General features: G+C 43.9%; 4 protein-coding genes across 22 annotated transcripts in view; all 4 read right to left on the bottom strand.

Moving 5' to 3' along the window:
* Positions 1-10,949, bottom strand: part of LOC118943584 (E3 SUMO-protein ligase RanBP2) — a 16,066-nt gene extending 5,117 nt beyond the window's left edge. Inside the window, exons 1-8 of one of the 7 annotated variants that reach the window (XM_090215904.1) lie at positions 10,246-10,949; positions 9,818-9,913; positions 9,407-9,640; positions 9,132-9,288; positions 3,946-8,760; positions 435-617; positions 301-381; positions 1-177 (exon numbers count right to left, since the gene is read on the bottom strand). The exon at positions 1-177 is cut by the window's left edge and continues 26 nt beyond it. In XM_090215904.1, the coding sequence (XP_090072030.1) occupies positions 1-177; positions 301-381; positions 435-617; positions 3,946-8,760; positions 9,132-9,288; positions 9,407-9,640; positions 9,818-9,913; positions 10,246-10,821 (6,319 nt within the window). In that variant the 5' untranslated portion in view covers positions 10,822-10,949. Of the gene's footprint in view, positions 181-294; positions 618-3,945; positions 8,761-9,131; positions 9,289-9,406; positions 9,641-9,817; positions 9,914-10,245 lie in introns of all 7 variants that reach the window. The other 6 variants (XR_016490606.1, XR_016490607.1, XM_036959065.2 and 3 more) reach the window with 6 other exon arrangements.
* Positions 10,950-25,692: 14,743 nt separating this feature from the next.
* Positions 25,693-59,686, bottom strand: LOC110501703 (E3 SUMO-protein ligase RanBP2). 5 transcript variants are annotated; one of them, XM_090215895.1, is made up of 30 exons: positions 59,439-59,686; positions 58,765-58,832; positions 58,535-58,646; positions 57,347-57,499; positions 56,803-57,033; positions 56,576-56,718; positions 56,224-56,419; positions 55,831-56,131; positions 55,569-55,750; positions 54,391-54,569; positions 47,908-48,031; positions 47,420-47,578; positions 44,404-44,541; positions 44,087-44,218; positions 43,150-43,365; positions 42,900-42,983; positions 42,625-42,766; positions 42,392-42,492; positions 34,628-39,401; positions 34,064-34,141; positions 31,188-31,343; positions 30,999-31,085; positions 30,678-30,883; positions 29,565-30,555; positions 29,302-29,412; positions 29,007-29,152; positions 27,664-27,937; positions 27,380-27,555; positions 27,091-27,264; positions 25,693-26,871 (listed from the first exon to the last, which is right to left on the bottom strand). In XM_090215895.1, exons 1-30 carry the CDS (start codon positions 59,508-59,510, stop codon positions 26,566-26,568), a joined length of 10,212 nt encoding a protein of 3,403 aa, XP_090072021.1. In that variant the 5' UTR covers positions 59,511-59,686; the 3' UTR covers positions 25,693-26,565. The 5 variants fall into 5 exon arrangements, with proteins under 5 accessions (XP_090072021.1, XP_090072022.1, XP_090072023.1 ...); XM_090215896.1 differs by having other exon boundaries at positions 30,678-30,880; XM_090215897.1 differs by lacking the exon at positions 34,064-34,141.
* A 7,163-nt stretch (positions 59,687-66,849) lies between these two features.
* Positions 66,850-136,552, bottom strand: LOC110501702 (LIM and senescent cell antigen-like-containing domain protein 1). 8 transcript variants are annotated; one of them, XM_036959055.2, is made up of 11 exons: positions 135,731-136,543; positions 90,785-90,944; positions 83,607-83,673; positions 83,249-83,369; positions 82,709-82,858; positions 75,180-75,330; positions 74,043-74,135; positions 73,679-73,727; positions 73,440-73,515; positions 72,922-73,095; positions 66,850-71,135 (listed from the first exon to the last, which is right to left on the bottom strand). In XM_036959055.2, the coding sequence occupies exons 1-10, from the start codon at positions 135,766-135,768 to the stop codon at positions 72,966-72,968; spliced, it is 1,035 nt and encodes a 344-aa protein (XP_036814950.1). In that variant the 5' UTR covers positions 135,769-136,543; the 3' UTR covers positions 66,850-71,135; positions 72,922-72,965. The 8 variants fall into 8 exon arrangements, with proteins under 8 accessions (XP_036814950.1, XP_036814952.1, XP_036814949.1 ...); XM_036959057.2 differs by lacking the exon at positions 135,731-136,543 and adding an exon at positions 116,066-116,183; XM_036959054.2 differs by lacking the exon at positions 135,731-136,543 and adding an exon at positions 104,063-104,619.
* Positions 136,553-144,011: 7,459 nt separating this feature from the next.
* LOC110501701 (GRIP and coiled-coil domain-containing protein 2) overlaps positions 144,012-144,179 on the bottom strand; it is a 30,947-nt gene continuing 30,779 nt past the window's right edge. For both annotated transcript variants that reach the window (XM_036959049.2, XM_036959050.2), the window contains exon 23: positions 144,012-144,179. This exon is cut by the window's right edge and continues 1,222 nt beyond it. The gene's annotated coding sequence lies outside the window, so the exon portion shown is untranslated.

Raw genomic sequence — 144,179 nt, 5'->3', positions numbered from 1 at the left:
CTGTCTCAAAGTCCTCTGGCTTGTCCTTCTCTGCCTCGCTGTCGCTGCCTACACCACAGAAGAAGGTTGAAGGCAGCTGCAGGTTCCTGGCTTTCTGTTCCTCCTCTGGAGTTGGCCTCTTCTCCCATAAAACCTCAACCTCCGGGTCCAGACCTTCAACACCTGCCTCGGCCTGGCCTGCTGAGAGGAGACGAGTGGGGCAGGTTATTCGTGAAGTAACTTTTGAGGAGAAATTTCACTCCAACCTGTCCTATTCATACCCATCTCTATAGCTGCTTTGGCCATGAAACTTACCAGAACCTGCACTTGCAGCCTCTCTCTCAGGAGGATCCCGGTACAGTTTTCCATTCAGGGCTTTAACTGCTGTCTCAAAGTCCTCATCTGCAATATTCACAGCACAAACTAACGTTAGCAACACTGTCAACTACAATTACCAAACGGTTGCTCATGCAGGTAAAAAAAATCAGTCTGGTCGTCGCTGGTATATCCTGGTTCGTTCTGGTAGCAGAAGAAGGTGAGAGGCAGCAGGAGTTCCCTAGCCAGAAAAGCCTGCTCAACTGTTGGCTGCCTCACATACACCACTTCCACCTCACTGTCGGCCTCCGCATGGGAGGGTGCTATAACACAACACAAATGGTGAGACAACTCAGTCAGGAGGCCCCCTTCCTACAGAAACTGTAATTTGATTCTAAAAGGCAGGCTAACATTTTATTAACTAGAAAGTCACAAAACCATTTCACTAAGCAGATAGGTGCATGTCTAGGGTTAGTTCCTCATCAAAACACATGCATCTAAAAGAATTGACACCGTGCATTTCACCACACCGAGCGAGAAGTCTCCTATATCTCTGACAATGCTATTACTACTGAGTAAGTCAATCTCAAAAGCATCATAAACATTAGAACCATGGATCTATAGTGTACATGAGGCCAACCATAGAGGATAGCAGTTATACCATTTCTTCCTGCTGCTCTAAAACCAATTCAAAGATTACTGTCTAGTGGTAGAACAAGTTTTGCTTGTGACATACAGAACATGCTACCGGAGTTTCAACTCTGGCTCTTTCACTGGGACATATTGTAAATCTCTGGAACAAACCGAACCAGAGTGGGATTTGATTTTACACTGTTGCTACACATCCTGGACTACAAATGTGTGTGTGACAGCACATTTCTGTCAGCAAGCATGGCTGGAATCTCCCCGTGTAAAAAATAAAAAAATAAAAAAAATTCCTCCCCAATTTTGATATCCAATTGATGTTTACAGTCTTGTCCCATCGCTGCAACTCCAGTACAGACTTGGGAGAGGAGAAGGTTGCATCCTCCAAAACACAACCCTGCCAAGCCGCAGCAGTCACTAGAGCGCGATGGGACAGGGACATCCCGGCTGGCCAAACACTCCCCTAACCCGGTTGACGCTGGGCCAATTGTGCATCACCTCATCCGGCTGCGACTCAGCCCGGGATCGAATCCAAATCTGTAGTGACACATAAAGCACTGTGATGCAGTGCCTTAGACCGCTGAGCCACTCAGGAGGACAATAATGTTTTGCATATTTAATTGATTAGACGTGATTTGGAATGGCACACACCTGTCTATGTAAGGTTCAACACTTGACAGTGCATATCAGAGCAAAAACCAAGCTATGAGTTCGAAGGAATTGTCCTTAGAACTCTGAAACAGGATTGTGTCGAGGCACAGATCTGAGGAAGGGTACCAAAACATTTCTGCAGCATTGAAGGTCCTCTAGAACACAGTGGCCTCCATCAATCTTAAATGAAATAGTTTAGAACCACCAATACTCTTCCTAGAGCTGGCCCCCAGGCCAAACTGAGCAATTGGCGGAGAAGGGCCTTGGTCAGGGTGTGACCAAGATGGTGATGACCAAGAGCTCTGATGACAGAGCTCCAGAAATGGGAGAACCTGGAGATGGGAGAACCTTCCAGAAAGACAACCATATCTGCAGCACTCCACCAATCAGGCTTTTATTGTAGAGTGGCCAGACGGAAGCCACTCCTCAGTAAAATGCACATGACAGCCAGCTTGGAGTTTGCCAAAAGGGGTCTGAAGGACTCTCACACCATGAGAAACAAGATTCTCTGGTGAAACCAATATTGAACTCTTTGACCTGAATGCTAAGGGTCACATCTGGAGGAAATCTGGCACCATCCCTACGATGAAGCATGGTGGTGGCAGCCTCATACTGTGGGGATGTTTTTCAGCAGCAGGGACTGGGAGACTAGTCAGGATCAAAGGAAAGATGAACAGAGCAAAGTACAAAAAGATCCTTGATGAAACCTGCTCCCGAGCACTCAGGACTGGGGCGAAGGTTCACCTTCCAACAGGACAAACGCTAAGCACACAGTCAAGACAACATAGGAGTGGCTTCAGGACAAGTCTCTGAATGTCCTTGCGTGGCCCAGCCAGAGACCGGACTTGAACCCAATCTAATATCTCTGGAGAGACCTGAAAATAGCTGTACAGCGACGCTCCCAATCCAACCTGGCAGAGCTTGAGAGGATCTGCAAAGAAGAATGGGAGAAACTCCCCAAATACAGGTGTGCCAAGCTTGTATCATCATACCCAAGAGGACTCTAGGCTGTAATCACTGCCAAAGGTGCTTCAACAAAGTACTGAGTAAAGGGTCTGAATACTTTTATAAAATGTAATATTTCCGTTTATTTTTTATAAATTTGCAAAAATGTCTAAAAACCTTGCTTTGTCATTGTAGGGTATTGTGTGTAGATTGATGAGGACCGTTATTTTTTTTTTTAAATCATTTTTAGAATAAGACCAATGTAACAAAATGTGGGAAAAAATCTACTGTCTCTGAAAACTTTCCGAATGCACTGCATGTTCCACTCGTTGCGTGCTGGTTAAGACCGGCTACCAGGCAAGGCCAGACAGGTGCCAGCTGTGTAGGTGATGTGTCACAGAACACACATAGTGTAGTGACAGAGTACCTGGGGGCTCAAATTGGGTGGATGAGGTGCTGGTCCAAAAAGTCTTTGGGTTATCTTTGAAAAGCCTAAAGTCCAATCCTACAAAATAATGGTTGGCATGTGAGACAAACTAGAATTGGGGGTGGTTGGATTAAGAAATGAAAATGTATGAATGCATCTTTGGTTAGCTTCAAGTTGCTGAACGTCATTGCATTAAATAAACGTAATGGATTAGGCCTATATCAATCTTTCTATATTTCGGTCCTGTCCCATAGAGAATGCTAGAGATATCTTTATATGTTCCATTATGGTGTCTGTAAGCTCACGGGCAGCGCCATTGAGGCAATCTCCATTATTATTACCTCCTCCTTCTCCTCCTAGTTGGCAAACAAACTGAAAGGGTGCACACTGCCACCTAGTGTTTGCTCAGAAGTAAAATTTACTGGCAGATGACTCGGATGAAATCATGTGATCCTTCCCACCCAGTTGACTACTCTAAGAATGGTGGGGACAGGGCATAGTTAGAGGACAAAAGTGTGACACCAATCTGGCCCCCGAGGACTGGAATTGCCAAGGCCTAATCTAGAGTCCTCTAACTATGTCCTGTCCCCATTTCTGCCTTCATGAAGACAAAGCCTGCAATAAAACTTGTGACTGCATTATTCTGTATAATATACTAAATGTAATGGATTATAATCCATTACATCAGCTATCATATCAAACAACCTATATCAAAATAGCAAATGTGAGGAAGAGTGGAGTTAGGCTAATGGGAGTGACGGTTATGTTCTGTCCTACGAACACAAGGCTGCTGGGAGGAGCAATGCGGAGGAGCAATGCGGAGGAGCAATGCGATAAACCAATGGGACATGAATGGAATCACAACACAATGTGGTCAAATTATGTGAAAACTCCATAATGGGCGTCACCATTCAAAAACAAGCGGTTTACTCTGAACCACAATATCAACAAAAACGATCAAGAAATGAAAACAAAAGGCTTACCCTTTTCTGAGATTTTGAATGCAGTTAAAGGCTGGGAGGTCCGACTGCTGTCTTTAACCTTGGAGCTCTCTGGAGAACTATCCTCCTTGGATGACGGTGGGCTGCTGCCGTAAAACTTTTGGAGAGAGTCTGTTCCAAAGAGGAACTTGGGTGGGGACATCACCATCCTGGAGAGGTTGAGAGGGCTATGTGGAGTACCGGTGGAGGACTTACAGTCAGGGGTGTGTAAAGTCTCATGATACAGCTCCGTCCGTTCTGTGGTGGTCTCCTCCAGGATGGCCACAGCAGCTCGTCCACACACGGTTGTCCCCGTCGCTATTGCTTCCTCCTGAGTAAAGGTCTCACTGGAGGCGATTGGAGTGACCAGAATCTCATTCTCTTGGGCAGTTTTAGCCTGGTCAAATATATCTCTGAAGGAGTTAGCCACATCCTTCAGTTTGAATCTCACAGCTAACTGCTCAACATTTCCCTTAGTTACCTCGGCAAAGTCAATAGCGCTCCAGACCCATGCCTTCTCAGCACCCTTCATGGGCTCCAACTTCATAGAAGATGTGACCCAATGGTTGGCGCAGATTTTCAGGACTTGGTCTCTCCTCATGATGAGTCTGACTCGTTTGGTATCGCAGTTCTGCAGTATCTTGAGGTCTCCGATGCCTCTCTCCTTCCACTGGTTCAGGTCTTTGTCATAGCGATACAGCTTTGCCCTGTGGCTGAAACACACGTTTTCATTCTCCTCTCCAGTGGAGATCTCCACCAGATCTGGCAGGGGAACCACAGGCTCAAAGTACAGGCCGTCCCGCTCCTCCTCCTGGCTAATGTCCTGCTCCTCGTCCGCAGACACCCCGCTCTGGTTCATCTTGGCCAGCGACTTGGCGGGACTGACGACAGGCTGGAAGCTGAAGTTGAAGCCCTCTGTGGATTCTCCAAAGCAGAAGAGGTTCTTCCTGATTGGGCTGCTTTCCAGGGGTAAGGCGTAGACAGAGGTGTCAGCACTGTCGTCCAGAGCCTCCTCTCTCAGGTCATAGTTGTCCCATTCTAAGGTAGGGCCAGTGTTCTCTGCGTGGGGCTTGATATTCAGACCAGAGGTGTTACTGGCTGTCGTGATGTTAGCATGGCTGTCGTCATCCTTGATCTTGGTTTTGTCATCGGTCAGGAAAGATTTAAGATCTTTCAGGCCGGACTTCATCTCCTCTGCCTTCTGGATGAGATGTGCAGTTCTGCCTGTGTCAACAAGCTTGTGAGGAGTCTGCAGTGGGATGTCTAACAGGAGCCTCTGACACTCCTCAAACTTCAGCTTGAACTCTTCAGCCAGCTCAGGGGTTTTAAACTTGGCAGCGAGTTGCTCCAGTCTGGCATCTCCATCAGAGAAGTCATTAGCCAGCCACATCCAGGCCTTGTCGGAGCCAGCCAAGGGCTTCAGGTTCATGGTGGTGGTGATCCAGTGGTTGGCACACACCTTCAGGACCTGCTCTCTCCTCATCAGCACCCTGAGCCTGCCATTGGTGGCGTTCTTCAGGAACTTGAGGACCCCAACGCCCCTCTTCTTCCACTGGCTGATGTCTCCATCAAACCTGAAGAGCTTCACTCTCTGAGAGTAGAGAGCCTGTTCGTCCTCTTCTCCTGTGACCAGGTCCACTTTCTCTGGCATCTGGACCACAGGCTCAAACTGGATATCGTCAATATCCTCTGTCTTGTATATGCCCTCTTCATCCTGGTCAGCTGAGGTGTCTGCCCTCTGGTTTGACTGAAGGGATGTGAACAGCTGCTCACCAGCGCGGGTGAAGCCTTTGAAATTGGAGTCAGTCTGACCAAACTGGAAGTCTCCTTGTGAGTTTTTAGCCAAGTCTGCAAAACTGAAGTCGTTGGGTTTGCCAATGAAGAGGGGATTTTCATCCTGACCCGTCTTGTCCACTGACAGCACTGATGCATATACACTGACACCAAATTCCTTCTCTCTGTGCTGCTCTGCGATATTCTTCAGGAACATTGACGCAGACCCTGAAGCAGGGGTCTGAGTTTCAGCTGGTAGGGTTTCCTTTGCAGTTTCCTGAGTGCCAAACTTAAAGCCACCTGCTGGGATGGGCATGGTGAAAGAGAAGCCTGCAGCACTGGGGGTACTGCTTTCAGCCTGAGGAGGGGTCTCAAACTTGAAGGATGCAGGGGAACTTTTATCAACTTTGCCTGTGCCAAACTGCAAAGAGCTGTCACCCTTGAAGTTCGCTTTAAACCCAGTGCCTGTGGGTTGAGTAGAGGCAGTCCGACTCCCGAAGTTAAAGCTGAAGGATGAGCTGGAAGTGGCGGCTGTGGCTATGCTCTTAAAATTGGGATTGGGCATCTGACAGGAGACACATTGACTAGCAGAGTCGTTGTTTCTGACTAGACATGTGTCACAGTCCCACTGTCTCTCCTGCCTGGCAAACATGGCCCTAAGAGAGGAGCTGCTAGCATTGGGGTTGGGTGTCTGGCAGGAAACACACTTAGAGGCAGATGCATCATTCCTCACTAGACAGGTGTCACAGTCCCATTGTCCATCCTTCCTTGAAAAAGCAGCACCAAAGTCTGACACTGTTGGCTCTGTTGTTGGTGCTACCTCTACTGTTGATTTTGCTGAAGGGTTAGGAGTTTGACAAGAAACACAACTGCTTGAAGAAGCCTCATTTCTTACAACGCATGTATCACAGTCCCATTGCCCTAGCTTTTTGCTGAATTGGGCACCAAATTCAGACCCAGTTGAGAGGGTTGCCAAAGCCGGGGCACCAAATGGCATGGTTGAGGGCTTTGATTCTGCTGCTTCATCTACATCTGTTTTGGCTACAGAGTTTGGAGTTTGACAAGAAACACAACTGCTAGCAGACTCCTCATTTCTAACAAGACACGTGTCACACTCCCACTGCCCTGGTTTTTTGCCAAACTGTGCACCAAATCCAGACCCAATTGAGAGGGTTGCCAAAGCTGGGGCACCAGCAGCAGGTTTTCCTGAAGGGTTAGGAGTTTGACAAGAGAGACATCTGTTTGCAAATGCCTCATTTCTTAAAGTGCATGTATCGCAGTCCCACTGCCCTGGATTTATGCCGAACTGCACACCAAATCCAGAGCCAAATGGCATGGTTGAGGGCTTTGATTCTGCTGATACTTTTGTGGTTTCTTGCCTCTTTCCAAACTGGGCACCAAAACCAGCAGCAGGTATATAAGTGGTGCCACTGGTTCCAAACGTAAAGGAGGAGGGTATATGAGCTCCAAAAGACCCAAATCCTTTTCCAATAGATCCTGCGCTGCTGGTGTCTTTTGACGAGTCAGCTCCAAATCCAAAAGTAAATCCTCCCACTGAAGCTGCCCCACTAGTAAAGCCTTTGATGTCAGTAGCCGGTGCGCTGTCCAGCTTTGATGGGGCATTAGGGTTGGCAGTCTGGCAGACAACACACTGCATAACTTTAGCTGCATTTCTTACACAGCACACATTGCAGTCCCACTCCCCGTACTTCTTTGCAAACTGGGCACCAAAGTTTGTCGCCTCTGGGGCAGAGTGTTTAGGATATTTTTTTTCCCTACATGACTGATCTTGCTGCTTTTCTGGAGATTTGGGAACGATCTTCTGAGCCTCTTCAAACTTTGTCTTGAAGAGCAATGCCTCGTCTTCCGTTTTGAACCGGATGGCCAGTTGCTCAGGCCTTGGTTCCTCATCCGCATAATTAACGGCATTCCAGACCCAGGACTTGTCAGATCCAGCATTTGGTTTCAGGAGCATATCTGGCGTGATGTAGTGGTTAGCACAGACCTTTAGAACCTTCTCCCTCCTCATCAGTAGACGCACTTTCCCTGATGTATTGTGCTTTAGGATTTTGACTAAGCCGATACCTCTCTCTTTCCACTCTTTTGTCTCCGCATCGAATCTGAACAGCTTGGCCCTGTTACAGAACATCTCCTTCTCTTCCTCCTCTCCAGTCTTCACGTCTACTTTGTCAGGGAGGGGCACAATAGGCTCAAAGTGAGGCCCATTCTTGTCCTCCTCCACATGAGTGCTGTCGTTATTGCTCTCGGCTCCCTTCTCCTCCACTGCTGTGTTTGCCAGCCCAAATACCGGCGTGGTTACATCAGTGAAACTAAATGGCTGGTCAAATTTTCCAAACAGGTTTGGTTTGTCCTGGATCTGGATTGAGTCATTAAAGGAGAACCCAAGAGCGCTTTTAGTGCCAAAGGTAAGTATCCCTCCCAGGCTAGGAGGATATTGGGGCTTCCCCTCTGAGGGGTCCTCTGATTTGGTGGGAATGTCTGACGTCAGAAGACCTAACAGGCTCTCATTGTTTTTGGACTTGAAGGTGAAGTCCCCGTCATTGGATTTAAAGTTGGAGTTGAATTTAAAGGCAGCGGATGATGGAGTGGACTGGGCGACTATTCCAGCACCAAAGCTAAGCACTTTAGGAGGCTCAGCAGGGATTGGCTGGCCAAAAGACATCTTCCCAAAGTCCACAGGCTTTCGCCCAATGCTCTTAGCTGGTTGGACAGGTACGATGAAGGGCTTGATGAAGTAGCCAGACTCAGGGATGGGAGGGTTGGTGGTGGGCTGAGAGTCGGCCCCAAATCTAAAAGTAAATCCTCCCACTGAAGCTGACCCACCAGTAAAGACTTTGGTTTTAGTAGCCTGTTTGTCTTGAGTCACGTCCTGGTCCTCGTCCACAGACACCCTGATCCGGTTCAGCTTGGCCGGGGACTTGGAGGGACTGATAACTGGTTGGAAGCTGAAGCCAGGGGTGCATTCTCCAAAGCAGAAGAGGATTTTCCTCATTGGGCTACTGGCTAAATGAAAGGCATATCCAACTTCAAAAGGAAAAAAGTTAGATAAATACATTTTTAAAAGGCACAATTGTTATTATTTTTTCCCTAGCCAAACAGCAGCCAGCCACATGGTTTGTTTTAAAGCAGTGGGGTGGGGCTGGAGAAATGTAACCTCTTTCAAATAAGTAACTGAAATGATGCAAGGACAAGATCAAAGGATAGATTTAAACATCATTTTTAACTATAAACACTTGTTTGTGTATCTTGTGGGTTATGCTGAGGTAATACATGTGTATATATATCAATAAATATTGCAGATTGGACTTTTAATTGAACAGAGCGTATAACAGAGCATATATATATCACTAAAATATAGTCTTCATTGTTCTGTATGCATGAGATATAAGCTTTACCTTTTCTAGATATCTTTACCATTTCCTCATTGAATACATTCTCCATTCGGTCTTGTAGTTCAGAGAGGGACTTCTTGACATCCTCAATGGAGACATGAGGGTTAAAAGTGCTGGGTAAGCCCTCAATTCCCGGCGGGACAGAGAAAGACTGGAAACTCTATGAGAGATCAGAAAACAAGGTAAAGTCATGTAACCATAGAAAGGAGATTTTTTTGGGGCATACCACAGAAGTCTAGAGAGGCTGTTTCCTCTGTTAACAGAATGAGTGATGTCACCTTGAGGAAATGGATGTGATCCTCTGTGTGTGAGAGCTGCTCCAGCTCAGCGTCTTTCCTCCTTAGCTCAACCACCTCCTCCTCCAGTTGCTTCAGGTGTCCTTCAGTTCGACTCACTTCAGCCATCTCCTTGGCTTTGATCAGCTGCTTCACCTTAGAGCTCCTTCTCTCAATGGAGCGGATAAGCTCAGGAAAGATCCTCTCACTGTCCTCCACTGCTGCCTGTGCAGAGCTCTGTTAGGACACACAGAGAGGACAGGGCCCACTTCAACCATTCCGCTCACTCAGCTCTCATCAGGACCCTAGTCAGCTCGTTCCCCACAGTGGTGCTCAGTAGGATTACAGTTTCTTAGACAAAAAAAAGTCATTTTTTGAGAAGGCCATCAGCCAAAGGACCTCTTCAAGAATTACCTTGACAAACTGTATAGACTGTCTCGCCTCCAACACCCCCATCTCCGTCTTCTGGATTCTCTGCTTTAATATCTGCTGTTTCTCATCCAACTGTTTCTGAACAAAAATAAATAAATAAATACATCACAAAAACACCAAATCAAAGAAAGTATTGTGCTATGTACAATATCAAATGTTGATAGATTTTAATATTTTAAAAACCCAACGTAAATCAAAACCGTGAGGTAATAAAAATAAGAAAAGTATAATTCAAATGTAGAATAGATTTAGAATGTAGAGTAGACTTCATAAGACAATAAGACTTAATAAGAGGCACAGGATATTTTATGGTGCATCAGGCTTTTTCCTGTTTGTGCCCTTAGAACACTTCCTTAGTAATCAACTGTGGTAATAGACATGAGAGTGAAATACAAAGCTCATGTCCTTACCTGTTTTTCATTTCTTTCTGCTGCAGCTGACACTGTATCATGGCCTTTATGTTCATCCACTGTACAAAGATAACAGATACACTGCTGATCTGTACGGCAGTAAACCTCCAGCAGTTTGTCATGATGAGAGCAGATCATCTCATGGAGTTGTGTGGATGCTTTGACCAGCTTGTGCTTCTTTAATGGAGCTACTTCATAATGAGGCTGTAGATGAGTCTCGCAGTAAGAGGCCAGACACACCAGACAGAATTTCACAGATTTGAGTTTTCTCCCAATGCAGAAATCACACTCCACATCTCCAGGTTCAGCATAACAGTGAGCAGCTAAAGCAGCATGTAGTCCTGTATTCTTCAGTTTCTCCACCAATTCAACCAGTAGAGTATTTTTGTTCAGAACAGGCCTCGGGGTAAAGGTCTTTCTGCAGTTTGGGCAGCTGTAGACACCGTTAAGATCACCCTGATTCCAGCAGTCCTCAATACAGCCCATACAGTAGTTGTGTCCACAGGGAATAGCCACCGGATCTTTCAGTAGATCCAGGCAAATTGAACAATTCATCAAGTCCATTGCATCTGCCATTATAGTAAACACATCAACAGGCTGAGCAGCAAAGTATCACAGATCAGTTTCGTTTCTCTGGAAATGCTTGTTGTGTGGGAGATTGGGAACGTTTCCTGATTCGGTGGGTGTTGTTTGTGCTGTACTCTGTCTGTAGGGGGTGTGGTGTTGGACAGAGGCCAGGCTAGGATTGTTAAAACAGGACTCTCTTAGGAAACGTAAGTGATGGAAAGTTAAAACTGATCAAATGTATCCACACTTTAACTAACAGATTAAATAAACAAAACTTGTATTTTTCATATCTGTATTTGCAGGTAGAAAAAAGTGTTGATAGTGTTAGGTTCTAATTATCAGAGTAAAAACTTGACAGACAAGTTTATTTTTAAACCAAGTTTATTCTTCCCAAAGGATCGAACAGCTGAATCGACAAAGGCATGGTTACAATAGTGGTGGTATATGTACCCCACTTTAGGTGGAATCTCCTCCTTCTCGCTAAACATTGCTATACATCTTTATTGCTAGGCAGGAAACGAAGTGATATGGGCAATAAACGGTTCCTTTTCCCTTAACGTGACCTGACCTCGACCCCCTTATCCACGGCTCTCTCCCCTTATCAGTACTGCCACGTGACTGCTTTCCCTGCATTCAGCCCCTCCCACCCACCATAACACTCCCTCCTACAGACATCTCCTGGTGTAAACTCTGGGCTATTGCACCCCTCATGTCTCTATTAGAACTAATGATTAATAATAGTTAAAGCTCAGAAATCCAAACCCATCAGTAGTATAGATTCTGGAATGTTCATTCATGTTACCGCTTCTACCTCAAACACGACAGCAAATTAGTGATGGGTCCTTTGCTATTGAACAGATCTTTTTCGTGAACGTCAGGAACCAAATCGTGAAAGAGACGTTGTCAGGTGCGTGAATGAGGACAGTACCCCCCCACTCACCGAGCGCCTCCTGGCGCACTCGAGGAGGAAACCTGGCGGCAACGGAGGAAATCATCGATCAGCGAACGGTCCAGCACGTCCCGAGAGGGAACCCAACTCCTCTCCTCAGGACCGTACCCCTCCCAATCCACTAGGTACTGGTGACCACGGCCCCGAGGACGCATGTCCAAAATCTTACGGACCCTGTAGATAGGTGCGCCCTCGACAAGGATGGGGGGGGGGGGGGGAAGACGAGCGGGGGCGCGAAGAACGGGCTTAACACAGGAGACATGGAAGACCGGGTGGACGCGACGAAGATATCGCGGAAGAAGAAGTCGCACTGCGACAGGATTAATGATCTGAGAAATACGGAACGGACCAATGAACCGCGGGGTCAACTTGCGAGAAGCTGTCTTAAGGGGAAGGTTCTGAGTGGAGAGCCAAACTCTCTGACCGCGACAATATCTAGGACTCTTAGTTCTACGTTTATTAGCAGCTCTCACCCGCGCCCTATAACGGCAAAGTGCAGACCTGACCCTCTTCCAGGTGCGCTCGCAACGTTGGACAAAAGCCTGAGCGGAGGGGACGCTGGACTCGGCGAACTGAGATGAGAACAGCGGAGGCTGGTACCCGAGGCTACTCTGAAAAGGAGATCGCCCGGTCGCAGACGAAGGAAGCGAGTTGTGGGCGTATTCTGCCCAGGGGAGCTGTTCTGACCAAGACGCAGGGTTGCGAAAAGAAAGACTGCGTAAGATGCGACCAATAGTCTGATTGGCCCGTTCTGCTTGACCGTTAGACTGGGGGTGAAAGCCGGAAGAGAGACTGACGGAAGCCCCAATCAAACGGCAAAACTCCCTCCAAAATTGAGACGTGAATTGCGGACCTCTGTCCGAAACGACGTCTGACGGAAGGCCATGAATTCTGAAAACATTCTCGATGATGATTTGTGCCGTCTCTTTAGCAGAAGGAAGCTTAGCAAGGGGAATAAAATGAGCCGCCTTAGAGAACCTATCGACAACCGTAAGAATAACAGTCTTCCCCGCTGACGAAGGCAGTCCGGTGACAAAATCTAAGGCGATGTGAGACCACGGTCGAGAGGGAATGGGAAGCGGCCTGAGACGGCCGGCAGGAGGGGAGTTACCGGACTTAGTCTGCGCGCAGACCGAACAAGCAGCCACGAAACGACGCGTGTCATGCTCCCGGGTGGGCCACCAAAAACGCTGGCGAATGGAAGCAAGCGTACCCCGAACGCCAGGGTGGCCGGCTAACTTGGCAGAGTGAGCCCACTGAAGAACGGCCAGACGAGTAGGAACGGGAACGAAAAGAAGGTTCCTAGGACAAGCGCGAGGCGACGGAGTGTGAGTGAGTGCTTGCTTTACCTGCCTCTCAATTCCCCAGACAGTCAACCCGACAACACGCCCCTCAGGGAGAATCCCCTCGGGGTCAGTGGAGGCTACTGAAGAACTGAAGAGACGAGATAAAGCATCAGGCTTGGTGTTCTTAGAGCCCGGACGATAAGAAATCACGAACTCGAAACGAGCGAAAAACAGCGCCCAGCGCGCCTGACGCGCATTAAGTCGTTTGGCAGAACGGATGTACTCAAGGTTCCTATGGTCAGTCCAAACGACAAAAGGAACGGTCGCCCCCTCCAACCACTGTCGCCATTCGCCTAGGGCTAAGCGGATGGCGAGCAGTTCGCGGTTTCCCACATCATAGTTACGTTCCGACGGCGACAGGCGATGAGAAAAATACGCGCAAGGATGGACCTTGTCGTCAGAGAGGGAGCGCTGAGAAAGAATGGCTCCCACGCCCACCTCTGACGCGTCAACCTCGACAACGAACTGTCTAGAGACGTCAGGTGTAACAAGGATAGGTGCGGATGTAAAACGATTCTTGAGGAGATCAAAAGCTCCCTGGGCGGAAACGGACCACTTAAAGCACGTCTTGACAGAAGTAAGGGCTGTGAGAGGAGCTGCCACCTGACCGAAATTACGGATGAAACGACGATAGAAGTTCGCGAAGCCGAGAAAGCGCTGCAGCTCGACGCGTGACTTAGGGACGGGCCAATCAATGACAGCTTGGACCTTAGCGGGATCCATCTTAATGCCTTCAGCGGAAATAACAGAACCGAGAAATGTGACGGAGGAGGCATGAAAAGTGCACTTCTCAGCCTTCACAAAAAGACAATTCTCTAAAAGGCGCTGGAGGACACGTCGAACGTGCTGAACATGAATCTGGAGTGACGGTGAAAAAAATCAGGATATCGTCAAGGTAAAGATGTTCAGCATGTCTCTCAGGACATCATTGACTAATGCCTGAAAGACAGCTGGAGCGTTAGCGAGGCCGAAAGGAAGAACCCGGTATTCAAAGTGCCCTAACGGAGTGTTAAACGCCGTCTTCCACTCGTCCCCCTCCCTGATGCGCACGAGATGGTAAGCGTTACGAAGGTCCAACTTAGTGAAAAACCTGGCTCCCTGCAGGATCTCGAAGGCTGAAGACATAAGAGGAAGCGGATAACGATTCTTCACTGTTATGTCATTCAGCCCTCGATAATCTATGCAGGGGCGCAGGGACCCGTCCTTCTTCTTAACAAAAAAAAACCCCGCTCCGGCGGGAGAGGAGGAGGGGACTATGGTACCGGCGGCAAGAGCTACAGACAAATAATCTTCGAGAGCCTTACGTTCGGGAGCCGACAGAGAGTATAGTCTACCCCGGGGGGGAGTGGTTCCCGGAAGGAGATCAATACTACAATCATACGACCGGTGTGGAGGAAGAGAGGTGGCCCTGGACCGACTGAACACCGTGCGCAGATCGTGATATTCCTCCGGCACCCCTGTCAAATCACCAGGCTCCTCCTGTGAAGAAGAGACAGAGGAAACAGGAGGGACAGCAGACATTAAACATTTCACATGACAAGAGACGTTCCAGGAGAGGATAGAATTACTAGACCAATTAATAGAAGGATTATGACAAACTAGCCAGGGATGGCCCAAAACAACAGGTGTAAAAGGTGAACGAAAAATTAAAAAAGAAATGGTTTCGCTATGATTACCAGAGACAGTGAGGGTTAAAGGTAGCGTCTCACGCTGAATCCTGGGAAGAGGACTACCATCCAAGGCGAACAAGGCCGTGGGCTCCCTTAACTGTCTGAGAGGAATGTCATGTTCCCGAGCCCAGGTCTCGTCCATAAAACAGCCCTCCGCCCCAGAGTCTATCAAGGCACTGCAGGAAGCTGACGAACCGGTCCAGCGTAGATGGACCGACAAGGTAGTGCAGGATCTTGAAGGAGAGACAGGAGTAGTAGCGCTCACCAGTAGCCCTCCGCTTACTGATGAGCTCTGGCTTTTACTGGACATGAAGTGACAAAATGACCAGCGGAACCGCAATAGAGACAGAGGCAGTTGGTGATTCTCCGTTCCCTCTCTTTAGTCGAGATGCGGATACCTCCCAGCTGCATAGGCTCAGCACCCGAGCCGGCAGAGGAAGATGGTAGTGATGCGGAGAGGGGGGCAACGGAGAACGCGAGCTCCTTTCCACGAGCTCGGTGACGAAGATCAACCCGTCGCTCAATGCGAATAGCGAGTTCAATCAAGGAATCCACGCTGGAAGGAACCTCCCGGGAGAGAATCTCATCCTTTACCTCTGCGCGGAGACCCTCCAGAAAACGAGCGAGCAAAGCCGGCTCGTTCCAGCCACTGGAGGCAGCAAGAGTGCGAAACTCAATAGAGTAGTCTGTTATGGATCGATTACCTTGACATAGGGAAGACAGGACCCTGGAAGCCTCCTCCCCAAAAACAGATCGATCAAAAACCCGTATCATCTCCTCCTTAAAGTCCTGATACTGGTTAGTACACTCAGCCCTTGCCTCCCAGATTGCCGTGCCCCACTCACGAGCCCGTCCAGTAAGGAGAGATATGACGTAGGCGATACGAGCAGTGCTCCTGGAGTAAGTGTTGGGCTGGAGAGAAAACACAATATCACACTGGGTGAGGAACGAGCGGCATTCAGTGGGCTCCCCAGAGTAACACGGCGGGTTATTGATTCTGGGCTCCGGAGATTCGAAAGCCCTGGAAGTGGCCGGTGGATCGAGGCGGAGATGGTGAACCTGTTCTGTGAGGTTGGAGACTTGGGTGGCCAGGGTCTCAACGGCATGTCGAGCAGCAGACAATTCCTGCTCGTGTCTGCCTATCATCGCTCCCTGGATCTCGACGGCTGAGTGGAGAGGATCCGAAGTCGCTGGGTCCATTCTTGGTCGGATTCTTCTGTCAGGTGCGTGAATGAGGACCCAAAAGCGAATTAACAAAACAGAGTTTCTTTAATGACGAAACACACGTAGGCTCAGATGGACAGGCAGATTCCGACAGGACAGGACAAGGTTAGATGAACAGTCAGATTCCGACAGGACAGGACAAGGTTGCAGCAAACACGACGATAGTCTGGTTCAGGCATGAGTAACACAAACGAGAATCCGACAAAGACAGGAGCAGGAACAGAGAGAGATATAGAGACCTAATCAGAGGGAAAAAGGGAACAGGTGGGAAAAGGGGTGAACTAGGTAGTTAGAGAAGACAAGGAACAGCTGGGGGAAAGAGGGGAAGAAAAGGTAACCTAATACGACCAGCAGAGGGAGACAGGGTGAAGAGAAAGAACAGGAACAGGACACAACATGACAATACATGACAGACGTTCATTTTGGCTCCCTGATTTGAACCTACTACTACTGCTTTTTGAGCTCAAAGTAAAGTTTTTCTGCAGATAAGTTACAAAATAATTATCTAAAGAAACTGGCCATCTTTTATTTCACCTTTATTTAACCAGGTAAGCCAGTTCAGAACAAGTTCTCATTTACAACTGCGACCTGGCCAAGATAAAGTAAAGCAGTGCGACAAAAACAACACAGAGTTACACACAAACAAACGTACAGTCAATAACACAAAATAAAAGAAAAATCTATGTACAGTGTGTGAAAATGTAGAAGATTAGGGAGGTAGGCAATAAATAGGCCCTAGAGGTGAAAATAATTACAATTTAGCATTAATATTGAAGTGATAGATGTGCAAATGATGATGTGCAATTAGAGATACTGGGGTGCAAAAGAGCCAGAGGGTAAGTAATAATATGGGGATGAGGTAGTCAGGTGGGCTATTTACATATTGGCTGTGTACAGGTACAGCTGCTCAGACAGCTGATGCTTAAAGTTAGAGAGGGAGATATAAGTCTCCAGCTTCAGAGATTTTGCAATTCGTTCCAGTCATTGGCAGCAGAGAACTGGAAGGAAAGGCAGCCAAAGGAAGTGTTGGCTTTGGGGGTGACCAGTGCAATATACCTGCTGGAGCGCATGCTACTGGTGGGTGTTGCTAATAATTTGGAGAGGTAAAAATGACCTACCTTTTGCACAATATATTTGAGATTTGCTAATTTTTTCATGGTACTAGGTATATTTTTAAAATCATTTTAAACAAAGTTTCAAAAGGCCATCACCGAAAAGACTTGGAATGCCCATAGCCACTTTTCCATCCATAGTTTTTATGAAAGTCATACTGTGTTAATGAAAACCACGACAGTTTTGGTAGAAAGAGGAAGGTTCGGTACAATTTCATTAATACCTACAGTGGGGCAAAAATGTATTTAGTCAGCCACCAATTGTACAAGTTCTCCCACTTAAAAAGACGAGAGAGGCCTGTAATTTTCATCATAGGTACACTTCAACTATGACAGACAAAATCAGAAAAAAAATCCAGAAAATCACATTGTAGGATTTTTAATGAATTTATTTGCAAATTATGGTGGAAAATAAGTATTTGGTCAACTACAAACAAGCAAGATTTCTGGCTCTCACAGACCTGTAACTTCTTCAAGAGGCTCCTCTGTCCTCCACTCGTTACCTGTATTAATGGCACCTGTTTGAACTTGTTATCAGTATAAAAGACACCTGTCCACAACCTCAAACAGTCACACTCCAAACTCCACTATGACCAAGACCAAAGAGCTGTCAAAGGACACCAGAAACAAAATTGTAGACCTGCACCAGGCCGGGAAGACTGAATCTGCAATAGGTAAGCAGCTTGGTTTGAAGAAATCAACTGTGGGAGCAATTATTAGGAAATTGGAGACATACAAGACCACTGATAATCTCCCTCGATCTGGGGCTCCACGCAAGATCTCACCCCGTGGGGTCAAAATGATCACAAGAACGGTGAGCAAAAATCCCAGAACCACACGGGGGGACCTAGTGAATGACCTGCAGAGAGCTGGGACCAAAGTAACAAAGCCTACCATCAGTAACACACTACGCCGCCAGGGACTCAAATCCTACAGTGCCAGACGTGTCCCCCTGCTTAAGCCAGTACATGTCCAGGCTCGTCTGAAGTTTGCTAGAGACCATTTGGATGATCCAGAAGAAGATTGGGAGAATGTCATATGGTCAGATGAAACCAAAATATAACTTTTTGGTAAAAACTCAACTCGTCGTGTTTGGAGAACAAAGAATGCTGAGTTGCCAATTGGTGGCTGACTAAATACTTTTTTGCCCCACTGTACATATAATTTGTTCGTTCTACATGGTGGGATCTTTTATGTCGGCAAAATTAATTATGCAAGTGTAGCGGATGTGAAATGGCTAGCTAGTTAGCGGTGGTGCTTGCTCTGAGACCTTGAAGTAGTGGTTCCCCTTGCTCTGCAAGGTCCGCGGCTTTTGTGGAGCGATGGGTAACGATGATTCGAGGGTGACTGTCGATATGTGTAGAGCGTCCCTGGTTCGCGCCCAGGTTGGGGCGAGGGACGGACGTAAAGTCTATACTGTTACATAAGAAATGGTGGTGGAAAGGTTAGTCCCCTCCTGTACGACTGCGTGGCCAAGCATGACATCAACACCATCATTAAGCTCGCTGTCGACACAACAGTGGTAGGCCTGATCATAAACAACGATGAGACAGCCTATAGGGAGGAGGTCAGAGACCTGGCAGTGTGGTGATCGTGGACTACAGTAAAAGGAGGGCTGAACAAGCCCCCATTCACATCAACGGGGCTGTAGTGGAGCAGGTCGTGAGCTTCAAGTTCCTTGGTGTCCACATCACCAACAAACTATCATGGTCCAAACACATGACAATGCCTATTCCCCCTCAGGAGACTAAAGATTTGGCATGGGTCCTCAGATCCTCAAAAAGTTCTACAGCTGCACCATTAAAAGCATCCTGACCGGTTGCATCACTGCCTTGTATGGCAACTGCTCGGTATTCGACCGTAAGGCGCTACAGAGGGTACTGTTCATCACTGGGACCAAGCTTCCTGCCATTCAGAACCACTGTACAAGACGTTGTCAGGGGAAGGCCTAAAAAATTGTCAAAGACTCCAGCCACCCAAGTCATAACCTGTTCTCTCTGCTACCGCACAGCAAGAGGTACCGGAGCACCAAATATAGATCCAAAAGGCTCCTTAACAGCTGCTACACCCAAGATCTGAGACTGCTGAACAATTAGTCAAATGGCTACCTGGACCTTGTCCTGTTTTTACACTGCTGCTACTCACTGTTTATTATCTATTTATAGTCACTTTACCCCTACCTACATGTACACATTACCTCAATTACCTCAACTAACCTGTACCCCCATACATTGACTCTGTACCGGTACCCCCTGTATGTAGCCTTGTTATTATTTTATTGTGTTATTACTTTTTACTTTAGTTAATTTAGTACATATTTTCTTAACTTTTAACTTGAAACTGCATTGTTGGTTAAGGGCTTGTAAGTAAGCGCGGTAAGGTTTACACTTGTTGTATTCGGCGCATTTGACAAATAACATTTCTTTAGATTTAAATTATCCCTCCTCTCTAGCAACTTGCGCCGCCCATTGGAATGATGTTTTTTATTTATTTATTTATTTTACCTTTATTTAACCAGGTAGGCAAGTTGAGAACAAGTTCTCATTTACAATTGCGACCTGGCCAAGATAAAGCAAAGCAGTTCGACAGATACAACAACACAGAGTTACACATGGAGTAAAACAAACATACAGTCAATAATAAAGTATAAACAAGTCTATATACAATGTGAGCAAATGAGGTGAGAAGGGAGGTAAAGGCAAAAAAGGCCTTGGTGGCAAGGTAAATACAATATAGCAAGTAAAACACTGGAATGGTAGTTTTGCAATGGAAGAATGTGCAAAGTAGAAATAAAAATAATGGGGTGCAAAGGAGCAAAATAAATAAATTAATTAAATACAGTTGGGAAAGAGGTAGTTGATAGGGCTAAATTATAGGTGGGCTATGTACAGGTGCAGTAATCTGTGAGCTGCTCTGACAGTTGGTGCTTAAAGCTAGTGAGGGAGATAAGTGTTTCCAGTTTCAGAGATTTTTGTAGTTCGTTCCAGTCATTGGCAGCAGAGAACTGGAAAGAGAGGCGGCCAAAGAAAGAATTGGTTTTGGGGGTGACTAGAGAGATATACCTGCTGGAGCGTGTGCTACAGGTGGGAGATGCTATGGTGACCAGCGAGCTGAGATAAGGGGGGACTTTACCTAGCAGGGTCTTGTAGATGACATGGAGCCAGTGGGTTTGGCGACGAGTATGAAGCGAGGGCCAGCCAACGAGAGCGTACAGGTCGCAATGGTGGGTAGTATATGGGGCTTTGGTGACAAAACGGATTGCACTGTGATGGACTGCATCCAATTTGTTGAGTAGGGTATTGGAGGCTATTTTGTAAATTACATCGCCAAAGTCGAGGATTGGTAGGATGGTCAGTTTTACAAGGGTATGTTTGGCAGCATGAGTGAAGGATGCTTTGTTGCGAAATAGGAAGCCAATTCTAGATTTAACTTTGGATTGGAGATGTTTGATATGGGTCTGGAAGGAGAGTTTACAGTCTAACCAGACACCTAAGTATTTGTAGTTGTCGACGTATTCTAAGTCAGAGCCGTCCAGAGTAGTGATGTTGGACAGGCGGGTAGGTGCAGGTAGCGATCGGTTGAAGAGCATGCATTTAGTTTTACTTGTATTTAAGAGCAATTGGAGGCCACGGAAGGAGAGTTATATGGCATTGAAGCATGCCTGGAGGGTTGTTAACACAGTGTCCAAAGAAGGGCCGGAAGTATACAGAATGGTGTCGTCTGCGTAGAGGTTGATCAGAGACTCACCAGCAGCAAGAGCGACCTCATTGATGTATACAGAGAAGAGAGTCGGTCCAAGAATTGAACCCTGTGGCACCCCCATAGAGACTGCCAGAGGTCCGGACAACAGACCCTCCGATTTGACACACTGAACTCTATCAGAGAAGTAGTTGGTGAACCAGGCGAGGCAATCATTTGAGAAACCAAGGCTGTTGAGTCTGCCGATGAGGATGTGGTGATTGACAGAGTCGAAAGCCTTGGCCAGATCAATGAATACGGCTGCACAGTAATGTTTCTTATCGATGGCGGTTAAGATATCGTTTAGGACCTTGAGCGTGGCTGAGGTGCACCCATGACCAGCTCTGAAACCAGATTGCATAGCAGAGAAGGTATGGTGAGATTCAAAATGGTCGGTAATCTGTTTGTTGACTTGGCTTTCGAAGACCTTAGAAAGGCATGGTAGAATAGATATAGGTCTGTAGCAGTTTGGGTCAAGAGTGTCCCCCCCTTTGAAGAGGGGGATGACCGCAGCTGCTTTCCAATCTTTGGGAATCTCAGACGACACGAAAGAGAGGTTGAACAGGCTAGTAATAGGGGTGGCAACAATTTCGGCAGATAATTTTAGAAAGAAAGGGTCCAGATTGTCTAGCCCGGCTGATTTGTAGGGGTCCAGATTTTGCAGCTCTTTCAGAACATCAGCTGAATGGATTTGGGAGAAGGAGAAATGGGGAAGGCTTGGGCGAGTTGCTGTTGGGGGTGCAGTGCTGTTGACAGGGGTAAGAGTAGCCAGGTGGAAAGCATGGCCAGCAGTAGAAAAATGCTTATTGAAATTTTCAATTATGGTGGATTTATCAGTGGTGACAGTGTTTCCTATCTTCAGTGCAGTGGGCAGCTGGGAGGAGGTGTTCTTATTCTCCATGGACTTTACAGTGTCCCAGAACTTTTTGGAGTTAAGTGTTGCAGGATCAATTTTCTGCTTGAAAAAGCTAGCCATGGCTTTTCTAACTGCCTGTGTATAATGGTTTCTAGCTTCCCTGAACAGCTGCATATCACGGGGGCTGTTCGATGCTAATGCAGAACGCCATAGGATGTTTTTGTGTTGGTTAAGGGCAGTCAGGTCTGGGGAGAACCAAGGGCTTATATCTGTTCCTGGTTCTAAATTTCTTGAATGGGGCATGTTTATTTAAGATGGTTAGGAAGGAATTTAAAAAAAATATCCAGGCATCCTCTACTGACGGGATGAGATCAATATCCTTCCAGGATACCCCGGCCAGGTCGATTAGAAAGGCCTGCTCGCTGAAGTGTTTCAGGGAGCGTTTTACAGTGATGAGTGGAGGTCGTTTGACCGTTGACCCATTACGGATGCATGCAATGAGGCAGTGATCGCTGAGATCTTGGTTGAAAACAGCAGAGGTGTATTTAGAGGGCAAGTTGGTTAGGATGATATCTATGAGGGTGCCCGTGTTTAAGGCTTTGGGGAGGTACCTGGTAGGTTCATTGATAATTTGTGTGAGGTTGAGGGCATCAAGTTTAGATTGTTGGATGGCTGGGGTGTTAAGCATGTTCCAGTTTAGGTCGCCTAGCAGCACAAGCTCTGAAGAAAGATGGGGGGCAATCAGTTCACAAATGGTGTCCAGAGCACAGCTGGGGGCAGAGGGTGGTCTATAGCAGGCGGCAACGGTGAGAGACTTGTTTTTAGAGAGGTGGATTTTTAAAAGTAGAAGTTCAAATTGTTTGGGTACAGACCTGGATAGTAGGACAGAACTCTGCAGGCTATCTTTGCAGTAGATTGCAACACCGCCCCCTTTGGCAGTTCTATCTTGTCTGAAAATGTTGTAGTTTGGAATTAAAATGTCTGAATTTTTGGTGGTCTTCCTAAGCCAGGATTCAGACACAGCTAGAACATCCGGGTTGGCAGAGTGTGCTAAAGCAGTGAATAGAACAAACTTAGGGAGGAGGCTTCTAATGTTAACATGCATGAAACCAAGGCTATTACGGTTACAGAAGTCGTCAAAAGAGAGCGCCTGGGGAATAGGAGTGGAGCTAGGCACTGCAGGGCCTGGATTCACCTCTACATCGCCAGAGGAACATAGGAGTTGTAGAATAAGGGTGCGACTAAAAGCAATAAGAATTGGTCGTCTAGAACAGAGAGTCAAAGGAGGTTTCTGGGGGCGATAAAATAGCATCAAGGTATAATGTACAGACAAAGGTAAGGTAGGATGTGAATACAGTGGAGGTAAACCTAGGTATTGAGTGATGAAGAGAGAGATATTGTCTCTAGAAACATCATTGAAACCAGGAGATGTCATTGCATGTGTGGGTGGTGGAACTAATAGGTTGGATAAGGTATAGTGAGCAGGACTAGAGGCTCTACAGTGAAATAAGCCAATAAACACTAACCAGAACAGCAATGGACAAGACATATTGACATTAAGGAGAGGCATGCTTAGTCGAGTGATCAAAAGGGTCCAGTGAGTGGAGAGGTTGGTTGAGGGTCACGGCGATTTAGACAGCTAGCCAAGCCAACCGGTAGCAAGCTAGCATAGGATGGAGTCTGTTGTTAGCCACCTCTTGCGTTCGGTCAGTAGATTAGTGGGGTTCCGTGAGGTAGAGGGGATTAATCCAAATCACACAACAACAACAAAAATAAGAACAATAGATATAGTTATAGAGGCCCGAGAAGAAAACATAATAATAATAAAAATAAATAAATTGTCCGATTGTCTATTCAGATAGCAGCCGGTAAGACAGCTAACGGTTAGCGGGCCGCAGATGGGCGTTCAGGTAACGTCGCGACAGAGGAGCCAGCCGGATCTCCTTCAGGTAGATAACGTCGGCAGTCCAGTTGTGAAGGCACGGTGGGGCTCCGCGTAGGCAGTGAAACGGGTCCGGATAGGTGACTGCAGCCCAGGAGTGAATGATGGAACTCAGGAGTGATTGACGGAGCTGGCTAGCACCGGAACAATCGATGTTTGCTCCGGAATCGACGAAAGCCGACTGTCACACGGATAGCAGCTAGCTAGCTGTGAGATCCGGGTATGAATGTCCAGAGAGCAGTTGAAATCCAGGGACATGGAGAGAAAAATTGGTCCGGTATGTTCCTTTCCGAGCCGCGCTGCGCCGTACAAAACTGGCGATAGATTTTCGAGCTAAAGGATAGCTGATGACCACAAACCGTGGTTAGCTGAATACTAACGATTTGCCAGTAAAGAAGCTAACTAGCTTCTGATTAGCTTCTGGATTAGCTTCTGGGCTAGCTCCTGGCTAGTTTCTGGCTAGCTTCTTGGAGTTTCTGGCTAGCTTCTTGGAGGATTACAGATCTGAGGTAAATAATATTTTTTTTATAAATATAAATTGGTGAGGCTGGTTGCAGGAGAGTGTTTAGAAGATGAGTTGATGGAAAATAAAAATAAAATGTATGTGAAAAAAGTTGTAAATATATATATATATACAGGACACGACAAAAGACGTCTGAACTGCTATGCGATCTTGGAGAAGGAGATACCATACCATCTATACCATAACAGATGAGAGGAAGGGATGTTTTAGGATGTGGGTAGCGCAACTCCAGGTGAGCTGATTAGGTTAGCCTCAAACAATCCCCACTGAATACAGGCTCTACTCCAGATAAATTGTATTACCTTAAATAATCATCACATGCATTCACGATCAGGATGATATGAAACTAGATTTGTACCACAAAGCAGGATAAATGATTTGCCTAAATATTCTGAAATCATTTTAAACTGTTTTAATTGGGCATGGGCTCGTTGACTCAACAACCAAACACATACGTGTTGCTTTCTTAGTGAACCAGAAAAGCAATAGTTATGGTTGTTTATCAAAGGTAGCCTGATTTCTAGTACGCCCCACAGTCATCTTTTTAGGTGCATTCTGTCGATAACGAAAAGCCTGAAACCAATACGTCTGTAGTTTTTGTACACTTAGCTAAAACACATACAATATACAGTAGCAGTCAAAAGTTTGGACAAACCTACTCATTCCAGGGTTTTTCTTTATTTTTACTATTTTCTACATAGTAGAATAATGGTGAAGGCATCAAAACTACAAAATAACACATATGGAAACATGCAGTAAACAAAAAAGTGTTAAGCAAATCTAAATATATTCGATATGAGATTCTTCAAAGTACCCACCATTTGCCTTCATGACAGCTTTGCACACTTGGAATTCTCTCAACCAGCTACATGAGGTAGTCACCTGGAATGCATTTAAATTAAGAGGTGTGCCTTCTTAAAAGTTAATTTGTGGAATTTCTTTCCTTCTTAATGAGCCGAGCAGTGGAAAAAAATAGTGGTCTGGGTCTGTTGTTCATGGTTTGGGCTAGGCCCCTTAGTTCCAGTGACCGGAAATCTTAATGCTACAGCATACAATGACATTCTAGACAATTCTGTGCTTCCAACTTTGCACCAACAGTTTGGGGAAGGCCTTTTACGGTTTCAGCATGACAATGACCCTGTGCACAAAGCGAGGTTCATACAGAGGGAGTTTGTCTCAATCGGTATGGAAGAACTTAACTGGCCTGCACATAGCCCTGACCTCAACCAAATCAAACACCTTTCGAATGAATTGGAACGTTGACTGCGAGCCAGGGCTAACCGCCCAAGATCAGTGCCAGACCTCACTAATGTTCTTGTGGCTGAATAGAAGCAAGTCCCTGCAGCAATGTTCCAACATCTAGTGGAAAGCCTTCCCAGAAGAGTGGAGGCTGTTAAAGCAGCAAGGGGGACCAACTCCATATTAATGACTATGATTTTGGAATGAGATGTTCAACAAGCAGGTGTCCACATACTTTTAGTCATGTAGTGTGTTTGAAATCGTAAAGGGCATCCTCATAATTATCAGTATAAAGCAACTTTATTTCTAAAGACATTCTCCAGCATCATTTATATATTGACAATAAGAATGGTTTCAATTCCAAGTGATATTTGTCAACAGAATACCATAGAAGGTTCTTACACAACCAAAAGTTATGTCATACCTCTCCCAAAGTGTCACACAGCAGGTTATAGTTCATCATATTCCTACTTTCCGAGTTTAAGATGAACAAGGTTCGTCTCAATGATTTGTACATTATGAAATAAATGTATACACAAAAACACACCACCACACCTAAAAGTATTCACAGGGAGCAGGAGAGAGGAAAATCGTTCAAATGAACAGAGGTTGGTTCTTAAACAAGGTTTCTTGTTAATCTCAATGAAGGCTTAATTATGCAAAACAATCCAGTTAGGGAGCTTATGAAGGAACCAGTGTTTTCAACTTTTAATAGAACACATGAAAAGAACCCCCCCACCCAAAAAAGAATTGAATGTATACACAAAAATAAAGTCTGGAGATTCACACAGTCACATGCTGCCCTCAGGGTGGGGCAACACTTATGAAAAGGAGACCATCTCTGTCTCAAATGACACCCTATTTCCCCTGTAGTACACTACCAGAACCCTTAGTGCACTCCACATGGGCTCTGCAAAAAAACTAAACATGTTTCACATTACATGAGGTATAGGGTCTCATTTGAGATTTTCCTACTATAGTTGTCCACTCCACAGTTTGAAAGCCTATCACTGTCCAGTCCATGGCCAGAGCGAAGGCCGATAGACGTCCAGTCAGTGACCAGATCTCAGCCCTACAGTTGAGATGTCAACAGTCAGTGACCAGATCTCAGCTCTACAGTTGAGATGTCAACAGTCAGTGAACAGAACGAAGCTCTACAGTTGTCCACATTCGGTGATGACAATCTTCTTGCTGGGTTGGCCAGTCTTGGTGCCCAGCTTTCCCATGCTGCGAACCACATCCATGCCGTCTCTGACGAAGCCAAAGGCCACATGTTTGAAGTCCAAGTGCTCAGCCTTCTTCAAAGTGATGAAGAACTGGGAGTTGTTGGTGTCTCGGCCGTGGTTGGCCATGGACAGCAGCCCCGGGCCTGTGTGGCGCACGTCAAAATTCTCATCCTCAAACTTGTGACCGTAGATGGATTTCCCTCCTGTCCCATCCTGGTTGGTGATGTCTCCACCCTGAGGAAAGAGGACAATACAGAGACCGGACCAAGCAGAGTTATACATTCTTGCAGAGGTTTACAAAATGTTTTGTGTTCCAAGAGGCACTAACTGTGACCTATGTTTTGGGAAACATGGTATTGAAGGTTATGAAAGCACTTTGGCTCTGATTGTTGTCTGGTTTGAGGCTAACCCCACTCTGGTTTGAGGCTAACCCCACAACTCCCCGCTTCTCACCTGACACATGAAGTCGGGTACGACCCTGTGGAAGACAGTGTTGCGCAGCCCGAAGCCTTTCTGTCCTGTACACAGAGCTCTGAAGTTCTCAGCTGTCTTGGGGACGATGTGAGAGAACAGTTCTATGGTGACCGTTCCCAGGGGCTCGTCGTCAGCGGAGATAGAGAGGTACACCTGGGGGCAGGGTTTGGTGGATTCTTTAGAAATATTATGAAACATTATTGTAGGTGGAGGGGACAAAAGTGGTAGGCGGTCCACCTATACATTAGCAGACAGGGGAAACACTGACCTGGGGATTGGTGTCTCTGGAATGTTCCTGTACCCTGGACAGCTGGGGGGAGGAGAGGGTGGAGGCCTCTGATTGGCTCATTCGACTCTGACACTCACAGAAGATCTTCCTGAAACTCTCGGCCAGCTCCGCGGTCTTAAACTTGGCTGCCAACTGTTCCACCTTACCCTCACCCTCTGGATTTTTTTGTTGTTGATAAAAAATATTTATCAATTCAAATTATATACGAATCAATATATTTATGTAGCTTTGTGTGTGTGTTGCCGAGCTATGTATAGACCTACCTGAAAAGTCAGTAGCTGTCCAGACTAGGGCTTGGTTAGAGGTGTTCATGGGTTTGAGCTCCATGCTCTGACAGATGGTGTGATTGGCACAGACCTTCAGCACCTGCTCCCTCCTCATCAGCACCCGGTAGAACCTCTTATCGGGGTGGAAGAGGATCTTGATGTCTCCCACACCCCTCTCCTTCCACTGGCCCAGGTCTCTCTCCCAGCGGTACAGCTTGGTACGCTCCTTAAACAGGATCTCCTCATCCTCCTCCCCTGACTTAGTCTCCACCTGGACAACACAGTTACATGCAGGTTAATGACGAGACCAAGGGCTCATTAATCAGGAGGGTGTAAGATTACAGAACTCATATAGAAATGTATTGAGTAGAACATGCAAGATTCTCTGTCATATAGATAGTGTAGAGCTGGCATTACTCCACATTCTATGCCTCCACCTAGAACACATTTAGTCAGTTATAACGATGACGTAGAGTCTCTGCTTGGAACTCAGCATTAAAGGAAAGGTTCACCCATTTTGAACGTTATACTGTTTTTGTGCATCTATGAGTGATGTTCTATCGATTCCCTGGGTAATTTCATGTTTTCATGTGTATCAGAGTTATTGTGGTTCGAGCAGGCAGAAATGCCTCCGGTATGACGTAGCACTGTGATAAAGTCGCTCACTACACTGGAAATGAAGAGGAATAAGCCTTTTAGATCGCAAAATCATCTATCATACATGTCAGATTTCAATACTGGCTGATGTCACAACTCGGGAGGATGTCTTCTCTCAATGTTTCCCATGTGCCTTAGAGACTCCACTCTGTAAGGCACATCGATCTGCAGTTTGAACACGGTGAGATTGTAGACTCCTAAATTGATAGTGCAGTTTGTTTAGGAGATTTTACAGCTAACTAACATGCTGATATTATCTTCTGTATTATAGCGTGTAGCTACGTTTGCCCGTAGAAAGAGCATTGCATTGTGGATTTTGTAGACGACTTGAGATGCAACAAATTTCCATGTTGCTACAAACCTTATTATGATGGCAAAATGAAAAATAAATTCACAAAAAATGTTTCTCACATTTTAGTGTTATTTAACCCTGTAAATTAAAGAATTTGTGGTTTTATTTGGATTTTTCCTTTAAAAAGCGAGATTGGGGTAAGGCCCTGCGATAGACTGGTGTCCTGTCCAGGCGGTGTACTTGTACAACAAGCTGCCTCACTACAGAAACCGGTCTGCTCCTATGAGCCGTTCTGGCTCGCACACACCAAGGCTACTTACTTTACTTCATAACATGACATTCCCAGTAAGGGGAAGTGGAGATAGATGAGTAGCAGTGCATTGATAAGTACCTCTGGTAGAGAGACTATGGGTTCAAAGTCAATGCCCACATTATTAGTGTCCCCTTCATCACACTCCTCCTCCCCTCCGTCAGCTTTGGCTGGGTCTGCAGCTCCAAACAAAGTAGCCCCGGCGTTCGCCCACGAGAAGTTGGAATCTAACAATGAAAGATAAAAAGTTAAATGAAATGTTTGTTTTCACTGAAACAAAGCTCAGTTGTCATGGTGACAAATAGAAATCTTAAGAACACACATCATATTGAATTTTCTTCAGTCAATCGTATTCAGAAAACTTAGAAGTACCAACCTTGTTTTCCAAAGGCAAATTCCCCCCCAGTGTTCTGTGCCAGATCAGCAAAGGAGAATCCTTCCCCTCCTAGAGCACTGAAGCCCAATGAGCCAAATGAGTTAGGAGCATCTGTAAAAGAGAAAGTAAGGAAGAGAAGACAGCTCAGTTTGCTGCATTGGTGTCAGAAGTGGGATTGTGTTGCTGGGAGGACATAGAAGGAATTGCCTAGAGTTAAGTGTGGGTAGAATTCAAAAGGCTTTGCAGTGATAAATGTTTCATACCCTGAGTAGTGGTTGTAGTAAATGTAGTATTGGAGTCAGGCTCAGAGGTCTTCTTGGCAGACAGGTCTATAGGGCTGCTGCTGGTAGCTGCAGGAGTAGATTCTGACTGATCTGGAGCCTGTTCCCCGCTGCTGGCAGCAGGGTTTAGAGTTTGACAAGAAACACAACTGCTTGCAGACTCCTCATTTCTAACAAGACACATGTCACACTCCCACTGCCCTGGTTTTTTGCCAAACTGTGCACCAAATCCAAAACCAAATGAGGGGGTTACCAAAGCTGGGGCACTAGCAGCAGGTTTTTCTGAAGGGTTTGGAGTTGTAGCCTGCTCCCTGCTGCGGGAGACGGCAGTCTGCGATGGTGTTGAAGTGGAGTCTGACTGATCTGGAGTCTGCTGCTCCTTTGTAGAGGACTGGACCTCTGCCTCCTGAATGGTTAATGACTGAACTGAGACCTGTTCTTCTGCTGTAGAGGACTGGATGTCTGCATCCTGGATGGAAACTGACTGTTCTGTGGCCTGTTCCTGGCTACCTGGGGTTGGGATGTCAGCCTCCTGAATGGTTAAGGACTGATCTGGGACATGTTCTTCTGCTGTAGAGGACTGGACTTCTGCCTCTTGGATGGTAACTGGCTGATCTGTGGCCTGTTCCTGGCTACCTGGGGTTGGGATTTCAGCCTCCTGTATGGTTAAGGACTGATCTGGGACATGTTCCTCTGCTGTAGAAGACTGGACTTCTGCCTCCTGGATGGTAACCGACTGTTCTGTGGCTTGTTCCTGGCTACCTGGGGTTGGGATTTCAGCCTCTTGTATGGTTAAGGACTGATCAGAGACCTGTTCTTCTGCTGTAGTGGACTGGACTTCTGCCCCAGACTGATCTGAAGCCTGTTCCTGGCTGCTGGGGTACTGGTCTGGGACCTGTTGTTCTGGCACTGTATCGCAGGTGCTGGAGGACACATCCTCAGATGAAACAGGGTCTGAGCTTCTCTCAGCATCCTGAAACACAATAACTAAAACAGTTAACATTTGCTTGAGAGAACCACTTTCAATTTCTTATAACCCAATATCACAAAAGTTGTTTACCTTTGTGCAAACAAATGCATATCATATAATCTCACCAGAGCCTCCTGTGCTTTGCGGAACTCTGTCTCAAAGTCCTCTGGCTTGTCCTTCTCTGCCTCGCTGTCGCTGCCTACACCACAGAAGAAGGTTGAAGGCAGCTGCAGGTTCCTGGCTTTCTGTTCCTCCTCTGGAGTTGGCCTCTTCTCCCATAAAACCTCAACCTCTGGGTCCAGACCTTCAACACCTGCCTCGGCCTGGCCTGCTGAGAGGAGACGAGTGGGGCAGGTTTATTCGTGAAGTAACTTTTGAGGAGAAATTTCACTCCAACCTGTCCTATTCATACCCATCTCTATAGCTGCTTTGGCCATGAAACTTACCAGAACCTGCACTTGCAGCCTCTCTCTCAGGAGGATCCCGGTACAGTTTTCCATTCAGGGCTTTAACTGCTGTCTCAAAGTCCTCATCTGCAATATTCACAGCACAAACTAACGTTAGCAACACTGTCAACTACAATTACCAAACGGTTGCTGATGCAGGTAAAAAAAAAGTTTGAGAGTGTTTCTCACCATCAGTCTGGTCGTCGCTGGTATATCCTGGTTCGTTCTGGTAGCAGAAGAAGGTGAGAGGCAGCAGGAGTTCCCTAGCCAGAAAAGCCTGCTCAACTGTTGGCTGCCTCACATACACCACTTCCACCTCACTGTCGGCCTCCGCATGGGAGGGTGCTATAACACAACACAAATGGTGAGACAACTCAGTCAGGAGGCCCCCTTCCTACAGAAAAGTGTACAGAACAGAGAGACACTGAGAGCAGGAACCGATTAATACAACTATATTCATCTACAAGGGGAATTTGATTTATTATTATTATTGAAAATTGCATCTACAGAAACTGTAATCTGATTCTAAAAGGCAGGCTAACATTTTATTAACTAGAAAGTCACAAAACCATTTCACTAAGCAGATAGGTGCATGTCTAGGGTTAGTTCCTCATCAAAACACATGCATCTAAAATAATTGACACCGTGCATTTCACCACACCGAGCGAGATGTCTCCTGTATCTCTGACAATGCTATTACTACTGAGTAAGTCAATCTCAAAAGCATCATAAACATTAGAACCATGGATCTATAGTGTACATGAGGCCAACCATAGAGGATAGCAGTTATACCATTTCTTCCTGCTGCTCTAAAACCAATTCAAAGATTACTGTCTAGTGGTAGAACAAGTTTTGCTTGTGACATACAGAACATGCTACCGGAGTTTCAACTCTGGCTCTTTCACTGGGACATATTGTAAATCTCTGGAACAAACCGAACCAGAGTGGGATTTGATTTTACACTGTTGCTACACATCCTGGACTACAAATGTGGGTGTGACAGCACATTTCTGTCAGCAAGCATGGTTGGAATCTCCCCGTGTCTCCTTTTAAACAGAGGGAGAAGTACTCTGAATCAGCGTCAACACAACTGGCTGCTACCAGGAACTTAGTCATTTCACCCCTCCAATAGCTAAACAGCTATCCTAACTTTCATCTGTAGAAATCTATATTTCACTAGAGTAAGAGTTAATGTCGAGTATCACACATGGGCATGCAGCTCATTAGGTTTGTACAGTGCATTCAGGAAGTATTCAGACCCCTTCCCCTTTCCCACATTTTGTTAAGTTACAGCCTTATTCTAAAATGGATTAAATAAATAAAACATCCTCCTCAATCTACACACAATACCCCATAATGACAAAGCGACATTTTTAGAATAAAAATGAATAAAACACTTTATTCTTTTTTTAACCCCTTCTTTCTCTACAATTTTGTGATATCCAATTCATATTCACAGTCTTGTCCCATCGCTGCAACTCCCGTGCAGACTCAGGAGAGGCGAAGGTCGAGAGCCATGTTGTTAGTATAATTTAATTATTATATAGGAAACACTGTAACTGATGACCGTGTCAGGGTGCTTTCAACCGGACCACCACAGGAGTCGCTAGAGCACGATTGGACAAGGAAATCCCGGTCGGCCAAACCCTCCCCTAACCCAGATGATGTTGGGCCAATTGTGCCATGGGCCATGGGTCTCCTTAGACTGCTGCGCCACTCGAAAGGACCAGAATTTTTTGCATATTTCATTCAAATAAAAAACAAAGAACTTATTTACATAAGTATTCAGACCCTTTGCTATGAGACTCGAAATTGAGCTCAGGTGCATCCTGTTTTCATTGATCATCCTTGAGATGTTCCTAAGACTTGATTGGAGTCCAATTGTGATAAATTCAATTGATTGGAAATGATTTGGAAAGGCACACAACTGTGTGTGGTCCCACAGTTCATGTCAGAGAAAAAAATCAAGCCATGAGTTCGAAGGAATTGTCCGTAGAGCTCTGAAACAGGATTTTTTCAAGGCAAAGATCTGAGGAAGGGTACCAAAACATTTCTGCAGCATTGAATGTCCCCTAGAACACAGTGGCCTCCATCAATATAATGCTTTATCTTGGCCAGGTCGCAATTGTAAATGAGAACTTGTTCTCAACTTGCCTACCTGGTTAAATAAAGGTAAAATAAAATAAAATAAATAAAAAATCTTAAATGGAAAAAGTTTAGAACAACAAAGACTCTTCCTAGAGCTGGCCCCCTGGCCAAACTGAGCAATTAGGGGAGAAGGGCCATGGTCAGGGAGGTGACCAAGAACCCATTTGTCACACTGAAAGAGCTTCAGAGTTCCTCTGTGGAGATGGGAAAACCTTCCAGAAAGACAACCATCTCTGGAGCACTCCAACAACCAGGCCTTTATGGTAGAGTGGCCAGACGAAAGCCACTGCTCAGTAAAAGGCACATGACAGCCTGCTTGGAGACAGCCAAAAAGGGTCTAAAGGACAGACCATGAGAAACAAGATTCTCTGGTCTGATGAAACCTAGATTGAACTCTGACATGAATGCCAAGGTTCAGGTCTGGAGGAAATCTGGCACCATCCCTACAGTGAAGCATGGTGGTGGCAGCATCATGCTGTGGGGATGTTTTTCAGCGGCAGGGACTGAGAGACTAGTCAGGATCAAGGGAAAGATGAACAGAGTAAAGCACAAAGATCCTTGATGAAAACCTGCTCCAGAGCGCTCAGGACTGGGGCGAAGGTTCACCTTCAACAAATTAGTGAGTAAAGGGTGTGAATACTTAGGTAAATGTAATGTTTATTTTTTAGACATTTGCAAAAATGTCTAAACCTGTTTTTGCTTTGTCATTGTGTGTAGATTGTGGGAACCAACAATTTTAGAATAAGACCAATGTAACAAAATGTGGGAAAAAATCTACTGTCTCTGAAAACTTTCCGAATGCACTGCATGTTCCACTCGTTGCGTGCTGGTTAAGACCGGCTACCAGGCAAGGCCAGACAGGTGCCAGCTGTGTAGGTGACGTGTCACAGAACACACATAGTGTGGTGACAGAGTACCTGGGGGCTCAAATTGGGTGGATGAGGTGCTGGTCCAAAAAGTCTTTGGGTTATCTTTGAAAAGCCTAAAGTCCAATCCTACAAAATAATGGTTGGCATGTGAGACAAACTAGAATTGGGGGTGGTTGGATTAAGAAATGAAGATGTATGAATGCATATTTGGTTAGCTTCAAGTTGCTGAACGTCATTGCATTAAGTAAGCGTAATGGATTAGGCCTATATCAATCTTTCTATATTTCGGTCCTGTCCCATAGAGAATGCTAGAGATATCTTTATATAAGTTCCATTATGGTGTCTGTAAACTCACGGGCAGCGCCATTGAGGCAATTTCCATTATTATTACCTCCTTCTTCTCCTCCTAGTTGGCAAACAAACTGAAAGGGTGCATACTGCCAACTAGTGTTTGCTCAGAAGTATAATTTACTGGCAGATGACTCGGATTAAATCATGTGATCCTTCCGTAACCCATAGGAAGTTCCACCCAGTTGACTACTTTCAGAATGGTGGGGACAGTGAACCACAATATCAACAAAAACGATCAAGAAAGGAAAACAAAAGGCTTACCCTTTTCTGAGATTTTGAATGCAGTTAAAGGCTGGGAGGTCCGACCGCTGTCTTTAACCTTGGAGCTCTCTGGAGAACTATCCTCCTTGGATGACGGTGGGCTGCTGCCGAAAAACTTTTGGAGAGAGTCTGTTCCAAAGAGGAACTTGGGTGGGGACATCACCATCCTGGAGAGGTTGAGAGGGCTATGTGGAGTACCGGTGGAGGACTTACAGTCAGGGGTGTGTAAAGTCTCATGATACAGCTCCGTCCGTTCTGTGGTGGTCTCCTCCAGGATGGCCACAGCAGCTCGTCCACACACGGTTGTCCCCGTCGCTATTGCTTCCTCCTGAGTAAAGGTCTCACTGGAGGCGATTGGAGTGACCAGAATCTCATTCTCTTGGGCAGTTTTAGCCTGGTCAAATATATCTCTGAAGGAGTTAGCCACATCCTTCAGTTTGAATCTCACAGCTAACTGCTCAACATTTCCCTTAGTTACCTCGGCAAAGTCAATAGCGCTCCAGACCCAGGCCTTCTCAGCACCCTTCATGGGCTCCAACTTCATAGAAGATGTGACCCAATGGTTGGCGCAGATTTTCAGGACTTGGTCTCTCCTCATGATGAGTCTTACTCGTTTGGTATCGCAGTTCTGCAGTATCTTGAGGTCTCCGATGCCTCTCTCCTTCCACTGGTTCAGGTCTTTGTCATAGCGATACAGCTTTGCCCTGTGGCTGAAACACACATTTTCATTCTCCTCTCCAGTGGAGATCTCCACCAGGTCTGGCAGGGGAACCACAGGCTCAAAGTACAGGCCGTCCCGCTCCTCCTCCTGGCTAATGTCCTGCTCCTCGTCCGCAGACACCCCGCTCTGGTTCATCTTGGCCAGCGACTTGGCGGGACTGACGACAGGCTGGAAGCTGAAGTTGAAGCCCTCTGTGGATTCTCCAAAGCAGAAGAGGTTCTTCCTGATTGGGCTGCTTTCCAGGGGTAAGGCGTAGACAGAGGTGTCAGCACTGTTGTCCAGAGCCTCCTCTCTCAGGTCATAGTTGTCCCATTCTAAGGTAGGGCCAGTGTTCTCTGCGTGGGGCTTGATATTCAGACCAGAGGTGTTACTGGCTGTCGTGATGTTAGCATGGCTGTCGTCCTCCTTGATCTTGGTTTTGTCATCGGTCAGGAAAGATTTAAGATCTTTCAGGCCGGACTTCATCTCCTCTGCCTTCTGGATGAGATGTGCAGTTCTGCCTGTGTCAACAAGCTTGTGAGGAGTCTGCAGTGGGATGTCTAACAGGAGCCTCTGACACTCCTCAAACTTCAGCTTGAACTCCTCAGCCAGCTCAGGGGTTTTAAACTTGGCAGCGAGTTGCTCCAGTCTGGCATCTCCATCAGAGAAGTCATTAGCCAGCCACATCCAGGCCTTGTCGGAGCCAGCCAAGGGCTTCAGGTTCATGGTGGTGGTGATCCAGTGGTTGGCACACACCTTCAGGACCTGCTCTCTCCTCATCAGCACTCTGAGCCTGCCATTGGTGGCGTTCTTCAGGAACTTGAGGACCCCAACGCCCCTCTCCTTCCACTGGCTGATGTCTCCATCAAACCTGAAGAGCTTCACTCTCTGGGAGTAGAGGGCCTGTTCGTCCTCTTCTCCTGTGACCAGGTCCACTTTCTCTGGCATCTGGACCACAGGCTCAAACTGGATATCGTCAATATCCTCTGTCTTGTATATGCCCTCTTCATCCTGGTCAGCTGAGGTGTCTGCCCTCTGGTTTGACTGAAGGGATGTGAACAACTGCTCACCAGCGCGGGTGAAGCCTTTGAAATTGGAGTCAGTCTGACCAAACTGGAAGTCTCCTTGTGAGTTTTTAGCCAAGTCTGCAAAACTGAAGTCGTTGGGTTTGCCAATGAAGAGGGGATTTTCATCCTGACCCGTCTTGTCCACTGACAGCACTGATGCATATACACTGACACCAGATTCCTTCTCTCTGTGCTGCTCTGCGATATTCTTCAGGAACATTGACGCAGATCCTGAAGCAGGGGTCTGAGTTTCAGCTGGTAGGGTTTCCTTTGCAGTTTCCTGAGTGCCAAACTTAAAGCCACCTGCTGGGATGGGCATGGTGAAAGAGAAGCCTGCAGCACTGGGGGTACTGCTTTCAGCCTGAGGAGGGGTCTCAAACTTGAAGGATGCAGGGGAACTTTTATCAACTTTGCCTGTGCCAAACTGCAAAGAGCTGTCACCCTTGAAGTTCGCTTTAAACCCAGTGCCTGTGGGTTGAGTAGAGGCAGTCCGACTCCCGAAGTTAAAGCTGAAGGATGAGCTGGAAGTGGCGGCTGTGGCGGCTGTGGCTATGCTCTTAAAATTGGGATTGGGCATCTGACAGGAGACACATTGACTAGCAGAGTCGTTGTTTCTGACTAGACATGTGTCACAGTCCCACTGTCCCTCCTGCCTGGCAAACATGGCCCTAAGAGAGGAGCTGCTAGCATTGGGGTTGGGTGTCTGGCAGGAAACACACTTAGAGGCAGATGCATCATTCCTCACTAGACAGGTGTCACAGTCCCATTGTCCATCCTTCCTTGAAAAAGCAGCACCAAAGTCTGACACTGTTGGCTCTGTTGTTGGTGCTACCTCTACTGTTGATTTTGCTGAAGGGTTAGGAGTTTGACAAGAAACACAACTGCTTGAAGAAGCCTCATTTCTTACAACGCATGTATCACAGTCCCATTGCCCTAGCTTTTTGCTGAATTGGGCACCAAATTCAGACCCAGTTGAGAGGGTTGCCAAAGCCGGGGCACCAAATGGCATGGTTGAGGGCTTTGATTCTGCTGCTCCATCTACATCTGTTTTGGCTACAGAGTTTGGAGTTTGACAAGAAACACAACTGCTAGCAGACTCCTCATTTCTAACAAGACACGTGTCACACTCCCACTGCCCTGGTTTTTTGCCAAACTGTGCACCAAATCCAGACCCAATTGAGAGGGTTGCCAAAGCCGGGGCACCAGCAGCAGGTTTTCCTGAAGGGTTAGGAGTTTGACAAGAGAGACATCTGTTTGCAAATGCCTCATTTCTTAAAGTGCATGTATCGCAGTCCCACTGCCCTGGATTTATGCCGAACTGCACACCAAATCCAGAGCCAAATGGCATGGTTGAGGGCTTTGATTCTGCTGCAACTTTTGTGGTTTCTTGCCTCTTTCCAAACTGGGCACCAAAACCAGCAGCAGGTATATAAGTGGTGCCACTGGTTCCAAACGTAAAGGAGGAGGGTATCTGAGCTCCAAAAGACCCAAATCCTTTTCCAATAGATCCTGCGCTGCTGGTGTCTTTTGACGAGTCAGCTCCAAATCCAAAGGTAAATCCTCCCACTGAAGCTGCCCCACTAGTAAAGCCTTTGATGTCAGTAGCCGGTGCGCTGTCCAGCTTTGATGGGGCATTAGGGTTGGCAGTCTGGCAGGCAACACACTGCATAACTTTAGCTGCATTTCTTACACAGCACACATCGCAGTCCCACTCCCCGTACTTCTTTGCAAATTGGGCAGCAAAGTTTGTCGCCAATGGAGCAGAGAGTTTAGGAAAATTATTTTTCCTATATGACTGATCTTGCTGCATTTTTGGAGATTTGGGAACGATCTTCTGAGCCTCTTCAAACTTTGTCTTGAAGAGCAATGCCTCGTCTTCCGTTTTGTACCGGATTGCCAGTTGCTCAGGCCTTGGTTCCTCATCTGCATAATCAACAGCATTCCAGACCCAGGACTTGTCAGATCCAGCATTTGGTTTCAGGAGCATGTCTGGCGTGATGTAGTGGTTAGCGCAGATCTTCAGAACCTGCTCCCTCCTCATCAGCAGACGCACTTTCCCTGATGTATTGTGCTTTAGGATTTTGACTAAGCCGATACCTCTCTCTTTCCACTCTTTTGTCTCCGCATCAAATCTGAACAGCTTGGCCCTGTTACAGAACATCTCCTCCTCTTCCTCCTCTCCAGTCTTCACGTCTACTTTGTCAGGGAGGGGCACAATAGGCTCAAAGTGAGGCCCATCCTCGTCCTCCTCCACATGAGTGCTGTCGTTATTGCTCTCGGCTCCCTTCTCCTCCTCTGCTGTGTTTGCCAGCCCAAATACCGGCGTGGTTACATCAGTGAAACTAAATGGCTGGTCAAATTTTCCAAACAGGTTTGGTTTGTCCTGGATCTGGATTGTGTCAGCAAAGGAGAACTCAGACGCACTTTTAGGGCCAAAGGTAAAAATCCCTCCCTGACTAGGAGGCTCTTGTGGCTTCCCCTCTGAGGGACCCTCAGATTTGGTGGGAATGTCTGACGTCAGAAGACCTAACAGGCTCTCATTGTTTTTGGACTTGAAGGTGAAGTCCCCGTCATTGGATTTAAAGTTGGAGTTGAATTTAAAGGCAGCGGATGATGGAGTGGACTGGGCGACTATTCCAGCACCAAAGCTAGGCAACTTAGGAGGCTCAGCAGGGATCGGCTGGCCAAAAGAGATCTTCCCAAAGCCCACAGGCTTCCCCTCGATGCTCTTTGGTGGTTGGACAGGTACAATGGAGGGCTTGGTGAAGTAGCCAGGCTCTGGGAGGGGAGGGTTTGTGGTGGGCTGAGAGTGTCCGTAGTATTCCTCACTGTATGGGGAGAGTAGACTGGTTGCTGGTGACTCGAAGCGGAGAGGGGCGCCGAAGACCTGATCTTGAGGAGGGTAGATGCAGGCTGGTGTTGACTGTAGGGGAGGTGTGTTTGTGGGCTGCTGGTAGGCATACATGTGCTGCTGGGGTGGCAGGCGGTTGATTCCATACACAGGAGCCTGAGACACAAGAGAAAGAAAAATGTATTCAAACTAAAACCTGTGCATTTCATATTTGCCACTGAAAAGTAGGGCTGGGCAATATCAAATTAAGTAAATTAATTCCAATGTATGTCTTTGCGCAATATTCCAAATGCCTGTATTGCAAGAATCAAGGTTTTTTTGTACTTTTCCTTTTTATAAAGGAAACGTCTCGTCTCCTTCGCTTCTTCTGTACACCCTCCCATTGACACCAGAGATCTGCATATAATGACGAGATGCACGTCTCCGCCCTAACAATGGGAGTTGGTGTCACCAAGGCAGGAAGGCATGCGACAAGCTTAGGCCCACAATAAGCCCATAGAAACGCATTTGGCTTATTTTGAACAGACTTTGCCTCTTCCTCACAGAATCACAGGCACACACACCAAGCCCCTCACGAAAACAAAGATGAGAGATCACATCTTCCTCCCTGAGGAGCTGTTTTAACTCACTATTTGCATTTGACGTCTGGTCCAACAGAATCGGTCATATGGACACCAAAACACATTGAGAAATGATTTTACCATAATAGAGATGTTAAAACGAGAGTAGCCTATCAATGACCATTGATTCTGGAAAATGAATGCTCAGTTTGTCGCATGTGGCATTGCGGTATCAAGTACCGCTAGCAGCATTTTAGCCAAATACTTTTATACTAGCTGTCTAGTCTGTGTTTTATAAATGTGCAATAAGCATAAAACACAACTGTATAAAGAAATTTCAACTTGTTTCTGAGGCCACTCGATTTCAATATCTGAACAAAGTGGACAAGCTAACATGCTGTTCAAACAGTTGGAGATGGACAGAAGGGTGTGTTGATAATCCAACTGTTCTGCCTTCTTAGCTAGAAAATAGATCCAGGTTAGCTAAAATTTAAATATAAAGATTAGCTAACTAGTCACTAGCACATGGGCTTGTGCTTGAGATGAATTGAGACCTTTATTAATTTTCTATAGCCTAATGCCTGCTACAAGAAGTTAGTCATTATTAGTGAATGTGCATTTTGCATGGTTCTGGTTAGACAGATCTGTGCTTACAAAAAGGCAGGTTAAATCATTTTGATAAAATATTACATTAGTGGGTCTTATTTTTATTTATTTAACTAGGCAAGTCAGTTAAGAACAAATTCTTACTTACAATGACGGCCTACACTGGCCAAACACAGACGAAGCTGGGTCAAATGTGCGCCGCCCTATGGGACTCCCAATCACGGACAGTTGTGATGGAGCCTGGATTCGAACTAGGGACTGTAGTGATGCCTCAACCACTGAGATGCAGTGCCTTAGACCGCTTTGCCACTTATGATTGTGGACGCCCTATATTTAGCCGAGGTATAACTTCACAAGCCCTGAATTCATTAGATTATTTCTGACTGTTTGAAATGCAGTGTATTTGACCTTTTAACTGTACAAAGCTTACTTCGAGAACTTTTTTTTTTTTTAGATATACGTACTAGTCAACTGTTTGGACACATACTCATTCCAGGGTCTTTCTTTTTTATATTTTCTACATTTTAGAATAATATTTAAGACTCTTCAAAGTAGCCAACCGTTGCCTTGATAACAGCTTTGCACACGCTTGACATTCTCTCAACCAGCTTCATGAGGTAGTCACATGGAATGCATTTAAATTAACAGGTGTGCCTTTTTCATTTGTGGAATTTCTATCCTTCTTAATGCATTTGAGCCAATCAGTTGTGTTGTGACAAGGTATGGGTGGTATACAGAAGATAGCCCTATTTGGTAAAAGACCAAGTCCATATTATGGCAAGAACAGCTCAAATAAGCAATGAGAAACAGTCCACTATTGCTTTAAGTCAATCTGGAAAATGTCAGGAACTTTGAAAGTTTCTTCAAGTGAGGCCGCAAAAACCATCAAACGCTATAATGAAACTGTCTCTCATGAGGACCACCACAGGAAGGGAAGACCCAAAGACTCTGCTGCAGAGGTAACTTGCCAGCCTCAGAAATTGAAGACCAAATAAATGCTTCAGTTCAAGTAATAGACACATCTCAACTTCAACTGTTCAGTGGAGACTGCGTGAATCAGGCGTTCATGGCCGAACTGCTGCAAAGAAACCACTACCAAAGGACACCAATAAAAAGAAGAGACTTGATTGGGCCAAGAAACACGAGAAATGGATATTAGACTGGTGGAAATCTGTTCTTTGGTCTGATGAGTCTAAATTTGAGATCTTTGGTTCCAAACGCCATGTCTTTGTGAGACGCAGGGTAGGTGAACGGATGATATCCGCATGTGTGGGTCCATGAAGCATGGAGGTGGTGTGGGGGTGCTTCGCTGGTGATACTGTCAGTGATTTATTTATAATTCAAGGCACACTTAACCAGCATGGCTACCACAGCATTCTGCAGCAATACACCATTCTATCTGGTTTGCGCTTATGGGGACTATCATTTGTTTTACAACAGGACAATGACTCAACACACCTTCAGACTGTGTAAGGGCTATTTGACCAAGAAGGAGAGTGATGAGTGATGCATCAGATGACCTGGCCTCCACAACCACCCAACCTCAACCCAATTGAGATGGTTTGGAATGAGCTGGACCGCAGAGTGAAGGAAAACCAGCCAACAAGTGCTCAGCATATGTGAGAACTCCTTCAAGACGGTTGGAAAAGCATTCCAGGTGAAATTGGTTGAGAGAATGCCAAGTGTGCAAAGCTGTCATCAAGGCAAAGGGTGGCTACTTTGAAGAATCTCAAACCCCTTTTTTGGTTACTACATGATTCCATATGGGTTATTTCATAGCTTTGATGTCTTCACTATTATTCTACAATGTAGAAAATAGTCTTAAAAAATATATTAAAAAACCTTGAATGAGTAGATGTGTCAAGAAATCAATATATTCATTTTTAGGCCATATCACCCAGCCCTACTGAAAATACTATCCCACTTTAAGTAACTAAACCATTCTCAATTCTTAAAGAATCCCAAGGTATAAACACATACCTTTGTTGGAGTAACATTGGCTGCCGTACGAAGGAGATACTGTCCGGCATTATAAGCGGGGGATTGATTGTAATACATAGAGGGTGCCTGTGTGGTGGCAACTGGAAACAAAAAGAGGAGGAAAGAGGGTATAATCAACATTCAGAATTTAATATCCTAAAAACATTGCTATTTCATTATTCCTTATATCACACAGTCAAACTACACAACTCAGTTGTGTACTGTGTTCCTACCAGTGAGGGGTGCTCCATGGAAGGTCTGTGCTGGGGGGTAGCCCTCCTGCATGCTCTCAGCCCCGTACCCATCTCCATACATTCTTTGGTGGGGTGACGCCATGCTGTCTGACGAGTGATGCCTCAGGTCATGGACCTCATTCTGCAACACAACCACACAGCACTTATCAACATAGAAACCATACATTAACATCTATAATTTAATTAATATGCACACTTGACATGGCTAACATCCATCTCCCATATCCTCAAAAACAATGAAGCCAAGGGCTGACCTTGAGGCTCTCCACCTGCTGGCAGAGCATCTGCAGGAGGGACTTCTGGTCCTCCGCCCAATGAGGTGGCGTCTTTGGGGAAATCTGGAAATGGAGGATAGTTTTTCCCCCCCATAAAGATATTTAAAATATTTATGTGAGAAAAACAACCTGTACAGTAAATCTGAGTGCATGTATGTTCATGTTTGAAAAATAGGAAGAGCAACTGTCTCACATATGTTTACAAGTCAACATTTATAATTAAAAGTACCAGGTGTCTTTTGGAGGGAGAGGCCAAGCTCTTGCTGGGGGAGGGGGTTAATGGGGCGAATTTGACACAAGAGACTGAAGCAGCAGGCTTAGTAAACTTTAGGCTGGAGTGGACCGGTCCGCCGTCGTCCTCTTCATCCATCGCTTCTCCACTCTCCTCCAGCTGCTGTTTCACATCGTTCAGGAGATCCATCACCTCCTCCATCGAAACGGGCAGCTGGGACATAACACAGTGAATATGGTTGAATGTCATGTCATGCTTCCAACTCTTAAACGTTTGATTATATGAAGGTAACTGTAGCCTACTGTTCAGGTGGGTTAAATGGAAACTCAAATCTGGACACTGATTGTAGGCCTATAACTTCTCACATAGCTTTAATATTAACTGCGGCAGGATTAAGCATTTCTTGCAGTAAAATGATACACAAAATATAGGCAACATTTTTACTCGGGAACAGGAGTGGAGAAATATGATTTCTTTCTTTCAGCATCTTGAGAGAATGGGAATGCTCAGTTAAATACCATCGGTAGAGGTGCCATCTTTATCTTTTTGTTGTTGTTGAGTTATTGCATTTTCTCAGATGTCAACTAGATTGAAGCATTCATTCTATCAATTTATTCTGGTGAGCAAGGGTTTATTTAGTCTTCTAGGGCAACATTTAATGACAGAAGAGAAGCTGCATGTATTTAATTATAGAGAAGATGACTAACAAATAGCCTACCAAAATGTCAGAAATTATTAGTAGAAACGTATCAAAATCATGCAACAACAAAAAAATCAAGCAACCCTATCAAAGAATGGTTCTGCGGTCTTTGACTATAGCCTATAGCGCATATTCTATATTTGTGGGTTAGGGTTGGGTGCAGGCCTCAGATTTAGCAATTGCGGGCAAGTGAACAAATAGCTGCCCGGCGCACCACTAGTGTGTGTGTCTAACCTTATCCATGTCGTCAGCGTTGGCGTTGTAGATCTTGGACAGGTAAGTTCTGAACTTCCTGAGGAACATGATGCACCTGTCCTGTGTCTCCTCCACCCCGCTACCGGCCTCCTCAGACAGACGCTGGAAGATCTACAAAACACAGATATATCAAAAGACAATTCATAACAAACACATTTTGTATGGTAAAACAGAGAAAAATGCTGGCAGAATTTATTTTTATTTTTTTACTGGGAGCTGCACTTAAAAGCATGGTGATAAAGTGCAGGTGACAGACTCCAAGACCAAGGTCGAGCAGTGAACCCCTCACTACATACCCTAGCTAGGTGCCAGTTAGACGAGATGTTGTTAATGGTCTCCAGGGTAGCGATAGCCTCCTCTGTCTTCCCCTCGATGTCCAGGAGGGTCGCAAATGCTATCTTGGCCTCCTCCTCAAAGCCCTTCACTGATGGGATCTGCGATGAACACAAACACACTAACCAATGAAAATAGAGCAATGCATACATTAAAACTGGTCTTGTCAATTTTCCAGCTTGGCAACAGTGATTACATGACGCCGGAGTGAATAGCGGCCGTTTTACAGGCTCCTGACCAATTGTGCTATTTTGTGTATTTTTTTGTCGTAATCTGAACTTTTTTGTACATAATGTTTCCACTATTGTTTCCTATGACCGAAAAAAAGCTTCTGAACATGAGAACAGCTATCACTAACCTCCATTTGGACGAGGACTTCTACTTCAATGAGTCGGAGGCAAAAGACATGGATTATCCCGGACCAGGCCCTGATCCACGACACTCGTATAGAGGCCGGCACACGAGCACCCTGGTGAGACTACCCTCGGTTCTATTGGCGAATGTGCAATCGCTGGAAAGAAAATTGGACGAGCTCTGTTCGAGACTATCCTATCAACAACTGTAAAATACTATGCTTCTTGGAGCTACAGCTGAACAAGGATATAGATAATATAAAAGCTACGTGGTTTGTCAATTCATCGACAGTACAGAACGACAGATCCAGGGCGGTGGTGGTGCGTTTCTTTATTAACAACAGCTGGTGCGCATTCTCAAATATTAAGGAAGTATCGATGTTCTGCTCGCCTGAGTTAGTGTAACTCATGATAAGCTGTAGACCATACTATTTACCAAGAGTATTAATCTGTATTTTTCCTAGTTGTATTCACCGCCACAAACCGATGCTGGCACTAAGACCGCACTCAACAAGCTGTATAAGACCATAAGCAAACAAGAAAATGCTCCTCCTTATGGACTGCACCAGATTTGCCAGTTCTTGCTGTGAGATGTTACCCCACTCTTCCACCAAGGTACCTGCAAGTTCCCGGACATTTCTAGGGGGAAATGGCCCTAGACTTCACCCTCTGATCCAACAGGTCCCAGACGTGCTCAACAGGGTTGAGATCGGGGCTCTTCGCTGGACATGGCAGAACACTGACATTCCTGTCTTGCAGGAAATCACACACAGAACGAGTAGTATGGCTGGTGGCATTGTCATGCTGGAGGGTCATGTCAGGATGAGCCTGCAGGAAGGATATCACATGAGGGAGGAGGATGTCTTCCCTGCAATGGCAACAAGCTCAGTCCGATGATGCTGTGACACACCGCCCCAGAGTATGACGGACCCTCACCTCCAAATCGATCTCACTCCAGAGTACAGGCCAACGGTGTTACGCTCATTCCTTCGACGATAAAGACAAAACTGCGACTCGTCAGTGAAGAGCACTTTTGTCAGTCCTGTCTGGTCCAGCGACGGTGGATTTCTGCCCATAGGCAACATTGTTGCCGGATATGTCTGGTGAGGGCCTGCCTTACAACAGGCCTACAAGCCCTCAGTCCAGCCTCTCTCAACCTATTGCAGACAGTCTGAGCACTGATGGAGGGATTGTGCGTTCCTGGTGTAACTTGGGCAGTTGTTGTTGCCATCCGCAGGTGTGATGTTCAGATGTACCGATCCTGTGCAGGTGTTGTTGTGACACGTGGTCTGCCACTGCGAGGACGATCAGCTGTCCGTCCTGTCTCCCTGTAGTGCTGTCTTAGGCGTCTCACAATACGGACATCGCTATTTATTGCCCTGGCTACATCTGCAGTCCTCATGCCTCCTTGCCGCATTCCTAAGGCACGTTCACGCAGATGAGCAGGGACCCTGGGCATCTTTCTTTTGGTGTGTTTCAGAGTCAGCAGAAGGGCCTCTTTAGTGTCCTAAGTTTTCATAACTGTGACCTTAATTGCCTACCGTCTGTAAACTGTTAGTGCCTTAACGACCGTTCCACAGGTGCATGTTCATTAATTGTTTATGGTTCATAGAACAAGCATGGGAAACAGTGTTTAAACCCTTTACAATGGGGATCTGTGCAGTTACTTGGATTTGACAAATTATCTTTGAAAGACAGGGTCCTGAAAACAGGACGTTTCTTTTTTGCTGAGTTTATGTATGTATGAAAGTGGAGGAGAGATTGAATTAATCCCTGCTTGTATTTATGGGAGGTATTGACATGTTGAATGCACCGAGCTGTCTGTTTGAACTACTGGAGTACAGCTCGGGCACCCATGCATACCAAACAAGACATGCCACCAGAGGTGTAGTATCCATGTAGTCTCTTCACAGTCCCTAAGTCCAGACTATGGAAGGAGCACAATACTAAATAGAGCCATGACTACATGGATCTCTATTCTACATCAAGTAACTCATGCAAGCAGTAAAATTAGATTTAAAAAAACAGATAAAAACCTTGTGGAACAGCGGGGACGGTATAAAGCAACACAAACATAGGCAGACATATGATAGCATACACACACGTACACATGGATTTTGTACTGTATATATGTGGTAGTGGTGGATTAGGGGCCTGACGGCACACGGTCTTGTGAATGTATTGTAATGTTTTGAAAATTGTATAAACAGTCTTAATTTTGCTGGACCCCAGGAAGAGTAGCTGCTGCCGGGACCCATAATAAATACAAATATAGATCCTGATTGCCTAGTCACTTTTAACCCGACCTACATGTACTGTGTACACAGTGTATTACCTCAATTACCTCGTACCGCTGCTCATTGACTCGGTACTCCTTGTATATAGCTTCGTTATTGTTTTTATTGTGTTACTATTTCCCTTTTTATTTAAACAAAATGTGTCTTAACACTGCACTTCTTTGAATGGGCTCGTAGGTACGCATTTCACTGTAAAGTCTACACCTGTTGGATTCGGCGCATGTAACCAATAAAATTCAATTTGATATCAAAAGTCTACACACATGCCAATGCTTTAACTCAGCAGACTAACAGTGTTGGTCAAAGAAGCAGCTGTGGTGGTAGCTCACCTCTATGTCTCTAGAGGGGAAGTGTATGAACAGGGGGTCCAGGGGTTCAGGGATGCCACGTCTCCTCTTGATCTTGTCCAGCAGGGGGAGCACCACGTTCCAGTAGTGGACACTCCGCCTTATGTACTCGTGGTCGCAGTATGAGTTCACACCAAACCCCTGGGAATTACATCAGAACAGATTTAATGGAATTACATGCAGAAATGTAATTCCTTCAAAACCATGAATTTTTACTAAGGACACCTCATTCAGTGTTGCATTCTCAGTTATTTTGTTTTATATATAGTCATAATTTACTTTACCAAAGGGATTTTGTGGAATATTCTCGCTAGTCTGAGAGTTATAAATAATAATCATACAAAGTTATAAATACTATTGAATAAATGCGGAGGTAATCATTTCAGACAGACACCTAGCACATATCATGTTCACTAATGTAGTGTGTGACAGAAAAAGGCAGGTGTCTCATCTGGCTGAGGTGTGTGTACCGCTGAGCTGAGGTGCTGGGCCCAGTGTATGGGCAGGGCTGGTTGAAGGCCATGTTTCTCTCCGGCTCGCAAGGTGCTTAGTCCATGTTGAACTGTCATCCTCAGTTTGGCTGACATGCCAGGCCTACAAACACAGATACACAGAGAGTATTATACATACTAGGCCCGCAGACAGAAGCAGAACCATAGTCATGTTAACCACAGAGCCATCAGTCAGCGTGACTTCTCCATCCTGGGCTTTTACATTTTAACACTGACCTTAAATCAGATCTTATGGTAACACTTTACTTCATAACCATGTCATAAAAGCTGAAAAATTGTCATAACCTGTCATAACCCGTACATTTAGACCTGTTGTGACATATTGCATTATTTTATGGCTGTTATGACACCTACATAGGAGTGTCAAAATCCACATTTACTCAAATGTGTTTTTTCCCTGCCAAGAAGTTTCCTTTCGTTTGAAAGTTTTTTTTAATGTCCTTTGTTGTTGAAATTAATTATTTGCAGTCATGTTTCCCCCCCCATCATATTTTAAATAACTTGTAGAAAATATACTTTATGGCACGGTCATGAAGCATTATGACCATCCTGTGTCACATTACTTGGACTAAGAAAATGCATTGACACTGTCATGAAGCAGTGTGACCATCCTGTGTCACATTACTTGGACTAAGAAAATGCATTGACACTGTCATGAAGCAGTGTGACCATTTTGTGTCACATTACTTGGACTAAGAAAATGCATTGACACTGTCATGAAGCATTATGACCATCCTGTGTCACATTACTTGGACTAAGAAAATGCATTGACACTGTCATGAAGCATTGTGACCATCCTGTGTCACATTACTTGGACTAAGAAAATGCATTGACACTGTCATGAAGCATTGTGACCATCCTGTGTCACATTACTTGGACTAAGAAAATGCATTGACACTGTTATGAAGCATTATGACCATCATAATCATATAAGCCAGATAGGCCTATCACGTACATGCCCTTATGTCGGTTGTCAGTCAAAAAGAGGGTGTCCTGTCCTGCTCCTAAAATATGCTACTGCATTCATCCCATTCATCAGAAACAGAGCATTGGGGTAGGTGTGCACAATTAAAATAATTTAATATGTTGAATTTCATACTGTTGACAAGTTGGCTATAGTGTAATGGAATGTTTTGCCTTGTGTGGAAGGTTGAGATACTCTTATGTAGGTGTCATAACCAGCCATAAAAATAACGCAATATGTCACAACAGCTCTAAAAAACAAAAATATAAAAATGCAACATTTTCAACTAAATAAATTCATTAGGCCCTAATCTCTGGATTTCACATGACTGGGTAGGGGCGTAGCCATGGGTGAGCATAGGCCCATCCACTTGGGAGCCCGGCCCAGCCAATCACAATGAGTTTTCCCCCACAAAAGGGCTTAATTACAGACAGAAAGACTCAGTTTCATCAGCTGTCCGGGTGACTGGTCTCAGAAGTGAAGAAGCCAGATGTGGAGGTCCCCGGCTGGCGTGGTCACACGTAGTCTGCAGTTGTGAGATCGATTAGACGTACTGCCAAATTCTCTAAGACGACGTTGGAGGTGACTTACGGTAGCGAAACGAACATTAAATTATCTGGCAACAACTCGTGGACATTCCTGCAGTCAGCATGCCAATTGCATGCTCCATCAAAACTTGAGACATCTGTAGCGTTGTGTGACCAAACTGCACATTTAGAGTGGCCTTTTATTGTCCCCAGCAGAAGGTGCACCTGTGTAATGATCATGCTGTTTAACCATCATCGGATGGGGCCCACAGTGTCTCCTGACCCCTCCTGTCTCAGCCTCCAGTATTTATGCTGCAATAGTTTATGTGTCAGGGGGCTAGGGTCAGTCTGTTATATCTGGAGTATTTCCCATGTCTTATCCGGTGTCCTGTGTGAATTTAAGTATGCGCTCTCTAATTCTCTCTTGCTCTCTCTCAGGGGACTTGAGCCCTAGGACCATGCCTCAGGACTACCTGGCATGATGTCTCCTTGCTGTCCCCAGTCCACCTGGCCGTGCTGCTGCTCCAGTTTAAACGGTTCTGCCTGCGGCTATGGAACCCTGACCTGTTCACCGGACGTGCTACGTAGCACCCAGACCTGCTGTTTTCAACTCTCTAGAGACAGCAGGAGCGGTAGAGATACTCTCAATGATCAGCTATGAAAGGCCAACTGACATTTACTCCTGAGGAGCTGACTTGTTGCACCCTCGACAACTACCCTGATTATTATTATTTGATCATGCTGGTCATTTATGAACATTTGAACATCTTGGCCATATTCTGTTATAATCTCCACCCGGCACAGCAAGAAGAGGACTGGCCACCGCTCATAGCCTGGTTCCTCTCTAGGTTTCGGCCTTTCTAGGGAGTTTTTCCAAGTCACCGTGCTTCTACACCTGCATTGCTTGCTGTTTGGGGTTTTAGGCTGTGTTTCTGTACAGCACTTTGATATATTAGCTGATGTAAGAAGGGCTACATAAATACATTTGAGATGTGATATATAGTACCAGTCAAACGTTTAGACACCTACTTATTCAAGGGTTTTTCTTTATTTTGACTATTTTCTATATTGTAGAATAGTGAAGACAAAAAAACTATAAAAGAACACATATGGAACACCGCGTTAAACAATTCAAAATATATTTTATATTTCAGATTCTTCAAAGTAGCCACCTTTTGCCTTGATGACAGCATTGCACACTCTTGCCATTCTCGCAATCAGCTACAGTGCCTTGCGAAAGTATTCGGCCCCCTTGAACTTTGCGACCTTTTGCCACATTTCAGGCTTCAAACATAAAGATATAAAACTGTATTTTTTTGTGAAGAATCAACAACAAGTGGGACACAATCATGAAGTGGAACGACATTTATTGGATATTTCAAACTTTTTTTAACAAATCAAAAACTGAAAAATTGGGCGTGCAAACTTATTCAGCCCCCTTAAGTTAATACTTTGTAGCGCCACCTTTTGCTGCGATTACAGCTGTAAGTCGCTTGGGGTATGTCTCTATCAGTTTTGCACATCAAGAGACTGACATTTTTTCCCATTCCTCCTTGCAAAACAGCTCGAGCTCAGTGAGGTTGGATGGAGAGCATTTGTGAACAGCAGTTTTCAGTTCTTTCCACAGATTCTCGATTGGATTCAGGTCTGGACTTTGACTTGGCCATTCTAACACCTGGATATGTTTATTTTTGAACCATTCCATTGTAGATTTTGCTTTATGTTTTGGATCATTGTCTTGTTGGAAGACAAATCTCCGTCCCAGTCTCAGGTTTTTGCAGACTCCATCAGGTTTTCTTCCAGAATGGTCCTGTATTTGGCTCCATCCATCTTCCCATCAATTTTAACCATCTTCCCTGTCCCTGCTGAAGAAAAGCAGGCCCAAACCATGATGCTGCCACCACCATGTTTGACAGTGGGGATGGTGTGTTCAGGGTGATGAGCTGTGTTGCTTTTACGCCAAACATAACGTTTTGCATTGTTGCCAAAAAGTTCAATTTTGGTTTCATCTGACCAGAGCACCTTCTTCCACATGTTTGGTGTGTCTCCCAGGTGGCTTGTGGCAAACTTTAAACGACACTTTTTATGGATATCTTTAAGAAATGGCTTTCTTCTTGCCACTCTTCCATAAAGGCCAGATTTGTGCAATATACGACTGATTGTTGTCCTATGGACAGAGTCTCCCACCTCAGCTGTAGATCTCTGCAGTTCATCCAGTGTGATCATGGGCCTCTTGGCTGCATCTCTGATCAGTCTTCTCCTTGTATGAGCTGAAAGTTTAGAGGGACGGCCAGGTCTTGGTAGATTTGCAGTGGTCTGATACTCCTTCCATTTCAATATTATCGCTTGCACAGTGCTCCTTGGGATGTTTAAAGCTTGGGAAATGTTTTTGTATCCAAATCCGGCTTTAAACTTCTTCACAACAGTATCTCAGACCTGCCTGGTGTGTTCCTTGTTCTTCATGATGCTCTCTGCGCTTTTAATGGACCTCTGAGACTATCACAGTGCAGGTGCATTTATACGGAGACTTGATTACACACAGGTGGATTGTATTTATCATCATTAGTCATTTTAGGTCAACATTGGATCATTCAGAGATCCTCACTGAACTTCTGGAGAGAGTTTGCTGCACTGAAAGTAAAGGGGCTGAATAATTTTGCACGCCCAATTATTCAGTTTTTGATTTGTTAAAAAACGTTGAAATATCCAATAAATGTCGTTCCACTTCATGATTGTGTCCCACTTGTTGTTGATTCTTCACAAAAAAATACAGTTTTATATCTTTATGTTTGAAGCCTGAAATGTGGCAAAAGGTCGCAAAGTTCAAGGGGGCCGAATACTTTCGCAAGGCACTGTACATGGGGTAGTCACCTGGAATGCATTTCAATTAACAGGTGTGCCTTGTTAAAAGTTCATTTGTGGAATTTATTTCCTTCTTCATGCTTTTTAACCAATCAGTTGTGTTGTGACAAGGTATACAGAAGATGGTCTTTTACCAAATAGGGCTAAGTCCATATTATGGCAAGAACAGCTCAAATAAGCAAAGAGAAACAACAGTCCATTACTTTAAGACATGAAGGTAGTCAATCTGGAAAATTTCAAGAATTTTGAAAGTTTCTTCAAGTGCAGTCGCAAAAACCGTCAAGCGCTATGATGAAACTGGCTCTCATGAGGACCGCCACAGGAAAGGAAGACCCAGAATTACCTCTGCTGCAGAGGATAAGTTCATTAGTTACCAGCCTCAGAAATTGCAGCCCAAATAAATGCTTCAGTTCAACAGACATCTCAACATCAACTGTTAAGAGGAGACCGTGTAAATCAGGCCTTCATGGTCAATTGCTGCAAAGAAACCACTACCAAAGGACACCAATAAAAAGAAGAGGCTTGCTTGGGCCAAGCAATGGATATTAGACTGATGGAAATCTGTTCTTGGGTCAGATGAGTGCAAATATGCGATTTTTGGTTCCAACTGCCATGTCTTTGTGATACGCAGAGTAGGTGAAAGGATGATCTCCGCATGTGTGGATCCCGCTGTGAAGCATGGAGGTGGTGGTGTGATGGTGCTTTGCTGGTGACACGGTCAGTGATTTATTTAGAATTCAAGGCTCACTTAACCAGCATGGCTACCACAGCATCCTGCAGCGATACGCAATCCCATCTGTTTGCACTTATTGGGACTATCATTTGTTTTTCAACAGGACAATGACTCAACACACCTCCAGGCTGTGTAAGGGCTATTTGACCAAGAAGGAGAGTGATGGGGTGCTGCATCAGATGACCTTGCCTCCACAACCACCCGACCTCAACCCAATTGAGATGGTTTGGGATGATTTGGATCGCAGAGTGAAGGAAAAGCAGCCAACAAGTGCTCAGCATATGTGGGAACTCCTTCAAGACTGTTGGAAAAGCATCCCAGGTGAAGCTGGATGAATGCCAAGAGTACACAAAGCTGTCATCAAGGCAAGGGGTGGCTACTTTGAAAAAAATCGCAAACAACTTTTTTGGTTACTACATGATTCCATGTGTGTTACTTCATAGTTTATGTCTTCACTATAATTCTACAACATAGAAAAACATTTAAATAAAGAAAAACCCTTGAATGAGTAGGTGTGTTCAAACTTATGACTGGAACTGTATATGTCATGACAGTGTTATGACACTGGGTGTCAAGTGTTACCAACATATAATATCAGTGATCAGTTCAAGTGAAGGAAGGAGGAAGGGTGGGTGCCTGGGTCATTTTTACAGAGCTTGTTTGTGTAGTCTCGTGTGGCCTTGCTGGGTCATTGTTACAGAGCTTGTTTGTGTAGTCCCGTGTGGCTCCGCTGGGTCATTTTTACAGAGCTTGTTTGTGTAGTCCCGTGTGGCTCCGCTGGGTCATTTTTACAGAGCTTGTTTGTGTAGTCCCGTGTGGCTCCGCTGGGTCATTTTTACAGAGCTTGTATGTGTAGTCCCGTGTGGCTCCGCTGGGTCATTTTTACAGAGCTTGTTTGTGTAGTCCCGTGTGGCTCCGCTGGGTCATTTTTACAGAGCTTGTTTGTGTAGTCCCGTGTGGCTCCGCTGGGTCATTTTTACAGAGCTTGTTTGTGTAGTCCCGTGTGGCTCCGCTGGGTCATTTTTACAGAGCTTGTTTGTGTAGTCCCGTGTGGCTCCGCTGGGTCATTTTTACAGAGCTTGTTTGTGTAGTCCCGTGTGGCTCCGCTGGGTCATTTTTACAGAGCTTGTTTGTGTAATCCCGTGTGGCTCCGCTGGGTCATTTTTACAGAGCTTGTATGTGTAGTCCCGTGTGGCTCCGTTGGTAGAGCATGGCAGTATAAAAAAAAGCTGAAATATATGCACTCACTCTGGAAAGTAGTGTCTGCTAAATTACTAGAATGTAAAATGTAGTAAAACACTTGATTTCAGACAACTATCACATAACTACAGAGATTATAACCCATCGTGACTCACGCTGCTCGTTTGTGTATGAGCCTGTAGACTGCGTCCCACCAGTCCCTCTGTCTGTCTGTGAAGAGGCGGTGGAGGAGTGGCAGGGGCAGGCAGCGGGGCTCATGTTGATCAGTAGAAGTGATCCTGGCCCTCTCCTGGAGCTGGGTGTGACTGCACCACACCACCCCACACAGGAACACCTAGACAGGAGGGAATCATCCCAGTGTATTGTTAGAAGGACCTAAACAAGTTCTTTGCATTAGTTTTTAGTGCATTACAGGTCATTGTATGAATGAAAAATTAAGCAAAAGGAAACCATCAATGATATGATACGAAGGACAGTATTAAGATCGTTATAAGGCCGTAACTGAACAGCATAGATATTGTTAGTGCTGAGCGAATAAACAATATTTGTTATTTTCCTGTTTTTAAACAACTAATTGACCGATGTCGTTCAATTATTTGAATTCCAATTCGTTACGGTTTTTTTTCTGATCTCAATGCGCAGATTGCGCTGCAGTTTCTCTAGAGATAAATCAGATCTAGCTCAAAATGAGATGCGATGAGGTATGGAGTTGTAGTTTCCAACAGGCCAATGTTCTACATAATTTAGTGCAGAAAACATGATAATTAACTACAATAACCATAATCCATCGTGCAGCTAGTTGTCGGTGTGTGTTTCTTTTACACCTGCTAGGTAAGGGAAAGAAGAATGCGCGATCAAGAAGTAATTCCAAGAGAGCAGTTTCTTCATGAGGGAGTACCTGAAAATACACGATCTAAGTGATTGATAGTTGGTATTCAGCAGTCATAAAAGTGTTCCTTATTTACTTCGAAGAACTACTAAAATAGTGATTTTGTCAGACATCAGCTCTATAGAGATGAGATGACTTGAAATAAAGTAATCAAATAAAACAAATGTAATATACACAACTGAAATATTTTATTAAAGTAATGTGAATAAATGATGGTTAATAAGTGATAAGCAGTCATGGGCAGTCACTACCATCATGGGACTTTTATGAATTGTTTTATTCTGTGATACAGCATTCAACCCACATAATGCATAGTGCATTTAATGTTAAAAATAATCTAACCCGAATTCGAAAATTATAATTATTTTGTAATAATCTAACCGGAACAACCCCAAAGAGCACTAAAACACTCAGGACTAGATACTGTAGAGCAACCACGCCCACCTCCAGGTCTAGCAGGCAGATGGACTCTGGTGTGTTGGTGTCCAGTTTGGAGGTCTCCAGGTTGAGCCTGGGGAACAGCTGTTTGAGCCAGTCCCTCAGAGCAGGCCTCTGGGCCAAGAGAGACCATTGGAGGCCCAGCCAACACAGCTGCTGGAGATCCCCACCATGGAGCTGGATGGAGCCTAGAGACAAAAAAGTTAGAGATCTTATGTGTGAGATCAGCTGGGCTCCTGTTGTGTAGAGCCACACACACGCATCATACCGTTATCCCATTTGGTAAGGTCAGATATCTCTGGAGCCTGTGTGTTGATGGAGCGGATGTCATCGTTGCCAATGAAGGAAGTCCCGACCGGAGCCAGAGGCCCAAACAAAAACTCAAACAAAGCGCCCTGACCACTACGGTTCCCAAACGCCTCCACCACTTCTCTGACAAAGGTGTGTGTCTCGGGCTTGAGGTTGAGCAGCATGTGTCCAGCCTGGCTCTTTCTGTCACTAGCCAGCAGCTCCAGAGGCTGAGGAGGAGACTGGTCCCGTTTAGACACCTTGCTCTTTGGCCTGGGGACCTAAATATGACAAGTAGGAAGAATGAAAACAAGAAGTTGGATACACAGGGACTGTTATTTGCTACAAAGCCTCTAGCTTGTGTGTGTGTTACCTGGTAGGCCAGCAGATAGCAGAGAGCAGCCAGATCAATGACAGCCCGCCACTGCTGTTCTCTCTCCTGAGCCATCTTCAGCAGCAGAGTGCCAGCATGCAGGTACAGATGTCCCCTCATCTCCACATAGACCCCAGACAGATCATCTGTTACACTGCCCTCTGCCCTCTTCAGGCCCTGCATCGCACAGTCAAAACTACACAGAAACAGAGAGAAATGGGGTTAAATACTCACACACACAGTGCTACAATCTAATAGGACTCTACAGAGTGGTGCTCTAATGAAGGAGCTCTGTTGGTAGACTAGTACAGCATTCACATGTCCCTGCCTAGCCTGGATGTAACAAACACACCTCCAGAGGGCCTGGATGCTAGGCTGCAGTCCTTTCCCCTGCAGAGTCAGTCTCAGCAGGCTGCAGTGTGCCAAAAGTAGCTCTCTCTGCCGATGTTGCCTCATCTTCTCATTGGACGAAACACTGGGCTGGGCTAGGGATTCCTGAGAAACACACAATTCATCACTTTACCATCGTACATGTAATTCCATAAGAACATAATTGTATTTTGTGAGCATCCTGCTGACCTGTAGAGTGTGTACTACAGTAGAGTACCAGTCCAAGCTAGATCTAAGCAGGCCTCTCTTCTCTGTGGCCAGACAGTGTTTGACAGCCTCCTCCAGCCTGCCATCGGAGGAGAACAACTGAACCAGCTTGATGTTGATATGGGCATCGCCAGGCCTCACAGCCAGCTCTGCCTGCAGTAGGTCAAACAACTGGTTCCATCCCTGTTGGCCCTGTTGATTCAGTAGGTGCTCCTAGAGGGAGAGTTAGTTAAGTAAAACAAGGACTTTTAAAACAGTTGTTTCTAGCCCCCATGCCCATCTGCTGCTAAACAACTGCTCCTAAGGGGAGAGACAGTGTGGAGGGCATATGCATTAAACAGCTGCCAGCTCAACAGGCACTCCTGACGATAATGTGTCAACCCAGTGCCACAGTTTGTAAACATTCCTCCAGTCACAATGCAGTCAGTCTTTAGCCTTGACCCACTATTTTAGGTTAGGCAAACCATTTTAAACAACCTAAAAATAATTTTAATACAGGAAATCAATACTGTGTTAGAGCTCTTACCTTGAGGTTGAAGACAGCAAGGTGTCCAGGCAGCAGCTTGGCAGCTTTCTCCACCCAGAACTCTGCTCTGTTGTCTCTCTCGGTCTTACTGACCAGCAGCTCAGCCACCTTCAAAACCAGGTCCCTCTGGGCTGGGTTCAGGTCCACAGACCGCTGGATGGACACACGGACACACATACACACAATTAAAGACCAGAAAGCATCGTCAGATAGCTGTGAACACCCATTGCATATAGGGCTGGGCAGTATGGAGTAAAACTGCATCAGAATGAGTTGCCAATTCCTTATATAATTGTGTTCTATGCTTATTGCACATTTATAAAACACAGATTCGATAGTTAGCATAATAGTCTGGCTAAAATGCTGCTAGCAGGCCTGCAATGCCATGCGCGACAAACAGCAAACGTTTTCCAGAATGAATGTTCATTGATACTCCTGTTTTAGTAGTGTCTGCTCTGCACACAATTTGAGGAGTAGAGACATAAAAGGGGTATAATTAGAAAGGTTAACTTCACTATTACAGTAAAATAATGTCTCTGTTTCTGTGTCCATATGACTGTTTCTGTTGGACCAAACCACTTGTCAGAGAGGAAGAAGTGATCTCTCATCTTTGCTGTGGTGAGTGGCAGGGGCTTGGTGTGTGTAAACAGAGAGAAAGAGGCAAAGAGAGAGGTTTCACTTTTGCCAAAAATCTGTCCAAAATCGGTCTTCCCTCCTTTGGGAAAACAACTCCCATTGTTAGGGAAGAGACATGAGCATGTCGTCATTATATACAGATCACTGGTTTTAAATGGGAAGGTGCACACAGCACAGAAGGAGCGAAGGAGACAAGACCAAAAAGACACGAGAACAAGCGGACATAAACGGCCCATAAAAACGAGAATTTAAAAAAATTATTGCAAAACAGGCATTTGGAATATCACGCTAAAACATTAATTTGATATATTCCCTAGCACTAATCGCACACAACTGGCAGATTTGTTTGTTCAAAAACAAATAAATCATATCCAGGTTGGCCAGGTCGCAATTGTAAATGAGAACTTGTTCTCAACTTGCCTACCTGGTTAAATAAAGGTGAAATAAAAATAAAAAATATCAAACTGGATGACTGCCAAAGCCTAAAGGACAGGGTAATAGGATACTATAGCAGTAGTATGTATGTAAGTGAGCAACTGAGAAGGATCTAACCTTGTAACATCCTATGGCCTTGTTGATATCTCCTTCCCTCTCATAAAGTTTGCCCAGGAACTTGTGTGCTTTGGGGTCTCTTTCCGCCACCTTCAGATATGCGGATACATGTCTAACAGAGGGGACCAGGCATTCAGAATAGAATCACAATACACACAAAAACGGCATTGTTACCCACTTCAATGTCATCAATGTCAACAATGTCTGCGTTGGTTGTGTTCAGGGCTTACCTTTTAGCAAGTTCATACTCCTTAGCCTCGAAGTATAATTTAGCAAATAAAAATCCTTTAATTGGTTTCTGTGGGAAGATCATATAGGCCTAATTTAAAGTAAGGTTACACTCTTGGTTATAACAACTAGATCGCTAACGTTACAGATTACATACATATGACATTTTTAGTTAGCTAAAAATGGTAGCTAGTTAGCCAGCTGGATCCATTCAAGTATACATTGTTAGCCATGTACACATCAAGTAAGAAAGGTAATGATGGCTCTTTTCCAACGGATCGTAGGAAGAGTGACATAGCCATAACGTTAGTTTGTTAGCCGGCATAAAGCAAGCTGATGGACAGGTTTCAAAAGCTAGCCAGCCCTGCTGCCAGCCTTTTCAACGAGGAAGTGTTCCTTGCGATGGAATAACTTGAGGTGTCCCAGTTCACATTTTAGTTAGCCAAGATAGTTAGCCAAAATGATCCGTTAGCTACTTATTGTTTCAAAATTAGTCTATTAATAGTATTTCGATAGCTACGTTAAAAGCGTTATGTACTATTACCTGTAATAGCTACCAGCTAGGTGTAGCTAAATGCCAGGCCAAGATGGCAGTAGCAGTTGGCTTAGCCTAGCCTGTTGCTAGCTAGGTAGTATACGCAGGCTGAAGAGCCAGTTGGGGCCGGGTTTGACTCACCTCTTTGAGTGAAGGAGAGGAACTCTCTACTGAATAAATATATTCGTCCACTTCGGCCTTATTTCGCCGCATGGCTGTGTAAAGCGTATTTTCTTATAATTCAAAACTAAAATTGCATAGAGTGACAAAACTCATCCGGAAAAAGCAGGAATCGTAAATATTTCCTCCACTGCTTCGCTAATTCGCCCTTTCTCCCCGCTTCTGCCGCGACAACGTCAAATGGCAGCGGTAGTCACGTGGTACAAAACGTAATTTAAGCATGACCTGTGATTGGTCGATACTTAGCCGATACGTTTTGAAAACGCACAGAAACGCAGCAAAAAAAGAAACATCCTCTCACTTTCAACTGCGTTTATTTTCAGAAAATGTATAATGTGGAAATATTTGTATGAACATAACAAGATTCAAAAACTGAGACATGAACTGAACAAGTTCCACAGACATGTGGCTAACAGAAATGGAATAATGTTTCCCTGAACAAAGGGGGGGTTTAAATCAAAAGTAACAGTCTGTATCTGTTGTGGCCACCAACTGCATTAAGTACTACAGTGGATCTCCTCCTCATGGACTGCACCAGATTTGCTAGTTCTTGCTGTGAGATGTTATCCCACTCTTCCACCAAGGCACCTGCATGTTCCTGGACATTTCTGGGGGGAATGGCCCTAGCCCTAACCCTCCGATCCAACAGGTCCCAGACGTGCTCAATGGGATTGAGATCCGGGCTCTTTGCTGTCCATGAACAGAACACTGACATTCCTGTCTTGCAGGAAATCATGCACAGAACGAGCAGTATGGCTGGTGCCATTGTCATGCTGGAGGGTCATGGCAGGATGACGCACAGCGTTGAGATTGCCTGCAATGACAACAAGCTCAGTCCGATGATGCGGTGACATGCCGCCCCAGACTGACGGACCCTCCACCTCCAATTCGATCCCGCTCCAGAGTACAGGCCTCGGTGTAACGTTCATTCCTTCGACAATAAACGCGAATCCGACCATCACTCCTGGTGAGACAAAACCGCGACTCGTTAGTGAAGAGTACTTTTTGCCAGTCCTGTCTGGTCCAGCGACGGTGGGTTTGTGCCCATAGGCGATATTGTTGCCGGTTATGTCTGGTGAGCACCTGCCTTAAAACAGGCCTACAAGCCCTCAGTCCAGCCTCTCTCAGCCTATTGCGGACAGTCTGAGCACTGATGGAGGTATTGTGCGTTCCTGGTGTAACTCGGGCAGTAGTTGTAACTCGGGCAGTAGTTGTTGCCATCCTGTACCTGTCCCCCAGGTGTGTTCGGATGTACCGATCCTGTGCAGGTGTTGTTACATGTGGTCTGCCACTGCGAGGACGATCAGCTTTCCGTCCTGTCTCCCTGTAGGGCTGTCTTAGGCGTCTCACAGTACGGACGTCGCAATTTATTGCCATGGCCATATTTGCAGTCCTCATGCCTCCTTGCAGCATGTCTAAGGCATGTTCACGCAGATGAGCAGGGACCCTGGGCATCTTTCTTTTGGTGTTTTTCAGAGTCAGTAGAAAGGCCTCTTTAGTGTCCTAAGTTTTCATAACTGTGACCTTAATTGCCTACCTTCTGTAAACTGTTAGTGTCTTAACAACTGTTCCACAGGTGCATGTTCATTCATTGTTTATGGTTCATTGAACAAGCATGGAAAACAGTGTTTAAACCCTTTACAATGAAGATCTGTGAAGTTACTTGGATTCTTACGAATTATCTTTGAAAGACGGGGTCGCACTGCTCAGTAACATCACAGATCAAACAATGAGACAGATATTTCCCTGGATGTATGAATGTGAAGCATCAGGTTGGCGTTTCCACTCACTACCAAATATGGTAGAGAGAGGAAGCCCATTGGCGGACATTTTAGGAAGATTGAACAAGATGGAATGAGATGGATTTTGGCCTACATTCTGCAAATCTTCTAATCAATTAAATATTTGATCTCAATACAGTTTTCTGTTCCTAAAACTAGAATATGTTATGAACAGAGCGGACTAAGTTTTGTAGACTTCAACCTTTGCAAAAAAAATTAATAAAAATGCACTGTTTATAAGGAGTGCAAAGGCAAATTGAGTTATTGCACATGCGAACTTCACAGAGTAGGCCTTCCCTAACGGAAATATGCAGAAGGAAGGTCCAATCAAAAGTTTGGACACACCTATTCATTCCAGAGTTTTTCTTTATTTTTACTTAGTAGAACATTGTAGAATAATAGTGAAGACATCAAAACTATGAAATAACACATATGGAATCATGGAAAGGAGGATACCTAGTCAGTTGTCCAACTGAAATGTGTCTTCTGCATTTAACCCAACATCTGAATCAGAGAGGTGCGGGGGCTGCCTTAATTGACATCCACTGCACCCAGGGAACAGTGGGTTAACTGCTGTTCAGGGGAAGAAGGACAGATTTTTACCATATCAGCTCAGCGATTCAATCCAGCAACCTTCCATTTACTGGCCCAATGCTCTAACCACTAGGCTACCTGCCAGGCTACCTACCAAAAAAGTGTTAAACAATTCCAAATGTATTTTATATCTGAGATTCTTCAAAGTAGCCACCCTTTCCCTTGATGACAGCTTTGCACACTCTTGGCATTCAGATTACTGCACCTGTACATAGCCCACCTATAATTTAGCCCAAACAACTACCTCTTTCCCTACTGTATTTATTTTATTTAATTTATTTATTTTGCTCCTTTGCACCCCATTATTTTTATTTCTACTTTGCACATTGTTCCACTGCAAATCTACCATTCCAGTGTTTTACTTGCTATATTGTATTTACTTTGCCACCATGGCCTTTTTTTGCCTTTACCTCCCTTATCTCACCTCATTTGCTCACATTGTATATAGACTTGTTTCTACTGTATTATTGACTGTATGTTGTTTTACTCCATGTGTAACTCTGTGTCGTTGTATGTTCGAACTGCTTTGCTTTATCTTGGCCAGGTCGCAATTGTAAATGAGAACTTGTTCTCAACTTGCCTACCTGGTTAAATAAAGGTGATGAAGAGATAAAGATAAAGATAAAGCAAAGCAAACAATTACACAGAGTTACACAGAGTTACACATGGAGTAAACAAACATACAGTCAATAATACAATAGAAAAAGTATATATACAGTGTGTGCAAATGAGGTAGGATAACGGAGGTAAGGCAATAAATAGGCCATAGTGGCGAAAAAATGACAATATAGCAATTAAACACTGGAGTGATAGATGTGCAGAAGATGAGTGTACAAGTAGAGATACTGGGGTGCAAAGGAGCAAAATAAGTAAAATAGATAACAGTATGGGGATGAGGTAGTTGGATGGGCTAATAACAAGTGGGCTATGTACAGGTGCAGTGATCTATGAGCTGCTCTGACAGCTTGTGCCTGAAGCTAGTGGGGGAGATATGAGTCTCCAGCTTCAGAGATTTTTGCAGTTCGTTCCAGTCATTGGAAGCAGAGAACTGGAAAGAAAGGCGGCCGAAGGAGGAATTGGCTTTGGGGGTGACCAGTGAAATATACCTGCTGGAGTGCGTGCTATGGGTGGGTGCTGCTATGGTGACCAGTGAGCTGAGATAAGGCGGGGCTTTACCTAGCAAAGACTTACAGATGACCTGGAGCCAGTGGGTTTGGCGACGAATATGAAGCGAGGGCCAGCCAAAGAGAGCATACAGGTCGCAATGGTGGGTACTATATGGGTCTTTGGTGACAAAACGGATGGCACTGTGATAGACTGCATCCAATTTGCTGAGAAGAGTGTTGGAGGATATTTTGTAAATGACATCGCCGAAGTCAAGGATCGGTAGGACAGTCAGTTTTACGGGGGTGTGGTGGCAGCATGAGTGAAGGGTGCTTTTTTGCAAAATAGGAAGCTGATTCTAGATTTAATTTTGGACTGTAGATGCTTAATGTGAGTCTGGAAGGAGAGTTTACAGTCTAACCAGACACCTAGGTATTTGTAGTTGTCCAAATATTCTAAGTCAGAACCGTCAAGATATTAATGTTTCAAGAACGGAGTGTGGATATTTGGCCTGTTGAATCAGTTTTATGGCTGACTGAATGGAAGATGAGAATTGTGAATTTTCTTCTCCACTGGTAGGAGTAGAAAGGTAACTCTAGGTAAGAAATTACGAGTCCTCACTGTCCGTTACACAGTCAGTACAAATGTGTCTGACACCAAGACAAGACCTAGACACTCAATGTGTGGTCTCGAGACCGGATGCACTACAACACTGCTATCTCTAGACAATGTACCGCAATCACTCAAATTATGAAATGAATACAACCAAATCAGCCCTAATGCCTCTCAATACCTTGATGGAGGACTCCATCTCTACTTATGGAATCCCAATAGTTTCCCATTTTAAGTATTTGGGAGTAGATACAGTATATAGTTGAAGTCGGAAGTTTACATACACTTAGGTTGGAGTCATTAAAACTAATTTGTCAACCACTCCACAAATTTCTTGTTAACAAACTATAGCTTTGGCAAGTCGGTTAGGACATCTACTTTGTGCATGACACAAGTCATTTTTCCAACAATTGTTTACAGACAGATTATTTCACTTATAATTCACTGGGTCTGAAGTTTACATACACTAAGTTAACTGTGCCTTTAAACAGCTTGGAAAAATTCCAGAAATTATGTCATGGCTTTAGAAGCTTCTGATAGGCTAATTGACATAATTTGAGTCAATTGTTGGTGTACCTGTGGATGTATTTCAAGGCCTACCATCAAACTCAGTGCCTCTTTGCTTGACATCATGGGACAATCAAAAGAAATCAACCAAAACCTCAGGAAAAAATTGGAGACCTCCACAAGTCTGGTTCATACTTGGGAGCGATTTACAAACGCCTGAAGGTACCACGTTCATCTGTACAAACAATAGTATGCAAGTATAAACACCATGGGACCACGCAGCCATCATACCGCTCAGGAAGGAGACGCGTTCGGTCTCCTAGTAATGAACGTACTTTGGTGCGAAAAGTGCAACTCAATCTCAAAACAACAGCAAAGGACCATGTGAAGATGCTGGAGGAAACAGGTACACAAGTATCTATATCCACAGTAAAACAAGTCCTATATCGACATAACCTGAAAGGCTGCTCAGATATTGCAGTGGCCATCACAAAGCTCTGACCTCAATCCTATAGAACATTTGTGGGCAGAACTGAAAAAGCGTGTGTGAGCAAGGAGGCCTACAAACCTGACTCAGTTACACCAGCTCTGTCCGGAGGAATGGGCCAAAATTCACCCAACTTATTGTGGGAAGCTTGTGGAAGGCTACCCAAAACGTTTGACCCAAGTTAAACAATTTAAAGGCAATGCTACCAAATACTAATTGAGCGTATGTAAACTTCTGACCCACTGGGAATGTGATGAAAGAAATAAAAGCTGTAGTAAATCATTCTCTCTTCTATTATTCTGACATTTCACATTCTTTAAAATAAAGTGATAATCCTAACTGACCTAAAACAGGGAATTTTTACTCAGATTAAATGTTAGGAATTGTGAAAAACTGAGTTTAAATGTATTTGGCTAAGGTGTATGTAAACTTCCGACTTCAACTGTATTTCCTTCCTTATAGATAAAATCATTGCCAGAACGCGCAAACCAATTCAACCCGACCTCAATAATTGAAATAATATCGCTGTTGCTTTAACTGGCCGGATATCAATTTTCAAAATGAACATATTGCCACGACTAAATGTCTGTAGTTCAATGCTTCCCATGGCTCCCACCTCTGACTATTGGAATAAAATTCATAGTGCGGTTTCAAAATGTGTATGGCAAAGTAAACGATCCCGGATAAAATTGATACATTTACAAATAGTGAAAAACAGGTCTATTCGTACCAAACATGAAATTTTATTTCCAGGCTAGCATTTCGTCCCATCGTAAATTGGTTTAGACATGATTCTCTCTTCTGTAGAGAGAGATATGGTTTATCCTATTGCACTGGAGGAGGTGGTCTTCACTGATACTGTAGATCCCTTAAACAATGTCAACTACGCTTTGGTCCTATTATTGCTTAAAAAATGTTTATTTGGTGCAAAATGAAAAACAATGTAACTGGGAATCAAAATGGCATACCCCATGCATCAGTATTTCAGAATAATGTCTTGTGATCTGGAGGCCTTTTGCATCACCCCAATGGTCCAAATGCGGAGTCCGTACCACATTACGCCCCTCACCGATATCATGGACAGTAGTGGTTTGAGAACATTCCAAGAAAGATACATGCACATTACCAGGCAAGTAACTTTTCCTATATTTACAATTTAAGTCAGCTGTGCACTAATTGGTCTTTTGACCAATCACTTCAGATCTTTTCATGTCAGCTTTTTTTCAGAGCTGATCTGATCGGTCTAAAGACAAATTACTGAAAAAAAGATCAGAACTGTCTAAACACAGTCTACATGTATTGCCAAAGGCTGGTTCAGCTATATGGCCCCATATAAATATATTTAATAAAAAATACTACACTGAACAAAAATATAAACATAACATGTAACAATTTCAAAGATTTTACTGAGTTACAGTTCAAATAAGGAAATCAGTCAACTGAAATACATTTCTTTGGCCCTAATCTGTGGATTTCACATGATTTTGAATACAGATCTGAATCTGTTGGTCACAGATACATGAAAAAAAAGGTAGTGGCATGGATCAGAAAACCAGTCAGTATCTGGTGTGACCGCCTCATGCAGCGCAAAACATCTCCTTCGCATAGAGTTGATCAGGCTGTTGATTGTGGCCTGTAGAATGTTGTCTCACTCCTCTTCAATGTCTGTGCAAAGTTTCTGGATATTGGTGGGTGTTTCAATATGCTTGTGTTGTAGTCACGACAGACAAAGATATATATAGTTAACCTCTACAGGATCGGTGTCCGCGGGACGGTTGAGCTAATGTGCGCTAATGTGATTAGCATGATGTTGTAAGTAACAAGAACATTTCCCAGGACATAGACATGTCTTATAAGGGCAGAAAGCTTAAATTCTTGTTAATCGAACTGCACTGTCCAATTTACAGTAGCTATTACATTGAACGAGAGAGATTGTTTGAGGAGAGTGCACAACAACAAAAAACTTATCACAGCAACTGGTTTGATACTTTCACCTCTGAAGGTAAATAATGTACTGTACTTACATTCAGAAATCTTGCCCTAATTTGTCATCCTGAGGGTCCCAGAGATAAAATGTAGCATAGTTTTGTTTGATAAAATATATTTTTATATTCAAATGTAGGAACTGGGTTCTACAGTTTGAACACATGCTTCCCCTGATCTACAGTGCCTTGCGAAAGTATTCGGCCCCCTTGAACTTTGCGACCTTTTGCCACATTTCAGGCTTCAAACATAAAGATATAAAACTGTATTTTTTTGTGAAGAATCAACAACAAGTAAGACACAATCACGAAATGGAACGACATTTATTGGATATTTCAAACTTTTTTAACAAATCAAAAACTGAAAAATTGGGCGTGCAAAATTTTTCAGCCCCTTTACTTTCAGTGCAGCAAACTTTCTCCAGAAGTTCAGTGAGGATCTCTGAATGAAAAAAATGATTTGATTTGTTGATAGTGCTGTTAAAAAGGCAGAGGCGCGCTTTATCATGGACAGACTTCTCCCCATCTTAACTACTGTTGTATCAATGTTTTGAACATGACAGTTTACAGTCCAGGATTACTCTAAGCAGATTAGTCAACTCAACTTGCTCAATTTCCACATTATTCATTACAACATTTAGTTGAGGTAAATAATAGCCTTAAGCCAAGCACTGTATGAATCAAGGCTGTGAATGTAGCATAGACTATTATATTGTAGTATAGCAGAGGAATAACGCAGGGTTTTAAAGTCCCATTTAGCAGAGGAATGTGTAATTGTATCACTCTATGCAAATCAACACACTGCAACATATTTTTGTTCAAATATAGTTAAATACTGTGACAAACTAAACACATTTTCAAAAGGTCAAAAGGGATATGATGCTTTCTTTTCTGGCAGTTCATTCCTTGCTAAGAGGATCTATAGATGGAGGAAGTAACACTCATCAGAGGATAGGTTTACTGAGCTTATACACACATTCCCACATCTTACAGTACTCATAAATCCACTTTAATACACACCAATAGGAAAAGGAAAAATGGACATTGCAGTTACAAGAAAATCCATTTATCAACGGAATTGTTTGTCTCTGCAATTTTTTTTTCTCCATTTGAAAAGACAAAATAATGCATGACATGTAAAGCATGAAGAAAATTATTGGCAGATATTGTTTGATTCCATTACTATTATATAAAAGGGTATTAATGTTTATTCTGAGCATATTGATTGTGAAAAACACAGTAAACAGTAAAAAACGCCCTTCAGTGACAATAGACCTTACATATTTATATTTATATGAAAATGGTACATTCATATAAATATAACAATATAACGCCATGTACAATGTTGTGGACTGTCACGCCCTGACCTTAGAGAGACATTTTATTTCTCTACTTGGTTAGGTCAGGGTGTGATGTGGGGCTGGCATTCTATGTCTCTTTATTTCTATGTTTTGGCCGGGTATGGTTCTCAATCAGGGACAGCTGTCTATCGTTGTCTCTGATTGGGAATCATACTTAGGTAGCCCTTTCCCTCCTTCAGTGTGGGTAGTTAACTTTGTTAGAGGCATTCATAGCCCTGTTAAGCGTCACGGTCGTTTTGTATTGTTGGCGACATGTCTAAAAAAAGAGGAATATGTACGCTCAACACGCAGCACCTTGGTCCGCTTCTTACGACGCCCGTGACATGGAGGCCCAAACATCTCTATATGAGATATGCATACATGTGTCACCTCATTCAGTATTATCTTTGGATAATATTTCAATAATTCCTGAAAAATGTACACAATCCTCTTGTACGAATATGACTCTTGTTTCTATATGACCTGAACTGCTGGGATGGAGGCTACTTTCTCAATAAGCTTCCCATCAGATCTGGGTCAAATAGTACTGTTCAAACATCAGATACTTCAAGTACTTGACATGCTCTTGATTTAGCTTACTGGTGTACAGGGTGGGCAGAGTTTGCAATTTTGGCACAATTCAAATGGTTCCATTATAATAAGCAAGCTAAATCAAGCGATCTTCAAGTATTTGAAATAGATGTATATGTGTGTATATACATACATACATACATACATATATACATACATACATACAGTGCATTTGGAAAGTATTCAGACTTATGTGAGACTTATTCTAAAATGGATTTAAAAAAATGTTTTCCTCATCAATCTACACACAATTATGGAAAGCAATAACAGGTTTTTAGAAATGTTTGCACATTTATTACAACCCCCCCCCCCCCCCCCCCCCCCAGAAATAGCTTATTTAAATAAGTATTCAGACCCTTTGCTATGACACTCGAAATTGAGCTCAGGTGCATCCTGTTTCCATCGATCATTCTTGAGATGTTTCTACAACTAGATTGGAGTCCACCTGTGGTAAATTAACTTGATTGGACATGATTTGGAAAGGCACACACCTGTCTATATATATGTTCCCACAGTTGACAACGCACGTCAGAGCAAAAACCAAGGGTTTGTGTCTAAGCACAGATCTGGGGAAGGGTACCAAAACATTTCTGCAGCATTGAGGCTCCCCAAGAACAGAGTGGCCTCCATCCTTCTTAAGTTTAGACACCCTATGCCTTGATGACAGCTTTGCACACTCTTGGCATTCTCTCAACCAGCTCCATGAGGTATTCACCTGGAATGCACTTCAATTAATTAACAGGTGTGCCTTGTTAAAAGTTCATTTGTGGAATTTATTTTCTTCTTAATGCTTTTGAGCCAATCAGTTTTGTTGCGACAAGGTAGGGGTGGTATACAGAAGACAGCCCTATTTGGTAAAAGACCAAGTCTATTTTATGGCAAGAACAGCTCAAATGAGCAAAGAGAAACAACAGTCCATCATTACTTTAAGACGTGAATGTCAGTCAATTCGGAAAATTTCAAAAACCATCAAGCTCTATGATGAAACTAGCTCTCATGAGGACCGCCACAAGGAAGGAAGACCCAGTCACCTCTGCTGCAGAGGATAAGTTCATTAGAGTTACCAGCCTCAGAAATTGCAGTCCAAATAAAAGTTCAAGTAACAGACACATCTCAACATCAACTGTTCAGAGGAAACCGCATGAATCAGGCCTTCATGGTCGAATTGCTGCAAAGAATCCACTACTAAAGGACACCAATAATAAGAAGAGACTTGCTTGGGCCAAGAAACATGAGCAATGGACATTAGACTGATGGAAATATGTTTTTTGGTCTGATGAGTCCAAATTTTGGATTTTTGGTTCCAACCGCCATTCTCTTTGTGAGACACAGAGTAGGTGAACGGATGATCTCCGCATGTGTGGTTACCACCATGAAGCATGGAGGTGTGATGGTGGGGGGTGCTTTGCTGGTGACACTGTCAGTGATTTATTTAGAATTTAAGGCATACTTAACCAGCATGGCTACCATAGCATCCTGCAGTGATACGCCACTTAGTGGGACTATCATTTGTTTTTCAACAGGACAATGACCCAACACACCTCCAGGCTGTGTAAGGGCTATTTGACCAAGAAGGAGAGTGATGAGTGCTGCATCAGATGACCTGCTCTCCACAATCACCCGACCTCAAACCAATTGAGATGGTTTGGGATGACTTGGACCGCAGAGTGAAGGAAAAGCAGCCAACAAGTGCTCAGCATAGGTGGGAACTCCTTCAAGACTGTTGGAAAATCATTCCAGGGGAAGGTGGTTGAGAGAATGCCAAGAGTATGCAAAGCTGTCATCAAGGCAAAGGGTGGCTACTTTGAAGAATATAAAATCTGAAATATATTTTCATTTGTTTAACACTTTTTTGGCTACTACATGATTCCATATGTGTTATTTCATAGTTGTGACGTCTTCACTATTATACTACAATGTGGAAAATAGTAAAAATAAAGAAAAATCCTTGAATGAAAGTTGTGTCCAAACTTTTGACTGGTACTACATATATCTATATATATATTTATATTGGATCCAGTTCTGCTGCACAGTAATGTGATTATGTGTAGCATCAGTAACATAGCCTAGGTGTCTGTCTGTTTCTACTTGTATGGCATGACATTGATAAAGTAGTTGGCTAAGGCAGAAACAACCTTATCAATATTCTTTATTCACCTGACAAAATACCAGGACCATTGATGCATACTTAAATATACAAGTTGGGTTATGAAGGGACATTTTAAGCTAAAAGAATTATGAAATATATGAGATAAGTTGATAAGTATATCAAGGATATATATGAATATAATATGAATATGTATTCAGACAAAGGCACTGATTTGGGGATGACCCTTTCTTGTGTAGTCTCTCTCTCTGCTCATGGGTTGTCGCTATTTAACCAGGCATGAAAGGACTGAAGGATATTGCAAATCTGATTTTCATCAACCTATGAGGGGTTGGGTAGTGGTTTTAATCCCTAAATTTACACCAAGAACAAAGGTCATGTGCTTGCTCAAACACTCTGATATCACTTTTGTCTGTTCTAGCATGTCTGTCTGTCTGTCTACTTCCGGGCCACGGTCTCTGCCAGCTTCTTGAGCCTCTTCTTGAGCTCCAGAGGAAACTTCTCGTAGCACTTCTTACACACCGGCTTCATGTCAAACTCCACAAACTTGTTCCTGTAAGGAAGAGACAAAAATACAATCTTTATGATCAGGGTTCTGATTTTATTTGTCTTTCATTTATCTATCTATATATCACAAGTCTTAAATTCTAGCACTACTTTCCCTTCGGCTCCCCCTCCTGCCCCCTCTCTTCCCCTCCTGCTCCCTCTCTTCCCCTTCTGCCCCCCCCCCCTCCTGCTCCCTCTATTTCCCTTCTGCCCCCCTCCTGCTCCCTCTCTCCCCTCCTGCTCCCTTTCTTCCCCTTCTGCCCCCCTCCTGCTCCCTCTCTCCCCTCCTGCTCCCTTTCTTTCCCTTCTGCCCCCCCTCCTGCTCCCTCTCTCCCCTCCTGCTCCCTCTCTTCCCCTTCTGCCCCCCTCCTGCTCCCTCTCTCCCCTCCTGCTCCCTTTCTTTCCCTTCTGCCCCCCTCCTGCTCCCTCTCTTTCCCTTCTGCCCCCCCTCGTGCTCCCTCTCTCCCCTCCTGCTCCCTCTTTCCCTTCTGCACCCCCCTCCTGCTCCCTCTCTTCCCCTTCTGCCCCCCCCCCTCCTGCTCCCTCTCTTTCCCTTCTGCCCCCCTCCTGCTCCCTCTCTCCCCTCCTGCTCCCTTTCTTCCCCTTCTGCCCCCCTCCTGCTCCCTCTCTCCCCTCCTGCTCCCTTTCTTTCCCTTCTGCCCCCCCTCCTGCTCCCTCTCTTCCCCTTCTGCCCCCCTCCTGCTCCCTCTCTCCCCTCCTGCTCCCTTTCTTTCCCTTCTGCCCCCCTCCTGCTCCCTTTCTTTCCCTTCTTCCCCCCCTCCTGCTCCCTCTCTCCCCTCCTGCTCCCTCTCTTCCCCTTCTGCCCCCCTCCTGCTCCCTCTCTTTCCCTTCTGGCCCTTCTCCTGCTCCCTCTCTTTCCCTTCTGCCCCCCCCTCCTGCTCCCTTTCTTTCCCTTCTGCCCCCCCTCCTGCTCCCTCTCTTTCCCTTCTGCCCCCCCTCCTGCTCCCTTTCTTTCCCTTCTGCCCCCCCTCCTGCTCTCTCTCTTTCCCTTCTGCCCCTTCTCCTGCTCCCTTTCTTTCCCTTCTGCCCCCCCTCCTGCTCCCTCTCTCCCCCTTCTGATCTCTCCTGCTCCCTCTCTTCCCCTCCTGCTCCCTCTCTTCCCCTTCTGCTCCCTCTCTCCCCCTTCTGCTCCCTCTCTCCCCCTTTTGCTCCCTCTTTCAGACATCCAGTCCAGCGAGTGCACAGAGGCAGGAAACGATTGGTGTTTTACCCATAAACAAACCATGATCTGGTGAACAAAGCCTTCTCTTTACACTCTGACAAAATACACACTAGCGTACTGTACATGCCTCTAGCCTCAACCATCTGATCAGAGAGAAAAGGACTTCCAGTCAGATTATTGCAGCATTACTACAACGCTGAATTATTATGTTAATCCCCTAAGTGTGTCTGGTTGAGGAATGGCCATATGGAGTAACCATTTCCTGCGGAGATCCTAAATATGGTCAACATTGGTGGGAAACACCGGCACTGATGCTTAGGCCAAATAGCTTAGGCCAAATATCTATCTGTACTGGTTATTAATCATTATTTATGATCTGTGTCTAATCTCTACTTCTGTTGATTGCTCATACTCTATAACTGATATAGTACAGTGATGTTGAATGTGATGTGATGAAAAATGCATGGTTCATAGTTTATGTTTAACAGATATTTGATCTCTGTGTCTAAAACCCTTTTTTAACTGACTTGTCAGGGTGGACGGATGAAAGATAGATAGATAGTAAAAGCACAACACAAGAAAAAGAGAAGGAAAGGAGGTGAAAACTAACCAATGAATGGAAAGTGGAAGTGAGGAAAAAGGAAGGAGAGAGGTTTATAGACACATGGGCACTTTCTTCGTCTTTTCTTTTTCTCGTTTGGCAAGACGGAGCTTCATGTCGTCTGGCAGGCGCTCGTAGCAGTGTTTACACACAGGCTTCAGATCCACCTCTACAAACTTATTCCTGGTACGACCAGGAAAGAGGAGGAAGTGAGGAAGAAAGAGGAGATGGGAGGATATGGACAGACAAACAGAGACAAGTGAAAGAGAGGGACAGAGATAAAGGAATGACACAGGCAGATGGAAAAAGCTGGGAAATAGATCAGGTCGTCACAGGTACAGTGGAACAGGTAGAGCAGTAGAGACATATGAGAGCCAAAAGTGGACAGAGATATTGCTTCAGGTGGGCACAGAGCAGAAAGAAAGGTTTCAATTGAATTGAAATCTATAGTCCAAAAGATAGTCTAACCTCATTCCAATGTGTCAGCACACAGGATGGTGTTGCTGTGTTAACTCAGTCAGACTTACTTGAGGGTGAGCTTGGTGTTGCAGGTGGAACAGGCAAAGCAGTTGACACACCATGCCTTGTTCAGGGCTGATACCACTGGAACACACAACACAAACACGTCAATTACATTAGCCTGGGTACCTGGCAAGACAATGACAACATGGCGAAAGCAGAGACAGTAGTAGTTTATAAAACGAATATGACATATTACATTCAATATTTGTTTGACTGTATATGATATTAGGTGATAATATCTTACCATCACCCTCAATGACACGGTTGCAGTGGTAGCAGACATCTCCAAAGAGCTGTAGGAGAGGAGAGAGTCAATAGCCAGGCACACAATTCACTTTACATATTACAATGTCTTTACTCTTTACTGTATTCTTCAAGAGCCATGCAATTCACTTCACAGTCTTCATTTGTTGCATTGCTACATTTGTACTTCCACCACTAGATGTTCCCATAAAACTAGCCAAGACTGGAGGTCACATTCAAATGATATACAGCTAGATGCAATCCCTCAAAGGCTTGCTTAAAGATAAATAAAATACAGTGCCTGGATTGGATTGAGTTACTATGTAGAGACCTTGGGCTGTGTGTGCAGCCTTCTCCTACATTACCTGGTTGTAGTGAGTCTCACAGTAGGCCAGTCCTTTGCGTTCGTAGTGGCGATGGCCCAGGAAGGGCTTCTCACACTTAGCACACACAAAATGCTGCAAACACACACAGCATGGCCCCACACAACAGGTTAGTACAGACAGACCAGCACAGGTCAGTTTAATCCATATCAGTCTAGTTCAGAGCTATTAGGAGTCAGTCCCATCCCGTCTGAGATTAGTGGGTTCAGAGGGCAGCAGCAGGGCAGGAGCGCCCCCTGTGGAGGCACTCACCTCTACAGACAGACAGACACAGGAGGAGCCTTGTTTGTCTGGGAGGTCCACCCGGGGGCAGAATGCAGCACAGACCAGACAGAGAGCAGGACAGAATGCAGCCAGGAAGGGTCTCCCATCAGTCACTCTAACTAAACCCTCACCATGTTAAAGTGTTTTTCACAGTAGGTGTGGTCCCCACGCTCGTAATACGGGGAGCCATGAAACGGACGCTCACACAGAGCACATACATGGTGCTACAGGAGGGGGGAAGAGGAGAAAAGTAGAGGGAAAAGGCAGCAGATATATGAACAGAGGAATGTCAGAGGGAAAGAAAGAGGAAGGATATGCTCCATTCTGAGATAGTCCACACACGGCCACAGAGATATGAACAGAGGAATGTCAGAGGGAAAGAAAGAGGAAGGATATGCTCCATTCTGAGATAGTCCACACACGGCCACAGAGATATGAACAGAGGAATGTCAGAGGGAAAGAAAGAGGAAGGATATGCTCCATTCTGAGATAGTCCACACACGGCCACAGAGATGATATGAAAGCAGGGTAGAAACAGAACCACATACAAACTGCCTTGAATACATTTCTACTGTGATGTTCTCAGGAATCATAGAACTAACTCTAACAATGGGAATTCCAAACCACCTGTTGTATAATAGGAAATAGTTGTTCAGCGACAAAGACAGACGAAGCAGTACATACCAAAGATCCTAATATATTATTAATATGGCTACAAAATACCATAAACATACACAATACATTATCTGAATGTTCCATAACATTGCAACCTCCTGAACAGGTCCATATTGTAAGAGTGATGTCATCATTTAATTCGATTTTTTTTTATTTTAAATTTGAACTTTATTTAACTACCTCGACATGCCACTGCTTGCCCATGGCATTGACCACGCGGCCCTCGATGGGTCTCCTGCAGGCTCCACATATGGGAACGCCCATCTTGTCATGGCAGGGCAGGCAGTACAGCTCTCCCTTCAGCTCCCTGGCATCAGCCGTCAGTTCCTTACTAGGGGGGAGAGGAGGGACAAACCTTATGAGCATCAACAACAGCTGTTATTGGGGTGGTGGTTATTGTGTTCTGAATTCACAACACAAACCAAGTGGTGGTGTTGCATAGAGGAATTAGTCGTCTACAGACTTCCTGAATGAATTTTCACCATCACAACTTCTACCTCAAGGACAAGCTGACAACTGTAGGTTTGTTTAAGGACAGGCAGTCTTACGGGAAAGGTTTGGTTAGGTTGGAGGTGCCTCAACTGCTTTTAACTGTCATCTAAAAGAGCTACTGCGATAATCATTCTTCTATCATCAGTCCCTCTCTCCCTACTCTCTTCCTCCTCCTCCCTCTCTTCTCTCCTTTGGCTGACTTGTACATGGGTAAACTCTAATAAACCCAACCTTGAGAAGTCCTATCCTGCTACAGAAAACATTCCCTGTCTATAGCAGCTCTGTGGAGAGACCATATCCACATGTACATACTACCTCAATCAGCCTGACTAACCGGTGTCTGCATGTAGCCTTGCTACTGTATATAGCCTGTCTTTTTACTGTTGTTTTTATTTCTTTACCTACCTATTGTTCACCTAATACCTTTTTTTTTGCACTGTTGGTTAGAGCCTGTAAGTAAGCGCACGTGACAAATAAACTTTCATTTGATTGTATTTCAGAATTTCAGTGTCTACCACTGACAGGCTATATAGTATATGAGAAGGGCTTACCAAGAAACTTTCAAGGGGATTCATTCGAGGTAGAAAGAACTTGGAGCACTCAACAAAAAAAGCAGAGATGTATTTATTTTAGCTCACTAATCCATTGTACAGGATGCAAACAAGTGACTGATGTTTTGAGATCAAGCTGACATCACCTCAGAGCGACCTGACTATTGCACTTAACTCCAATTTATAGCCTATTTGCCCATTGAGACACAACAAGGTAAGAAAATAATAATGATGATATGTTCCAAGCTAAATGGCAAATTATAACAAAATAATACTAATAATAACAGAAATAGTGTGTGTCGTTAATCAATATGCCAGTTCAATATAGATAATATTTGGGTGTCTGTGAATCCAAAGTCACAGAGACCCCAAAAATCAAGGCAACAACATTATAGAAACGATGACAAACAATGACAAAAATCATCTTAGACCCTTAGGATCCACAGTGTCTGAGAACTGCCAGAATGCCTCTGTTTTAGTTTACGTACAATGTCACCTCCTCTTGGTGAAATGTGGTTGTGTTTATGGCTACAAAGAGCAGGAAGATGAGCCATGGTTGGCTTCTACGCAGTGGCGCGCAATAGCATAGTCCGTGTTTTTATTAGGAATATCAGCCGTGTTGAGAATGGCAATGCAGTGTTTAGAAACTATAATGCATCTGGTATTTCTGATAAGAGAGAACAAACGACTGTCAAAAAGAGCCCTCTGTTCTCACAGACAGGTGGCTCACAGAACATGATTTTGCTAAACTGCCTCGCAATACTCCTAAACAAGGCAGCTAATCTCACTAATGATGAACAGAATGCTTTAAAGGAACTGAAAGACAATCCAGATATTGTGATAGAAATTGCTGAGAAGGGAGGGTCTATTGTGGTATTAAGCAGGGAACAATACAAGAGTGAGGTCTATGCTCAACTCTGACACTAAGTTTACATGTACGTCATTTAGCAGACTCTCTGATTCAGAGCGACTTTCAATAGTGAGTGCATACATTTTCATTTTTTTGTTATGTCCCTCTCCGTTGCAACCCCACAGACATTATAAAAAAGGATATAGTTTAATTGATAACGCTCTTTGAGAGGATTTGATAATAGAGAGACTTTCTCATTACGCTGTACCCAGCCTGTCTAGTTTATTATGGCTTATCGAAAACACATACAAGTATGGGGGAAAAACTCCTCAGGTAACATCTTGGTTACACTTGATGTTAGCTTAATTAGCCTACTCCTCTCTATACAGAAGTAAATAAAATCATTCAAATTAGGCTACTAAAGCATGATTTGGCCACAGAGGATCAAGAGCATTGCCCGCAGTCGGAAGGACTGCAAATAGGTCCACATGATTGTTAGGTTGCGACTGGAAGTAGTAGCCTACAGGCCCAGCCAGGCATATCACAATATCTCTAAATACAATTGCAGGAAAACATTGTTTGGAAAGCAAATTGTTATTGCTGTAAAGATATGTACATTGTGACAACACGATCAATACTAACGTTCTTTTACCACCTCAGAACATGTTAGGAATACAAAATGCAAAGCTGCATTAATTGTAACAACACAAATGTCATATACAGCTGAAGTCCGAAGTTTACATACACCTTAACCAAATACATTTCACCTCCGTTTTTCACAATTCCTGAAATTTAATCAGAGTAAAAATTCCCTGTTTTAGGTCAGTTAAGATCACCACTTTATTTTAAAGAATGTGAAATATCAGAATAATAGTAGAGAGAATTATTTATTTAAACTTTTATTTCATTCATCACATTCCCAGTGGGTCAGAAGTTTACATACACTCAATTAGTATTTGGTAGCATTGCCTTTAAATTTTTCAACTTGGGTCAAACGTTTCAGGTAGCCTTCCACAAGCTTCCCACAATAAGTTGGGTGAATTTTGGCCAATTCCTCCTGACAGAGCTGGTGTAACTGAGTCAGGTTTGTAGGCCTCCTTGCCCGCACACACTCTTTCAGTTCTGCCCACAAATGTTCTATAGGATTGAGGTCGGGGCTTTGTGATGGCCACTCCAATACCTTGACTTTGTTGTCCTTAAGACATTTTGCCACAGCTTTAGAAGTATGCTTGGGGTCATTGTCCATTTGGAAGACTCATTTGCGACCAAGCTGTAATTTCCTGACTGAGGTCTTGAGATGTTGCTTCAATATATACACATAATTGTCCTTCCTCATGATGCCATCTATTTTGTGAAGTGCACCAATCCCTCCTGCAGCAAAGCAACCCCACAACATGATGCTGCCACCCCCGTGCTTCACAGTTGGGATGGTGTTCTTCGGCTTGCAAGCCTCCCCCTTTTTCCTCCGAACATAACGATGGTCATTATGGCCAAACAGTTATGTTTTTGTTTCATCAGACCAGAGGACATTTCTCCAAAAAGTACAATCTTTGTCCCCATGTGCAGTTGCAAACCGTAGTCTGTCTTTTTTATGGTGGTTTTGGAGCAGTGGCTTCTTACTTGCTGAGCGGCCTTTCAGGTTATGTCGATATAGGACTAATTTTACTGTGGATATAGATACTTTTGTACCTGTTTACTTGCATACTATTGTTTGTACAGATGAACGTGGTACCTTCAGGCATTTGGAAATTGCTCCCAAGGATGAACCAGACCTGTGGAGGTCTAAAATTGTGTTTCTGAGGTCTTGGCAGATTTCTTTTGACTTTCCCATGATGTCAAGCAAAGAGGCACTGAGTTTGATGGTAGGCCTTGAAATACATCCACAGGTACACCTCCAATTGACTCAAGTGATGTCAATTAGCCTATCAGAAGCTTCTAAAGCCATGACATAATTTTCTGGAATTTTCCAAGCTGTTTAAAGGCACAGTCTACTTAGTGTATGTAAACTTCTGACCCATTGGAATTGTGATACAGTGAATTATAAGTGAAATAATCTTTCTGTAAACAATTGTTGGAAAAATGACTTGTGTCATGCACAAAGTAGATGTCCTAACCGACTTTCCAAAACTATAGTTTGTTAACAAGAAATTTGTGGAGTGGTTGAAAAACGAGTTTTAATGACTCCAACCTAAATGTATGTAAACTCCCGACTTCAACTGTACATGCTGAAATGCATCTGCAGTGCTGCTTAATAAGTTGGTCAAACTAAACAAGAATTTAAACTCCTCATCCCGACAGCATCATTGCATCAATGCAGCGTAATACATTCTGTCGTCAAACTTGTTTCATTAATACAAAATTGTTACTGGATATATATGTGCAACAAAAGTTCAACATTCACCTTTTGGTACAAATTCTGTCAAGTCTAGCATACAATTTGATGCATACATTGGATAAATCCAACATATGCACCACACAGAAAGTACTGTGCTGCATCTGCAAGGCAATGTTGCAAGGCAAACACAGTGTTACATTGGATATTAATGTACATTTTAATGTACTTCTGTTGTACCAAAACACAAAAATGCTGTTGGTCAGATCGAGGTGTTACACCTTGATCACACAGCACCGATAGTGTCTTTGCTCAAAATAGTAAGCAGCATCATCTGTATATGTGTGCAACAAAAGTTCAACATTCACTTTGCTACCATTTCTGTCAAGCAGTCTAATCATACAGTTTCACACATACGTTCGATAAATCCAAGGTACACCGAAGGCACTGCAACTTTAATAATACTGTCGATGTGATCAAGGCACAAGGCTACTATATTCCTAATAAAAACACGGACTACGCTATTGCGCGACACTGCATACAAGCCAACCATGGCTCACCTTCCTCCCTGTGCTCTGTAACCATAGAACACTTCCACATTTCACCAAGAGGAGGTGACATTGTACGTAAACTAAAACAGAGGCATTCTGGCAGTTCTCAGACACTGTGGATCCTAAGGATCTAAGATGATTTTTGTCATCGTTTGTCATCGTTTCTATAATGTTGTTGCCTTGATTTGTTGGGGTCTCTGTGACTCTGGATTCACAGACACCCAAATATCATCTACATTGAACTGACCTATTGATTAGCGACCCACACTATGTCTGTTATTATCAAATCAAACTGTATTAGTCACATACGCCGAATACAACAGGTGTAGGTAGACCTTACAGTGAAATGCTGAATACAACAGGTGTAGGTAGACCTTACAGTGAAATGCTGAATACAACAGGTGTAGGTAGACCTTACAGTGAAATGCTGAATACAACAGGTGTAGGGAGACCTTACAGTGAAATGCTGAATACAACAGGTGTAGGTAGACCTTACAGTGAAATGCTGAATACAACAGGTGTAGGTAGACCTTACAGTGAAATGCTGAATACAACAGGTGTAGGGAGACCTTACAGTGAAATGCTGAATACAACAAGTGTAGGGAGACCTTACAGTGAAATGCTGAATACAACAGGTGTAGGGAGACCTTACAGTGAAATGCTGAATACAACAGGTGTAGGAAGACCTTACAGTGAAATGCTTACTTACGAGCCCCTAACCAACAATGCAGTTTAAAAAAAATAAGAGTAAGACTAAGAAATAAAAGTAACAAATAATTAAAGAGCAGCAGTAAAATAACAATAGCGAGGCTATATACAGGGGGTACCGGTATAGAGTCAATGTGTGGGGGCACAGGTTAGATGAGGTAATTGAGGTAATATGTACATGTAGATAGAGTTATTAAAGTGACTATGCATAGATTATAAGTAGTAGCAGCAGTGTAAAAGGGGGACAATGCAAATAGTCTGGGTAGCCATTTGATTAGATGTTCAGGAGTCTTATGGCTTGGGGGTAGAAGCTGTTTAGAAGCCTCTTGGACCTAGACTTGGTGCTCCGGTACCACTTGCCATGCGGTAGCAGAGAGAACAGTCTATGACATGGGTGGCTGGAGTCTTTGACAATTTTTAGAGTCTTCGTCTGACACCGCCTGGTGTAGAGGTCCTGGATGGCAGGCAGCTTTGTCCCAGTGATGTACTGGGGTGTACGCACTACCCTTTGCAGTGCCTTGCAGTCGGTGGCCTAGCAGTTGCCATAACAGGCAGTGATGCAACCAGTCAGGATGCTCTCGATGGTGCAGCTGTAGAACCTTTTGAGGATCTGAGGACCCATGCCAAATCTTTTCAGTCTCCTGAGGGTGAATAGGTTTTGTCATGCCATCTTCACGACTGTCTTGGTGTGCTTGGACCATGTTAGTTTGTTGGTGATGTGGACACCAAGGAACTTATAGCTCTCAACCTGCTCCACTACAGCCTCGTCGATGAGAATGGGGGCGTGCTTGGTCCTCTTTTTCCTGTAGTCCACAATCATCTCCTTTATTTTGATCACGTTGAGGGAGAGGTTGTTGTCCTGGCACCACACGGCCAGGTCTCTGACCTCCTCCATATAGGCTGTTTCGTCATTGTCGGTGATCAGGCCTACCACTGTTGTGTCATCGGCAAACTTGATGATGGTGTTGGAGTCGTGCCTGGCCATGCAGTCATGAGTGAACAGGGAGTACAGGAGGGGACTGAGTACGCACCCCTGAGGAGCCCCTGTGTTGAGGATCAGCGTGGTGGATGTGTTGTTACCTACCCTTACCACCTGGGGCGGCCCGTCAGGAAGTCCAGGATCCAGTTGCAAAGGGAGGTGTTTAGTCCCAGGATCCTTAGCTTATTGATGAGCTTTGAGGGCACTATGGTGTTGAACGCTGAGCTGTAGTTAATTAATAACATTCTCACATAGGTGTTCCTTTTGTCTAGGTGGGAAAGGGTAGTGTGGAGTGCAATGGAGAGTGCATCTTCTGTGGATCTGTTAGGGCGGTATGCAAATTGGAGTGGGTCTAGGGTTTCTGGGATAATGGTGTTGATGTTAGCCATGACCAGCCTTTCAAAGCACTTCATGGCTACATACGTGAATGCTACGGATCGGTAGTCATTTAGGCAGGTTACCTTAGTGTTCTTTGAACACAGGCACTATGGTGGTCTGCTTAAAACATGTTGGTATTAGAGACTCGGACAGGGAGAGGTTGAAAATGTCAGTGAAGACACTTGCCAGTTGGTCCGCACATGCTCACATTACAAGTCCTTGCAATCCGTCTGGCCCTGTGGTCTTGTAATAATAATAATACTATTATTAGTATTATTTTGTGTTATAATTTGCCATTTACCTTGAAACATATCATCATTATTATTTTCTTACATTGTTGTGTCTCAATGGGCAACTAGGCTATAAATTGGAGCTAAGTGCAATGGTCAGGTCACTCAGAGGAAGATGTCAGCTTGACATAGAAATGTCAGTCAGGTGTTCCATCCTCATCAATGGACTAAGGTGAGCAAAAACATATCAATCTCTGCTTTTTTTGTTGAGTGCTTCAACTCCTTTCTACCACAAATTAGTATTTTTGGAAGTTTTTCTTCGTAAGCCCTTCTCATGATTTTTGTCATTGTTGTTGAGCACCCCTCCTTTCGTTTGTTTACTGAAGCGAAGGCCCACCTGAACTGTAGGCTACAGTACATGTATAGGTTGCATAGAGGTTGTGTAGAAGTTGAGTAAAAATGTGGCAGTGGTTGTATTCATACCACTAGGTTTATGTAGAGGGTGTGTGAAGTTTGTGTGGTGATTTAGCCGTGTTTGGGTTTAGGTTGAATGTAGGTTGTATAAATATTGTGTTTTGGTTGAGTAGTACTTATATATAGGGTTTGTGGAGTTGTTTCTAGATTGCTTGCATGAGTACCCGCAGTTGTTGCAGTTGAAGTGGTCCGGGTGGTAGGGGTCGTTCTTGAACAGCAGCGGCTGCTCCTCGATGATGGCGTGGCACTTCTGACAGATGTACTTCCCCAGACCACGGGCCTTTTCACGGTTATGACACGGGCGACACAGGTGTCTGAGGGAGAGAGAAAGAGAGTGATATACATGTTGGTAAAGAGTTCTGTCTGACAGGCTTTTTAGGGGCAGCAGAACAGACAGGAGGCCAGACACATCTCCAGCTGACCCTAGGGATCCCGGAGATGTTCCCAGAGATGTTATGACATGGGCGACACAGGTGTCTGAGGGAGAGAGATAGAGAGTGATATACATGTTGGTAGAGAGAGCTCAGCCTGACCCAGAGGCTGAAATACTGTTGCTACGTTAAAACTACAGGAAGGTGTTATCAGTGTGTGGGATTTCTCCTTGCTTTACAAAAGCTATACAGTGGAAAAGCTGCTGTCCCCTATCCCATGATGTTAAATCAGTAATGGCTGATCAGTGATCTAGTCCATGGTTCTGCACTTACCTGCCGGCGTTCTTGACGAAGCCCACGTCAGCAAGCACGGCCTGGCAGAGGTCACAGCAGAAACAGTCAGGGTGCCAGCTGTTGTTCATCGCCTTGATCACACGACCAATGATAAACTCCCCTGTGAGGAGGAGGAGGAGGGGGAGATAAGGGACAACACACTGGCAATATAGAGAGAAATAACTAAAGAAAAAAACTCTTGGCACAAGAAAGCAATTGGCGATAGAAGTCTACCCAGTTGTGTCTAGGGCTCAAGGTGAGGGAAGCAGGGTTAAAGGAGACCAAATATGACCTTAAGCTTCAGACAACACCACCAGTGTTAATAATTCTACTGTGTAGGTGCAGTTCCTGTACTCACCACACTGGTGGCAGCAGGGAGCAAACAGCATCTGGAAGTCATGCTCGCAGTACTTCCTGCCCTCAAACTGCAGAAGAAGAGAACAAGCATCAGAATCACTCAATGATTAGAACATACCATAGCCATAGATAGACCTGTACGTCTACAGATCTGTCTGTGGATATGATCTCCCTTTTTTGGGAACAGCTCTGGGATCCCTAGGGTCAGCTGGAGATGTGTCTGGCCTCCTGCCTGTTCTGCTGCCCCTAAAAAGCCAGTCAGACAGAGACACAACGAGAGAGAGAGAGAGTGGGATAACTCAGAGACAACCCACTGGGTACCGACATCATTTCTACATCTAGTTTTGAATTACATTTGGTTGAGTTGTCATCTAACTTGAATTCAACCTGAAATGAATAACGAATGTCCCCACGTCGTTGTATTTAGATTCAAAGTTGAGTGAAAAATAATACATTAACGACTTTTTGCAAATCCAATGATTTTCCTACGTTGATTCAACAACATCAAATGTTTTTGTTGCTGTTGAAATCACGTGGAAACAACATTGATTCCACCTGTTTTTGCCCAGTGGGAAGCTTCTAATGGGCCAGTAATGCATTTGGCTGAGTGCTGTGAGGTTGGGAGTCGATCCAGTTAATACACTTTACCCAATATCAAATTTGTGACAGGAGGTGAAGGTGTCTCCACCCTTATCTTCTTATATTACCACCCGTACCAAATACATATGATATCATATTTAGTTGTTTTCAGCATGAGGGCCATGTAAGCAAAGTTTGTAATACATCTAATTTAAAGCTGGAGTCTGCATTTGGTGAAATGGTGCCACTGGTCGCCCTAGGTGCACTTGTTATTGTTTATGAAAGGAGGAGAGGAGGACTATAGTCTGCTGTTCTATCATATGTACAATGATGTCCGAGGGGGAAACGAGTTTGTTGTTTGAAGTAACATCTTTGTTGTTATATCTCAAACAGACGTGGCAGTTCCACCGCTATAGATTCCAGGAGGCTAACACAATAAAGGGCTTGGGTTTACTTCAAGCTAGACACAGTTGTATAGAATGTGATGGGTGAGAGTGACAAGGATAATAAAGCTGTATTTACACAGGCAGTCAATTCTGATCCTTTGCATAATTATGGGCAAAAGAGCTGATCTGATTGGTCTAAAGACCAATTAGTAAAAAATATAAAAAAAAGATCAGAATTGGGCTGCCTGTGTAAACAGTCTAGGTAATGTTCCTTCTAATTTGTTGGGGCACTGAGCAGAAACCTGAACGTTGTGAGAATGTTGTGCAACTGCTGGCACACGTTTACAGTGAACACTGAGGCTGTACCCTGTACAGTTATTTAAGCATAATCTAGGCCTACCAACAAAACCAGTGGAGCAAATGGAAATAGCTTTTGATTTATATGATATAGCCTACAATAGCCTATATGTGGTGTTCAACGCAGGCCGACATTGCATGAGACTTTTAAAAATGTTTTTACATGAAGAAGGGCTTGACATTAATTAATTATTTTTTACTTGGTCTAACACCATGGGCCAAATAGGTGACTGACTGTAAATTGCTTTGCATTGTGTTGTATGATGCAAGAAACCACTTTGCAAGAAACCACTTTACAAAATACTATGTATTATTATTACCATACAGAGAATTAGACAACGTAGGCTACCCCACTGCCTATTGGCTTATTTGCATATTCAAGCCTGTCTCAAAATACAACACTGCCCCTTTAATTAAGACAAGCTTTTCACCTGACTGGATTTTCAAAGACAGCTTGAAATGTAGCCTCCACGTTTTGTGCTCTTGTAAGAAGCAGTAACTCCCCAATGCTGACCTATCCTCATCTATAACTGGGCTAATAACTCGCTAACATGCAAAGAATATAAACAAAAATGCACACGCTCTGATCTGAAAAGTGCATTCACTCACGGGTGATTGAAAGACCGCTCGTGGGCTACCCCGGCCAGTGGCGACCAATCATTGGGGTAATAAATCCGCATACAAACATGGTCTCTTTTTTGTTTAAGGCAGCTCCAAAATGCAGGCGTTTCAGTCTAGCTCCGTGCTTTCTGTGATGGTGGGGCAGCCAGCGGAAAATACGGAGCACAGGGGTTAGTAATGTTCTCTAATTGTGCTGTGATTGGCTCAGTGTCACTCATGGGGACACTACGTCCCCGCAAAATCTACAGGGAGAGCTCAAAAATTCAAGCCCCTTGGATGCTGCCATAGAGTTACATTAGAAGTGCCCATCCAAGAAGGCTCAATGTCATTGGCCACAGATAAAATTATGCAAAATCAATGTTATATCCACCGTTGCTTTGATAATGTCAAGATCATACTTTCAAAATCTTAGCTAGCGAACAGTCATCATCATGAATCAAGTTGACAATCTACTGGCAAACAGTTTTCAATCCTTGTCATACGAAGAAAAATTTGAAATAAAACGTATCGGACATAAACATTATACAAGTTGGACATTTCAAATTCAACAACGAGTATGGAAGGAATCAGTGGCTAACTGAAAGCTTTACAAAGTGCTGGGTTCTAAGAATATGAAATGTTACTTATTCACGTCACTGATGGAGTGCTAAGGTTGAGGGTCGACACCAGAAGTTAAGGGTTATAGGAGGAAAGTATACAGTGGGTGCAACTAAGCTTGGAATGTGTTGAGTGCAGGGAAGTGATTACATGTGACAGGCGGGTGAGGGGAGACGGGTGGAGATCTTAGAAACTAACAATGTCACTGAGGGAGAGAGGGTCATGTATAACCTTTACATTATGTCAGGATATGTCACTGAGGGAGAGAGGGTAATGTATAACCTTTACATTATGTCAGGATATGTCACTGAGGGAGAGAGGGTAATGTATAACCTTTACATTATGTCAGGATTTTTTATTGTTAGTAGAAACTGTCAGTAGAAACCACATTTGTTTAAGCAAGCCAGCCAAATCAGCTATTGTTTTTTAGAAGAGTAAATTAGGCTGAATGAACTGTGTCGTTGTCAGACAAGACTCCTCTGATAGCCAGGTGCAGCGGTGGTAAGGATTTACTCCATGGTGCTGAAAAGAAAGCTGATGGTAGAGAGGGAGAGAGGAGAGAAGGAGCTGATGGTAGAGAGGGAGAGAGGAGAGGAGCTGATGGGAGAGAGGGAGAGAGGAGAGAAGGAGCTGATGGTAGAGAGGGAGAGAGGAGAGAAGGAGCTGATGGTAGAGAGGGAGAGAGGAGAGAAGGAGCTGATGGTAGAAAGGGAGAGAGGAGAGAAGGAGCTGATGGTAGAGAGGAGAGAAGAGAGAAGGAGCTGATGGTAGAGAGGAGAGAAGGAGCTGATGGTAGAGAGGGAGAGAGGAGAGAAGGAGCTGATGGTAGAGAGGAGAGAAGGAGCTGATGGGAGAGAGGAGAGAAGGAGCTGATGGTAGAGAGGAGAGAAGGAGCTGATGGTAGAGAGGAGAGAAGGAGCTGATGGTAGAGAGGGAGAGAGGAGAGAAGGAGCTGATGGTAGAGAGGAGAGAAGGAGCTGATGGTAGAGAGGAGAGAAGGAGCTGATGGTAGAGAGGGAGAGAGGAGAGAAGGAGCTGATGGTAGAGAGGGAGAGAGGAGAGAAGGAGCTGATGGGAGAGAGGAGAGAAGGAGCTGATGGTAGAGAGGAGAGAAGGAGCTGATGGGAGAGAGGAGAGAAGGAGCTGATGGTAGAGGAGAGAAGGAGCTGATGGTAGAGAGGAGAGAAGGAGCTGATGGTAGAGAGGAGAGAAGGGTCTGATGGTAGAGAGGAGAGAGGAGTGGTGAAATTCCAGTGTGCCATCACAGCAGCAAGATTTGTGACCTGTTGCCACGAGAAAAGGGCAACCAGTGAAGAACACACACCATTGTAAACACAACCCATATTTATGCTTATTTATTTTACCTTGTGTCCTTTAACCATTTGTACATTGTTAAAAAACTGTATATATATATATGACATTTGTAATGTCTTTACTGTTTTGAAACCTCTGTATGTGTAATGTTTACTGTTAATTTTTGTTGTTTTTCACTTTATATATTCACTTTGTATGTTGTCTACCTCACTTGCGAGGGAGAGAGGAGAGAAGGGTCTGATGGTAGAGAGGAGAGAAGAGTCTGATGGTAGAGAGGGAGAGAAGAGAGAAGGGTCTGATGGTAGAGAGGAGAGAAGAGAGAAGGGTCTGATGGTAGAGAGGAGAGAAGAGTCTGATGGTAGAGAGGAGTCTGATGGTAGAGAGGAGAGAAGAGTCTGATGGTAGAGAGGAGAGAGGAGTCTGATGGTAGAGAGGAGTCTGATGGTAGAGAGGAGAGAGGAGTCTGATGGTAGAGAGGAGTCTGATGGTAGAGAGGAGAGAAGAGTCTGATGGTAGAGAGGAGAGAGGAGTCTGATGGTAGAGAGGAGAGAGGAGTCTGATGGTAGAGAGGAGAGAAGAGTCTGATGGTAGAGAGGGAGAGAGGAGAGAAGGGTCTGATGGTAGAGAGGAGAGAGGAGTCTGATGGTAGAGAGGAGAGAAGGGCCTGATGGTAGAGAGGAGAGAGGAGTCTGATGGTAGAGAGGAGAGAAGAGTCTGATGGTAGAGAGGGAGAGAGGAGAGAAGGGTCTGATGGTAGAGAGGAGAGAGAAGTCTGATGGTAGAGAGGGAGAGAGGAGAGAAGGGTCTGATGGTAGAGAGGTAGAGAGGAGAGAGGAGTCTGATGGTAGAGAGGAGAGAAGGGTCTGATGGTAGAGAGGAGAGAAGGGTCTGATGGTAGAGAGGAGAGAGAAGTATGATGGTAGAGAGGAGAGAAGAGTCTGATGGTAGAGAGGAGAGAGGAGTCTGATGGTAGAGAGGAGAGAAGAGTCTGATGGTAGAGAGGAGAGAGAAGTATGATGGTAGAGAGGAGAGAAGAGTCTGATGGTAGAGAGGAGAGAGGAGTCTGATGGTAGAGAGGAGAGAAGAGTCTGATGGTAGAGAGGAGAGAGGAGTCTGATGGTAGAGAAGAGTCTGATGGTAGAGAGGAGAGAAGAGTCTGATGGTAGAGAGGAGAGAGGAGTCTGATGGTAGAGAAGAGTCTGATGGTAGAGAGGAGAGAAGAGTCTGATGGTAGAGAGGGAGAAAAGGTCTGATGGTGGAACACACTGAACAAACAATAACATGAAGAGCTATCTATCCAAAATGGAGATGTATGGATAAACCACTTCTCCAACCTTTTCGGACATATCACAGAACCAAGAGCAAAAACATATACATGATAATTTACCAAACTTAGAATCAGCTATTAAAGAATACCAGAACCCACAGTATTCTCCAATTACATTGGAGGACAAAATACAAACCCTCCAACCCAAAAAGGCCTGTGGTGTTGATGGTATGCTAAATGAAATGATAAAATATACAGACCACAAATTCAAATGGGCTATTCTTAAACTCTTCAACATCATCCTCAGCTCTGACATGTTCTCTAATATTTGGAACCAAGGCCGGATCACCCCATCCACAACAGTGGAGACAAATTTGACCCCAATAAGTACCTTGGAATATGCATCAGCAGCAATCTCGGAAATTTCCTCTGCAGTATCATCAACAGTAGACGCCAACATTTTCTCAGTGAAAACAATGTCCTGAGCAAATGTCAAATTGGCTTCTTACCAAAATAACGTTAGACAGACCACGTATATACCCTGCACACCCTTACTGACAAACAAAACAAAAGCAACATTTTCTCATGCTTTGTTGATTTAAAAAAAGGATTTAGATTCAATTTGTAGCTAAGACCACGAATACACATTCTATTTCGACACAGTTGCCCTTGTCACAGCTGTTCGAAAGAACTGGACCAAGGTGCAGCGTGGTGAGCGTACATATTCCTTTTTATTTAGGATGATGACGCCGACAAAAAACAATAATCAATACAAACACAACCGTGACGCTTAAGGCTATAGTGCCAACAAACAAAGACAACTTCCCACACAGAAAGGAGGGAAAAGGGCTACCTAAGTATGGTTCCCAATCAGAGACAACGATAGACAGCTGTCCCTGATTGAGAACCATACCCGGCCAAAACATAGAAACACAAAATCATAGAAAACTAAACCTAGAATGCCCACCCCAAATCACACCCTAACCAAACCAAATAGAGACATTAAAAGGCTCTCTAAGGTCAGAGCGTGACAGCCCTGGAGCACACAAAGAACTACACCTACCTCGGCCTACACATCAACACCACAGGTAACTTCCACAAGGCTGTGAACGATCTAAGAGACAAGGCAAGAAGGGCCTTCTATGCCATCAAAAGGAACATAAAACTCAACATCCCAATTAGGATCAGGCTAAAAATACTTAAATCAGTTATCAAACCCATTGCCTTCTATGATGGTGAGGTCTAGGGTTCAATCACCAAACAAGAATTCACCAATTGCAAAACCCCAATCAAAGCAAAACCCCAAACAATGCATGCAGAGCAGAATTAGGACTATACCCACTAGTTATAAAATCCAGAAAAGAGCTGTTAAATTCCGTATCCACCTAAAAGGAAGGGATGCCCACACATTTAGACCCAACCAATTTGTTAGAAAACAAAAAGATAACTATTTGGCATGCTGGAAAGAATCAACAAAAAACAGAGCAAATTGGAATGCTATCGGCTATGTGCCCACTGCCCACAAAATGAAGTGGAAACTGAGCTACACTTCCTAAACTCCTGCCAAATGAATGAGCATATTAGAGACACATTTCCAACAGCTCACACAGACCAAGAAAGAATTTGAAAACAAATCAACATTGATAAACTCCCATATCTGTTAGGTGAAATACTGCAGTGCGCAGTCAGAGCAACAAGATGTGTGGCCCGTTGCCATGAGAAAAGGGCAACCAGTGGAGCACAGACAACATTGTAAATACAACCCATATTTATCTGTTTCTTTATCTTCCCTCTCATACTTCAACTATGTGCTCATTGTTACAACACTGTACATAGACAATACTATAACATTTGAAATGTCTATATTATTTAAAAACTTTTGTGAGTGAAATGTTTACTAATATTTGTATTGTTTGTTTCCCTTTTGTTTGTTGTCTATTCCGTTTGCTTTGGCAATGTAAACATATGTTTACCATGCCAATAAAGCCCATTGAATGGAATTGGTAGAGAGAGGAGAGCGTGTCTGATGGTAAGAGGGGTACAGTAAGTGAACGTCACCTCATAGAAGAGACCCTCAGGGAATTGTTGGAAGCACTGAGCACAGACGAAGCATCCCTCATGGTACAGCTCCCCGTTGCTGTTGACGATCTTCTCCGCCGGGGCAAAGCCACTCTTACAGCGCTCACAAATCGCATTGGCCAGGGCACTGGCCATGTTGCTGAGAGGGGAGAGAGAGGGGAGAGAGAGGAGAGAGAGAGGGGAGAGAGAGGAGAGAGAGAGGGGAGAGAGAGGGGAGAGAGAGAGGGGAGAGAGGGGAGAGAGAGAGGGGAGAGAGAGGGGAGAGAGGGGAGAGAGGGGAGAGAGAGGGGAGAGAGAGGAGAGAGAGAGGGGAGAGAGAGGGGAGAGAGAGGGGAGAGAGAGGAGAGAGAGAGGGGAGAGAGAGGGGAGAGAGGGGAGAGAGAGGAGAGAAGGAAGACGAGTTTACATTCAGTCTTCTTTTTATTTTTTCAAAACAAGGGAAAGAACCGGTCATAGAGTGAGTAACGTCACAATGAACACAGTGTAGAACCCTATTGGCAAGCCACACCACGGCTGAAGCACATTTATCACCCAACGCATAGAAGTAATAGTGTCTCTCTTTACACAACACATCCAGCTGGAGGTTGTATTCAGGGTTTGGAGATCAGGGTGGGTAAATGAGTGAAGAGAGCTGACACATTCCCTCATACACATACAGGCATGTACACACACAAGGATTCTCAGACCAGCTCACACTAAACCTTCTAGTGTGGGCTTTGGTCCAACCCGGCCTATCATAGCTACAGACACAGAATCTGGAAAATCTAAATGTTTTGTTTTCATGGGAGAAGCACTATCCCATCTGTCCTGGATTAACACATACTGACTGACATACAGTGCCTTGCGAAAGTATTCGGCGCCCTTGAACTTTGCGACCTTTTGCCACATTTCAGGCTTCAAACAAAGATAAAACTGTATTTTTTTGTGAAGAATCAACAACAAGTGGGACACAATCATGAAGTGGAACGACATTTATTGGATATTTCAAACTTTTTTAACAAATCAAAAACTGAAAAATTGGGCGTGCAAAATTATTCAGCCCCCTTAAGTTAATACTTTGTAGAGCCATCTTTTGCTGCGATTACAGCTGTAAGTCGCTTGGGGTATGTCTCTATCAGTTTTGCACATCGAGAGACTGAAATTTTTTCCCATTCCTCCTTGCAAAACAGCTCGAGCTCAGTGAGGTTGGATGGAGAGCATTTGTGAACAGCAGTTTTCAGTTCTTTCCACAGATTCTCGATTGGATTCAGGTCTGGACTTTGACTTGGCCATTCTAACACCTGGATATGTTTATTTTTGAACCATTCCATTGTAGATTTTGCTTTATGTTTTGGATCATTGTCTTGTTGGAAGACAAATCTCCGTCCCAGTCTCAGGTCTTTTGCAGACTCCATCAGGTTTTCTTCCAGAATGGTCCTGTATTTGGCTCCATCCATCTTCCCATCCATTTTAACCATCTTCCCTGTCCCTGCTGAAGAAAAGCAGGCCCAAACCATGATGCTGCCACCACCATGTTTGACAGTGGGGATGGTGTGTTCAGAGTGATGAGCTGTGTTGCTTTTACGCCAAACATAACGTTTTGCATTGTTGCCAAACAACACTTTTTATGGATATCTTTAAGAAATGGCTTTCTTCTTGCCACTCTTCCATAAAGGCCAGATTTGTGCAATATACGACTGATTGTTGTCCTATGGACAGAGTCTCCCACCTCAGCTGTAGATCTCTGCAGTTCATCCAGAGTGATCATGGGCCTCTTGGCTGCATCTCTGATCAGTCTTCTCCTTGTATGAGCTGAAAGTTTAGAGGGACGGCCAGGTCTTGGTAGATTTGCAGTGGTCTGATACTCCTTCCATTTCAATATTATCGCTTGCACAGTGCTCCTTGGGATGTTTAAAGCTTGGGAAATCTTTTTGTATCCAAATCCGGCTTTAAACTTCTTCACAACAGTATCTCGGACCTGCCTGGTGTGTTCCTTGTTCTTCATGATGCTCTCTGCGCTTTTAACGGACCTCTGAGACTATCACATTGCAGGTGCATTTATACGGAGACTTGATTACACACAGGTGGATTGTATTTATCGTCATTAGTCATTTAGGTCAACATTGGATCATTCAGAGATCCTCACTGAACTTCAGGAGAGAGTTTGCTGCACTGAAAGTAAAGGGGCTGAATAATTTTGCACGCCCAATTTTTCAGTTTTTGATTTGTTAAAAAGGTTTGAAATATCCAATAAATGTCGTTCCACTTCATGATTGTGTCCCACTTGTTGTTGATTCTTCACAAAAAAATACAGTTTTATATCTTTATGTTTGAAGCCTGAAATGTGGCAAAAGGTCGCAAAGTTCAAGGGGGCCGAATACTTTCGCAAGGCACTGTACTAACATACTAATTGTGTCAGAGCAGGTGTAGTAGGATTCAATCTTAGTCCTGTATTGACACTTTGTCTGATTGATGGTTCGTCTGAGGGCATAGCGGGATTATTTTCCTGCTCCTTGAAAGCGACAGCTCTAGCCTGCGTCTCCCCCTTATGAACCTGGTGTTCCTGAACCAGGAACATGAGGTTTATACGCGGTTTAATGACAACTTGCAGCCATAGTGACGGGTATGTGAGAGACACTTTGTGTGTACAGTATGTGTGTGCAAGGAGGAGAGGAGAGAAAATTAGTTCAAATAAGGGCATCTCTCGATCCAATCTCAGAGCTACAGGGAGGACTGCTACTCCCTGTCCCACACAAACTCAAGCCCACATTCATGTCAATGGATACCAATGTTTTTTTCAGTGACAGTAAGGGAGCGGTCTCTCCAAACAGTGTGTTGTTTATTAGTCAGACCTGATGTAATGAAGAGAGAGAAAAAGAGGGAGGAGGTGGAGAAGGGAGTGAAACGGGCTGCTTTTTTCAAAGGTCAGAATGTGTGCCCAGGAGACAAACACGCACGCACGCACGCACGCTCGCACACACACACACACACACACACACACACACACACACACACACACACACACACACACACACACACACACACACACACACACACACACACACACACACACACACACACACACACACACACACACACACCTCTCAGATAGATAGACAGAAGAATGGGGGAAAGGGTGAGGTGTCTATCTACTGTAACCTTCCTCCCTCTCATCATACAGCCTAGTAGCTGTACATCCTAGAGCAGGATCCACACTACAGACCACCAACGAACTATCATGGTCCAAACACACCAGTACAGTCATGAAGAGGGCACGACAACACCTTTTCTCCCTCAGGAGACTGAAAAGATTTGGCACGGGTCCCCAGATCCTCAAAAAGTTCTACAGCTGCACCATCAAGAGCATCCTGACCAGTTGCATCAATGGGGCCAAGCTTCCTGCCACCCAGGACCTTTATACTAGGCAGTGTCAGAGGAAAGCCCCAAAAAGATGTCAAAGACTCCAGTCACCCAAGTCATAAACTGTTCTCTCTGCTACCTCACGGCAAGTGGTACCAGAGCACCACGTCTAGGACCAAAAGGCTCCTTAACAGCTTCTACCCCCAAGCCATAAGACTGCTGAACAATTAATCAAATGGCTCCCAGGACTAGTTACATTGACCCCCCCTCTCTGTTTTTACACTGCTGCTATTCACTGTTTATTATCTATCCATAGTCACTTTACAAATGACCTCATCTAACCTGTACCCCTACACATTGACTCGGTACCGGTACCCCAGGTATATAGCCTCATTATTGTTATGTTCTTGTGTTACATTTAGATTAGATTTTTTTTAACTTTAGTTTATATAGTAAATATTTTGTTTTTACACTGCTGCTACTCGCTGTTTATTATCTATGCAGTCACTTTACCCCTACCTACAAATTACCTCGCACATTGACTCGGTATCGGTACCTCCTGTAAATAGCCTCGTTATTGTTATTTTATCGTGTTTATTTTTATAATTTTTTACTTTAGTTTATTTGGTAAATATTTTCTTAACTCTTTCTTGAACTGCATTGTTTGTTAGGGGCTTGTAAAGTAAGCATTTCACGGTCAGGTCTACACCTGTTGTATTCGGCGTATGTGACAAATAAAGTTTGATTTGATCTGATTTACAGTAACTCACTACATTCCAGAGCACATAGAACGTATTGGCACAAGATGTGGAATCAATGCAGAGGTTCCATCAAGATATTCTACAGCTATCATCACACTGTCTGATGTAATGTATGAACATATAGGGGCCATATTGTCAGGGCCTTGGTGTGACATCAGACAAAAGGAAGAATTCAGAAGCCCTTTTCTGGCTCTGCTAGTAGGAAATGACACAAGCCTCAAGCATTTCCCCCCAGAGACAGGAAGACAGAAAGACTATGAAGGAGGTGCTGAGCTGGTTGGTAAATACTTCATGATCAGTGTTGGGGAGTAGTTAACTACATGTAGTTCAACTAGTCATTTAATTACATTTTGATGTAGCTTGGTGGTAGTTGAACTATATTCAAATCTTGGTAGTGTTTTCAGTAGTTAATTACTTTTTTTTACCATGTAGTGGTGTAGCTAACTACTGGAACTACATACTATTTTTTTAGCAAACATTTTAATAAAATATGGGTGAAGTAGGCAAGAACTCTTTTTTGACATCAAACCTGCACAATTCACACTTGAAACCGTTTTTGTGTTTAATAGGCAAAATTACACATCTGACTCCAGAGTGATCTGTTTTTGCAGTTTGTTGTCTATGACATTTCAGATTTAGATATGACTTTTTTTCACAAAGTAGTTTGGATGTAGTGAACTTCCATGAAAGTAGCTTTTTTCAGTAAACTATTTTTTTTTGTTAAGGGTAGCTTTAGTGTTGCTTAACTTCTTCCAGTGTGAGGTGATTGGTCGTTTCCCCCAACACTGTTCATAATACTAACTTAGTGAGTTTGTTTCACAGGTAAAGAGAGAGGGAGGGAGAGACAGAGAGAGGGAGGGAGAGACAGAGAGAGGGAGGGAGAGACAGAGAGGCAGAGAGAGTGAGAGAGAGAGGCAGAGAGACAGAGAGGGAGGGAGAGAGACAGAGAGGGAGGGAGAGAGGGAGGGAGGGAGAGACAGAGAGAGGGAAGGGGGAGACAGAGAGAAGGAGGGAGGGAGAGACAGAGAGAAGGAGGGCGGGAGAGACAGAGAGAGGGAGGGAGAGACAGAGAGAAGGAGGGAGGGAGAGACAGAGAGGGGGAGGGAGGGAGAGGGAGGGAGAGACAGATGTATCATCAAGTTGCACAGGGTTTTGATCTTCTGACCCTCCCTGTGTTGTCTCTAGTGCTTATGTCTATAAAAGGACCAGGTTGTCATCACATATCTGAGCGACTGACACAGACTGTATGGTCTGTGCTAGAGTACCTGAGGCATCTAAGGATCGGACTTAACCTCTCTGAATAAGTCAAAGTCTCAAACTGTGTGACTCTCCTTATTGCCTTGCTAATGATTAGCATTCCAGACATTTTCCTTGAGACTAGAGACTTCAAATGTGACATATTTTCAGTGACTATACTGATAATGCTGATAACATTACCCCCAATGACCCCCATAATATGAGTAACATTCATTCTAACTATCCACAGGGCCACAACATAAGCTCACATATATTTAGCCTGCCCTCATCCCATAGATCCCTTCATGGCACAGAGTTCTCATGCCTGCCAGCATATTTCACTTTGCATAATACACTTCCCCCACACTAAAATAGTCCAGGGTCTCTGAGCCACAGTCTACTACCACACCTCGACAGCATGCACTGTAGCAGAAAACAGCCAATAGTCTATTCATGTCAAATAACTCTATAGAGTTCAGATCATCAAATTGTTCCTAATCATCAAACTGTTCCTAATACCAGAATTGTTCCCAATAATCAAACTGTTTCCAATACCAGAATTCTTCAAATTCTTCAAATTTCCAATAAGCATTTATCAATCAATCAAATGTATTTATAAAGCCCTTTTTAGATCAGCAGATGTCACAAAGTGCTGTACAGAAACCCAGCCTAAAACCCCAAACAGCAAACAATACAAACAAAGATCAACCACAGTCCAATGTGAAAACTCTAAACCCTTAATCAACTGAGTGGGTTTAATCCCCCAAATAATGTACAAGTTACAAGTTATACAGATCTTTAGCCATGGATCACACAGGTGATTTCAGAGATCCACACCAACAATCCACACAATCCTGTCACACACACCTTCTCCCCCAGTGTGTGTGTATCATGGCTCCAGGACTTACAAGCGTGCATAGAAGTCACAGAACTCCTTGTAGACTTTGACATCGCTGCGTCTCCTCTGAGACTTGGAGACGGGCAGCTCTGCCTCCCCACCGTTGGCATGACGATGACCGTTGAACTCCGCAGGGTGTGGTTCAGGGTCCTGGGCCTCCCCATTCTCCAGGATGGTGGGGGGCTGTGGCTGACTTTGAACCTGTACCTCCATAGTACACGTCCAAATACTAGTTAGTATAAGCTCCTAGTCCAACACACCCTTCCCCGGCCCTATCCAAATACAGGCTCTTTCCCAAACAGTCCAATCCAAAAAGTAGGAGTAGTCTAGAAAGTGATGGTATGAGCAGCACTGAGACAGAGAAGAAGACTGTCTGACTGCCCTGACTTCACACAGATCCCTGATTTACCTCCCTCCCTCTCTCTCTCTTTTTATCTCCCTTGCTCATACTCTCTCGTTCCATTTCACCCTTCCTCTCTCTCTTTTTATCTCCCTTGCTCATACTCTCTCGTTCCATTTCACACTCCCTCTCTCTCTTTTTATCTCCCTTGCTCATTCTCTCTCGTTCCATTTCACACTCCATCTCTCTCTTTTTATCTCCCTTGCTCATACTCTCTCGTTCCATTTCATCCTCCCTCTCTCTCTCTTTTTATCTCCTATGCTCATACTCTCTCGTTCCATTTCACCCTCCCTCAACTCTCTCTCTCACATGCAGGTTGGCATTTATGGTAATGAATTTTGCCCTGGAGGCAGCTCTGCAGAGTGGTCACTAGCTAGCACAGCCACAAAATCATAAAACCACATTTTAAACCTTAACCACAATGCTAACCCTAATGCCTAACCCTAACCTTCAGTTAAGGACAAAAAGGTCATTTTTGCAATATTATACATTTTGACTTTGCAACTGGCCCATCTAACGGACAGAGGTTACTGTGCCACTGGACACAAACACACACACCAGTGGGGGCTGCTGAGGGGAGGACGGCTCATAATAATGTCTGGAATGCAGTCAATGGAATCGTATTAACCACATGGAAACCACATCTTTAATGTGATTGATACCACTCCATTGACTCCATTCCAGCCATTATTATGAGCCGTCCTCCCCTCAGCAGCCCCCACTGACACACACTTCTACATTATCACTCATGGAGATATGTTGTGATTTCTCACTTCCAGGAGAGAAACAGATGGTTTGGCTAAAGTCATAGCTCTGTGTGTGTGTGTGTGTGTGTGTGTGTGTGTGTGTGTGTGTGTGTGTGTGTGTGTGTGTGTGTGTGTGTGTGTGTGTGCGCGCGCGCTCAGGGAGATCCACCACATGGATCCGAGTCAGAAACAGGCTGAGTTGAGCAACTCAGTGTTTTGCTCAAGGGAGATTAAGGAATGAAACATGCACTCTGCAATATTAAAACATAAATATTTTTTTAACCAGGCAAGTGAGTTAAGAACAAATTCTTATTTTCAATGACAGCCTAGGAACAGTGGGTTAACTGCCTTGTTTAGGGGCAGAACCACAGATTTTTACCTTGTCAGCTCAGGGATTCAATCTTGCAACCTTTCGGTTACTAGTCCAGCACTCTAACCACTAGGCTACCTGCCGCCCCAAATAAAATAAATCTCATCCATATTATGCCATTTTTAATCTACTGAATAAACACTTCACAAACATTTACAAATCAAAGTGACTGATAGTTGTTTATGTGGCTAAACCCATCACACCAGGGGAGCAACTGTCACTGGGGAAGGGGGTCCCCCCCACATTCAGAAATTTCATTTTTGTCCCCTCCAGTTTTATCATTGGAATGTGATACAAAACAAGGCAACGGTGTGCTTTAGGACCATGCAGATGCCTATAGCGGTCGGGTAGGCTGTTTGGGGTGTTTATCCGACTGGATAAAAAATGTATATATAAAAAAATATGTGTATATGCCCCCCCCCCCCCCCCCCCCCACACTTCTAGAAACAAAGTTGCGCCCCTACATCTTCCTGGGGTCTGAAGTACAGAGATAAATAAATGACACTTCGACACCACCAAAAGGCCAGGAGCATAAATCTACAGGAGATGTTCAAATAACTCTGATTCAGTGGGAACATATTAATCTTTTGTAAGAAAAACTATTTATCCAGAAGAAAACCTATTCTGTCCAATTATTTTAAAGCTAGGGTAGTGTTCCCGCTCCAAATCTCAATGCTGTGTGGCAGCCTGTGTGTCTCTCTAGAGAGGAGTACTGTGGACATGTGTGTCTCTCCACAGAGTCTCTACCAGAGACTATAAACCAGGAGTGCACAGGCATTCCTCTCTCTGCTATTCCAGCCTGTTTCCATCATTCCACAAATAGACGCCCAGGAAAGTATCATTTCCAAAATAGGCGCTGGCAGCTGACGCCAGCCCCCATGTGTGTGTGTGTGTATGGGGGGGGGGCAGCAATTCCCTCCTTCCTGTCCCTGGTGTGTGTCCTACTGCTAGGTGCACATTCACATATTACTCCCATTAAAACTACTAGGAGAAAGAAGGCCTCACAGGAAAACAAATCCCTGGTGTTAACTGACAGGACAATGGGACGGAAGGCGGGACTAAAACAGGAAACACTCTGAACTGCCTTCCTAATTACAGCATACTGATTATACTGAGGAGAGGAGGAGCATTTCCATGTGGTCATGTCTCTGTTCATGTGGTCATGTCTCTGTTCATGTGGTCATGTCTCTGTTCATGTGGCTTTCTCTCCTGCAGGTTAAAGCCAGGGTTAGCCCCAACAACATGCAGACAAAGGTCCTCCAGTAAAAAGGACTCAGGACAGGGCCAACAACAGAGAAAAACCCTGCCCCCTGGGGTCTGCAGTACAGAGAGAAACCCTGCCCCCTGGGGTCTGCAGTACAGAGAGAAACCCTGCCCCCTGGGGTATGCAGTACAGAGAGAAACCCTGCCCCCTGGGGTCTGCAGTACAGAGAGAAACCCTGCCGCCTGGGGGTCTGAAGTACAGAGAGAAACCCTGCCCCCTGGGGTCTGCAGTACAGAGAGAAACCCTGCCCCCTGGGGGTCTGAAGTACAGAGAGAAACCCTGCCCCCTGGGGGTCTGCAGTACAGAGAGAAACCCTGCCCCCTGGGGGTCTGCAGTACAGAGAGAAACCCTGCCCCCTGGGGGTCTGAAGTACAGAGAGAAACCCTGCCCACTGGGGGTCTGCAGTACAGAGTGAAACCCTGCCCCCTGGGGGTCTGAAGTACAGAGAGAAACCCTGCCCCCTGGGGTCTGCAGTACAGAGAGAAACCCTGCCCCTGGGGTCTGCAGTACAGAGAAAAACCCTGCCCCTTGGGGGTCTGAAGTACAGAGAGAAACCATGCCCCCTGGGGGTCTGCAGTACAGAGAGAAACCCTGCCCCCTGGGGGTCTGCAGTACAGAGAGAAACCCTGCCCCCTGGGGGTCTGCAGTACAGAGAGAAACCCTGCCCCCTGGGGGTCTGCAGTACAGAGAGAAACCCTGCCCCCTGGGGTCTGAAGTATAGAGAGAAACCCTGCCCCCTGGGGGTCTGAAGTACAGCGAGAAACCCTGCCACCTGGGGGTCTGCAGTACAGAGAGAAACCCTGCCCCCTGGGGGTCTGAAGTACAGAAAGAAACCCTGCCCCCTGGGGGTCTGCAGTACAGAGAGAAACCCTGCCCTCTGGGGGTCTGCAGTACAGAGAGAAACCCTGCCCCCTGGGGGTCTGAAGTACAGAAAGAAACCCTGCCCCCTGGGGGTCTGCAGTACAGAGAGAAACCCTGCCCTCTGGGGGTCTGCAGTACAGAGAGAAACCCTGCCCCCTGGGGGTCTGCAGTACAGAGAGAAACCCTGCCCCCTGGGGTCTGCAGTACAGAGAGAAACCCTGCCCCCTGGGGGTCTGAAGTTCAGAGAGAAACCCTGCCCCCTGGGGGTCTGAAGTTCAGAGAGAAACCCTGCCCCCTGGGAGTCTGCAGTACAGAGAAAAACCCTGCCCCCTGGGGGTCTGAAGTACAGAGAGAAACCCTGCCCCCTGGGGGTCTGAAGTACAGAGAGAAACCCTGCCCCCTGGGGGTCTGAAGTACAGAGAGAAACCCTGCCCCCTGGGGGTCTGAAGTACAGAGAGAAACCCTGCCCCCTGGGGTCTGCAGTACAGAGAGAAACCCTGCCCCCTGGGGTCTGCAGTACAGAGAAAAACCCTGCCCCTTGGGGGTCTGAAGTACAGAGAGAAACCCTGCCCCCTGGGGGTCTGCAGTACAGAGAGAAACCCTGCCCCCTGGGGGTCTGCAGTACAGAGAGAAACCCTGCCCCGTGGGGGTCTGCAGTACAGAGAGAAACCCTGCCCCCTGGGGGTCTGCAGTACAGAGAGAAACTCTGCCCCCTGGGGTCTGAAGTACAGAGAGAAACCCTGCCCCCTGGGGTCTGAAGTACAGAGAGAAACCCTGCCCCCTGGGGGTCTGAAGTACAGAGAGAAACCCTGCCCCCTGGGGGTCTGCAGTACAGAGAGAAACCCTGCCCCCTGGGGGTCTGAAGTACAGAAAGAAACCCTGCCCCCTGGGGGTCTGCAGTACAGAGAGAAACCCTGCCCCCTGGGGGTCTGCAGTACAGAGAGAAACCCTGCCCCCAGGGGGGAGGAGTTTAGACTGCACTAAGAGAAAAATTAGGTGTTATGATGATTATGATGATGATGACAAAAAGCAGCTTTAGATGGACTCGACATCCATACAGAGATAATAAAAACATCTGATAATGCCAAAGGAAGACTTTGCTGTGTCCGAAGAGAGACAAAATGATCTTTGAGCCAGTATAAAGGTTTCTCCCCTGGGCTATATCCAACTCTGTCTGTGGATACATGATAGGATGAATATAACTGTTTAGACAGATGCTTAGCTAGGCCTGTTGGGAGGGTAAGCCATTACAAACAGTCACTTTGGGGTTAGTTTGTCTAGTGCATGTTCTAGAGTAAATACATAGACTGCCAAGACCTGTATTACAACACACAATAACACACTACAAACTGCAACAACACACATAGCACTAGATTAGCTACTTGACAGATGTGTTGTCAGAGTAACAGGCATGGTAATACAAAGTCAGATGGAATAGCAGTATAAATCACTATGGCGATGGTACAATATTTCCTGTTGGTGAGAAAGTGGTGCAACAGCACAGCTGCAAAGTGTCATTGCTCAACCAGAATACTCCACGCCTTCGTCAGGGCCCAGAGGCAGGGTTCTGCAATATCCTTCCACACTCTTCCAGGCAACGCCAGGCCAGACCGTCTCAAACTAACCTAACCACAGGCTCAAAAATTATCTCCCCAGGCCTCCTATACCTAGGGCCTCAGGTCATCCTGGCTAACCCTGGCTCCCCAAGAATCTTCCAAGCTTCCAGGCTAAGTATTTCTAAAACCAGTCATTGTTTAGTTGTGATAGCCATCTAACAGTCCAACACCACAGTAGCTGTGCATTTGCCCTCCCAGAGGGTGAGGAATGAGTTCTGACAAGTATGTTTCCTGGATAATGCTCAGGCGGTTATGGTTTCAGCGAGGGCTAGGTACACAGATCAGACTGGACCTACTGGCTAAGGCTGCTAGGCTGCTAGCACTAAGGAGAATGCTAACCAAACAAACCCCCTTCTCCTGCTGCACTGTGTCAACAGTAGTCATGGTAATGGAGAAATATAAGGGCTGTGTTAGCAACAACTAGAGGAAAGCCTGTGGCTGTGCACCTCAAACCAATGCTCAGCAAAGTGGACGAAAGAATACTCTAGGTGTTCTCTGTAGACATGTTAATTCCCTTTGTGCTAAGTGTACTGTATCTCAAACATTAGAAGATAGTTCCTCCCTGTTTTCCCATTGTTCCCAACATCCCTAAAACCTCTGCCCTGCCCCTCTGCCCTACTGGCATGACTCCACTGTTCCATTTCCTGCTGAGGGCAGAGTGAGAGGAGGAGGAGAGGGTTTGGGAGTATGTGTGACAACCTGGGAAGCAAGCTGCGTGGTCATGAGTCATGTTGTCATGTGAAGGTCACATCACATGGCAGGGACACACCACTACAACCAAAGATGTCACAGAGACCAGGTGACTTTATGGTCTGTTCTGTCACTGGCTCAATTCTGCCGACCAAGCACTTCAGTGCATCATGTTTAGCAGTGAAGGCTGGTGTGTGTGTGTGTGTTTTTATTTTTGCATAAGCCTAAGCTAGGACCTAATTGTACGCGCGGCTAATTATAAACATAGTTGACTAACAAATAGCCTATCATAATGTTGGAAATTATAAACAGAAACATATCTAAATTAGGCGAAAAAAATCCTGCACCCTCTGTCAAAAAAAGCTACAGCACATGTTCTATATTAGCGGATTATGGTTGGATAATATCACACAATATCACATATAGTCGGGTGGTTGTGGATGGGTGCAGGTGAACAATCACCACTACTGTGTGATATGATATAATATGGCTGTCCCTTGGGAGAGATATTCTCTCCCTCTATCGTCTCTGCAGCTGTATTGTGTTGTTCTCAGGTCACCTCTAAAAAGAGATTTGTCGGCATTCCTGACATTACAGACGTCTAATCACTGCATGATCAGGGGTGGAGAGAGAGGGAGATAGGAGGGGAAAGCGAGATAGAGGGAGATGAAGAGAGAGAAGGAGGAAGAAGGCGGGAGAGGGAGAGAAAGAGAGCAACAGAAACCCTTTACTCCAAACAGAAAATGTTCTGCAACATAAAACAGAGTTTCTATTGGACAAAATCAGGTAGGCCCCTCCCCGTTTGGTTTGCTCTGTTTGCTTCCATTTGGTTCTTAAAATGGTAAACGGTTTTATATATGTATACACTCTACACTTTACTTCACACTTATACAGTACACAAAGGCCACACAGACCACGTTCTCTGCATCTCTTCAACACAGAGTTCACCAAGCATTAACCCAGCCCCCACTACAATACACTCTCTGACCTGCTGTCTGTTTACTCTGCAGAATGGGCAAATAGAGAGAAATCAAAGCGGGGGGGGGGGGGGCAGTGTAGAGAGAAAAGGTTCTCACCTGAGGCTGTCAGGAGCTATGCTTCCATAGCTGTCAGGTCTCTCCTGTCTGCGTCTATACAGGTCTGAGTTAGACAACTCCTTCAACCGCAGAGAGTTCATCCCTCCTTCCTTCCCTTCCCTCTGTCCACCAGGGTGTGGATAAACACTCACAATAATCCTCCTCGTGTATGTGATCAGTAAACTCCAAGGCTCGACAGCCAACAACCACCACTGACCCCCACCAGTCTCCTCTCCAAGCCCAGAACGTCAGCTCACCCCTGGGAAGCCCTTAGCAGATCATTCCCCTCTCTCTCCTGGAATAGCAGGCTACTACATTACACACAACCTCTATCTCTGACAAACACACACCTCCAGGCACACACCCAAAGGAATAACCTATCAGGGGTGTGGCTCTGATCCAACACACCTATCAGCTCCTCGCTCTGCCCCCCTCCTCAGCCCCAGGGCAGGTAGAGATAGAGGGGGGAGGAGGAGGGATAAGGAGGAAGAATGGTAAAAAGGGTAAGAGGGAGTTGTACTGCAGTAGTCTATTGTCTTTACCTCTCTTTCTCCCCCCTCTCCCTGTTGCTCCCTCCCCCTCTCTTGTCCTCTTTATGCTTGTCATCTTGCCAAGCTATCCAATGACATTACCATTCTGATAGGATGTCAGTGTCCCCCCCATAGCCGGCCCTAGCCTTTTGAGGGCCCTATGCGAGCTTGCCCAACCAAATCTCTTTTGCCGTTTTAAAGCAAATGTCCGTCAATTGCACACATTTTGCCAAGACTTATTAATGATATCCGAGTGAAAGTGGCTAACAAAATCAATGGGGGCCCCCTGGAGGTCAGGGCCCCTGGGCACATGCCCTACGTGCCAGTCGGTATTTGGCCATGATTACTACGTTTAGATAGCTGGCCAGACTAACTATAATTTGTTAGTTGACATGGCTAATTGAGTGACTGTCAGTGACTGACATAACATGAGGAAAACTTTTGATGCAACTCAATTTCGAAATTGCACCCTGTGTATTCTACTATCCTACTTATGTAAGTTGAGACCCCCACTGTGTTCCAAAATGTTTTAATATATTAATATATATTAATTTTGTGGGTCAGGGGCTCCCTAGCATCTGGAGGCCCTAACCAACCACCTATGTCGCCTATGCCTGGAGCCGGCCCTGGTACCCCAGTCTCCATCTCCCTGTAGTCTCTCTTGATCTCCCGGGAGTTTCTCATGATCTCTCTGGAGTCTCTCATTGTCTCTCAACGTGTCTGTCTCTGCATCCGTCTGACTGAGAGAGAGGGTTTCTGTGATAGAAGAGAGCTGAACTGAACTGACAATACTGATTGACATAAATTGTATAATGCAATAGTCGTTATCTCATCCTCTCAGATTTCCTCAAATACCAAACAGCCCCCTTGGAGCCCCACAATATGAACCCATCCACAGCTGTCTGTGTGTACTCAGTGTGTGTAGTGTATGTATGTGTGTACTCAGTGTGTGTAGTGTGTGTATGTGTGTACTCAGTGTGTGTTGTGTGTTTATGTATGTACTCAGTGTGTGTAGTGTGTGTACTCAGCGTGTGTAGGGTGTGTATGTATGTACTCAGCGTGTGTAGTGTGTGTATGTATGTACTCAGTGTGTGTAGTGTGTGTATGTATGTACTCAGCGTGTGTAGGGTGTGTATGTGTGTACTCAGCGTGTGTAGGGTGTGTATGTATGTACTCAGTGTGTGTAGTGTGTGTATGTATGTACTCAGCGTGTGTAGTGTGTGTACTCAGCGTGTGTAGGGTGTGTATGTATGTACTCAGCGTGTGTAGGGTGTGTATGTGTTTACTCAGCGTGTCTAGGGTGTGTATGTGTGTACTCAGTGTGTGTAGGGTGTGTATGTGTGTACTCAGTGTGTGTTGTGTGTTTATGTATGTACTCAGTGTGTGTAGTGTGTGTATGTGTGTACTCAGCGTGTGTAGTGTGTGTATGTGTGTACTCAGTGTGTGTTGTGTGTTTATGTATGTACTCAGTGTGTGTAGTGTGTGTACTCAGCGTGTGTAGGGTGTGTATGTATGTACTCAGCGTGTGTAGTGTGTGTATGTGTTTACTCAGCGTGTCTAGGGTGTGTATGTGTGTACTCAGCGTGTGTAGGGTGTGTATGTGTGTACTCAGTGTGTGTAGTGTGTGTATGTATGTACTCAGCGTGTGTAGGGTGTGTATGTATGTACTCAGCGTGTGTAGGGTGTGTATGTACTCTGCTCACTATGTACTTCACACCCTTATAGCACATGTTTTCTTTACACTGAACTCACACAGGAAACACACACACACACACACACAGACACACAGAAACACACATACAGGGTCAGAGAAAGAGCCAGAAGAGTTCAGAGTTTACATTGTCACCATGAAGTGGTGACAGAGTGATGGCCACTCTGATCCCACATGAACACCCTTTCCTGTTCCTGTTTTCCAGTTTCCCAGCTAACCACATGTTACTCAGAGTGTGGTTGTCCTAAGGTTATTTTGCATATAACCTTCCCACAACGTTCTGGGAACGGTGCAGGATAGTGGCTTGGCTTTGGAACATTCTCAGCACATTTAAAAAAATTGACAAAATAACGTTATTTTCTTGGTATTTCATTACTTTAACAGAATGTTTCCTAAATTCAAAAGGCACTCGCACATCTGAGCAATCATTTTTGCAGGTGCATGGTAACAGTTGAACAAGATGAAGGAGAAAGGAAACCGCACACTGCTCTTAATAGTATCACTGATCTTTAATATGCTTACGTATCGGCCTCACGGCCTTCGTCAGAGCTTTTGTGAATTTCATAAACTTAGCACCCTTATGAAGACCTAGCCCCACCCACATCCGTTCCACGCATCGAAAGGCGTTGGAGGTGAAGGAAAAACAAATAAGTGCTACCAAATATAACAACATGTATTTCATAAATATTTGAATAAAGTGTGTAAATAAGACATATTAAACACGTCTGTAAAACCACAATGAGGACATATCAAGTTTTCATTAATCATTGGGTACATCTTACAAAAAACATCAGAGTAATCTTAAATAGGGACCTAATTCATGTTCAAATTCACAACATAACATATTTCATCATTAAGATTAAGACCTTTAGGAAATTATCTCCGGAGGGTGAAAATCCCAAAACATTCTCTTTTACTCAGAGTATTATTGATATCACCTCCCCTGTCTGATATCTTAACTTTCTCTACGCCCAAAATCTAGAGGTAGACATGTCATGCTTTAGGTCATTAAAATGTACTGCGATCGTTTCTCCTGATTGAACTTTGATGTTCACTAATTCTCTGTTTGAGAGAAGAGGTTTTACCGACATAGCAGAGCCCACATGGACATTTAATAATGTAAATAACATGGGTGGTGGAACACGTAATAATGTAATTTATTTGGAACCATTTTCCTGTGTGTGGGTGGCAGAAATATTCACACTTCATCATATTGTTGCACTGTGCGCATCCTCTGCATTTATAGCTACCATTTGGTAGAGGGCGAAAAAGAGCCTGGCTGATTTTCTTTTGTGGCTGGCAGTTAGCATGAACCAATTTATCGCGTAAATTGCGACCTCTCCTATACACAATAAGTGGTGGATTTTTAAATTCAGCCGGCCAAGTTGGGTCCGATGATAAAATATGCCAGTGTTTCTTGACCACATCTCCCGAGTTCAAAGTATATGTAGTTGTGAACATTACGGAGTGTTCTTTAGCTTTAGTATATATAGTTGTGAACATTACAGAGTGTTTTTTAGTATATGTAGTTGTGAACATTACAGAGTGTTCTTTAGCTTTAGTATATGTAGTTGTGAACATTACAGAGTGTTCTTTAGTATATATAGTTGTGAACATTACAGAGTGTTCTTTAGTATATGTAGTTGTGAACATTACGGAGTGTTCTTTAGCTTTAGTATATGTAGTTGTGAACATTACAGAGTGTTCTTTAGTATATGTAGTTGTGAACATTACAGAGTGTTCTTTAGTATATGTAGTTGCGAACATTACGGAGTGTTCTTTGGTATATGTAGTTGTGAACATTATAGAGTGTTCTTTAGTATATGTAGTTGTGAACATTACAGAGTGTTCTTTAGTATATGTAGTTGTGAACATTACAGAATGTTCTTTAGTATATGTAGTTGTGAACATTACGGAGTGTTCTTTGGTATATGTAGTTGTGAACATTATAGAGTGTTCTTTAGTATATGTAGTTGTGAACATTACAGAGTGTTCTTTAGCTTTAGTATATATAGTTGTGAACATTACAGAGTGTTCTTTAGCTTTAGTATATATAGTTGTGAACATTACAGAGTGTTCTTTAGCTTTAGTATATGTAGTTGTGAACATTACAGAGTGTTCTTTAGTATATGTAGTTGTGAACATTACAGAGTGTTCTTTAGCTTTAGTATATGTAGTTGTGAACATTACAGAGTGTTCTTTAGCTTTAGTATATATAGTTGTGAACATTACAGAGTGTTCTTTAGCTTTATTATATGTAGTTGTGAACATTACAGAGTGTTCTTTAGTATATGTAGTTGTGAACATTACAGAGTGTTCTTTAGCTTTAGTATATATAGTTGTGAACATTACAGAGTGTTCTTTAGCTTTATTATATGTAGTTGTGAACATTACAGAGTGTTCTTTAGTATATGTAGTTGTGAACATTACGGAGTGTTCTTTAGCTTTAGTATATGTAGTTGTGAACATTACGGAGTGTTCTTTAGTATATGTAGTTGTGAACATTACAGAGTGTTCTTTAGCTTTAGTATATGTAGTTGTGAACATTACTGAGTGTTCTTTAGTATATGTAGTTGTGAACATTACGGAGTGTTCTTTAGTATATGTAGTTGTGAACATTACGGAGTGTTCTTTAGTATATGTAGTTGTGAACATTACAGAGTGTTCTTTAGCTTTAGTATATGTAGTTGTGAACATTACGGAGTGTTCTTTAGTATATGTAGTTGTGAACATTACGGAGTGTTCTTTAGTATATGTAGTTGTGAACATTACGGAGTGTTCTTTAGTATATGTAGTTGTGAACATTACAGAGTGTTCTTTAGCTTTAGTATATGTAGTTGTGAACATTACGGAGTGTTCTTTAGTATATGTAGTTGTGAACATTACGGAGTGTTCTTTAGCTTTAGCAGGTCTTTTTTGTAGCAGTTCATCTCGTGTTTTTCCAACAGAATGTTTCCTAAAAGTTCAAACATGGCTATGTTTAATTTCAATTTTAGGAATGTTCTAGCAATGTTCTCCAACTGGATTGACATTGGAAATGTTCTCAAATCTTTCAGAGAATGTTAAGAACCAACGTTCTTCTTTGGGAATTACAGTACATCAGCATAACATTGTCTACAGGTTTCCTCATGGTTCTATTTAAAGTCATGGTGTCAAATTGATCAGAGAACGTTCAGAAATTTTTCATAAAAACCACAAGAAAACTTTAGTAATGTTCAAAAAAGGTTCAAAGAATGTTATTTTAAAACATATACAGTGCCTTGCGAAAGTATTCGGCCCCCTTGAACTTTGCGACCTTTTGCCACATTACAGGCTTCAAACATAAAGATATAAAACTGTATTTTTTTGTGAAGAATCAACAACAAGTGGGACACAATCATGAACATTACAGAGTGTTCTTTAGCTTTAGTATATATAGTTGTGAACATTACAGAGTGTTCTTTAGCTTTATTATATGTAGTTGTGAACATTACAGAGTCTTCTTTAGTATATATAGTTGTGAACATTACAGAGTGTTCTTTAGCTTTAGTATATGTAGTTGTGAACATTACAGAGTGTTCTTTAGTATATGTAGTTGTGAACATTACAGAGTGTTCTTTAGCTTTAGTATATGTAGTTGTGAACATTACAGAGTGTTCTTTAGCTTTAGTATATATAGTTGTGAACATTACAGAGTGTTCTTTAGCTTTATTATATGTAGTTGTGAACATTACAGAGTGTTCTTTAGTATATGTAGTTGTGAACATTACGGAGTGTTCTTTAGCTTTAGTATATGTAGTTGTGAACATTACGGAGTGTTCTTTAGTATATGTAGTTGTGAACATTACAGAGTGTTCTTTAGCTTTAGTATATGTAGTTGTGAACATTACTGAGTGTTCTTTAGTATATGTAGTTGTGAACATTACGGAGTGTTCTTTAGTATATGTAGTTGTGAACATTACGGAGTGTTCTTTAGTATATGTAGTTGTGAACATTACAGAGTGTTCTTTAGCTTTAGTATATGTAGTTGTGAACATTACGGAGTGTTCTTTAGTATATGTAGTTGTGAACATTACGGAGTGTTCTTTAGTATATGTAGTTGTGAACATTACGGAGTGTTCTTTAGTATATGTAGTTGTGAACATTACAGAGTGTTCTTTAGCTTTAGTATATGTAGTTGTGAACATTACGGAGTGTTCTTTAGTATATGTAGTTGTGAACATTACGGAGTGTTCTTTAGCTTTAGCAGGTCTTTTTTGTAGCAGTTCATCTCGTGTTTTTCCAACAGAATGTTTCCTAAAAGTTCAAACATGGCTATGTTTAATTTCAATTTTAGGAATGTTCTAGCAATGTTCTCCAACTGGATTGACATTGGAAATGTTCTCAAATCTTTCAGAGAATGTTAAGAACCAACGTTCTTCTTTGGGAATTACAGTACATAAGCATAACATTGTCTACAGGTTTCCTCATGGTTCTATTTAAAGTCATGGTGTCAAATTGATCAGAGAACGTTCAGAAATTTTTCATAAAAACCACAAGAAAACTTTAGTAATGTTCAAAAAAGGTTCAAAGAATGTTATTTTAAAACATATACAGTGCCTTGCGAAAGTATTCGGCCCCCTTGAACTTTGCGACCTTTTGCCACATTACAGGCTTCAAACATAAAGATATAAAACTGTATTTTTTTGTGAAGAATCAACAACAAGTGGGACACAATCATGAAGTGGAACGACATTTATTGGATATTTCAAACCTTTTTAACAAATCAAAAACTGAAAAATTGGGCGTGCAAAATTATTCAGCCCCTTTACTTTCAGTGCAGCAAACTCTCTCCAGAAGTTCCGTGAAGATCTCTGAATGATCCAATGTTGACCTAAATGACTAATGATGATAAATACAATCCACCTGTGTGTAATCAAGTCTCTGTATAAATGCACCTGCACTGTGATAGTCTCAGAGGTCCGTTAAAAGCGCAGAGAGCATCATGAAGAACAAGGAACATACCATGCAGGTCCGAGATACTGTTGTGAAGAAGTTTAAAGCCGGATTTGGATACAAAAAGATTTCCCAAGCTTTAAACATCCCAAGGAGCACTGTGCAAGCGATAATATTGAAATGGAAGGAGTATCAGACCACTGCAAATCTACCAAGACCTGGCCGTCCCTCTAAACTTTCAGCTCATACAAGGAGAAGACTGATCAGAGATGCAGCCAAGAGGCCCATGATCACTCTGGATGAACTGCAGAGATCTACTGCTGAGGTGGGAGACTCTGTCCATAGGACAACAATCAGTCGTATATTGCACAAATCTGGCCTTTATGGAAGAGTGGCAAGAAGAAAGCCATTTCTTAAAGATATTCATAAAAAGTGTTGTTTAAAGTTTGCCACAAGCCACCTGGGAGACACACCAAACATGTGGAAGAAGGTGCTCTGGTCAAATGAAACCAAAATTGAACTTTTTGGCAACAATGCAAAACGTTATGTTTGGCGTAAAAGCAACACAGCTGAACACACCATCCCCACTGTCAAACATGGTGGTGGCAGCATCATGGTTTGGACCTGCTTTTCTTCAGCAGGGACAGGGAAGATGGTTAAAATTGATGGGAAGATGGATGGAGCCAAATACAGGACCATTCTGGAAGAAAACCTGATGGAGTCTGCAAAAGACCTGAGACTGGGACGGAGATTTGTATTCCAACAAGACAATGATCCAAAACATAAAGCAAAATATACAACGGAATGGTTCAAAAATAAACATATCCAGGTGTTCGAATGGCCAAGTCAAAGTCCAGACCTGAATCCAATCGAATCTGTGGAAAGAACTGAAAACTGCTGTTCACAAATGCTCTCCATTCAACCTCACTGAGCTCGAGCTGTTTTGCAAGGAGGAATGGGAAAAAAAATTCAGTCTCTCGATGTGCAAAACTGATAGAGACATACCCCAAGCGACTTACAGCTGTAATCGCAGCAAAAGGTGGCGCTACAAAGTATTAACTTAAGGGGGCTGAATAATTTTGCACGCCCAATTTTTCAGTTTTTGATTTGTTAAAAAAGTTTGAAATATCCAATAAATGTCGTTCCACTTCATGATTGTGTCCAACTTGTTGTTGATTCTTCACAAAAAAATACAGTTTTATATCTTTATGTTTGAAGCCTGAAATGTGGCAAAAGGTCGCAAAGTTCAAGGAGGCCGAATACTTTCGCAAGGCACTGTACATTCTGTTCTTAGCATCAACAAAACTCCGTCTGTCCTCTATCTTGTTAAGTACAGTTGTGGCCAAAAGTTGAGAATGACACAATATTCATTTTCACAAAGTCTGCTGCCTCAGTGTCTTTAGATATTTTTGTCAGATGTTACTATGGAATACTGAAGTATAATTACAAGCATTTCATACGTGTCAAAGGCTTTTATTGACAATTACATGAAGTTGATGCAAAGAGTCAATATTTGCAGCGTTGACCCTTCTTTTTCAAGACCTCTGCAATCCGCCCTGGCATGCTGTCAATTAACTTCTGGGCCACATCCTGACTGATGGCAGCCCATTCTTGCATAATCAATGTTTGGAGTTTGTCAGAATTTGTGGGTTTTGACCATTTCCTGTGTATACGATGCTCTTATGTCAGGACTAACACTGCCTGGGCTAGATAAACCCCGACTTAGATGGGAAAAAATATGGGTATTGATCTTGATGAGGATCTATGGAGTGACCTATGCAGGGATGGTGTTACATCCACATTGAACTCCAGATACAGACTGATCCAGTTTAATTTCCTCCATCAGCTCTATATCACCCCATCTAGACTGCACAAGTTCAACCCAGATATCTCCTCCCTATGTTTTAGATGTGGCTCAGATGAAGGAACATTCCTCCATTCCACTTGGCAGTGTTCAAAACTACACGGTTTCTGGCAGGGGGTATGCGATACCATATCCTCAGTTCACGGGGTTGCATTCCCTTTAGACCCTGAGGTCTGTCTACTGGGTAACTTTACTAACACCAATCTTAGGCAAATCCATACTATAAAGCTAACAGAAATATTGCTAGCGATTGCCAAGAAATGTATTGCCTTGAAATGGAAATTGGATTCCTCCCTGCCAGTTGCAATGTGGCTATCGGAAGTTAATAGTTGTATCCCTTTGGAGAAAATCACTTACTGCTGGGGGAATAAGTTAAAGACATTTTACAGAATTTGGCAACCTTTTATTGACTATATGGAGAATCTCCCCCCACATCACATTGATTGAATCTATATATAATCCTCACATAATGTTTCACACGTAATGTATAATATGTAGCCTACGGCAGGTGATCCAATGTCTCGTTATTTTTTTTTTCTTATTGTATGTTTGTATATATAATTATAATTATTTATTTATTTTTGTTACGCTCGTCTGTTACTGTCACTTTGTCCTATCGTTGTCTAATATATTTTTACGTTTGTTTTGAATGTTCTTAATTGGAAAATGCAAAAATAAAATATAAAAAATAAAAAATAAAGAATTTGTGGGTTTTGTTTGACCAACCGCCTCTTGAGGATTGATCACAAGTTCTCAATGGGATTAAGGTCTGGGGAATTTCCTGGCCATGGACCCAAAATATCCATGTTTTGTTCCCCGAGCCACTTAGTTATCACTTTTGCCTCATGGCAAAGTGCTCCATCATGTTGGAAAAGACATTGTTCATCACCAAACTGTTCCTGCACGGTTTGGAGAAGTTGCTCTCGGAGGATGTGTTGGTACCATTCTTTATTCATTGCTGTGTTCTGAGGAAAAATTGTGAGTGAGCCCACTCCCTTGGCGCTGAAGCAACCCCACACATGAATGGTCTCAGGATGCTTTACTGTTGGCATGACACAGGACTGATGGTAGCGCTCACCTTGTCTTCTCCGGACAAGCTTTTTTCCAGATGCGCCAATAAATCAGAAAGGGGATTCATCAGAGAAAATTACTTTACCCCAGTCCTCAGCAGTCCAATCCCTGTACCTTTTGTAGAATATCAGTCTGTCCCTGATGTTTTTCCTGGAGAGAAGTGGCTTCTTTGCTGCCCTTCGCTGTGCGTGCAGATGCACTCACAGCTGCCTGTTGCCCTCACACCTGCCTGCTGCCATTCCTGAGCAAGCTCTGTACTGGTGGTGCCCCGATACCGCAGCTGAATCAACTTTAGGAGACGGTCCTGTCACTTGCTGGACTTTCTTGGGCGCCCTGAAGCCTTCTTCACAACAATTGAACTGTTCTCCTTGAAGTTCTTGATGATCCGATAAATGGTTGATTTAGATGCAATCTTACTGGCAGCAATATCCTTGCCTGTGAAGACCTTTTTGTGCAAAGCAATGATGATGGCACGTGTTTCCTTGCAGGTAACCATGGTTGACAGAGGAAGAACAATAATTCCAACTCAATCAGCATGACAGAGTGCTCTCCAGCCTTGTCCTCGTCAACACTCACACCTGTGTTAACAAGAGAATCACTGACATGATGTCAGCTGGTCTTTTTATGGCAGGGCTAAAATGCAGTGGAAATGTTTTTGGGGGATTCAGTTCATTTGCATGGCAAAGAGGGACTTTGCAATTAATTGCAATTCATCTGATCACTCTTCATAACATTCTGGAGTATATGCAAATTTCCATCATACAAACTGAGGCAGCAGACTTTGTTAAAATTAATATTTGTGTCATTCTCAAAACTTTTGGCCACAACTGTATGTTCAGGAGTGTTGGCTGCGCCTACTAATTGGCCACACCTGATCTAAATGAGTGTTTGTTTCCTTTGAAATGGGGTCTGTTTGAATAGACTAAAATGAACGGTTTTGTATGAGTTAAAAATAACATCAGGTGCAAGCTCCATCCTGGTGGCACAGTGGACTAATTCTATGGATAGAGAACAGGAGATCATAGGTTTGAATCTCACTGACACCATGTCACAAAATAAATATGTTTGCATGATTAATGCCTAAGCTCATTTATTTCCATGGGTCCTATCTGTGCTTGGAGTTCAAAACAGTTAACCTAAGCTAGCACTGTTATTAAAATTCTTGTTGAAACATGTTCTCAGAATGTTATTTAATTACCATAAAATAAACTATAATTTCCGTTCTCAGAAAGTTAATATAACCTGCCAGGAAAACTTTAAAGGAACCATAGTAAAAAGTTCTCAGAACCTCCCTGCAAGCTAAAGATTAACGTTCCTAGAACAGGTCAAATGTTCACTTCCATTCTCTGAATGTTTAAAACATTTTCAGTTTTACCGGTCTGGAAACGTATGGTTTCGTTTCCAAAACCAATGGGAAACCAAAAACTTTAGTTCCCACAGCTTCCAAGGAACAAAATGTGCAAGCTTCGTTGGGACTTTATTGTGTGTGTGTGTGTGTGTGTGTGTGTTTGTATATGTGCGTGCATGCTTGTGTGCATGCGTGCTACTGCAGACAATATCACAATCCCTAACCCCACCCATATCAGACCGATGTCAATCTCTACACCAACATGAGAGCAACCCAATCAAACATCTGCAGAAGATCTGCAGAAGGTGATATCACAAGGACCTGTGACATTAACAGAAAATAACAGTCATCACAAACTAGAGACAAACAAACACACAGACAGAGAGAGGAGCAAAAGAGAGAGAACCAGAGACACAGGCAGGTCCTGGTGTAGCAGAGGACTAGACTGGCTAAAACATTTGAAGGTATAGGCCTACAGCAACTAAACAATGACCCACACAGACACAGGGAAAAAACAACTGTCCAAAATTAAGATGAATGAAATGTAATGAAGTGGTATACTTACCTTTTACTCAGTGCTGAGGTGTGTTGAGTCTGCCCACAGAATATTATGAGAATATGCTATAACCTGATATTGTTCCTCTTACTCAGAGGATGTTATTGGCTAATACAGTGAGAGAGGGAAGTTTGTGTGTGTGTGTGTGTGTGTGTGTGTGTGAGAGAGATATTCATGCCATAAGGCTAGTTCTGTCTCTAGAGTCAACATGCCCAGCAGCTTTCACCTTCACTAGCCTGCCTTAACCTGCACTACATTCCACACACACACACACACACACACACACACACACACACACACACACACACACACACACACACACACACACACACACACACACACACACACACACACACACACAAACACACAAACACACAAACCTCCCCTCAGGTTCCTCTAAATCAGGGATGGGCAACTTTGATGGGGTGGGGGCCACAAAAAATCTGAACTCATGGCCGCAGTGGCTCGCGGGTCTGTGTACCCACATCCATATCCACACATGCAGTCAGAGATGGCCATAGCCTTTTGGGGGCCCTAAGTTAGTCTAGCTGGCTAGACTGACTGCAACACTGACACAGTGGAGTACTGTCCTTGAGATTTACTTGGTTGCTTCCCAGATATAATTAATTATTTCTATGGAAAAAGACATGTGCTATTTGAATAGATTTTGCCAAAAGAAATAAAAGAGTGATATCAGCCAGTGTAGGAAAGCCAAGTAACATTATGTCCAAATCCAACAGAACATGAAGATACTGCCCCTTTCTGGACTTAACAGGTACTGCAGTCTTATTGACAAATACTACAGTCGATTCTGTTCTTACGGCCATCTAGTTTAAATATTTGAGATATTTCTTTCAAAGAGACATTGAATCAATATAACTGAGACGAGCAAAAACCCACTAATACATTGTTTTCTCTACAATCAAGATCTGATACTGCAGATTGTGTAGGTTGCATGTAGAAGAAACAGAATACTATAACATAGTATGTGTTACCAAAGTATTTTGTTAGGCTGCTGTGTGGTTGTTGTTGTTTGTGTTGTCACTACTAGTGTCCCTAATGTGTCTGTTGCCATGTCTCTCTGCTCAGCCATATCACTTCCTATTTGGCTGCCTGTGTGTGTGTTTTTGTGTCATGGTGTGGTAGTAGATAGTGGCTCAGAGACCCTGGACTATTTTAGTGTGGGGAGAGTTTGTTATGCAAAGCGTAATATGCTGGCACCTGACAGGCATGACAAGTGTGTGTGTGTGTGTGTGTGTGTGTGCGTGTGTGTGTGTGTGTGTGTGTGTGTGTGTGTGTGTGTGTGTGTTAGTGGCTGACTGTCTCAGGGTGCAGTCCTGTGGTAATAGTAAGGGCTAGAGTAGGGACAGGGCTAGGGAAAGAGTAAACTGTGTATATAACAACATATCATCTTTGTTTATTGTGTGGGTCACAGGAGGATACCAAGAAGAGGTTTTGGTGTTGGATCACTCACATTCCTAGAATGACTGACAGCCACAGAGAAGTTTGGGAAGCAGAACCACTGCTCTTCTTAATTCACTTCACCACTGCTGTTGTCTACTGTAACCACCAGAGGGGGCTGTATACATGTGTAAGTTACCAACCTTAGACTGAATAGGAGACTCCTCAATGTGGGAGTTAGCCAAGTACAGTAAGTGCTAATGTAACAATTTGAGGTCCTGAGCGCTCTGGAGCAGGTTTTCATCAAGGATCTCTGTGTACTTTTCTCCGTTCATCTTTCCCTTGATCTTGACTAGTCTCCCAGTCCCTGCCGCTGAAAAACATCCCCACAGCATGATGCTGCCACCACCATGCGTCACTGTAGGGATGGTGACTGGTTTCCTCCAGATGTGACACTTGGCATTTAAGCCAAATAGTTCAATCTTGGTTTCATCAGACCAGAGATTCTTATTTATCTTTACTGTCTGATAGTCCTTTAAGTCCTTTAGCCGTTTGGCAAACTCCAAAACTCCTGTCATGTGCCTTTTACTGAGGAGTGGCTTCTGCCTGGCCACTCTACCATAAAGGCCTGATTGGAAGAGTGCTGCAGAGATGGTTGTCTTTCTGGAAGGTTCTCCCATTTCCACAGAGGAACTCTGGAGCTCTGTCAAAGTGACCATCGAGATTGGGGTCAACTCCCTGACCAAGGACCTTTCCCCCCGATTTCTCAGTTAGGCCGGGCGACCAGCTCTAGGAAGCGTCTTGGTGGTTCCAAACTTCTTTCATTTAAGAACGATGGAGGCCACTGTGTTCTTGGGGACCTTCAATGCTGCAGACATTTTTTGGTACCTTTCCCAAGATCTGTGCCTAGACACAATCCTGTCTCAGAGCTCTATGGACTCTTCCTTCAACCTCATTGCTTGGTTTTTGCTCTGACATGCACTGTCAACTGTGGGACGTTATATAGAGAGGTGTGTGCCTTTCCAAATCATGTTCATTTAATTGAATTTATCACAGGTGGACATCTCAAGGATGATCAATGGACACAGGATGCACCTGAGCTCAATTTTCGAGTCCCATAGCAAAGGGTCTGAATACTTATGTAAATTAGGTATTTCTGTTTTGTATTTTTTTTATGCTGGTTTCTGCTTTGTCATTATGGGGTATTGTGATGTCATTATGGGGTATTGTGATGTCATTATGGGGTATTGTATGTAGATTGATGAGGATTTTTTTTTATTGAATCCATTTTAGAATAAGGCTGTAACATAACAAAATGTGGAAAAAGGGAACTTTCCGAATGCAATGTAAGTGCTTGGATTTTTTCAACTTTGGAGAATCTCTCGTAAGATGGGTAAAATGTACATACAACAATCTTCTATGACAAAAAATAAATAACAGTTACTTCTCTTTGAATTGCCAAGAGGTGTAAAACAAGGTTGCTCTTTGTCACCATACCTATTTAATATGGCCATTGAACTGTTAGCTTTAAAATCAGATCAACAATAGTATCAATGTACACCAATGATTAAAGCATTCTCTTGAGTCCTCAATCTTCAACCTTGAAGAGCCTTATTGAAGACCTGGATAATTTCTCCAGTTTCTCTGGACTAAAACTCAACTATGATAAGTGTACTATATTATGGATTGGGTCTCCAATAGATACAGTGGTGCAAAAAAGTATTTAGTCAGCCACCAATTGCGCAAGTTCTCCCACTTAAAAAGATGAGAGAGGCCTGTAATTTTCATCATAGCTCCACGTCAACTATGACAGACAAAATGAGAAAAAAAATCCAGAAAATTACATTGTAGGATTTTTTATGAATTTATTTGCAAATTATTGTGGAAAATAAGTATCTGGTCACTTACGAACAAGCAAGATTTCTGGCTCTCACAGACCTTCTTCTTTAAGAGGCTCCTCTGTCCTCCACTCGTTACCTGTATTAATGGCACCTGTTTGAACTTGTTATCAGTATAAAAGACACCTGTCCACAACCTCAAACAGTCACACTCCAAACTCCACTATGGCCAAGACCAAAGAGCTGTCAAAGGACACCAGAAACAAAATTGTAGACCTGCACCAGGCTGGGAAGACTGAATCTGCAATAGGTAAGCAGCTTGGTTTGAAGAAATCAACTGTGGGAGCAATTATTAGGAAATGGAAGACATACAAGACCACTGATAATCTCCCACGATCTCGCAAGATCTCACCCCGTGGGGTCAAAATGATCACAAGAACGGTGAGCTAAAATCCCAGAACCACACGGGGGGACCTAGTGAATGACCTGCAGAGAGCTGGGACCAAAGTAACAAAGCCTACCATCAGTAACACACTACGCCGCCAGGGACTCAAATCCTGCAGTGCCAGACGTGTCCCCCTGCTTAAGCCAGTACATGTCCAGGCCCATCTGAAGTTTGCTAGAGAGCTTTTGGATGATTCAGAAGAAGATTGGGAGAATGTCATGTGGTCAGATGAAACCAAAATATAACTTTTTGGTAAAAACTCAACTCATCGTGTTTGGAGGACAAAGAATGCAAAGTTGCATCCAAAGAACACCATACCTACTGTGAAGCATGGGGGTGGAAACATCATGCTTTGGGGCTGGTCCCTTCTGCAAAGGGACCAGGACGACTGATCCGTGTAAAGGAAAGAATGAATGGGGCCATATATTGTGAGATTTTGAGTGAAAACCTACTTCCATCAGCAAGGGCATTGAAGATGAAACGTGGCTGGGTCTTTCAGCATGACAATGATCCCAAACACACCGCCCGGGCAACGAAGGAGTGGCTTCGTAAGAAGCATTTCAAGGTCCTGGAGTGGCCTAGCCAGTCTCCAGATCTCAACCCCAAAGAAAATCTTTGGAGGGAATTGAAAGTCTGTGTTGCCCAGCAACAGCCCCAAAACATCACTGCTCTAGAGGAGATCTGCATGGAGGAATGGGCCAAAATACCAGCAACAGTGTGTGAAAACCTTGTGAAGACTTACAGAAAACGTTTGACCTCTGTCATTGCCAACAAAGGGTATATAACAAAGCATTGAGATAAACTTTTGTTATTGACGAAATACTTATTTTCCACCATAATTTGCAAATAAATTCATTAAAAATCCTACAATGTGATTTTCTGGAATTTTTTTCTCATTTTGTCTGTCATAGTTGAAGTGTACCTATGATGAAAATTACAGGCCTCTCTCATCTTTTTAAGTGGGAGAACTTGCACAATTGGTGGCTGACTAAATACTTTTTTGCCCCACTGTACAAGGCTTTACATTTCAATGTGGTCTCCCAATTAAATGGGCGGATGGTGAAGTCGATGTGCTTGGTGTTAGGGGTGCTGCCAGGGATTTTGGGCCCCATGAAAAGACATCACATTGGGCCCCACCACCACAGGCCACACCAACCCTGCGTTAACATCCTGAGAATCAAGATGTTAACTTATATTTACTGATTGCTGTAACCACACACCTCCAGAACCCAATCGACCCATTCAAAGCTTTAAATAACTCTACCTTTGCAGGCTTGCATCTCTCTTGTAGTTCAAAATTTACTGTACGATATTTACTGACAGTGAGCTGTGAAAGTATAACACTGTGCAGACATGCATGCAACATTCTGCATACAGTGGAATTCACTATTTGATGCAAGACTGATCCCCCTCTATAAGAAATGTGCTAAAGTCCATCTTTTACAGTCTAAATGTCATTTGAATGGTAAAACTCTTGAATGGTAAAATACTTGAATCTTAACATTAAAATAAATATAACTTAAATATACATCAACCTCGTCAATTAAAATAAATAACATTATCATCTATTGAATAATATAACAAACAAAATAATAAAATCAGCAGCAGATTGTTTAACTAAGTATACATACCAACTAGAAAATATGCATAGTCACTTCACCTCCACCGACAGATCACCTTAACTAACCTGTACCCCCGCACACTGACTCGGTACCGGTGTCCCCTGTATATAACCTCATTATTGTGTTACTTTTTTTTATTACTTTTTATTTTAGTCTACTTGGTAAATATTTTCTTAACTCTTCTTGAACTGCACTGGTTAAGGGCTTGTAAGTAAGCATTTCATGGTAAAGTCTACATTTGTTGTATTCGGCGCATGTGACAAATAAAGTTTTGATTTGATATGCAGCTGTAAAAGTGGAAATGGAAATGAAAAGGCCTGATGGTGGCGCTAGAGGAAAGGTCAAGAGGAAATGGAAATTAAAAGGCCTGATGGTGGCGCTAGAGGAAAGGTCAAGAGGAAATGGAAATTAAAAGGCCTGATGGTGGCGCTAGAGGAAAGGTCAAGAGGTCACCAAATCAATAGGTTTCTTCCACTTGGGGTCTTGATTGTGCACAACACATTTTTATGGCAATCCAGTCATTACTTTGAGATATATCTTGTTCTCAGTCTGTTCTCAGTCTTGTTCTCAGCCTGTGGGCATCATGTGCGTAGTGATCCAATATCCATAGCCATGCCATTTAACAGTTATCACTGACCCTTGCTCAGCCTTACTCACCAAGAGCCCAGTGCCGAACCTTCTTGCTAGCAAAGTCCCTGATCAAGTCTTTGAAGTCCAGCTTTCTAGCTAACTGACGTTCAATGGACAGCATGGCAAGACTGCAAAGCCTGTCCTGGGACATAGTGGACTTCAAATAGTTTTTTATCAGTTTTAGTTTACTGAAAGCTCTCTCGCCACCAGCAACGGTCACAGGCAGTGTGGAAAATATACGTAAAGAAATGCACACTTCTACAGAAATGCTTTGCAGCTGCATCTTACAAATTGCATTCAGGAGACCAAGAGGGGACAAGTTAGGGGGGAAAGTGGCAGCATATACAGTGTTCAGGTGTCTTACTTCATTTGGAAACCCAGGTGTAAGATCTCTAGAATACTTCATGATCAGTGGTTGGCACACAGAAGGGACTTTATCCTCACTAATCTGCCCAACTTTCAGAACAGCAGAACATTTTTCTACAATTTTTGCGGTGGTGTGGAACCTAATGTCCAAGCCACTTATGATGTTGTCCATAGCAGTAAAAAACACGGTCTCATCATGGAATCTCTTATTTTTCTTCTAAATTGCTAAACTGAGGTGCAACATCCATTTGCATAGCAATCAGTGTTGCCTCAGACAGGAGAGACTCCCATCCATCTCAAAGAATCTCTTCGTTTAAGGCTCTGATATTGGCTGCCTCAAGTGAGATTTTTCCTGAATGGAGAATCAGGATATTAACTTTTTGTCAAAAATAAGAAAAATAAACTGTTAGTTTTATTAATAAATTGTAAATAAAATAATATAACAATGATGATAGGTTAATAATTTAATATAGATTTTTCATAACCTAATGTTCTAATAATTTTTTAGGGCCCTGTCTGTCACAGGCCCTTAGAATCATCCTAACTTTTCCCCCCATACGGCGCCCCTGCTTGGTGTACATATCGTGGAAAAGTTGAGCGATCTCGCAAAACTTTGCAAAGTAGACAGATTTCCCTGATTAATTGTCTAGTTATATCGCAGTTTACATATGATTCATGGCCCTACCGACTCCAGGAGAATCCTTTTTCAAATCATGTGAAAAAAAGTATTTCACTTTATTTGGAAAGGCAAGTTAAACCTCCATATTTATAAAACGAACACGAGCCTTAAATATTAAGGCATTAAACCTCTCTCTTAAAGTCTCCATTGTACTGAAATTGTATCTAAATCCAAACTGTTTTTTAGCAAGATTCTAAGAGGCCCATCCAATGTTAAAAAGCGGGCTCTTTTCCTTTGTGCAGATTAAAACCTCACATTTTCAGTGGATTGACAAGGGATCTCTGTTGAAAGTATCACCCTTTTTTAAAGGAAGTCATACAGAGTCATACAATTTCAATTTCCTCCTCCAAAAAAAGGCAGATCTAATATTACAGCCAATAATATGGCTAAATCCCAATGTACTGAGAGAGAGAAAAAAAATATTGGAAGAAATGTACAAGAAGGGTATAATATTTATGAAGAACATTGTAAACAAGGACGGTAAAATGATGTCACAAAAGCAACTAACAACAGTGTATGGAGGTGTATGCACTAAACACAATTATAACCAACTCATTGCGGCTCTGCCACAAAATTGGCAGTGACAATCACTTAAAGAAGAAATTAAAGAATTAGTCTGTCTGCCACCCATTAAATATCATACATGGCTTGAAATGATTAGTATATAAATAAATAAATGTATCAGTTTCACTTAAAGTCAAAAGGATTGACATCAATGCCGTATGAAATTCAAGTCAGTTGGGAACATGTTTTTGATGTACCAATACCGTGGCATCGGGTCTATGAACTGACATACAAAACAACAATTGACACATAAATCCGTTCATTTCAACATCCAGGAATGGATGTTATGTCATAATATCAGGGTTCAGATAGACCAGCCTATGTATTGTTAGAGGATCTGAAGAACCACAATCAGTCAACGGGAAACATCATTATACTCTATTTTAGGGCAATATCGGTAGACATTTTACAAATAGGGAGGTTCAAGACACTTATAAGACATTGCAGTAAAATGCAGGGATGTATTGCAAAAGGAAATTGTTAAATGGAATTATACTGGGAAAGATGGGTTAACCTGTGGACACAGGAGGGTTGGAGTTGAGATCAGAATGAATGGTGGATTGGCCACTGTGGGGGGAAATCCAGCACTTGCAGGAAGAGGAAATTATTTAACTACATGCACAGTACATGTGAGCAAAAATAGCTGTAAGTAGCAATAGAAGTATTGTTGTCCGTTAGTTTACAATCAGGGGAGGGATGGTACACTCTTTCAAAAAAGGGTTCCAAAAGGGTTCTGCGGCTGTCCCCATAGGAGAACCCTTTTTGGTTCCAGGTAGAACTATTTTAGGTTCAATGTAGATCCCTCTGTGGAAAGGGTTCTATAAGGAACACAAAAGGGTTTTACCTGGAACCAAAGGGGGTTCTTCAAAGGCGTTCTGCTCTGGGGACAGGAAGAAAAACCAAGGTATTAAAAAATGTGTAAATGTGTGACAGCTACAGAAGTTATCTGACTGACAGTAGCTCTGATGTCCAATGTTCCCACTGAGCTCATTCCTGCTCAGGGTGGAGCAGAGAGAGAGAGAGAGAGAGAGAGCTCTGATGTCCAATGTTCCCACTGAGCACATTCCTGCTCAGGGTGGAGTGGAGCAGAGAGAGAGAGATGTAGACAGAGAGAGACTCAGGAGACTAGAAGGACATCCGCTCTCCACATCATGACCTTTCAATTCAATTCAAAGAGCTTTATTGGCATGGGAAAGATATATTTGCATTGCCAAAACAACTTCTCTCTGCGTCTCAGCCATGACAAAGACCCCTCTCTCTTTCCCTATACCCATCAACCCCATTCCCCCTCCTTTCCCCCAACCGTAAACAACTCAGGAAAGGAAGTTATACAAGCAAAGTGTGTGTGTGTGACATTTTTACTTTTGACTAATTTATCAGACACATACACACATACACACATACACATACACACACATACACACATACACATACACACACATACACACATACACACAAACACACACATACACACACACACACACACACACACATACACACATACACACATACATACACACACAAACACACACATACACACATACACACATACATACACACACAAACACACACATACACACATACATACACACATCCACACATACACACATACACACAAACACACATACACACATACACACACACACACATACACACATACATACACACATTCATACACACACATACACAAACATACACATACACAAACATACACATACACACATACACACACACACACACACACACACACATACACACATACACACACACACACATACATACACACACAAACACACATACATACACACATACACACAAACACACAAACACACATACACACACATACACACACACACATACACATACACACATACACATACACACATACACATACACACACATACACACATACACATACACACACATACACACATACACACACAAACACACACACATACATACACAAACACACACACATACACACACACACACATACACAAACACACACATACACACACACATACACACACAAACACACACACATACATACACACATACAAACACACACATACACACATACACACATACACAAACACACACATACACACATACACAAACACACACACGCACACAGGGGGGGTAATTAACAGGCAGGAAGCGGATCTGCTGAAACATGCCTCAGGGGGTAGAATGGAACTACGGTAACGACTAACAACTAAGGACTGATGGGGAGAGATAGCGTCATCACATTCACTGCGCCAGACCTGAACAGTATGGATATGCAGCTCCTAGCCAGTACTGTATGTTATTAGAAACTGGGTAGTTAGAGCCATGAATGCTGATTGGCTGAAAGCTGTGGAATATCAGACAATATACCATGGGTATTAAGCAAAATGACTTATTTACTGTTCTAATTTCGTTGGTAATCAGTTTATAATAGTAATAAGGCACCTCTGGATTGGTTGCGTTGTGCCTAAGAACAGGGCTTAGCAGTGGCATATTGGCCTGCACCACAACCCCTTGGAACATATTGCATAAAAGACATCCAAGTGAGTTTTTTTACTTTTACTGTTGAAAAGCGATATCCTAAGCATAAATACAGTAAAGTACAAACACTAAAGGGTAAAAAAAACACAACTGCAGACACAACTGCAAACTTCAAGGAGTAGGGCATTCAAGGAGTAGGGCATTCAAGGAGTAGGGCATTCAAGGAGTAGGGCATTCAAGGAGTTGGTCTGATGGGAATCTGATGTCGTCAGCTTGAGGAATTACAATAGAGGAGCAACAGAGAGCAAAAGAGGAAAGGTGCAGTAATATCTAACAAGTAATATCTAACAATACACACAAATCTAAGTGAAGGAATGGAATTAAGAATATATAAATATATGGACGAGCAATGTCAGAGCGGCATAGACTAAGATACAGTAGAATAGAATACAGTATATACATATGAGACGAGTAATGTAAAAAATGCAAACATCATTAAAGTGGCCAGTGATTTCAAGTCTATGTATATAGGGCAGCAGCCTCTAGGGAAATGGTGAAGGTTATTTAACAGTGTGATGGACTTGAGATAGAAGCTGTTTTCAGTCTTTCGGTCCCATCTTGATGCACCTGTACTGACCTCGCCTTCTGGATGATAGAGGGGTCAACAGGCAGTGGCTCGGGTGGTTGTTGTCCTTCGTTGTCTTTTTGGCCTTTCTGTGATATCAGGTGCTGTAGGTGTCCTGGAGAGCAGGTAGTTTGCCCCCGGTGATGCGTTGGGCAGACCGCACTACTCTCTGGAGAGCCCTGCAGTTGCGGGAGGTGCAGTTGCCGTATCAGGTGGTGATACAGCCCGATAGGTTGCTCTCAATTGAGCATCTGTAAAAGTTTGTGAGGGTTTTAGGGGCCAAGTCCCCTGAGATTGAAGAGGTGCTGTTGCACCTTCTTCACCACACTGTCTGTGTGGACCATTTCAGTTTGTCAGTGATGTGTACGCCGAGGAACTTGAAGATTTACACCTTCTCCACTGCGGTCCCGTCGATGTGGATAGGGGGGAGGCTGCTCCCTCTGCTGTTTCCTGAAGTCCACGATCAGCTCCTTTGTTTTGTTGACGTTGAGAGAGAGGTTATTTTCCTGGCACCACTCTCCCTGGGCCCTCACCTCCTCCCTGCAGGCTGTCTCGTCACTGTTGATAATCAAGCCTACTACTGTTGTGTCATCTGCAAACATGATGATTGAGTTGGAGGCGTGCATGGCCATGCAGTCATGGGTGAACAGGGAGTACAGGAGGCAGCTGAGAATGCACTCTTGTGGGGCCCCAGTGTTGAGGATCAGCGAAGAGGAGGTGTACTTCACCACCTGGGGGCGGCCCGTCAGGAAGTCCAGAACCCAGTTGCACAGGGCGGGGTTCAGAACCAGGACCTCCAGCTTAATGATGAGCTTGGAGGGTACTATGGTATTGAAGGCTGAGCTGTAGTCAATGAACAGCATTCTTACATAGGTATTCCTGTTCTCCAGATGGGATAGGGCAGTGTGCAGTGCAATGGCGATTGCATCGTCTGTGGATCTATTGGTGATAAGCAAATTAAAGTGGGTCAGGTAAGGTTGAGGTGATATGATCCTTGACTAGTCTCTCAAAGCACTTCATGATGACAAAAGTGAGTGCTAAGGGGCGATGGTCATTTAGTTCAAATACCTTTGTTTTGGGTACAGGAACAATGGTGGCCAATTTGAAGCATGTGTGGACAACAGACTGGGATAGGGACAGATTGAATATGTGCGTAAACACTGCAGCCAGCTGGTCTGTGCATGCTCTAAGGACGTGGCTAGGGATGCCGTCTGGGCAGGAAGCCTTGCGAGGGTTATCATGCTTGAATGTCTTACTCATGTCGGTCATGGAGAAGGAGAGTCCACAGGTCCTTGGTAGCGGGCCACGTCGGTGGCACTGTGTTATCCTCAAAGCGGGCGAAGGAGTTTAGCTTGTCCGGAGCAAGACGTCGGTGTCTGCGACATGGCTGGTTTTCCTTTTGTAGTCCATAATTGTCTGTAAACCCTGCTACATACGTCTCGTGTCTGAGCTGTTGAATTGCGACTCCACTTTGTGTCTATACTGATCTTTTGCCTGTTTGATTGCCTTACGGAGGGAATAACTACACTGTTTGTATTTAACCATATTCCCAATGACCTTGCCATGGTTAAATGCCATGGTTGATGCTTTCAGTTTTGTGTGAATGCTGCCATCTATCCACATTTCTGGTTAGGGTAGGTTTTAATAGACACAGTGGGTACAACATCCTATATACTTCCTGATAAACTCAGTCACCGTATCAGTGTATTCATCAATGTTACTCTCTGAGGCTACCCGGAACATAACACAGTTCACGTGATCAAAACAATCTTGAAGCGTGGATTCAGATTGGTCAGACCAGCGTTGAATAGTCCTTAGCACAGATACTTCCTGTTTGAGTTTCTGCCTATAGGAAGGGAAGAGCAAAATGGAGTCATGATCAGATTTTCCGAAGGGAGGGCGGGGGAGGACCTTGTAGGCATCCCGGAAGTTGGAGTAGCAGTGGTCGAGTGTTTTAGCAGCGGCAGTACTATAGTCGATATGTTGATAGAACTTCAGTAGCATTTTCCTCAATTTGCTTTGTTAAAATCTCCAATTACAATAAATGCGGCCTCGGGATATGTTGTTTCCAGTTTGGATAAAGTCCAGTGAAGTTCTTTGAGCGTCGTGGTATTGGCTTGAGGGGTAATAATATCGTCTGTGACTATAACCGAAGAGAATTCTCTTGGGACGTAATATGATTAGCATTTGATTGTGAGGTATTCTAGGTTGGGTGAACAAAATAACTTGAGTTCCTGTATGTTATCACAATCACACCATGAGTAGTTAATCATGAAACATACACCCCCGCCATTCTTCCTGGGGAGGTATTTATTCGTCTGCGCAATAAATTGAGAACCCAACTGGCTGTACGGACTCAGACAATACATACAGAGAGAGCCATGTTTCCGTGAAACACCGTATGTTACAATCCCGGATGTCTCTCCGGAAGGAAATCATCGCCATGAGCTTGTCAACTTTATTATCCAAAGACTGAACATTAGCCAGTAATATACTCGGAAGCGGTGGGTGGTCTGCGCTCCAACTACCTCTTCTCCGCCGGCGTTGTTTTGGATCAGCTTCTGGAATCAATTCAATTGGGGGTACGAACAAAGGATCCGATTCAGGAAAATCGTATTATTGATCGTAATGCTGGTAATGCTGGTGAGTTACTGCCACTCTGCTGTCCAAAAGTTCTTCCCAGCTGTATGTAATAACACAAAAAAATTCCTGGGCTAATAATGTAAGTAATAACACATAAAAAAACGAAATACTGCAAAGTTGCCTAGGGGCTAGAAGCACAGCTGCCCTCTCTATCGGTGCCTTAACAGCACTGAGTATTTTTCTAAAATGTTTATTAATGAGTTGATACTGTCGCAAAGCTAACTAAAAAGCAGCATTCCCCAAGAGAGGATGGCTTTCACTTTAGCAGTGATAAATTCATGAACTTCTTTGAGGAAAATATCATGATTATTAGAAAGCAAGAGTCTGCACAACTCTGCCAGGATCTAGGATCAAGAGAGATGCTCAAGTGTTTTAGTACTATATCTCTTGACACAATGATGAAAATAATCATGGCCTCTAAACCTTCAAGCTGCATACTGGACCCTATTCCAACTAAACTACTGAAAGAGCCGCTTCCTGTGCTTGGCCCTCCTATGTTGAACATAATAAACGTCTCTCTATCCACCAGATGTGTACCAAACTCACTAAAAGTGGCAGTAATAAAGCCTCTCTTGAAAAAGCCAAACCTTGACCCAGAAAATATAAAAAACGATCGGCCTATATCGAATCTTCCATTCCTCTCAAAAATTTTAGAAAAGGCTGTTGCGCAGCAACTCACTGCCTTCCTGAAGACAAACAATGTATACGAAATGCTTCAGTCTGGTTTTAGACCCCATCATAGCACTGAGACTGCACTTGTGAAGGTGGTAAATTACCTTTTAATGGCATCAGACCGAGGCTCTGCATCTGTCCTCGTGCTCCTAAACCTTAGTGCTGCTTTTGATACCATCGATCACCACATTCTTTTGGAGAGATTGGAAACCCAAATTGGTCTACACGGACAAGTTCTGGCCTGGTTTAGATCTTATCTGTCGGAAAGATATCAGTTTGTCTCTGTGAATGGTTTGTCCTCTGACAAATCAACTGTAAATTTCGGTGTTCCTCAAGGTTCCGTTTTAGGACCACTATTGTTTTCACTATATATTTTACCTCTTGGGGATGTCATTCGAAAACATAATGTTAACTTTCACTGCTATGCGGATGATACACAGCTGTACATTTCAATGAAACATGGTGAAGCCCCAAAATTGCCCTCGCTAGAAGCATGTGTTTCAGACATAAGGAAGTGAATGGCTGCAAACTTTCTACTTTTAAACACGGACAAAACAGAGATGCTTGTTCTAGGTCCCAAGAAACAAAGAGATCTTCTGTTGAATCTGACAATTAATCTTAATGGTTGTACAGTCGTCTCAAATAAAACTGTGAAGGACCTCGGCGTTACTCTGGACCCTGATCTCTCTTTTGAAGAACATATCAAGACCATTTCAAGGACAGCTTTTTTCCATCTACGTAACATTGCAAAAATCAGAAATGTTCTGTCCAAAAATGATGCAGAAAAATTAATCCATGCTTTTGTCACTTCTAGGTTAGACTACTGCAATGCTCTACTTTCCGGCTACCCGGATAAAGCACTAAATAAACTTCCGTTAGTGCTAAATACGGCTGCTAGAATCCTGACTAGAACCAAAAAATTTGATCATATTACTCCAGTGCTAGCCTCTCTACACTGGCTTCCTGTCAAAGCAAGGGCTGATTTCAAGGTTTTACTGCTAACCTACAAAGCATTACATGGGCTTGCTCCTACCTATCTCTCTGATTTGGTCCTGCCGTACATACTCACAAGACGCAGGCCTCCTAATTGTTCCTAGAATTTCTAAGCAAACAGCTGGAGGCAGGGCTTTCTCCTATAGAGCTCCATTTTTATGGAACGGTCTGCCTACCCATGTCAGAGACGCAAACTCGGTCTCAACCTTTAAGTCTTTACTGAAGACTCATCTCTTCAGTGGGTCATATGATTGAGTGTAGTCTGGCCCAGGAGTGGGAAGGTGAACGGAAAGGCTCTGGAGCAACGAACCGCCCTTGCTGTCTCTGCCTGGCCGGTTCCCCTCTTTCCACTGGGATTCTCTGCCTCAAACCCTATTACAGGGGCTGAGTCACTGGCTTACTGGGGCTGGGAGGGGTGTGTCACCTGAGTGGGTTGAGTCACTGATGTGATCATCCTGTCTGGGTTGGCGCCCCCCCCTTGGGTTGTGCCGTGGCGGAGATCTTTGTGGGCTATACTCGGCCTTGTCTCAGGATGGTAAGTTGGTGGTTGACGATATCCCTCTAGTGGTGTGGGGGCTGTGCTTTGGCAAAGTGGGTGGGGTTATATCCTTCCTGTTTGGCCCTGTCCGGGGGTGTCCTCGGATGGGGCCACAGTGTCTCCTGACCCCTCCTGTCTCAGCCTCCAGTATTTATGCTGCAGTAGTTTATGTGTCGGGGGGCTAGGGTCAGTTTGTTATATCTGGAGTACTTCTCCTGTCCTATTCGGTGTCCTGTGTGAATTTAAGTGTGCTCTCTCTAATTCTCTCTTTCTCTCTTTCTTTCTCTCTCTCGGAGGACCTGAGCCCTAGGACCATGCCTCAGGACTACCTGACATGATGACTCCTTGCTGTCCCCAGTCCACCTGGCCGTGCTGCTGCTCCAGTTTCAACTGTTCTGCCTTATTATTATTGGACCATGCTGGTCATTTATGAACATTTGAACATCTTGGCCATGTTCTGTTATAATCTCCACCCGGCACAGCCAGAAGAGGACTGGCCACCCCACATAGCCTGGTTCCTCTCTAGGTTTCTTCCTAGGTTTTGGCCTTTCTAGGGAGTTTTTCCTAGCCACCGTGCTTCTACACCTGCATTGCTTGCTGTTTGGGGTTTTAGGCTGGGTTTCTGTACAGCACTTTGAGATATCAGCTGATGTACGAAGGGCTATATAAATACATTTGATTTGATTTGATTTTTAAGAACATATTGGGAGGGATCTTAGACCATTGCTCCATACAGAATCCTTCCAGATCCTTGATGTCCTTCATCTGTGTCACGCCCTGATCTGTTTCACCTGTTCCTGTGATTGTCTCCACCCCCTCCAGGTGTCGCTTATTTTCCCCAGTGTATTTATCCCTGTGTTTCCTGTCTCTCTGTGCCAGTTCGTCTTGCATGTTAGTCAAGTCAACCAGCGTGGTTTCCCATTCTCCTTTTGCTATTCTCTTTTTGCTAGTCCTCCTGGTTTTGACCCCTGTCTGACTCTGGACTACTTTCCTGCCTGCCTGAACATCCTGCCTGCCCTGACCTTGATTCTGCCTGCCCTTCGGTACCTTTTGGACTCTGAACTGGTTTTGACCATTTTGCCTGTCCACGACCATTCTCTTACCCTATTGGATTAATACATATTGTAACACACCAAACATCTGCCAAACATCTGCCTCCTGTGTCTGTATCTGGGTCTCGCCTTATGTTATGATAATCTGTGCTTATGAACTGCCCTCTTCAATTCAAACTATAGCTTTCAATGGGTTTCAAGCCCAGAGACAGAGTTGTTGATTTTGTGGACAATTAACCATTTCTTTGTGGATATTGATGTGTGCTTGGGGTTATTGTCTTGCTGGAAGATCCACTTACGGACAAGTTTCAGCCTCCTGGCAGAGGCAACCAGGTTAATGACTAAAATGTTCTGGTACTGTGTAAAGTTGATGATGCCGTTGACCTTAACAAGGGCCCCAGGACCAGTGGATGCAAAATAACCCCATAACATCAAAGATCCACCACCATATTTTACAGTAGGTATGGGGTTCTTTTCTGCTTATGCATTCTCATTTAAACGCCAAACCCACCACTGGTGTGCGAGGCCAGAGCTCTATTTTCAAGTCATCCAACAAAAGTAAACACCTGGAGTTGGCTAAACGGCATAAGCATATGGATTGGAACCGGTGATTTGGTCAGATGACATGAAAACGGACCTCTTTGGCCATGTACACCAGTGGTGGGTTTGGTGCAACAAAGCAAACATTGGTGTCATATGAAGCTTTACCCCTTGCTCTGTTATACAAGTATTTTGATTTCAATTATTGTTTTACATTTATTTATTGAAAATATAACATTTTAGATACAATTTATACAGTGAGCGCCAAGAATATTGGAACATGTATATTTTACATTTGTATCTAAAAGCATAATATCATACCTCACCAAAAATGCTAACCCCAGTTATTGTAATGGTGAGAGGTTAGCATGCCCAAAGTGCTGGGGTACAGAGCCAAAACAACAAAAATGTTAACCAGGACATTTTTGTTTTGGCTCTGTACAGCAGCACTTTGGTTTGGAAATGAGAACATTCGAGGGTATTTTCATCCATATCGGGTGAACAGTTTCGAAATCACAACACTTTTTGTACATAGTTTTAGGGGACCAAAAGTTTTTGGACAAATTCACTATGTGTATTAAAGTAGTCAAACACTTCGTATTTAGTCCCATATTCTTAGCACACACTGATGACATCAAGCCCGTGACCCTACAAACTTGTTGGATGCATTTGTGGTTTGTTTTGGTTGTGTTTCTGATTATTTTGTGCCCAATAGAAATGAATGGTAAATAATGGATTGTGTCATGTTGGAGACCCTTTTATTGTAAATAAGAATAGAATATGTTTCTAAACACTTCTACATTCATGTGGATGCTACCATGATTACGGATAGTCCTGAATGAATTGTGAATAATGTTGAGTGAGAAAGTTACAGACGCACAAATATCATACTCACAAGACATGCTAATGGGGCGGCAGGGTAGCCTAGTGGTTAGAGCGTTGGACTAGTAACCGGAAGGTTGCGAGTTCAAACCCCCGAGCTGACAAGGTACAAATCTGTCGTTCTGCCCCTGAACAGGCAGTTAACCCACTGTTCCCAGGCCGTCATTGAAAATAAGAATTTGTTCTTAACTGACTTGCCTGGTTAAATAAAGGTTAAAAAAAAAATAAAAAAAAATCTCCCACCCTTACAATAACAGGGGAGGTTAGCATTTTTGTCGAGGTATGCTTTTAGATACAAAAGTAAAATATACACTGAGTGTACAAAACATTAGGAACACCTTCCTAATATTGAGTTGCACCCCTTTTGCCTTCAGAACAGCCTCAATTCATCAGGGCATGGACTCCACAAAGTGTCAAACATTCCACAGGGATGCTGACCCACGTTGACTCTAATGCTTCCCCACAGTAGCTTCAAGTTGGCTGGATGTCCTTTGGGTGGCGGACCATTTTTGATACACATGGGGAAACTGTTGAGCATGAAAAACCCAGCAGCATTGCAGTTCTTGACACACTCAAACGGGAGCCCCTGGCACCTACTACCACACCCCGTTCAAAGGCACTTAATTATTTTGTCTTTCCCTTTCACCCTCTGAATGTCACATATACACAATCAATGTCTCAACTATCTCAAGGCTTAAAAATCCTTATTTAATGTTTAACCTGTCTCCCTTCATCTACACTGATTGAAGTGGATTTAACAGGTGACATCGATAAGGGATCATGGCTTTTGCCGAGTTCAAAGCAACTGGGAGCTCGGATCTCCGAACTTGAAAATATCTGACTCCCGACTAGAGTGTGTGCAAAACAACTGGGAACTCTGAAAAAAAAAACAAGCTCAGACTAGGAAAAATCCATTTGATCAGTCATCCAATTTGGAATTCCAACTTGGGAACTCTGGCCTCTTTCTAGAACTCTGACTTTCCGACCTGAAGATCACTGTTGTCATGATTTGACCTTGTATTTTTCAGAGTTCCCAGTTGTTTTGAAAGTGGCATTTCACCTAGATTCACCTTGTCTGCATATGTCATGGAAAGAGCAGGTGCCCCTAATGTTTTGTACACATGGTCTTTTTTTTGTCTGGGTTTCGTAAGGAATCACGAACACAGACGGTATAGCACTGTTGTCCCGTAGTGACCACAACAAGGTTTCAGATGGTCCCAGGCTGTACTTTCACCAAGTTTGCATCAAGTAGGTCAAAACCTGTAAAGTAGGCCTACAACTGTACAGTCTAATTCAGGCTTTAAATCTCAGCAGCACTGCAGAGCAGCAAACAAAGACAACTTTTGCTCATATCTCATTGTGAATAGGCCTAACCAGAGTGATCATCACTGCCCCAGCTGTTCAGTAGCCTAATACAATATAACTCAAGTAGGTGATTGTTAAAGTGATTGTTAGATTGTTGCAGTAGTGATCATACCCTGACTGGTCTAATGTAAATCAAGTATGGATAGATGATAGTTAAGCACCGCATCAACTCATCTGTGCACAACTACACCCCGCAGACAGACAGCGCTGTGCATGATCATTGAATGCAACAGGCTGCAGCTTTGTTTGTCCTGAGTCAACACACAGACTACCAACACTTTTAAGAAGCAAATTTGGCCGATCATAACACGTGTTTTCTTTTCGGTACTCACCCGTTGCCATTGGTCATTTCTTCGGCCACCCCCAACATCTTCTTGGCTGCAGGGGTATTTCGTCTCCAACGGCACTTTCTTTCCAGATGTTTGGGGCTGGAGTGGATGTATTTTTTTTTTGTATAGGCTATTGTTTACAGGCGATACTTTCTTAGTAATGGCGAATGAGCCTCGCCTATTTCTTTGTCGCTGTGTCTGGCTACTGCGTTAAAATGTAATTTAATCGGACTAGACCCGCCCTCTAAGCTTCTGATTCATGTAGGACCACGATAGCCTACAGTAGACTAGTATTTACTGTAAATACCAGCTGCATCTATGGACAGCAGGTTAAATATAAAACTTCAACTTTAAACCTCATGCACTAGCTAAATGTTATTATTATATTGTGCTGTGCATTTCCAACATATTTCCTCGCTAAACATGGACGGATGTTTGCGGAAATCTACCCGAGCAGCACCGATTTCCCACAGTGAAAAATGTGTAATATTTGCAAAACTATTACACATAAATGTGAGCTCTAAGTCGTATAGCCTACTTCTTACATGCTATTGGAGAAAATAACTGGGCGCAGTAGGGCGCTGCTCGAAAATGTTGTAGTCTACTGTAGACCATTTGATGTATTAACATTAGTTCAAATTAAAACGAGATTTAACCATAAGAATGTAAACTTTAAAAAGACCTACTAGTGCTCAGTGTGCTTAGGTCATGTAATTGGAACATACAGTATATTTCCTTAAAAGGCTACATTTCCCGAATAAGACGATAGGAAAACATCTGGAGGACCTGCCAACGCTGTAGGCTCTCCAGACCCGTAGACTGAATAGGTTATGTTGGGGGGAAACGCCTCCCTTAATGAACATGTCTATTTTCAGATACAAAAAAAGTCTACGTTTAGTAAGATTTAGATATGTGCATACTGGCCATCCTTAGGCAAGTGGGCAGAATTAATAGTTTATTTATGTGTGTTATTTGATAAAAACAGAAACGTTGAAAGGGGGCATTTGTCCCCAGAAGATTAGTGTGTTAAAATCAATTTTATTTTGAGTAATTAACTCTTAAAAGCTAAATGCATCATACCTGCTGTATTTCTGTATTTTGAAAGTTATATATATCTTGAACATTTGATTGCTGACATGCTAAACATCTTGGAACTATATCAACAATGGACTAATGAAACAAATACTAATGAAACAAAAGTTTTTGGGAGAAATTTTCCCTTAAAGTCCCAGTGCAGTTAAAAGCGTAATTTTCCAGTGTTTTATATACACCCAATGAACAGTTTATTAGGTACACCCATCTAGTACCAGGTTGGACCTGCCTTTGCCTCCAGAACAACTACCAATCAAGGGTATCAAGGGACCTAACTTGTGCCAGGAAAACGTTTCCCACACCACTACACTACCGCCGTTGAAACCAGGCAGGATTGGGCCATAGACTCATGCTGCTTATGCCAAATTCTGACTCTGACATCAGGATAACGCAACAGGAACCGGGATTCGTCGTACTGGAGCCGCTTCTTGTTTTTAACTGATAGGAGTGGAACCCGGTGTGATTGTCTGTAATAGCCCATCCGTGACAAGGAACGAAGAGTTGTGCGTTCCAGGATGCCGTTCTGTACACCACTGTTGTACTGCACAGTTATTTGCCTGTTTGTGGCCTGCCTGTGTTAGCTTGCACAATTCTTGTTATTCCAGATAATGGCGCCGAAGGAGATGGCCGCCGTTTTACGATCCCATAACCAATTGAGCTATTGTGTGTTTTTATTTTGCGTTATATGTAACTTATTTTGTACATAATGTTTCTGACACCATGTCTTATGACCAAAAATAGCTTCCTGATATCAGGGCAGCGATTACTCACCCCGTACTGGAGGAATTCTTCTTCTTCAACGAGTCGGACGGGAAGGATTTACACCAGACACCCGACAAGGCCCTCATCCCCGTCATCCGCAGGAGGAAAAGATGGAGATATCGTGGACGACATTCCAGGTGCCTTGTAAGGATCCGTCGCCGAGAGGGTAATCTACCTTTACCATCGGTCCTATTAGCCAATGTACAATCAATCGATAATAAAATAGATGAACTACGAGCACATATATCCTACCAACGGAACATTAAAAACTGTAATATCCTATGTTTCACCGAGTCATGGCTGAACGACAACATGATTAACATACAGCTGGCGGGTTTTAGGCTTTTTTGGCAGGATAGAACAGTGGCCTCTGGTAAAACAGGGGTGGCGGCCTATGCATATAACAGCTGGTGCACGAAAGCTAAGGAAGTTTCTAGGTTTTGCTCACCTGAGGTAGAGTATCTATATTTTTCGTAGCTGTCTATATACCACCGCAGATGCTGGCACTAAGACCGAACAATGAGCTGTTTACGGCCATAAGCAAACAGGAAAATTCTCATCCAGAGGTGGCGCTCCTAGTGGCCGGGGACTTTAATGCAGGGAAACTCAAATCGGTTTTACCTAATTTCTATCAGCATGTTAAATGTGCAACCAGAGGGATAAAACTCTGGACCACCTTTACTCCACACACAGAGATGCATACAAAGCTCTCCCTTGCCCTCCATTTGACAAATCTGACCATAATTCCATCCTCCTGATTCCTGCTTACAAGCCAAAAACTAAAGCAGGAAGCACCAGTGACTCGGTCAATAAGACAGTGGTCAGATGAAGCAGATGCGAAGTTACAGGACTATTTTGATAGCACAGACTGGAATATGTTCCGGAATTTAAAAAAAAATATATATATATTTCACCTTTATTTAACCAGGTAAGCTAGTTGAGAACAAGTTCTCATTTACAACTGAGACTTGGCCAAGATAAAGCAAAGCAGTGAAACACAAACAACAACACAGAGTTACACATGGAATAAACAGGCGTAAAGTCAATAACACAATACAAAAAAAGAAAGTCTATATACAGTGTGTGCAAATGAGGAGGTAGGCAATAAATAGGCCACTCGGGTACATTTGGCGGGGTGAGTGAAGGAGGCTTTGTTGCGAAAAGGAAAGCTGATTCTAGATTTGATTTTGGATTGGAGATGCTTTATGTGAGTCTGGAAGGAGAGTTTGCAGTCTAGCCAAACACCTAAGTATTTGTAGTTGTCCACATATTCTAGGTCAGAACCGTCCAGGGTAGTGATGCTAGTCGGGCGGGCGGGTGCGGGCAGCGAACGGTTGAAAAGCATGCATTTGGTATTACTAGCGTTTCAGAGCAGTTGGAGGCCACAGAAGGAGTGTTGTATGGCATTGAAGCTTGTTTTGAGGTTAGTTAACTCAGTGTCCAAAGAAGGGTCAGATGTATACAGAATGGTGTCGTCTGCATAGAGGCGGATCAGAGAATCACCCGCAGCAAGAGCGACATCATTGATATACACAGAGAAAAGAGTCGGCCCGAGAATTAAACCCTGTGGTACCCCCATAGAGACTGCCAGAGTTCCGGACAACAGGCCCTCCGATTTGACGCACTGAACTCTGTCTGCAAAGTAGTTGGTGAACCAGGCGAGGCAGTCATTTGAGAAACCAAGGCTATTGAGTCTGCCGATAAGAATACGGTGATTGAGTCGAAAACCTTGGCCAGGTCGATGAAGACGGCTGCACAGTACTGTCTTTTATCGATGGCGGTTGTGTAATCGTTTAGTACCTTGAGCGTGGCTGAGGTGCACCCGTGACCAGCTCGGAAGCCGGATTGCACAGCGGAGAAGGTACGGTGGGATTCGAAATGGTCAGTGATCTGTTTTTTAACGTGGCTTTCGAATACTTTAGAGAGGCAGGGTAGGATGGATATAGGTCTGTAACGGATTCTTCCGATGGCATTGAGGAGTAAACCACATCAGTCACTGGCTTCATCAATAAGTGCATCAATGACGTCATCCCCACAGTGACCGTATGTACATACCCCAACCAGAAGCCATAGATTGCAGGCAACATCTGCACTGAGCTAAAGGGTAGAGCTGCTGCTTTCAAGGAGCGGGACTCTAACCCGGAAGCTTATAAGAAATCCCACTATGCCCTCCGATGAACCATCAAACAGGCAAAGCGTCAATACAGGACTAAGATCGAATCGTACTACACTGGCTCCAATGCTCGTTGGATGTGGCAGGGCTGGCAAACTATTACAAACTACAGAGGGAAGCACAGCCAAGAGCTGCCCGGTGACACGAACCTACCAGACGAGCCAAATTACTTCTATGTTCGCTTCGAGGCAAGTAACACTGAAACATGCATGAGAGCACCAGCTGTTCCGGACGACTGTGTGATCACGCTCTCCGTAGCCGATGTGAGTAAGACCTTTAAACAGGTCAACATTCACAAGGCCACAGGGAAAGACGGATAACCAGGACGTGTACTCCGAGCATGCGGTGACCAACTGGCAAGTGTCTTCATTGACATTTCCAACCTGTCCCTGACTGAGTCTGTAATTAAACATGTCTCAAGCAAACCACCGTAGTCGCTGTGCCCAAGAACACTAAGGTAACCTGCCTAAATGACTACCGGCCCGTAGCACTCACGCTAGCCATGAAGTGCTTAGAAAGGCTGGTCATGTCTCACGTCAACACCATTATCCCGGAAACCCTAGAACCACTTCAATTTGCATACCGCCCCAACAGATCCACAGATGATGCCATTTATATTGCACTCAGCATTGCCCTTTCCCATCTGGACAAAAAGAACACCTATGCGAGAATGCTATTCATTGACTACAGCTCAGCGTTCAACACCATAGTGCCCTCAAAGCTCATCAATAAGCTAAGGACCCTGGGACTTAACACCTCCCTCTGCAACCGCCCCCCAGGTGGTAAGGGTAGGGAACAACACATCCGCCACGCTGATCCTCAACACGGGGGCCCCTCAGGGGTGCGTGCTCAGTCCCATCCTGTACTCCCTGTTCACTCATGACTGCATGGCCAGGCACGACTCCAACACCATCATCAAGTTTGCCAATGACACAACAGTGGTAGGCCTGATCACCGACAACGATAAGACAGCCTATAGGGAGGTCAGAGACCTGGTTGTGTGGTGCCAGGACAACAACTTCTCCCTCAACGTGATCAAGACAAAGGAGATGATTGTGGACTACAGAAAAAGGAGGACAGAGCACGCCCCTATTCTCATCGACTGGGCTGTAGTGGAACAGGTTGAGAGCTTCAAGTTCTTTGGTGTCCACATCCCCAACAAACTATCATTGTCCAAACACAATAAAACAGTTGTGAAGAGGGCATGACAAAGCCTATTCCCCCTCAGGAGACTGAAAATATTTGGCATGGGTCCTCAGATCCTCCAAAGGTTCTACAGCTGCACCATTGACAGCATCCTGGCTGGTATGGAAACTGCTCGGCCTCGGACCGCAAGGCACTTCAGAGGGTAGTGCATACGGCCCAGTACATCACTGGGGCCAAGCTTCCTGCCATCCAGGACCTCTACACCAGGCGGTGTCAGAGGAAGGCCCTAAAAATAGTCAAAGACTCCAGCCATCCTAGTCATAGACTGTTTTCTCTGCTACAGCACGGCAAGAGGTACCGGAGAGCCAAGTCGAGACAGCTTCTACTCCTAAGCCATAAGACTCCTGAACAGTTTATCAAAGGGCTACCCAGACCCCTCTTTTACGCTGCTGCCACTCTGTTTATAATCTACGCATAGTCACTTTAACTCTACCTACATGTACATATTACCTCAATTACCTCAACTGGTGCCCCCGCACATTGACACTTTACCGGTACCCCCTGTATATTGTCCTGCTTGTTATTTTACTGCTGCTGTTTAATAGTTTGTTTATTTTATTTTGTATTTTCTACCTATCTTTTTAAACTTCTTAAAGCATTGTTGGTTAAGGGCTTGTATGTAAGCATTTCACTGTTGTATTCGGCGCATGTGACAAATAACATTTGATTAACGTGCTGTTTTGACCCACAGGACTGCCGCTGACTGGATGTTTTTTGTTTGTCGCACCAGTCTCGGTAAACCCTAGACACCGTTGTGTGTGAAAAGCAAAGGAGGCCGGCTGTTTCTGAGATACTGGAACCGGTGCATCTGGCACCTACGATCATACCATGCTCAAAGTCGCTTAGGTCACTTGTTTTTCCCATTCTAATGTTCAATTGAACAGTAACTGGATGTTTACCTGCCTGCTTTATATAGCAAGCCACAGCCACGTGACTCACTGTCTGTAACAGCAAACCATTTTTGTGAACAAGATGGTGTACCTAATATACTGACCACTTAGTGTATATTTCCATACTGAGGTTGGAACAATACTGTGCAATTGTGAAAATAATGATGCCCCTTTAGTGTAAAAGTTGTTTGAAAAGACTGGTGACGTCAGCTATTTCATTTTTTAAACTTTTCCTGTTGAAAAACAATATCCCACGTATAAATACAGTAATGTACACACTTGAAGGTAAAATTTTTTTTAGGGGTAGTAAAATAAAAAAAAATTACGACTGAAGTGCAAACTTCATGGAGTAGGCCGGATGATGCGCTCCGATGTCATGGGTCTCCCACCTTGCTTGAGGAACAATAGAGGAGTAACAGAGAACAGGTCAGAGGACGCCTGGATCACCAATTGAGATTTACCTTTATTAAGTAAATCAGGTGATACATGAGCTGGAAAGGAGACTGGAATATGACTTTACATTTCTTCTCTCTAAATGTGTTGAGTATTGCTCTTTAGGTTTCCCTATTGGTAAATACAACTTTTATATACACTGCTCAAAAAAATAAAGGGAACACTAAAATAACACATCCTAGATCTGAATGAAATATTCTTATTAAATACTTTTTTCTTTACATAGTTGAATGTGCTGACAACAAAATCACACAAAAATTATCAATGGAAATCAAATTTATCAACCCATGGAGGTCTGGATTTGGAGTCACACTAAAAATTAAAGTGGAAAACCACACTACAGGCTGATCCAACTTTGATGTAATGTCCTTAAAACAAGTCAAAATGAGGCTCAGTACAGGCACGTGGCCTCCAACGCCTGGGCATGCTCCTTATGAGGTGGCGGATGGTCTCCTGAGGGATCTCCTCCCAGACCTGGACTAAAGCATCTGCCAACTCCTGGACAGTCTGTGGTGCAACGTGGCGTTGGTGGATGGAGCGAGACATGATGTCCCAGGTGTGCTCAATTGGATTCAGGTCTGGGGAACGGGCGGGCCAGTCCATAGCATCAATGCCTTCCTCTTGCAGGAACTGCTGACACACTCCAGCCACATGAGGTCTAGCATTGTCTTGCATTAGGAGGAACCCAGGGCCAACCGCACCAGCATATGGTCTCACAAGGGGTCTGAGGATCTCATCTCGGTACCCAATGGCATTCAGGCTACCTCTGGCGAGCACATGGAGGGCTGTGCGGCCCCACAAAGAAATGCCACCCCACACCACGACTGACCCACCGCCAAACCGGTCATGCTGGAGGATGTTGCAGGCAGCAGAACGTTCTCCACGGTGTCTCCAGACTGTCACATGTGCTCAGTGTGAACCTGCTTTCATCTGTGAAGAGCACTGGGCACCAGTGGCGAATTTGCCAATCTTGGTGTTCTCTGGCAAATGCCAAACGTCCTGCACAGTGTTGGGCTGTAAGCACAACCCCCACCTGTGGACGTCGGGCCCTCATCCCACCCTCATGGAGTCTGTTTCTGACCGTTTGAGCAGACACATGCACATTTGTGGCCTGCTGGAGGTCATTTTGCAGGGCTCTGGCAGTGCTCCTCCTTGCATAAAGGCGGAGGTAGCGGTCCTACTGCTGGGTTGTTGCCCTCCTACGGCCTCCTCCACATCTCCTGATGTACTGGCCTGTCTCCTGGTAGCGCCTCCATGCTCTGGACACTACGCTGACAGACACAGCAAACCTTCTTGCCACAGCTCGCATTGATGTGCCATCCTGGATGAGCTGCACCACCTGAGACACTTGTGTGGGTTGTAGACTCCGTCTCATGCTACCACTAGAGTGAAAGCACCGCCAGCATTCAAAAGTGACCAAAACATCAGTCAGGAACTGAGAAGTGGTCTGTGCGTATCACCTGCAGAACCACTCCTTTATTGGGGGTGTCTTGCTAATTGCCTATAATTTCCACCTGTTGTCTATTTCATTTGCACAACAGCATGTGAAATGTATTGTCAATCATTGTTGCTTCCTAAGTGGACAGTTTGATTTCACAGAAGTGTGATTGACTTGGAGTTACATTGTGTTGTTTAAGTGTTCCCTTTATTTTTTTGAGCAGTGTATATACTGTAACTGTATACTGTAAATGACCAAATATTACATCAATTTACCTCAAAATCATTTAATTGGGGTGACTTAAATAGTTGAGATGAGACATTACATTTTTAGATGAACAAGAGTAGCGGCAGGCCAAGAAAGGAAAAAAATTGTATTAAAAAAAAGCATATATATTAATTGTCATCTTTATTCACAGTTAAATAATCTCTTAGGAAA

This window comes from Oncorhynchus mykiss, chromosome 22 (assembly GCF_057628025.1).
Source record: "Oncorhynchus mykiss isolate SJ-2025 chromosome 22, ASM5762802v1, whole genome shotgun sequence".
Taxonomy (NCBI): domain Eukaryota; kingdom Metazoa; phylum Chordata; class Actinopteri; order Salmoniformes; family Salmonidae; genus Oncorhynchus; species Oncorhynchus mykiss.
The sequence above is the reverse complement of the archived record's forward strand: the minus strand, read 5'-3'. Positions and strand labels throughout refer to the sequence as shown.

Coding starts and splice junctions, on each gene's coding strand:
- LOC110501702 (XM_036959052.2), bottom strand. CDS start 97,252: ATGGAGGTACAGGTTCAAAGTCAGCCACAGCCCCCCACCATCCTGGAG. Junction 82,859..83,248: donor TTCGTCAAGAACGCCGGCAG/GTAAGTGCAGAA, acceptor TCTCTCCCTCAG/ACACCTGTGTCGCCCGTGTC. Junction 74,136..75,179: donor GCAAGCAGTGGCATGTCGAG/GTAGTTAAATAA, acceptor GTGTGTTTGCAG/CATTTTGTGTGTGCTAAGTG.
- LOC110501703 (XM_090215895.1), bottom strand. CDS start 59,510: ATGCGGCGAAATAAGGCCGAAGTGGACGAATATATTTATTCAGTAGAG. Junction 48,032..54,390: donor CTCATACACAAACGAGCAGC/GTGAGTCACGAT, acceptor CTGTGTTTGTAG/GCCTGGCATGTCAGCCAAAC. Junction 42,493..42,624: donor CCATGGAGCACCCCTCACTG/GTAGGAACACAG, acceptor TTTTGTTTCCAG/TTGCCACCACACAGGCACCC.